At 53.3% G+C, this 116,716-nt stretch overlaps 5 protein-coding genes across 16 annotated transcripts; 3 read left to right on the top strand and 2 right to left on the bottom strand.

Moving 5' to 3' along the window:
* Positions 1 to 10,096: 10,096 nt before the first annotated feature.
* On the top strand, positions 10,097 to 27,053 carry UBE2I (ubiquitin conjugating enzyme E2 I). Of its 2 annotated transcripts, none has more exons than XM_028514243.2 (7): positions 10,097 to 10,242; positions 15,569 to 15,644; positions 15,837 to 15,920; positions 17,130 to 17,202; positions 21,940 to 22,049; positions 22,148 to 22,227; positions 24,947 to 27,053. In XM_028514243.2, the coding sequence occupies exons 2-7, from the start codon at positions 15,579 to 15,581 to the stop codon at positions 25,008 to 25,010; spliced, it is 477 nt and encodes a 158-aa protein (XP_028370044.1). In that variant the 5' UTR covers positions 10,097 to 10,242; positions 15,569 to 15,578; the 3' UTR covers positions 25,011 to 27,053. The 2 variants fall into 2 exon arrangements, with proteins under 2 accessions (XP_028370044.1, XP_035876989.1); XM_036021096.1 differs by lacking the exon at positions 10,097 to 10,242 and adding an exon at positions 11,867 to 11,929.
* Positions 27,054 to 31,310: 4,257 nt separating this feature from the next.
* BAIAP3 (BAI1 associated protein 3) lies at positions 31,311 to 44,857 on the top strand. The gene is made up of 34 exons (XM_028523981.2): positions 31,311 to 31,458; positions 35,945 to 36,085; positions 36,286 to 36,373; positions 36,556 to 36,636; positions 36,967 to 37,074; positions 37,435 to 37,494; positions 37,632 to 37,698; positions 37,820 to 38,015; positions 38,305 to 38,349; positions 38,447 to 38,524; positions 38,607 to 38,709; positions 39,023 to 39,130; positions 39,220 to 39,315; positions 39,437 to 39,540; positions 39,703 to 39,823; positions 40,288 to 40,412; positions 40,491 to 40,581; positions 40,726 to 40,782; positions 40,871 to 40,968; positions 41,064 to 41,115; positions 41,209 to 41,339; positions 41,654 to 41,777; positions 41,856 to 41,999; positions 42,089 to 42,181; positions 42,285 to 42,476; positions 42,560 to 42,628; positions 42,721 to 42,800; positions 42,866 to 42,974; positions 43,343 to 43,414; positions 43,516 to 43,596; positions 43,677 to 43,797; positions 43,874 to 43,997; positions 44,074 to 44,279; positions 44,357 to 44,857. Exons 2-34 carry the CDS (start codon positions 35,955 to 35,957, stop codon positions 44,458 to 44,460), a joined length of 3,459 nt encoding a protein of 1,152 aa, XP_028379782.1. The 5' UTR covers positions 31,311 to 31,458; positions 35,945 to 35,954; the 3' UTR covers positions 44,461 to 44,857.
* Positions 44,858 to 45,463: 606 nt separating this feature from the next.
* TSR3 (TSR3 ribosome maturation factor) lies at positions 45,464 to 48,339 on the bottom strand. 2 transcript variants are annotated; one of them, XM_036021095.1, is made up of 6 exons: positions 48,121 to 48,339; positions 47,796 to 48,021; positions 46,994 to 47,187; positions 46,353 to 46,526; positions 46,142 to 46,205; positions 45,464 to 45,862 (listed from the first exon to the last, which is right to left on the bottom strand). In XM_036021095.1, exons 1-6 carry the CDS (start codon positions 48,230 to 48,232, stop codon positions 45,670 to 45,672), a joined length of 963 nt encoding a protein of 320 aa, XP_035876988.1. In that variant the 5' UTR covers positions 48,233 to 48,339; the 3' UTR covers positions 45,464 to 45,669. The 2 variants fall into 2 exon arrangements, with proteins under 2 accessions (XP_035876988.1, XP_028379806.1); XM_028524005.2 differs by having other exon boundaries at positions 47,796 to 48,015; positions 48,121 to 48,336.
* GNPTG (N-acetylglucosamine-1-phosphate transferase subunit gamma) lies at positions 48,310 to 67,037 on the top strand. The gene is made up of 11 exons (XM_028508964.2): positions 48,310 to 48,438; positions 48,550 to 48,607; positions 48,692 to 48,759; positions 65,504 to 65,558; positions 65,624 to 65,707; positions 65,798 to 65,891; positions 65,966 to 66,080; positions 66,150 to 66,232; positions 66,308 to 66,439; positions 66,518 to 66,599; positions 66,694 to 67,037. The coding sequence occupies exons 1-11, from the start codon at positions 48,387 to 48,389 to the stop codon at positions 66,789 to 66,791; spliced, it is 921 nt and encodes a 306-aa protein (XP_028364765.1). The 5' UTR covers positions 48,310 to 48,386; the 3' UTR covers positions 66,792 to 67,037.
* UNKL (unk like zinc finger) lies at positions 66,966 to 115,587 on the bottom strand. Of its 10 annotated transcripts, none has more exons than XM_028508931.2 (15): positions 115,443 to 115,581; positions 114,212 to 114,421; positions 102,953 to 103,129; positions 102,403 to 102,536; positions 97,615 to 97,750; positions 96,681 to 96,798; positions 94,148 to 94,232; positions 93,346 to 93,431; positions 89,320 to 89,382; positions 82,491 to 82,668; positions 74,887 to 74,979; positions 73,265 to 73,492; positions 70,883 to 71,085; positions 70,533 to 70,787; positions 66,966 to 69,612 (listed from the first exon to the last, which is right to left on the bottom strand). In XM_028508931.2, the coding sequence occupies exons 1-15, from the start codon at positions 115,517 to 115,519 to the stop codon at positions 69,457 to 69,459; spliced, it is 2,199 nt and encodes a 732-aa protein (XP_028364732.1). In that variant the 5' UTR covers positions 115,520 to 115,581; the 3' UTR covers positions 66,966 to 69,456. The 10 variants fall into 10 exon arrangements, with proteins under 10 accessions (XP_028364732.1, XP_028364741.1, XP_028364746.1 ...); XM_028508940.1 differs by having other exon boundaries at positions 114,212 to 114,318; positions 115,443 to 115,542; XM_036021087.1 differs by having other exon boundaries at positions 68,802 to 69,612; positions 114,241 to 114,318; positions 115,443 to 115,587.
* Between the last annotated feature and the right edge of the window lie 1,129 nt (positions 115,588 to 116,716).

Here is a 116,716-nt window from a genome sequence, read left to right as displayed (position 1 = left end):
GGAGTGACTTAGGAACCTCGGGGACAACTTTAAATGTTCCAACATTCGAATCACAGGGGTGCAGGAAGGAGAAGAGAAAGAGCAACAAATTGAAAACTTATTTGAACAAATAATGAAAGAGAACTTCCCCAGTCTGGCAAAGGAAATAGACTTCCAGGAAGTTCAAGAAACTCAGAGAGTCCCAAGAAAGTTGGACCCCAGGAAGCACACACCAAAGCATACCACAATTACATTACCCAAGATTAAAGATAAGGAGAGAATCGTAAAAGCAGCAAGAAAAAAAGACACAGCTACCTACAAAGGAGTGCCCATAAGGCTGTCGGCTGATTTCTCAAAAGAAACCTTACAGGCAAGAAGGGGCAGGAGAGAAGTATTCCAAGTCATGAAAGGCAAGGACCTACATCCAAGATTCCTCTATCCAGCAAAGCTTTCATTTAGAATGGAAGGGCAGATAAAGTGCTTCCCAGATAAGGTCCAGTCAAAGGAGTTAATCATCACCAAGCCGTTATTATAGGAAATGTTAAATGGCCTTATCTAAGAAAAAGAAGATAAAAACTATGAACAGTAAAATGACAACAAACTCACAACTATCAACAACTGAACCTAGAACACAACAAAAAACAAAAACAAACTAAGCAAACAACTAGAACAGGAACAGAATCACAGAAATGGCGCCCCAACAGAGGGTTATCAGTGGGGTGTGGGGGGAGGCACAGTGAATAAGAAGCATAAATGGTAGGTACAAAATAGAGAGAGGTTAAGAATAGTATGGGAAGTGGAGAAGCCAAGAAACTATATATATGTCCCATGGACATGAACTAAGAGGGGTGGGGAATGTTCGTGGGACAGGGGTTCGGGGAGAGAGGAATAAAGAGGAGAAAAATGGGACAACTTTAATAGCACAATTAATAATCTATATATTATTATATATATAATGTTATATATATATAAACCATTTTCTAGTAGGCATTCCTGGTTTCAATTCTTTTCAGTCTATGCCCAAGAGTGGAGTGACTGGGTCACACAGGAGGGGACTTTCAATATTAAAACCAAACAGGGACAGCTTGGCCACTCCACGTGTTGCCTGCCCTCCCAGGGTGTCACCCTGCCTCTCTGTTATCCTCGGTGCTGCCCTCACTTCCCTCCTGCCCCGGTGTGCTCCTCTGCTGGCTGCTCTGCAGGAGTCACTTGCCACCACCTGAGTGCTGGTGGTCTCAGGTCTGCCTGACAGCTGGCCTTACTGCACTGTGTGTCACCCCTGCTAGATAGATGCTCTCCTCCATCCTGGGGCTTCAGACACACCAGCGCAGCACAGATGCCCAGATCTGCACCTATATGGCTTGTCTCAGGGCACCTGGAACCCAACATGCTCCACATTGGGCTCCCCCTCTCTGGGCCCCACAGGCCGGCAGACCCCCATGGGACCTCCTGCTCCTAGCCACCCAACCTCAAGGCCAGGCGTCACCCTTGACTTCCCCTTCTCTCCCCCCACAACAAGTCCAAGTCCTAGTGATCCCCCCACCCGTCCACCTCTCTCCTCTTCCCTGTCTGGGCCACCAATACCCCCTACCCCCAATTTCATCAGGAGTCAGCTGGTTTCTCTATTGGCCCCGACCTCTCCAAACTGCTGTGCGCACTTGGTGATCTAAGACACAAATCCACTCTCATCGCTAAAAACCTTCCCGCCTCCTCCTCCCGCAGGATAACATCTAAGTTCCTTGCTGGACCCTCATTCAAATTTCCTAGCCCTGGACATTCTGAATCATGCCTGGCCCCTCCCTCTCTGGCTGCATATCCCTTGCCATAGCCCTCTAGAAAACTGCCTGCCCCCAGCACCTGCCTGCAGGAGGGCTGCCTGACCTGTGTGGCAACGCCTTTCCTCCAGCCCCCGGTCAAGGGAATCTCACTGTATGGCAAGGTCCCGCCTCATTGCTCAGCTGTCTCCCCACTGAACTGTCAGCTCTGGGTGTGGCAAGAATGGCATCTCACTCGTGACCCCTTGTACCCCAGTTCCAAGCTGGGTGCGTAACGTCAACACACGTTGAGTGAGAATCTGTTGTCTCAAAGGGAACAGAAAATAAATATGAAGTTGGAGGTCCCTCAGGGGGTTGAGCTCATTACCTGGAGAAGGCACATGGGAGGTGAGTCAGCATCACAGCCTGCCACGTGGGGAGCTAGCGGGCAAGGCCAGGGAAGTAGCAAACATGGCTGTGACCCTTGGGAAGGGCCCCAGTGGGCAGGGAAGATGGCGGGGCTGGCCCTGGGGCAGAGGAGTCCCTGCCGCAGCTGCGCTGACCACCGTGCCTCAGGGCTCTGGGCAGGGTGTCCTGCCCCTCCGAGACTGACCCCTCCTCGGGGACAGGCTGCAGGGACAGACACCCGGGGTCCTGAGCATCACGTGGGACCTGGAGTCCAGGATGTGGAAGCAGAGCACCAGGAACCCGGGAGGGAGCATGCCATGATGACCTCGGAGCGTGCAGGTGTTCACTGCATGCACACAGCTCAGACTGGGGACGTGGAGAACACATGTCCACAGGTGTGTCCTGCAGGTGCAAGCAACCTGCATTAAATAACCTTGAATTAGACAACTTCCCACCAAGATGGAGGCATAGGTGGACACACCATACTCCACGCACAACCAAGATTGGAACAACAATTTAGAGGCAGAATGACACCCAGAACTGACAGAAAATTCATCTGAATGGAAGTCAGACAGCCGAGAACTTGAAATAGACCTGTTCATCCAGACCGGTAGGAGGGGCGGAGATGAGCAGCCGGGCGCAGGGTGTGGCACGGAGAACAGGGAGAATCGGGCGCAAAGGCAACCGGGAGTGCCTAAGGCCTCTGGGGCGAGCAAGATTTCAGCGGGTGGACCCTGAGTACGCAAGCGGCAGCTGGCAGACCCAGTGAGGCAGCCATTGTGGAGCAGGGCAGAGCACACAACCAAGGATCCCAGGGAAGGGACTGAGGTCCTACGGAGAACGGAGCTACCGCCATTGTTCCCTCCCGACCCCACCCCCTGCCCTCACATACAATGTCACAATCTAGTGACTGGGGTCCAGCCCCGGTGAACACCTAAGGCTCCACCCCTCACCATAACAAGAGCGACCAGACCAAAAAAAAAAAAAGAGAGAGAGAGAGAGATGGCTCAAATAGAAGAACAAATCAGTGCCCCAGAACTCATCCTTTTGAGCGACCAAGAAATCGCTAACCTATCAGATGTACAGTTCAAAACACTGGTGATCAGGAAGCTCACAGAATTGATTTTGGTTGCAAATTAGATGAAAAAATGCAGGTTACCATAAAAGAAATGAAGGAAAATGCACAGGGAACCAATAGTGATGGGAAGGAAACTGGGACTCAAAACAATAGAGTGGACCAGAAGGAAGCAAAAAACAACCAAGCAGGAAAACATGATGAAATACGAATTCAAAAAAAAAATGAGGAGAAGCTTAGGAACCTCCAGGACATCTTTAAACATTCCAACATCCAAATTATAGGGGTACCAGAAGGGGAAGAGGTAGAGCAACAGATTGAAAATGTATTTGAACAAATAATAAAGGAGAACTTCCCCATTCTGGCAAAGGAAATAGACTTCCAGGAAGTCCAGGAAGCTCAGAGAGTCCCAAAGAAGTTGGACCCAAGAAGAAACACACCAAGGCACATCATAATTACATTAGCCAAGGTAAAAATGAAGGAGAGAATCCTAGAAGCAGCAAGAGATAAGTGGACAGTCACCTACAAAGGAGTAACCATCAGACTGTCAGCTGATTTCTCAAAAGAGACCTTACAGGCAAGAAAGGGCTGGAAAGCACAATTCCAAGTCACGGAAGATAGGGACCTATATCCCAGATTACTCTATCCAGCAAAGCTTTCATTTAGAATGGAAGGGCAGATAAAGTGCTTCTCAGATAAGGTCAAGTTAAAGGAGTTCATCATCACCAAGTCCTTATTTTATGAAATGTTAAAGGGACTTATCTAAGAAAAAAAGATAAAAAAAACATGTATAGTAAAAGGACAGCAAACTCACAATTATTAACAACCACACCTAAAGCAAAACCAAAACAAACTAAGCAAACAACTAGAACGGGAACAGAACCACAGAAATGGAGATCCCATGGAGGGTTAGCAACAGGGGAGTGGGAGGAGGAGAGAGGGGAAAAGGGTACAGAGAATAAGATTGTATTCTCTGTATCCCATAGATTGTAGGTATAAAATAGACAGGGGGAGAGTAAGAATAGTGTGAGAAATGTAAAAGCTAAAGAACTTATAAGTATGACACATGGACCTGAACTAAAGGGGGGGAGTGGGTGGGAGACGGTGTACAGGGTGGAGGGGAGTGAAGGGGGGAAATGGGACAACTGCAATAGCATAATCAATAAAATATATTTTTAAAAAATACCTAACAGTAAAAAAAAAAAGAATAACCTTGAGTTAAAGACTGAAGGAGGCATTCTCAGTTCTTGTAAAGACTCTTCTGATTAAAACAAAGAGAGAGGCCCCACTCTGGACCAAGGAGGTTACTCTAACACCTCTCCAAGTCTTGGTGTCCTCTTCCTCTCCCAGCCCGTCTTTTCACAAGCCAGACCTAGAGAGGCCCAAAAGTCGGCAAAGTAACTCGACCTGGCCACAGAGGAGCGTGGTCCAGCTGGCACTGTTCATTCTATGGGCACAAGGAAGGCAGAGGGGCTGTCCCTACTCAGTTGTGATGGAAAGTCTCCTCTTAACACACGCTTATTCACCTGGATGAGTAAGCTAGGTCATGGTTCTGGGCTGCACGCTGTGCAAAAGGGTTGTGGGTCGAGCCTGCCTCGACTGCTACTGCCACATGGGACCTGAGGGAGCTTTGCTGCCACCTGACTGCCAAGGTGCAGGGGCCTGGAAACGCTGATGCCATGTTGGAATAATCCCAGCCAGGTAGGTAGGCTCTGTTTTCTTGCATTCTTCTGCCTGGCATATTTTGAACTCTTCTCCACGTGGGTGCAGGTTGGGAGGCAGACCCCGCCCCCTAAACAGATAGTTATAGTGTAAGCTGGTAGGGCTTCCAAGGGTTGGGGAGGGGGCTGGGATTTAGACTAAGTGGGAGGGAGGCCCCTGGCTGTAGTTTTGGGAGACGGGAGGGAATGCCTGGCTGAGGAGGGGATGGTGCAGGCAAAGGCCTAGAGGCAAAAAGGTGGCCGGTGTGTGGGAATGGTGGGCCCAGTCAGATGACTGGGAATCTTAGCCTCCTCGTTTGAGGCTGAGCTAGCTGCAGTGGGGACTTGACTTGCCCACATGGACAAGGACAGGCACTGGCAGCAGCTCTGGGGTTCTCACAAGGCCTCGTTTAGACATGGGGGGACTTGAGTCTGAGGGGGCATCGGGGGATGTTGAACCAGGTTGAGCTGAGGACTCTGGAAATGCCACCGTGGGCGAGTGTGCCTTCCTGGCATGAGAACAGGTGCCTCCAGGTGTGCATAGTGCCCGCTTATGCTCATGCATGTTCTCTCTCTTTCAATAAAAGCAAACAAACCCTCTCCTGGCCCCATGTTCAATGAACAGGGAGGGAATAATGAGTGCATGCATGCAATACATGTATGACTTGGTGGAAAAGGGCCTGGAGAGAGAAGGCAGGCCACCGCCCCACGCATCCTGCTCCATGGCCTTTTCCCTGTTTCAGGGGTTTGGGGGGCCAACTGTCAGTACCAGGCTCCTTCTGCATAGTAGTGAGGGGAACATCCCAGCTCCACCAGAAGTCCCTTTATTCTCTCCTTTCAATGGAAACACTCAGGTATCTTTAGCCCTGGTGGCTCAGCTATTGGCTGGTCAGGTTAGAGCAGAAATGGAGGCCCCACCCCCACCTCTCCCATGGTCCCCACCACCCACCAGTGGCTGGGAGGGACACACAGCAGGTGGTAAGCTGCAGCCAGGTTCTGAGTGCTCAGGCTCTCTCTTTGGTGACAGTGGTGATCTGGCAGTTCGCAGGGATGGTATCCAATGACCATCTTCCTTTCTCTTCGGGGGCACAGAGAAGAAATCAAGCCTACCAGTCATGGCACAGGCAGACAGAGCTGGACCCAGACTTTGCTCCTCCCTCTGTCCAAATGTGGGAACCACACAGTGGATGGGATTGAGCAAGGCCTGGGCTGCTGACCAGCTTCACACGTGTACAGAATGGGGTGCATGACACCTTCACACAACCCCAGCATCCAAGCTTGGGACCGCTAGAAGGTGCTCCTGTGCCCTGCAGGGTCAGACCAGGGGCCGAGGAGCCAAATAGGGACCTGAGGGATGCCCAGCTTTTGGGGGATAGAGGGTTCCCTTGGGGAGCTTGTGAAAGGAGCCCCTTGGAAGAGGGGCAGTCGGGCCAGAGTCAAGCCAAGTCACAGCTACACAGGAACATTTTGTGAAAGGCTCAGCCTGGCCAGTCTGGGCTGCAGAACAAGAAGACCCGGAGACCCAGGGTGTGTCCTAAATGCAGCTGTTAGAAGAGGGAGCAAGGGCACCATGACTAGGAATAGAGGGAAGGCCGTGCGGACAGTGGGCACTGTCTTGCCTTGGCAGTGGCCTTGATTTGCATTTCCATCATGATCAGGAGCACTGAGCATCTTCCATGTGCGTGTTGGCCGTGTGTGTGTCTTCCTTGGAGAAATGTCTATTCAGACTCTTTGCCCATTGTTGAATTGGGTTGTTTGTATCTTTGTTGAGTTGAAAGGGTTCTGTGTATGTTATAGATATTAACCCCTTATCATATATAATTTGCAAACATGTTCTCCCATTCCGCCTTTTTACTACTGTTAATAGTGTCCTTTGATGCTCAAGTTTTTAATTTTAATGGAGTCCACTGTATCCCTTTTCTTTAGCTGCCTATGCTTTTGGTGTCATAGTCAAGAAATTGTTGACAAATCCACTGTAATGAAGATTATCCCTTACACTTCCTTCTAAGTTTTCTAGCTTGGGCTCTCATGTTAAGGCTACTGAGTTAGTTTTGTACGTAGTATGCGGCAGGAGTCCAACTTCATTCTTTTGCATATGGACCGTCTTCCTGTTTAACCCAGCTCCTGGAGCAGCAGCCCCTGCACACAAACCTGTGTGCCCACAGCCTGGCCCCCAGCAGGCCCTGAGAGCTGGGGGGCGTTCCTACTCCAGGCAGCCTCCAAGCACACTGGCCCCTCCCCACAGGGTGGGCACAAGACCGGGCACAATCAGCCAGAATCCTTCTCCCAAGTTTTATATTGACTGATAATGCACAAAGCCCTCATCCTCTTTAAGCCTCAGTTTCCCCTTTGTACCCGGGGAGCTGAACCCAGTGAAATCCCCTCTCTTCCTGCTGCATTTTGGACACACAGAAAAACCCCTAGCACACTGGGAATATTATGTGAGGTCTGGTCCCGACTGCCTGTTCCAACCCCACCCCACACCACCCTCACCCCTGCTCACTGTGCCCCAGGCACACCGCCTTTCCCTGCTCACCCCACCTCCTGCTCCTTTTACCCAGAAGGCTCTTCCCCCACAGCTGGGTGCTGCTCCACAAACTTAGCAGCTGTAAACAAGGCACACTCGAGTTCTGTGCAACAGGAGCCCAGGCTTCGTAGGGTCCTCTGCTCAGGGTCTTGAAAGTCTGGGCTTGCATTCTCCAGCCCTCATCTGAAGGTCACAGGTTGTGGTGGCATTCAGCTCCTTGCTATTGAAGGTGGAAGGTCCCAGCTTTCTTGCTGTCTGCCAGCAGGGAGCCATTCTCAGCTCCCAGATGCTGCCCCCTGTCCTCTGCCATGTGGCCCTGCCTACAACATAGAAGTGTGCTTCTTCAGGGCCAAAGCCAGTGCTGGATAAATGGATGAATGGATGAACAAGAGGCCATCTCCAAGAACACGTGTGCCAGCGTGCAAGCTGATCAAAATAGCTCCTGGGCTGAGGATACCAGGTCTGAGGTAGCCTTTTGTCCACCCCCCGCCCTCCTCCCACTCATGTTCCAGGGAAATGCTCCTTCTGCTCTCCACCAGTCCCAACACTCTCCTTCCTGTGTGAGGGTCTTTGAGCCTCACACCACTTTCCACCAGGATGGGAGTTCTCTCTGCTGGCTGGAACTCAGCAACCAGGGCGGAGGGGCCACATCTCTACCATCTCCAGAGATCTCCTTGCCACACACAAACATGGAACCAGGACACTGGCCTGAATCTCCTGTTCCACAACCTTCCATGACTCCTATGGCCCACAGGATCTGGCCCAGGCCCCTCACATCTGGTAAGGGTCCTCAAACTACACCCCCCATCACTCCTCCAGGCCACCCCCACCTCTCAGCCCCCTGACTGAGCAGAGCCCACATGGACCTCTGATTCTCTCTCTTTACTCCAGCAATGGCCACCACTTTTTACTGGCTGTGGCTATTTGCTGGGTGCGTTCCCTGTGCAGCCCTGCACAAACCTCCTGGAATCTAAATGAGAAAGATGGTGTTGGATTCATAGGCCCATATGCCTCAGCAAGAAGCTGGTCTCTTCAAGTGCAGCTCAGCAGCCATAGGTGCTGTGGGGGCAGGCCCAACTGGGGCACTTGTCACAATGCACAGTTCCAGGACCACTGTGAACCAAAGCTGGGTGCCCAGAGAACAGGTGTCTCAGACAAGCCCCTGACGATTCTGGCACTCCGAAGTTAAGAACTACACAGCCCGGGAGGCTGTGTCTCCAGCCCAGGCACACCTTGGTCACTGTGGGGACCGAGGAGTGGGCAGCCCCTTTGGAGTTCAGAGCCTGGGAGGGATTTGGAATGCTCACGTTTCGTTCAAGGGGGCTGGGCCTCTGGCTTTTGTCATCTGGGACCCCGTCACTACAGCCAGTCCCTCTCTCTGCGCCACTGCTAACCGGGAGTTACCCTACGCAAACCTCCCTCCCCAGCCCAGCAGAGCCACAATAAGACCCCCAGCCTCATTTTGCTCCCCTAGAGTAACAGGATGGCTGAGAGCACATGGAATTCAGCCACTGGGCATTTGCTAAGAGCACTGGGCCAGATGTGGTCCAAAGGATACCCGAGCTGTGGTCCCGCCCCTTGGGAAGCCAACAGTCTCAGCACAGGGCCGGAGACTCAGGGGGGGAGGAAGAAAGGAGAGAGAAAGGAGATGGAGGGAAGGAAGGAAAAGGGGAGGAAACGGAATGAGTAATGTAATTAACCTCCGCTGTCCAGTGCCCGCAGCCATGCGGCCTGGTCCAGAAGCCCTCCATACCCACTGCTGCCTGATCCCAAAGCGCCCACGGGCGAGCAGGGCGGGCTAACCTTGGAAAGCGCCCTCTCCACACCCAGAGCTGGGGTTTAGCTAGCGAATGTGGCCCGGGAGGACTGGGTGACTAGGGCTGGGGATGAGGAGAACCCCACGGGGAGGTGCCCAGCGAGGTCAGGAAAGGCCTGCGCTCGCTAAAGGGTTAGAGGTGAGCTCCAGACTGACTGCAGCCGGGGTCACGGCTGGCCCCTCCCCCGCCTCTTGCAGCTCCGGAACCCCTCCCCCTCGGCCGACCCCCAGGTTAGGGAGCGTCCGCACTTCTCTTCCCGTCGGTCAGGCCGGCTCTCGGTCGTTTGTATCGGTTCAACTCATTGGGCAGATTCGATGTACCCCCCGCCTAGCGCCCAAAGCCAGCCAATTGCAACGGGTTTCACAGGACTCCGTATTCGGGGAATCGTCACCGTGCTGCGACGCTTCTGGGGATCCTTAGGCCTCGTTGGCCTTTGCCCCCCAACCCTGAGCCTTAACCCTAAGGAGACCAATGGGACCCGTGCCCGCAGAGGTGCCTGCGGAACATCCGGGGAGCCCTTGGAGATCTTGGCCTCCTTCTTCCCTCGCTGCTTGCCGGCGTGTCCTCGAGTGGACGCTCACATCGCAAAGGGGATATTGCAGACGCTCCCTCACAGCTGAAACACGGCTCCTTTAAGGGCGCAGGTGTCCAGGACGCCGCCTGACTGGAAAACCGCCCCTGGGCCGGGCTCCCTAGGCGAGCCCGGGTCACGAGCGCGCGACAGCGGGGTACTGGCAGCACGCAGCGTGAGGCGGCGAGGGCTGCTCAGGACGCGGAGAAGTAGCAGCGACGCGCGGTACAGGCGTGCGGCGGACAGCCCTCACAGGCCCCGCCCCGCGCCCCGCCCGCGCCGGGGTCCTCTGAGCGCTCGGGCTGCGCGCGGAGCGGGCTCGGGAGGGAAGTCCCGAGACAAAGGAAGCGCCGCGCTGCCTCCGTCGCCGCCGCCTAGTCCACCTCGCTCGCCGGGCCTCGACCGCCCTAGGTGAGCGCGGGTGGGGGGCGCACAGGGTGCGGCGGCGGGGCAGGGGCCGGGGCTCCGCGGCACCGGGCCTCCGCCGCCGTCGAGCCGGGCCGGGCGGGCGCTTCTCGACCGGCGATCCCCTGGGCCCCGACCCCCTCCTCTTGGAAGACCCCCAACCCGATCCCGATCTCGCGCCCGGGAACTGTCCTCCTCGGAGCTGTTTACGCCGCGGACTACAGTCCGACCCTGCTGGCCCAGCCTGGACGTCGTCCTGGCCTTGCCCCTTGGGCTCCGGTCGCTTTCCCTCGTGAAAGTGTTGGCGTCCCCTCCGGCGTGCGCTGGCGGTGCGGCCGAGGGGTTGACAGGAGCTTCCTTTCACCGAGGAACGTGCGTTTCCGGGGTCACGGGTCCGCACACAAACCTGTGGCACTCTCCAGCCAGCCAGAGAGGCCCAGCAGAGAGAGTAAAAGTCTTGGATTGCAAAATTGCTGTCTCGATTGGGGCGGGGGAGGGGGTTGATGTCTAAAATTCAAAACAAGTCTGAGTTTTCTTGTACCTGTAGAGAGCTCCACTTGCCGTTTGTGGGAACCTGAACGTCAGCGCTTCGCCAGAGGGAGAGTTTTCTTTTGTTTTTAAGATTGCTTTGTATTAATTGAAGGGAGGTTGGAACTGGTATTTTTGTGAGAAGAAAAGGAAGGGAGTGATTAGATGGGTTAGGATCATGGCCTGCAGTCACTCCTGAATCACAGTTTTAACTGGTGTGGTTTGTATATTTTGAAACCATGCTTAGTTCCTGGGTTTGCAAAGTTACTATACTGTACTTGCTAAGTTGGCTCTTTGTTTCCTTTGAAAGAATACAGCGCTAAATGTTTCTAGCTATTAAGGAATTGTTACCTTTAGGTAGAGAAACTATGCAGTAGACAACGGAGATGGATACTAGTTTGTTCTGACTTGCCTGTGACCTTTTGAGTGGTTTAGGGGTTAATTCTGCATGCTGTTGTGTCTTTGGTGAGTCTTGGGATTTGGGTCTTTGCTTCAGAAACAGCCTCCGGCTCAGGGAGGTGTGTCGAGAAAGAACGGGAAGTGTGGCTTGGGCAGAGGGTGTCCTTGATGCAGGGTGCTTGGATCAAGCAAAGTGAATACCTTCCCTCTGAGGGAGTTTGTGTTTGGTGGGAAAAGACCATCCAGGGCATCTCATCCACTATCTGTTTATCCTGGGCAAGTGTGTGGGGTCAGTACCATCGCCCATTTTATAGATGAGGAAGTTGAGGTTGGGGGAGATGAACAGCTTGCCACATTCACAAAGCCAGTAAGAGCTCTGAAGTCTCTGCTGTCAACAGGCAGAGCTGATCTGAGGGGAGTGAGTTCAAGTACAGCCCACTACTGGGGGAGCCCTGGAGGAAGGTGGAGGGCAGACCTCCCCACATATCTGGGAGAACCCAGCCTTTGTCCTGCAAGTTGCCTCAGGTAGTTCATGGATATTTTTTCTTTACATCTACAGCTCTGCTGCTCAGAAGCATCTAGTAACACTATGCTCCTGAAGTGCTTCTCTTTTGGGTGGGAGGCAGAGTCTATTTTAAGTGGGATTTGGAATGGGTGTTTCTGTTTTGTAATTAAAATGTTAATAAATTGGCTGCTTTCCCCTGGACCCCAAAAGGCCACTAGAAGTACCATCTTGAATACCAGGCATCTGCCTGAGACAGTGCAGGGGAGCACCTGTAGCTCTTTGCCCTGATGGCAGAAAGGATCTTATTGGTGCCTGGTCTCACCCATTGGCACCCCTGAGGAGGGGGGCTGCAGGAGGTCCTGTCTGACCCCTTGTTAACCTTTCATACCTGGGACAACCACAGCTAGGTGCTAAGATAGAGCCTCCATGGGCACCTTTGTTCCGTATTCAGAAGAGCAGGGTCCTGGCATAGGATCAGCAGGCAGGCAGGCAAACTGCACTTGGGATCACCCTGCTACCCTCCCCTGAGTCCTGGCCTGGGCCAGGCCCAGCCCCTCTGGAGTCCTCTGAGCATTGTGTCACCCCACATGGTACCCATGTCTCCTCGGTGTTCCGGAGCTGGCCTGGGGCTTCAGAAACCTGTTTTGATGCCTACCTAGCTGAGACCCACTAGGGACTTTACACCTCACTGAAACAACCATTTATTGGGTTGCTTGTCTTCAGTTACTGAACTTCTGTGTTAGTTAATTCAGCAGAGGCATCCTACCAGCCTGTGCTGTCTGCTTCGCCCTGGCCAGTCATGAGGGACCTGCCTTCTGTGGGTCCAGTGGGAGGGGACAGTGCACTGGAAGCTGACATGCGCGGTGCCCTTAAGCCTGGAAATGAGGTCGGGAGGGCATTGCCGCTGGGATGGGGATAGCATTGGGTCTTGCCATTTAGAAGAACTAGTTGAAGTTAAGGGTTTGAGAAACTTAGAAATTAAGAATTTTCAGACATTGGGGCTACCACCCCAGCCATCACTGTCACAGCCCACTTTGAGCTGAAGCTGGCTGGTGTGCGCCTCTGGTCCACACCCCTTCGGGCTCTCCCTTCCCTCGTGTATGCCCGCCCTTTCCACGCCTCTGGCCCACCGGCCCTCCTGTTCCTGAACCGTGGGCCTAGAACAATATCCTGCCAGATTGCTACAGGCTGTGCTCTGTGGCCACCTGACCACTATTTAAAAGCAGGTGCCTCTCCTCCCCATAATCCTGCTTTGCATCTCCTGGCACCTAGCTTCCCAGGACAGGACTTCCTCACTTGTGAGCCCCCCAGGACAGTGTCCTGGCAGGCTCTTTATGAGTGTCTCAGTGGGGAGGGTCAGACCCCCCTCCCACCCCAAGGAATGGGCAGGCCAGCGCTCTGGGCTTTGTGGTGGTGATGAGAAGTTCTGTTGGGTCCAAGTCTGGTGTCACTCTATTTTGGACTTAATCTTGGGGTCAGAAAAGGTTGAAAGGTGTGCTGTGGCATCAGAGTGCTGGGGCTAGGGACCACAGCCAGAATGGGTACATCTGTTACCTGTGTCCCCAACAGCGTGCTTCTTGACTGGAGGGCTTTGAGTTTTGACCCTCCCCCTCTCTCTCTTTCTTTTTAAGATTTTATTTATTTTTTTAGAGGGAGAATGAGAGGGAAAGAAGCATAAACATCAATGTGAAAGAGAAACATCAATCAGTTTGTGGCCTCTCGCATGTGCCCCAACTAGGGGCCGAACCTGTGACCCAGGCATGTGCCCTGGCCAGCAATTGAACCAACAACCTTTTTTTGTTGTTTTTTTGCTGGATCATGCCCAACCAACTGAGCCGTACCAGATAGGGCTGACCCTCACTTTTCTTGTAATGACAAGCATACCTGTGTTTTGCTAACGTACAACGTCTAGTAGGTCTGGTGGTTTACAGGATCTCGCCCAGTGTCCTGAGACCTGGACTCTGGGTGGCGCTGGGTGCCACTGTGTTTCTGCAGTGGCGGTCCCAAACCCCGCCTTCTTCTTTACCTGCTCTTTGGGAAAACAGTTGTCAGGAGCACTGGAGCCCACCCAGACCTGGATCCATGGGGTGGGGAGGTATCTGAGATGTGTATTTGACGTCTGCTTTCGAATTGTTGCTGACGTCTGCTGCCTGACCTAACCCCTCCCGCACAGATAGTTGTGAGCCCGAGGGGACAGGGCAGGGCAGTCAAGTGGTGGGGAGCTGGGGTGAGGGGTGCGGTTTGGGTTGCTGAGGCAGTTGTGGGTCAGCTGGAGCGGAGATGGGATGGGGAGGCTGAAGTACTAGTTACAGGGCTCGGGGGTGCTGCAGCAGGAGGGAGAGCGGCTCTGCCACCCACCCACGGGGCTTCTGAGAGAGCCAGAAGACTACCTGGGTTTGGGTTGAGTCTCCACCCTTAGCAGGCAAGATACTCCGGATCTTCCTTCCTGTCTCTAGTACAGGCCTGGTGGAGGCTGGGGCAGTGGGCAAGACTGGGCTGGAAAGCATGACTGCTGGTAAGCGTCCTTGCTGGAAGTGTGTTTTGCCATACGTGGTTGAGAACCATTTTGTAGTTGTCTCGGACACCGCACATTGTGCTCGGGAACTTGAGGTGCTAGACCTTTTCCCTACAGAGGCAGGGAGGAGACCTGTCCCCTGGCTTCAGCATAAACCTGAAGTCTTAGAGAAGCTGCCGGTCACCAATTGTCTTGTTAAAGCCTGTTTATGGTAAATGCTTGATTCAGGGTCTCTTCAGTGTTTCCGTGGACTTCAAAAACCAACAAACACACTTAAGGTCAAATTCGCCAACAGGTTTTGTGACCATGTCACCTCCACATCTGCTTTCTCGTGGATAGCTGGAGCCGGGGTTATAATCCAGCGCCCTGCGGTTCCGTCTGGTGTGCCAGGCACCCGCAGGTGCTGCTTTGCCTGAGGGCTCTGGGCTGCTCATATGAACTCCTCAAGGCTAGCTGAGCTTTGAGCGTCTGTGTTCTTGGCCTGCCGAGGTCTTCCTGCTCCTGCCTGCCTGGCGTTCTTGGGGATTTCTTGGGCGCTGCTCACCTGCTCCCCTTTTATTGATTTTCCCAGAGTAAATGGGAGATAGGCCTTGATCGATTAGTTTTCATGGACTGCCAGGGTGGGGCTGTAGGAAGAGAAGGGGTGGGGAGACAGGAAGGAGCCTGGGATCCTGGTGGCAAGTGGGTTTTTTGGGTCCCAGGGCCAGGAATCCTGACCCTGGACTTGTCCACGATGCAGTTGAGCGGCCCTTCGCCCTGGAGCACTTTTCCACTTAGTGGCCCTCAACCGTCATTCTCCTGGCTAGGCCGGAGTCTGAATTCCAAGCCCTGATTCTAAGCTGGGGGTCTGACAGCACCCCCACATTCCTGCGCCAGTAAAGGGAAGTAGTTTATCCCTGCCCTCCCCTGGTCTCAGGCTGGTGCTCTGGATGTCCCCACCTTGTCCTGCCTTTTCTGTGTAGTCTTGGTGGTAGGACCAGATCCCTGTCACTCCAGCCTGCTGCTGGGCGTGACTGAAGGGGGCAGGACAGGGGCCAGGCATCTGCTGGGAGTGCACAGCGTCCCTCCCTGTGTAGCACCTAGCAGTGCTGTGACCTGGCTCTGCAGCTTCACCTCTCTGAACTCCGCAGCACCATAAACTGGAGTCTGGGGGTCTTCCCTGGTGACCTGCCTGTGGGGGAAGGCTGGGGTCTCCAAAGGGGGCCTAATAGCTGTCCAGACTCTGGGCAGGGCAGCTAAGAGCAAGTGTGGGTCTCTGTGAGCCACTTGAGACCCTCAACTTACCTGCTTCTTGGAACCGAGTCTGCTCACTGGGCAGGAGTGAGAGGGAAGGGCCAGAAGGAGCTGAGTCTTCCTCCTGACTGCATCTCTGCTGTCTCTTTCAGGACTTTGACTATGTCGGGGATCGCCCTCAGCAGACTTGCCCAGGAGAGAAAAGCTTGGAGAAAAGACCACCCATTTGTAAGACAGCTTTATTTCTTTATGTAGCACAGTGGGTCATCCCCCGTGGTGACACCGCTCGGTCTCTGCAAACAGACAGGTCCCTGTTGCGAGCCCTGTGCCGCCAGGTGGCGGGAGGCGCAGGACAGTTCCTTGGAGCAGCTGACAGGATCTGCCACAGCTCTAATGTGCTTGTGTGTGCCTTCCTCTCAGGGGTTTGTGGCTGTCCCAACAAAAAATCCCGACGGCACGATGAACCTCATGAACTGGGAGTGCGCCATTCCAGGAAAGAAAGGGGTAAGAGCACCTGTGCTCGTGCGAGGGGCAGCCTGCTGGAAATGCTCCAACCCATCAGAAGGGCTTAGGGTCAAGTGTGCATGACATGTGATGATCACACAGGCCAGGGGACACGAGATGGTGAGACGAGGTTAGGGCAACATGGAATGTCACTCCTCCCCAGATAGTTTCCATTCTGAAAGAAAGAGCTGGGTTGCAGCAGGGGTCGTGGGCCCAAACCCTGCTGCCTCCTTGGGAGTGAAAGGAGTCTTGGAGACAGGGTGGAGAAGGGGCCGGGGGTGCCCCAAGGGCCTCCAGGTTTGTCCTTCTGGGTGTGACATGGCTGGAGCAGCCCAGACCCAGCAGTGCTCCTCCTGGGTGTCTGAGTCTGGAATGGTGCACACCCCTGATGCACGGACCTGGCACTGACCACCTGTGATGGCCACATGGGGCCCCACGTGTCCTTCACACATCGCCACAGTCCCCCCCAATATAGGGCCTCCTTGGCTCCTCTGAGTGGGCTGGACCAGTTAGAACCAGTTCATTTGAGGCATTAGGGACTGAGAGTCTCCAATAACCCAGTGTACAGTTCTTCCCAGTGACTTCAAGGAAAGGAGACCCTGAAGTGTTCGGGTTGTGTTGAGAACTCATCATGTCCACTTCCTTCAACCCATGGTCTCTTGTGAGAATCTACTGTTCTCAGCCTTAGAGCTTCCTAATGATCTCCTTCCCCTGAACTGAGCTGGTAGGATTAAGATTTAGCTCACAAAAACAGTGTGGTCTGGTTGTGCCCTGTGTCTGAGACTCTGGAGAGCCCAGCATGCATCTCAGCCTCCACTGAGGCCCTCGTCTTTGGGTGAGGCCAGTGGGCTGTAGCTGTCGCCCTCCCGGTCAGGAAGGAGTGTTGGACTAAGGAGCTGGGAGGGGGTCCACACTTGAGCTCACTTAAAGTCTTCACCGTAGACACTCAGGTGCAGGTCCTGACCCCCATCCTGAGGTTGGAGGGCACAGCTGCCATGAGCCACCTGTCTGCTCCTCTCCAGGAAGGATTCTTTCCCAGTGGCCCTCAGGATGCATGGAGGTCCCGCCAGTTGTGTTGTGGGGACACTGGGCTGCGGGTGGGTCACTGGGGCCCGTGGGAGGCTGTATAGCAGCAGCATACCCCTCCTCCTCCTGGGCTTCTGCAGCAGAAGATAGCACACCCCTAATCACAGCTTTGCTTCCCAACAGACCCCTTGGGAAGGAGGCTTGTTTAAACTACGGATGCTCTTCAAAGACGACTATCCATCCTCACCTCCAAAATGTAAGTACAATGGAGTCCTCAAAGGTTGGTTTTGACCACGCTCCAGCAGAGATCTGAGTCCCCTTCAGAGAACCTGACCTCCAGGGGTGTCGGCTACTTCACACGTCGCTCTGCTCGGGGCGGCCTGGCTCCCTGAACCCTGTGGCTGCGGTTGACTGTGGATCTGACTTTTCTCACCCCGGGGTGGGGCGTATACCTAACAGGCCAAGTCTCAGTTCTCAGCTCCGTGACTGGGAAGTTCCTCGGTCCTAGAGGGAAGGATCATAAGATCCAGGTGAGGCTCCTGAACCCTTAGTGCCTGTCAGGGATGAAGCCACCACGTACCAGTTCTGGATGGGGATGGACATGCAGAAGGACCACCATTCAGAGAACCTCACTCCCCAGAGGGTTTGTTTGCCCTGACCTGTTTGTACAGTTCCGCAGCCGACTCGTGCCCACATCTGCAGCCTGGACCCATAGCACAGTAAAGCCTGCAGCAAAGGAGGCAGGAAGAAGAGGCCAAGGCTGCGTGTAAAACAGTTCCACAGCTGCGCCATCATCATGCAGCTTAAGCAAAACTCAGGGCAGGGAGATGGGCCACCGAATCTCTCCTCCGGCAGCTGGAGGTCAAGAAATACTGTCCATGCCTGGTTAATTAAATGAGTTGACATGGGCCCCAGAGTGTGGGAAGGTGCCTGGCATGTGGGAGGGCAAGACTGGACGTGACGGCCAGCTCATGTGGTCAGTGATCTGAGAGGCAGAAGTATGTTTTCTGTTACAATGACATCCACCAGAGGAATTACTTAAATTATCAAGTCACCGTGTCACCCTTGGGGTGGAGATATTTCATCGGGGTGGTTCTACACTGTGTGCTTTTTGTTTTGCCACGTCTTATTACTTTAAATAAGATATGAGGTAAATTGTAGTTGCCTTCATCACTTCTCTCTAACATTGTATTGGAATTCCAAGCAAATGTAGCAAGGCAGGAAAAGAAAATCCCAGCAGATAGATGAGAAAGGAAGGCGTAGATCATAGACCATCTTTAAGTTTATTAAGATTGCTGAATAAAAGGTTAATAGGGGGCGACCCCTCCTTTAAAAAATGTAATTATCTTCTGGAAGGTGGGACCTTTACTGTAGTACAGGCTTCCCCCACTAGGTGAGTGTTCTAGGAACCCATCTGTATCAGTGCACCAGCTGGCGTTGTTGTGAGAGGCTGTGTTCAACTTCAGTGGATGTTTTTTGAAAACTGTTTCAGTGCGTGTGTCCATTTCATGATGGTGATTTACGAGCACATGTGGCCACACCTCACTGAGTGTTTAGAAGTTTCTGACCAGCTAAGGCATGACCCCTGTGCCCCTCCCTCCTTGTTCACCCGATTTTGCCTTAAGCACCTTTTTTTGTTTCCTGAATGAAAAAAAGCCCTCAAAGGAAAACATTTCACTGATGTGGAAGTGGTGAAACAAAAAAAAGAGCAGAAGCACTAAAAGGCATCAAAATCAACGAGTTCAAAAACTGTTCTGAGCAGTGGGAAAAAGTCTCAATAGGTATATTTCATCAAATAGGGAGTACTTTGAAGGTAACTGAAGTTTAAACATAAGAATAAAAATACAATTTTTTAGAAATAATTTCCTGGGTTTTTTGGGTCTGCACTCATATATAAAAACCCATTTCATACAGTTGTAACACATAAAAGTATTAATGCTATACCCTTTATAGTAGTATCAGGTACCTTGGAATAAATTCCAACAAAAGATGTCTGAGACCTCTGTACTGAGAACTAAAACGTTTCTGAGAGAATGAGGGGCAGCCTGAGCGACTGGCCTGATGGGCTATGTTTGTGGATTGGGACACACCGTTAGAAAAACATCAGTTTTCTCCCAGCTGAGCTGCAGGTTCAGCATAATCGCAGTCAGAATCCAAGCAGGTTTCTGTGAGAATTGTCACGCAGGCTCTAAAATGCAGGAAATTCAGTGAGTGCTGAGAATTGCCATGGCCCTCGGGGTCTTAGAAAGGGAGGGTAGTGAGGCCCAGGTTGGGGCTCCTTGAGTAAAAAGTACCTAGACCTGTTAGCAGGATGGCCAAGGCATGAACCAGACTGAGACCTGCTGCAGAGACACAGTAATCGAGACACAGAGCGAAGAGGCCAGATAAACCAGGGGCACAGCGGCATGGTGTATGACAGAGGTGACACTGAAGGTCATGGGGGGAGGGTGGCCTTCTGATGTGTGAACTGAGACAACCAAGTGTCCCAGTGGGGGAATAGAGAATTCAGTCTCCCTTCTGCCATAGAGGCCTTCCAGATGGATTGTGATGGCAGTGGGAAGACGAGTGAGACAGTACAGCCTTTAGAGGAAGACGGGAGGGTGCCTTCATGACTTGGGTAGGCAAAGCTTTCTTAACCAGGGTAGCATGAAAAGTGCTTTTCTCCAGAGGGGAAAAAGGATCAGTTGGATTACACTGAAGTTAAGGCCATCTTGTCACCAAACGGCACCACGGAAAGTGAAAAGGTAAGATTGTATACATACATCAGTACTTATCCTGAATATGTCAAGAGCATCTACAAATCATTAAGAAAAAGGCAAACAACCATTCAGTGGAATATGCCCTTTGCAAGAGGTTCTCCACCTGGCCATTGGCATAGAAGAGATGCCTAACTTCTTTACTAGAGAATTACAAGTTACAACCACAGAGGGCACAGGCAGATAACTGAGGCAGGAGAGACTGCGGAGCAGCCAGTGCCCTCAGGTGTAGGCTAGGGAAAAAGTAAGTTTTGAACATTTCCTTGGGAAAGCTGTCTGCTATTTCTACTGAAGCTGAACTTACCCCTGCCTGAGAACCCAGCTGTTCCACTTGAGTAAAGATTCAGCAGAGGTGCATACACACGTTCACAAAAGGCACAGACAAGCGTATTTATGACAGCCCTGTCTGCAAGAGCCAAAAGTGGGAGACACTGCAGGAGGGGAGAAGGTACAAGTACAGCGCATGAGTGAATCTCCCAAAACACTGTCAGGTGGATGGAGCCAGACACAGAGTTGTCAGTGCTGGAGGCCTTTTGTGAAGTCAGCAACAGGCCGTGCAGTGGGTGACATGAGAGGCCGGGAGTGACTGTGTGGAAGACAACCAGGCGGACCAGAGAGAGGGGCTGGGGAGCTTGGGTATGTTGGTATTCGTCATTGGTGCACTTTTCTAAGAAACAAGATTTATAAATCAGATTAAATTAAAATTAGGAACTTGTGTTCACAGAAAAGTACAATTAAAAGAGCAAAAAGGCAAACTTGAGTGGGAGGAGATACTTGCAAGACATGTAGTTAACAAAAGTTCTGTCCAGAATACGTAAAGAGCTCCTACAAATCAGCGAGACAACCTGGGTAGAAAAATGTGCAAGAGACTTGAACAAGAACTTCTCCAAAGAAGTAGCCACTTCATCCCAATGAATGAAGAGTGCTCACCCCCGGTGGTCACCAGAGAAATGCAGCTTAGAGCCCTGAGAAGCAACTGCAGTTCTTCTAACAGCCGACGTCCAGAGCTGACACACGGGTATTGACGAAGCTAGGAAGCAGTGGGACGTTAGTGGGTAGAGCCGCTTTGGAAACTGGCGGTGTCTGTCTGCATTCAGCACAGACACCTCATGGTACAGCATTTCCACAGGGGGGTGCACATGTGTGCACCAGAACTCACTTCCAAGAACAGTTGGCGCTCTATTCGAATTCGTTCCAGTGTGCACCTGCAGTGCAGTGGGCAAGTCCGTGGGGGCAGCTGGGCCCCATGAGTGTTGCGCAGGAGTGAGTAAGGGCTATTACCCGTGAGGACATGGCCCACATGTGCCGAGTGGGTCCACATGCAGACAGCTCGAGACATCTTCCCTTGGGGGTTGTAGTTTAGGTTGTGGAGCAAATGGAGTGGGTATGAAGGAGTTTCCCAGGAAGCTGTTGATAGATGTATTCATTTTTTGGTAATTTATCGCACTTTTCTAGATGTAATTCATGTTTAAAAAATAGAAAAGGAAAAAGGACCCAGAAGAAAAGATAAATAATATGCTAGAATGTCACCTGTGGTTAGCAATCCCTGAGTGGGGCTGCTTTTTTCTGCCCTTTTACATTTTCATATTTTTTACATGTATTGACTTTTTCTAAAAAGAGAAACTTTTTTTTTTTTTTAAGATTTATTTATTTTCAGAGAGGGAAGGGAGGGAGAAAGAGAGGAACATCAATGTGCAGTTGCTGGGTGCCGTGGCCTGCAGCCCAGGCATGTGCCCTAACTGGGAATCGAACCTGTGATGCTTTGGTTCGCAGCCTGCATTCAGTCCACTGAGCTACGCCAGCCAGGGCAAGAAAAACTTTTTTTAAAGAAAAAATATGGGATCCTAAAAGCCTCTGTTTTTGAAGCAAAATGAGCTGCTTTGAAGACAGCCAACTCGTGTGGAAGGACCTCGGAGGCTTCCGCAGCAGCCCTTCCTGTCCTCCCAAGTCCGGACTGGCCGGGAGGGGCCTGGGCAGGCCTCCTGGGGCCTTCTCTGGCTGCCCACTGTCCTGAAGCAAGGGCCTGGGGGCGGGGGGCAGGCTCTGCCTCTGAAGGCACCTTTGCTCCTCTCCTACCTCCTCCTCCCTCGTGGCCAGTTTTTTGTAAACAGTTCTTTGGGAAATGCCTGGTGACCAGCAAGATGTCTCAGTACAGGGGAAACGGGGATGTCATCAGGACAAGACATGATTTTGTAGGACAACTGCCACCAAAACATGTTCCCTTCCATGTGGCCCAGGCAAATTTGAACCGCCGTTGTTTCACCCGAACGTGTACCCTTCCGGCACCGTGTGCCTGTCCATCCTCGAGGAAGACAAGGACTGGAGGCCAGCCATCACGATTAAGCAGGTACGCGGCACGATGGCTTCACCTTGCCCTTCCTCAGGACCGGGGTTTGCCTTGTGAACTACTGACCCCCCACTTTGCTTTGTTTTTCTCTCACACAGATCTTGTTAGGAATACAGGAACTTCTAAATGAACCAAATATCCAAGATCCAGCTCAAGCAGAGGCCTACACAATTTACTGGTCAGTAGCTCTCTGGCTGCACTTGCTGTTACTGCTCATCAGCCTGTACGGCTTCCCTGGGAGTCCAGTCCCAGCTACCAGTAGGAAGCTGTGAGTGGGTGGGCAGTCCTGATGCTCCTGCCGGCCTAGACCCAAGCTCACGTGGTGGCAGCGGGGGTCGCTGCCACAAAAGGGAGACGGAGGTGGCCATGGAGGCACCTGGGGAGGAGCTGCACGTGCAAAGGGCCTGTGGTGGCAAGAATGGGCAGCCGGGGCTGGTGTGGCCAGAGCTGTGTTAGCAGGGCATGGCGGGAGGCAGGGTCAGGTGACGGGCTCCCGTGGACTGCTCTGTCCCTGATGGGCTATGGCCAGGCAAACCCTGTGCCTCCAGGAGCCCAGTCCAACTCAGAGAGAAGGGTGTGGACCCTGGAAGAAGAGACCCCAGACCTCCCACCTCTCCCCTCTTTGCGCCCAGCCTGGGTGCAGCAGCTCGAGGGACGTGGTCCACTAGGGAACTGTCTCTCTTGAGTTGCTTATGGTCCCCCAGTTGCTGTGACATCCCCAGCTGGGTGCTGTGGGAAGACAGCCTGCTGTGACTTTGTGTGGGTGGCGGAGCTAAATCTGGCACATGGGGCTGTGTTGGGTGGACAGTGGGGAGGACCCTGGCCTTCCTGGCCAGCCCCCCAGGCTGTTCTGGACAGGGTGTTGTTACTCTGGGCTCGGGCTCTGACCCCTTCTGCTCCACCTGCCCATGTTCAGGCACCTGGAGCCCAAGGGGCTGACCCACAGGGAGAGGCCAGGCAGGGACTTGTTCCTTCCAAGGGGACCTTTCTGGAATTGCAACAAGTCGTAGGTAGACCTCTCTGAGCAACACAGGTGATGTGAGTCCATCTAAGAGAAGCACTCCATTGCAAGAGATGCATTTCTTACCCCCAAAATGACTTCCAGTTCTTGGGTCCAATGCAGTTGTTGGCCAGGAGTGCCCTCTGGTGGCTTAGAATGACATGATGCTACTGGGTAGGGGCTGAGGTCCACCTTCTCCCAGCTCCTGGGGTGGCTGGCCCTGCTTCAGACTTTCGTCCTGTCTTCTCTGCAAGGCTCCCAGTCCAAGGAATTGCTCTGAGTGATTCCAGCAGAGCTTAGCCTGAGGTGACTCGAGTCTTGGTGACTGCTGTGCATCAGCGGCTCTGGGAGAGGAGTCCTCATACCTGGACCCTTGAGCCGAATGCTGTTAGTTTTTACTGTGGCTTCTGCCGGCATCAGGCCCTGTCAGCCTGCGTCTCCTTGTAAATAGGGCCACTTGGGTCCTTGCTGTTGGAGCCAAACCGCTGTGATAGATAGGCCACGTGGCCCACAAAGCCAAAATGTCTTCCTGCTGGTCTTCAGAGAGCTCCCCAGTCCTGGAGTGTGTTGTGATGGGTGCATTGCCTTGGGTGAGTGGTCTGTGTTGATGCTGTGCCCGAGGCCCACGGTGCCATCTGCCATAGTGCTCACCACGTGGTTGCAGAGCTGCAGCATGCGCAGCAGGGGTTCTCGGGGCCACTGCTGTGTGCCCAAGCGTGGTCCTGGTTGTGTGCTTCGGGCTCCTTACGTGCCAGGCAGTGCTGTGCACTACTCCATAGGAATGAGACACTATTTCTCCAGTGGGCAACTAGTTTACAAGCACCTCTCTCTTCAGGTCTCTTTTCTCATGCTTTTGGAAGGGTGTGTCCTGCACTAGCAGGTGCTCTCTAATGCATACAGCCTGTGCCTGGACTCACTTGGTAAATGGCAGGGCTGGACTAAGCTGCCCCTGCTTTCACTTCCAGCTCCTTCCAGGGTTCTTCTAGCTAGCCGCCTCCACCCTGGGCATCTGGGCCCTTGGCCAGGGTGGCAGCACAGCCTAGCCATAGAAGTTTGTCCTCTGGCCTTCATTCTTGGGCCTCACCTGGACATGGTGCTGACACTGCTGTCTACCTGAGTGCCGTGCCAGCGTAGGGCAGGCTCTAGGCAGGTTTCCACTGCCCCTGGTGCTGGCATTGCAGTCTTTCTCCAGAGAGACCAGCGAGGTCGGCCTGAGGCACCAGAGTCTGTTTTCTGCACTAGGCAGAGCCAAGGGAAGTTCTTGTGGTGGCCCCTCTGTCCTTCAACCCTGGGGCCTGCGTGCAGGCCAGGGCCAGTGCTCTGGGAGGCCTCACTTGTTGAGAGCACAGCCTTGAAGGAGGCTTGGCGCTCTTGCTGGGGTGTGAGTGCCCTAAGTGCACACCCACCTGCGCTCTGAGGAAGGCTCCTGGCCGGCCCACGAGGTGTTTGGCAACTGTGTCCTGGTGTGTTGAGGAGTCCTATTCATAAACATCATCATGGACCCGCAGACCTCGAGGTCACAGCAATCCTCGGGTGCAGCCGGTCTTCTCTTTGGTGGCAAGTCTGCTGCCCCCCACCCTGCTGTCACCTGGCCTGGGCAGTGCCTGCCGGCCCCTTCTCCTTGTAGCACACCTCACGCTGTAGTCCCAGTCGAGGTCCCCCCAGCCCACCAGAAAGTTGCCCCCACCTCCATACCCTCCCACTCAGGACCGAGAGCCCCCCAGGAGAGCCCACCAGATGTCTGTCTGTTCTCCAAGGCTCCGAGAGCAGTCCACATTTTCTCTCCAAAATGACTCATGCTGTTTCAAACGAGAGAGAGAAAGCTGCCGGTCACTGGTTAGACCTGCGAGCCTCTGGCCCAGGCCGTTCTAACGTCTCTCTCTCTTGACCTCCTCAGCCAAAACAGAGTGGAATATGAGAAAAGGGTTCGAGCACAAGCCAAGAAGTTTGCACCCTCATAAGCAGCGACCTGCGGCAACATCAAAAGGAAGGGATTGGTTTGGCAAGAACTTGTTTACAACGTTCGCAGATCTAGCATTGCTCTATACAATTACTAGTCACCTAGGGGAGGCAGGCGGGCGCCATTTTCCATTTCCGCCGCTGGTACACAGTTCTCCACTCGCTGAATTGCCCAGTTTTTCATACAGGGTCTCTTCCTTCAGTCTTTTGTATTTTTGATTGTTATGTAAAACTTGCTTTTATTTTAATATTGATGTCAGTATTTCAACTGCTGTAAAATTATAAACTTTTATACTTCTACGAGTCCCTGAGGAGCTAGTTCCCTTTGCTCGTGGGTGCAGGCATGCTTCCCACTGTCCGAGCTACACGTAGCCTCCAGCTGGCTGTACGAAAAAGAAACCGGCCTGTCCCCTGCCCGCGCGCCTCTGTCCTCTCTCCGCAGAACCTGGGTGTGTTGCTGTGGGCCTCCGATCCAAAGCCAGCCGGCCTCTTGTTTCCGCACCACTTCCTTTGTGTTTATATGGCGTTTTGTCTGTGTTGCTGTTTAGAGTAAATAAACTGTTTATATAAAGGTTTTTGTTGCATTATCGTCATTAAAAGTGTGAGGAGGCAGCCTTGGGGTGTGTGCCCCCCACACACACAGCTGTAGGCCCCGCAGAGCCCTGGCCTCTGCCCCAGCACGTCTTGCTGCCTGTGCCTAGGTCCTACATGGCACTCGCCGGGTCCTTTGTAAATAGCACTGTGTGCGGACGGCGTGTGTGCAGGGCTTCTCTGCGCCCCACCTGGGTCTTCGGGCTGTAGAGCGCTAGAGTCCAGGTCTGGTCAGGTTGAAACTGGTGTCAAGACCCATCTTGCGTGCGTGTGTGCTGCCCTAGCCATCGGGGAGGAGATGCCTCAGGCCAGGGCAGGGCAGAGCCGGAGTGAGGACTACTCTAACCCACTTACCCTCCTCAAGGGCCTGTGCAGGGTGGCTGGGCCACAGCATGAGACCCTCTCATATCTGGCACAGTCCTCAGGCCTCTGCATGTAGCCTCCGTCCCCCCCGTGCTCACCACCACAGCCCCCACCCCTGGATGCAGGTAGTATCAGGCACGGGGACACCCCTAGGGAGCAGCTCTGAGAGCCACTGTCACATACTCTTACTGTCTCCTGGAGCGTTCTGAACCCGGTCACCCAAGGAAGCTGCTCTTCTAGAACCGTGGAGCCTGCGCTCACGGCAGAGCTCCCAGGAGTCGGCTGTTCTGTCACGAGCAGTCCTGGGTCCTGACTCAGCGGGGAGGTTCTGTAGATGGAGACCGGAAGTGGCAGGCACCTGGCCCTGCATCCCAGTGAGCACAGTGCTGAGCAGTACAGAGGCCCAGAGCTGGCCTTCTACCAGCCAGCCTCCTCGCCTGCCCACCCTGAGGGCCCTTGTCAGAACCAGTTACCTGTGGCTTTAGCACATGGACTGAGGTAGGGATGGTCCCCAAAGGGGCAGGGAGCACAGGAGGGCTGGTCATCGGGGCCCTGGGCCAGGAAGGGTGCCTCTGTTCACCCCTCAGTTGACAGCGTGGCCCGAGGGCCCAGTGCCTTGTTCACTTGCTCAACCACACACCTGATGGGTTGCTGAGCCCTGAGCTCTCGGCCAATGTTCGTGGTTATCTAACGCAGAGGGCCTTATGCGGGGGGTTCAGTGGGTCATGTGTGTATCGCCCCTCCCAGAATGTCTTATTTTGTAATGACTGAACTACACTTAGTAATAGTTACACATGTATATGGTTAATATATATGGAAATGCAATATATTTTCTAGTTAAAGCATTCTAAAGTAATTGATGTTTCTAGCACATTGTCGTGACTTTGGCTAATGAAATGTCCTTTTGTGCCACAGTTCTTGGCTTAAAGATGTGAATCTTGTAACAGGAGAACTCTGAAATGTGATCGTTCTGTTTCTGCTGTAAGGGAAGAGAGTGTGCTCCCAGCATGAGGCACCTAATTAGTGAGGAATTGTGGGCAATAGATTAACCACTGTATCTAAAAATCCTCTAATTAAAACATTTCCACAAACTGCCGCCTGCAGGGTGAGTCCTTTCCTGCCCCGCGCCCGCACAGGCCGCCCTGCTCTCTGCTGCTGTGCCCAGGGGTTCGGGCCTTCTACACAGTCTCCAGCGTCAGGCCCTTGGTGGCCCAGGGGTGAGGGGTGATGTCCCCTCGAACTGCAGCCAAATCCCTTCTGTCCCCTCCAAGACCCTGGCATGGGCAGGCAAGGCTGGAAGGGATCCTATGCTGGCCACTGGCCTGCCGAAGCAGGGTCTTCCCACTGGGGACCTGGGGCGGTTCTCGTCACCTAGACGGGCCTCCCCAGGGGACAGGATGCTGGCCTCGCAGAGCTAAGGCACACACAGTCACTCGGGTGAGACCCTGATGCCCCCCGCCCCCAGGGTCACATATCCGGGGCTGAGGGGGCTAGCCAGCCCTCAGCCTCTGTCTCCCCACAGTGACTACTTACAGGCCTGAGTCATCTGGCCAGACTGGGTCAACTGTCCTGGCCAGACCAGTGCTATGTCCTCACACCTGTCTGCCCTCACATCCACCTCTGTCCCTGAGCTGCTGGCCCAAGGCCTTCCCACATCAGGCTCTGCCATGGGCGGCCTCCAGCGTGAGGCTGCAGTGACAAGTTGGCAGGTCGGAGCCCAGCATTGACTTGGGCTGGCTCGAAGAGGTCTGAGTCAGCTTCGGCTGGGAGGCCTGCCCTGACCACCCGTCTGCTGAACCTGGAGGTGCCCTGCTGCAGGGGCCCAGGAGGCGCTCAGAGGCTTCCAGACACTGTGACCCCATCTGCAGAGGCTGCGGGCCCCATGGGGCTCGAGTACCAGGGTCCCATCCACCCCGCTGTCCCCAGGCCCCACAACTGGCAACAAGGAAGCAACAAAGTCACAGAGCACAGGCCTAGGTTCCTCCCTCCTGGGCTCTGCCCTTCCAGGTGGCCCACCACCTCTCCTTCCAGGATGCCCTCCTACAGAGGGGCAACTGGATGCTCATGCCACCCCTTCCATTCCTCCAAGGAGGGAGGAATTGGAGCCCCCAGAGCTAGGGACAAGGGCATCTCAGCCCTCACTTGTGCAGAGAATGATGTCTGCTCTGCGGAGGAGCCAGTTCTGGGCCCACTTGTAGCTTTGTCTCCTGATATTGCCCTGGCCCCACAAAAGGGGTGAGTGCAGGAGGTGCTGTTGCTGGAGGTGGCCCCAGCACACCTGCCTCTGGGCCAAAAGCTGATGGGAAGGCCAATGAACAGGCTGCCTCTATGCCCTAGGCCTGGCACAGACTCCACCTGTGCAGGTGCTGGTAACAGGCCCCCCCCCCCCCCCCCGCACTGAGCTGGAGCCTATGCCCCCAGGAAGCAGCATCTAAGGCAAAAGGGTCACCTGGGGCAGGCCCTCTCCCACCTGAAGCCACCTCTGCTGGTAGAATTACTCAGGATGGTGGAGGCAACGGGACAGGTTCCTGCAGTCCTCGGCAATCTCCAGCCCAGAGCAGGCAGGGAGCCTTGCCCAAGTCCCATGGCCCACCCCCTTTCCCTGCCTCCGTCCTGGACAGGTGCTAGGGTTCAGGGGATGGTGGCAGGAGCCTGACACCCCCAGAGGCTGTGCCTGCAATTCCAAAGGCTGCCACCAGAGAGTGTGAGCTGGTTTGTTATTAAAACCTGTAGCTGTAATGTGAACTCACTGAGGTGCCATCATCTCCCGCACCATCCTTTCCCTGCTCCACATCAGCCATCAGAGTGCTTATCCACAGCGGGGCTCTTTTCTCCTGGCCGGAAAGAGGAAACGCCAGTCCTCCCACCTGCCAGGCCCTTTCCTTCCAGAAGCCCAGAGCCCTGACCTTTAGGCAGAATATCTTGTGCCCTGACACCTGCTCTGACACGTGCGTGCCCCCACACTTCCCCTCGCCACTTCCCCTGCTCAGGACCACTGTCGGGGGTCTGGAGCTGAGGGTGACACTTCAGAGCAGGGTCTGGGGTGCAGGCAGGAAGAGTGGGGCAGCACCCTCCCTGCCCCCTCCTGGCTGTGGGATCAACAGGATCGGCTGCCACTCCCAAACTTCAGAGGTGGAAACATTCCGCTCCCCAGGCCACTGGAGGTCAGGCCAAACAGTTTCCATCTCTGTGGAATGAAGAGCATGCAGCGGGCACTAACCAGCTGTACTCCGTGCTGTGACTTACCTGCTTAGGTCTCCCAGCAGCCCCCAGGATGGACACTGCTATTGTACAAATGAGGGAAACTAAGGCCCAGGGCAGCAGAGGGGAGCAACGGGAAAGGGGTCCGTCGATTGGCTCGGATAGGCCCAACTTCGGTCTCAGAACAGATAGGGAGGATGAAGGGAGCAGGCACAAACGGGGCCATCTCTCCAGTCCCTGGAGGTGTGTGTGTGGAGGGAAGCCCTGGGGATCAGCCTTTCCTAGGGAAACGGGCTCGGGCCTGAGCTTGGGACCCAGCCTGGTGCTCTGTGGCCCTATTCAAGCCCTGCTCCCTGCCTGGGCCTCAGTTTGCCTGTCAAAGGAGAATGATGAAGTCTCCAGGGGCTTTCTGCCAACAGGTTAATTAGTTTTAGGGTTACTGCCTCTGATGCCTCTGGCCTTGCCCTTGGCACCCCAGGGCATGAGTGAGTGGTGCAAGCAGCCCCTCCTAACTTCCTGTTTACAGCAGCTGCAGCCTCAGCTCTTCCAAGCCATCATAATCACCATGGCAACCAGACTGGTGTGTTTATTCCAACAGGTTGGCAGAACCTGACACAAAACTGCAGGGGTGAGGGGCACCAGCCCCAGGATCCTGGCTCAAGGACTCGGCAGTCACCCAGGGAAGGACAAGCTGGGTAGTACAGGGTCCAGTCCCCCTCCCCTGCTTCCCTGACTCAGAACATGAACCACAAGCAGTTGATGGGTATCCCGATCTGCCTGGCTGTCCCGGGTCAGAGCTTCTGGGACAAGCTAACCTGCAGTGCAGTCTCTAACCCCCCTGCAGTGCCGTAACACACACACACACACACACACACACACTGTAGTTGGACTGGCACAGGGTGGCACAGATGCAAGTCTGTATCTGGAAGCTGAGACAGGTGGTAGCCCCATCAGAGCAGAGTCCACCCCATCCTTGTGAAAGGGGAGCAGAGCGGACAGACACCCTGTAAGTGGGCAATTCACTGAAAAGTGAAGTCATGATGGATGGCGCCTCCCTGCGTGGAGCTATGCTCTGGGGCCCTGTTCCTCCAGCCTTTGGCCCTCCCTCCCCTCAGCTCACCTGACCCCTGGCTTCCCAGAGAGAAACATCGTTGTGTCTGGACCTGAGCTGCAGAGGGCTCCAGGCTTGACTCTCTGTCTTTTGGGATGAGAGCTCCAAATCTCGGTCTGGTCCCCAAGAACAAGGTGCTCAGAGGGTCCAGTGGGCTCAGCCAAAGGCAGGGCAGGGATGGGGACCCTGTGCACCTCAGGACAGAACCTCTACACAGCCCCCACGCTTCTCCGAGTGCAGCCCCTGGAGGCCCAGTGGCATCTGGAGCTTTTCAGAAATGCAGATGCCCACCCAACCCAGGGTTTTAGAAGCAGTAGGTTTGAGCGGCCCAGCAGTCTGTGTCAACAGGCTCTCTAGGTGACCATGGCCACACTTCAGAATGCTGCGGTGGACTTGGGAGTGGGGAGCCCAGAAAGGGACACTGAAAGTGGGCTGGGAAATGCCCAGGCTGGATCCAGCTCAGGCCCTGGGGCTCCGCAGGCTGTGTGACCAGGCCCGTGGCCAGCCTGGGGTGTCGGGGCTTCATCGGGATCATGGGCACGACCACACCAGCAGGTAGTCAGCGTTGTCATGCGGCACCCTGGGCTGGTGACTGCAGCACCTGCATGAGAGGCCCCGAGTGCCGCCTCTCCCCTCTGAGAAGAGAGAGCCCTTAGGCCCGAGACGGTGAAGTCCCCGGGTTGACGCAGGCTGACTGGGAGGACGACTCAGGAGATGACTGCACAGCCCTGTCTGAGCTGCGAGCCGGTCGAGCTTGTTCGGTTTCAGGGACTCTACTAGCTTCCCTGGGGCCCTGGACAGCGGGTACTGACGCAGAGCGGAGCCTGCTCCGGGGTCTGCACCCACCTGTGGGTTGATTGACAGCCCAGTGCCCCCGAGACCTGGGGGAGGGAGCTCCCTGGCTTGGCACTGGGGACGCAGGGACCCTCGCCTTGGCACCGCTGGGTCGAGGCGTAGGGGTTCACAGTAAGAGGAGGGGGCGCTTGGGGCGGGCCACCAGCAGCGGGGGCGGGGCGAACAGACCAGGTCCCGCCCCCGCCCCCAGCTCCCGCTGCAGCCGCGGTGGGCCAGCTGCGCTCAGTAGTGGGCGAGAGAGGCTGCAAGCGGTAGCTGTCCAGAGCATCCCGGAGTCGGTGCGAGCCGGGCACCCACAGGACCCCATCCCTGCCCGCGCCCAGCCCACGGTGAGTGCTGTGACTCTGTCCCGCGCCGTCGAAGCTCAGCCGGAGCCCACCTGGAAGGACTTGGGATGCCGCCCCCTTTGGCTCCTCCGTGCTCATCCCCAGGGGCACTGGGAAGCCCCCACTGAGGCCCAGGGCGGCGGGAGGTCACAAAGACACGCCTCTAGCTCCGGGGAAACTGAGGCTGGTGCGTACTTGGAGGAGCGGGTCTCTGGCATCTGGCATTTCTACCCGCGCCCTGGGTGCCCTCCCCTAGGAACACAGAAATAGGATGGGGTCAGGGGTCGGGAGGGCTGGGCAATCTGTCACACGGGGGGTGAGGAAGTGGGGGGCCGCGTTGGGGCCAAGGACCCCGGAGGCGCTTTGCGGCATTTCTCAGGCAACCCGCCAAGAGGAAGATGCCCCCAGCGCACTGTCCCTCCCACCCTTGCGTGGTCCTCGTAGGACCCCAGCCTCCTTGGAATCCGTGTCAGTGAAAGACCCACCTGTCCTCTTCACCTACCCCAGGGGTCTGGGGGGGGGATGTTAAAAATATCCATACTCACCTGACGATCTTCGGAACTTCCCGGACCCCCCTCCGTCCAATGGGGGAAAGACCCCTACTGAACTGGAAGGCCCTGGCTCCCATGGGGAGCACCGTCGGGAACATCAAAGGAGGGACAGGAAGGAGGGTCTCAGTAAGAGAAGTGGGGGGAGGAATGTGGTGTGGAGACAGGTGAGTAAGGACAGGTAAGAGGGGGCCTCGAAGAAGAACGAACTTTCTGGGGTTAAATCATTTTCCATGCATTCATTCCAGAAGCATCTAGCTAGCCCTTTACAGCTGGTCTCGGGCTCCATGGAGCTGTAAGAACACCTACAGCGTTGGTTAAAATTCGCACTCCCAGGCCCCTTCCCAGGGAGCAGGGTTTGCAATAGGCATTACCCTCGGGTTGTGCAAGGCAGCACTGCCTGGGAAGTCAGCAACGCTGTGGAGGGATGGGAGCCAGAAATCAACAAAAAGGAGTGAAGGGCCAGTGGGAGCCAGTGGAGGACAGTGGGGGCCGGGCCGGTCGGGGCCCGGCTGGGAAGACAAGACCAAGAAGAAGATGTGGAGAACTAGCGTGTGAGGCCAGACCCCCTGCCCCGCCCCTAGCAGCATCAGTGGGCCCCCACCCCCAAGTTACCGAGGACCTAATTTCGGTAAGAAGGGCGTCCCAGCACTCTGAAGGCGTGTGTTACCTGTGAGGGTGCCCTGCTGGCCGCCAGGGACACCGACTAGGGAGACTCACCTGGCTTTTGGGTTCAGCTCAGCTGCCCCAGACTCACCTGCCTCAGAACCATCCAAGAGGCTAGTGGGAAAGAGCCTGGCCTAGACCCCTGGGTTCAAATCCTGGCTCTGGAAGTCACCCCAGTCCTGGGCTGTGCAATGGGGACATCCATTTTGCAGTGTTGTCATTTCCAATTCAACCTGGGCCTTGGGGACAGCCAGGGGACAAGGCCAACCTGACCATTTTGGCTTGCGGGCAGAGCCAGGCATGGCCAGCCTCTGTTTGCTCGTTGGACTGATGGGAGCTGTGATTCTGGTGTTGGTGACTGGGCACTAGCAGGGTGTGTTCTGTGTTGCTGCCCAGGCCCAGGAGGGGGCCCCAGGGGGTGCCCATCACACAGAGGGAGGGCCCCTGTAGCCCTGTGCCCGGCTTGCTCCTGCCCCATGTGAGCTGAGGGGCCCTGCAGCCCATGAGAGCTTCCTGGAGGGATGGCCACAGGCCCACTGTGGATGACAGCTCGGAGTGATGTGCCGGCTGGCTCCCAGGGCCAAGGCTGTTGGATGCCATGAGGCCATCAACTGCCCAGGCAGTGCAGAATTCCCAGGGGAACCCAAGAAGTTTCTGAGCACTCGGGATGAGCCATCTATCCCAGACACCTGTGCACAAACACCTCTGTTGCTGCCGTCTTGGCAATGGGCTGAGGGAGTAGGGAGGCAGGCTGGCCCACTGGACCTCAGGACTCAGGACATGCTAGGAGCTCAGTGCTTGGACACAGGAACCAGGGAGACCTGGATTCCACCTCGATCCACCTGCTGGCTTCGTGGCCTTGGGCAATGTCCTAAGCCCGGGGCCTCAGTTTCCTCATCCCGATGAGGGGAACAGAGAACCACCCCTCTCCAGGGCTGAGCATTATCCGGTGAGCTATTCAGTGGAAAATGCAGGGAGGCTGCTGCCCCCCCCAACTTGCACATTTTGTTCTCCATCCCTGCAGCTCAGGTCACTGGGCTCCTGCGTCACGTTTGTCTCTGAGATGTGGAGCCCCTGCAGCCCCTGTCACATGCAGACACAGCCACTGGCGGTTGCCCTGGCAACAGCTCAAGCAGTGGCTGCTCTCCAGGTTTCGGGGGCTGCTGTGGGAGCAGCTCCTTCCACTCAGCTGAAGAGAGGGAAGGGGCCTGTGAGGCCCAGCCCCTGGGGACCTCACAGTTGGCTGTCAGGGCCACAGCTTCTGGCAGCATGTGCCCAAGCTGCGGAGCCCCCATCTTTGGGGCAAGGCTCCCAGCGGCAGGTACTGATAGGTATGAAAGACGTGGGGCCGCATTTCTGGTAATTATAGGGAGACAAGCTGCTTGTCTCTTCTGTCTAGAGGTGGAGGGCCTGAGCTGGTGGGGGTATAAACCAAGAACAGCAGCCCTGGACCACCAGGAGACAGACGGACAGACACAGCTGAATTGGGGACCTGGCTTGGTCAACCAAGTCAATTTAGGCCCCACCCAGTGCTACATGTGCACTGGCCCCAGCTCTCTCGGCAGCACTTAAGAGTTCAAGGAACAGGCAGGAGATGCTAGAGAGACTGCACATACGTGGGCATGATTCCTGAGCAATAGCCCCACCCAGGGACGATGGCCTGGGCATACAGGGCAGAAGCGGTCTCACCTGGCACTCCTGCCACTAACTGCCCATGAAGCCTGGACTAGTAGATCCATCTGGCTGAGTCCCCATTTCTTATTCTGCCGAGTAAAAATGGCAGCAGCCCCTGCCCAGGCAGATGTACCTGGCCTGGAGGCCCCCCTCAATCCGTGGACAAGTTCCCATCAACAAGGAAGGGGGGCCCGGGCGGCCAGTCCAGGGGCCCTGTGCTGCTCCAAAGGCAGCAAGCTGTGTTCTGTGCACCAGAGGCCAGCAAGCCTGGGCAGAGAGCCGAGGGGTGTGCACCGAGCAAGCAGAGGTGGCCTGGCGGAGGGTCCGCACTTTTCCATGATAGTTTTCAGGGGGAGCAAGGGGAATACCCTGGAGTGTGAGGGGGGCACAGGGCCAGCTGGTGCACGACCAGGGAAAGGCGATGTCTGGCTGGACAGTGCAGTGGAAGGGGTGGTCACGAAGGACTGGGGCTGGCAGCGGCCTAGCTCTCATCCCACCCTTCCTCCTGAGGTCTGCAGAGAACAGTGAGCTTCCTGGAGGAGACATGCAGGTGTCACCTCAAGCCAGGCCTACTCCCCGGCCGCAGGCAGGCTGGGCAGGAGAGCCTAGTGCCGGCAAGGAGTGGAGCAGTGAGGCTTCTCAGAGGAAGCCTGGCCCTGTTGCCTAGACAAAAGGTGTCCCTGTCACTCAGAGGTGCCTGCTGCTGGGGTCACTGTCTCCAGACCCTCCCAGGGCTGCAGACTTATCCAGTCCGAGCCCTGTCCCCCACACAGATTCTGGCACACAGAGCAGAATGACCAAAACTGAATTGGCTTGAGAGGGCATGGGCAGGGGCCGTGGGGCCCGGGCTCCATTCCTGTCTTGGTAGGGGGCCCTTCCTGGGCTAGCTGTGGCACCTGGGCTGCTCCACGGCATGGCGTCTCAGTTGCCATTTCAACATGGGGCATTTGGAGCAGGACAGCACAGGGAGAAGGGTCTGTGGCCCCATACCCCGCACCTTCCAGAAGGAGAGGACCTGCCCCACGCTCTCGTTCCCAACAATTGCAGGGAACAGGGTCTGCTTTGGGCAGCAGTCCAAACGGTAAGGAAGGGGCGCTGGCCCTGCTGTGCTTGGTGGGTGAAAACCCCAGGACCCCTCCTGTGCATCCTGGCCACACAGGAACGGGGGGCACAGGCTTTGCAGGGCACCTCACCATTTCTTACAGCTTTGTCCCATCCCCAGGGCCACCCTGCAGGGGCTTCCCATTTTGCAGATTGGGATACCGTCAAGTGAAGAGGACAGCAGCCTTCTGCCCAGGCTGATGACTTAGGGAGAACAGGTGACTTGACAGGAGTCCTGGTGGCCCCCTGGGCACCTACAGAGTCCAGAGTCAGGGGTGGGCTCTGGGGCCTCTGGTGGCCATGACGGTGCCAGCTGTTGCTCTTGAAGGGGGGCCCCCTCCTCCTGCAGCAGACTCTGCCCAGGTTCGTGGCTGCTGTTGGTTTACGGTTCCCTCAGTAGTTGCTCATCGCGGCATGTAACACGCACATTGGGGACTGAGTTGCAATGCTGAACTAATGAAGAAGCAGACGACTGGAAGCCACGCCATCTCTGCCCGCAGGTCAGCCACCATGTCCACCTTGCTGGAGATCAAGAGCAGTGTGCTCAGGCAGGTGCAGGTCTGCCCGTCCTTCCGCCGCAGGACTGAGGGGGAGCCGGGGAGCACCAGCACTGATCCACAGGAGCCCGCCACGGGGGCCTGGTGGGTGCCCCATGGCCCAAAGGGAGCCTAGGAGGGTCTGGACCCACGGCTGTGGAGTGCCCTGTGGACATCACACTGTGCCCTGAGGCATGCCTTGGGTCACGGGGGCAGGTGGATGGTCCTGAGCTGGGGCGCATGTGCTGTGAGCCCTGAGCTTTGGGGAGGGTCTGCTGACCCCCGAGCCCGGCCTTTCTCGGCAGGAAACCAGGGGATGGCGTGGAGTTCTTCACCCAGATGCGCCTCATCCTGAAGAAGGGGGAAGGCAGACGGGGCCTGCCATGCCCTGAGGTGAGGTCAGGGCTCAGGCACTGCTGTTTGTAACGTGGGGCCCCCTATGCCAGGCCTCCTCACATGCCCCTTCCGCATCCAGCCTCCACCCTCGCCACTCACTCCCTCTCTGGGCCACCCCCATCCAGCTGGCCACAGGATCCTCACCTTCGGAGACCCTCACCCAAGTTCTCCCCTCTTAGGTCCTGCTGCGCAGCAGCTCACCAGCTCCCTCTGAGCCCATGGACCCCAACCGCGGCCTGAGAGCGCTGACCCAGGAGGAGGTAAGATGGACGGGGCTCTGACCCTAGGCTGGGGCTGCGAGCACCTACTGTGTGCCAGGCTCAGAGTCCTGGAGTTGGCGGACAGTGAAGGTGGCTGGGGTGGTGGCCGGGCTCCCCATGGAAGCAGCAGGGAGCCGAGGTGAGGGATGCATAGGGGCCCCCAGTGGGGGGTTGTGCAGGTGCAAAGGCGCTGAGGCAGGGAGCGGGCTCTGCCAGTGCCAGGGGCTGCTGAGGGCTGAGGCCTGGACTTGGGGTGGGCCGCGGGAGCCTGAGGGGAGACAACGGTGTGGTGGCAAGGGACTCAGGGCGAGATCCCCACACCACCCACAGGTAGAGATGCTTTATGAAGAAGCCTTGTACACCGTCCTTTACCGTGCGGGGACCATGGGCCCTGACCTGGTGGACAACCAGGAGGCCCTGCTGAGCTACCTACAGCAGGTGAGCCCCATCGGCCCTGCTCACTGTGCTCTGAGAAGGACCACTGCCCACCCCAACTCCCTCCCCCACCTGCTGACCTCACTGTCACCTGAACAACATACACAGATGTACTCCACGCATACAACACATACACATGTGTCTAGTCTGGCAGGCCCACCCAGAAGGATGGACAGACACACAGCACACAGAAGGGGAGAAGGAGGGGTAGACACATCTTGCATCTTCACCTGTGTGTGCCCCCCCACCCATGACATTTGCAATCAGGCATCCCTGGCTGGGGCCATGCCTGAGGTCCCCAGGGTGGTGACCAGCTTCACCTTGGAGGCCCCCTGGGCCCTCACACCTGCCCGCCCTCTCCAGGTGTTCGGCACCAGCCCCGAGCAGCATTCAGAGGCCATTGAGTGTGTGAAGAAAGCCAAGGTGAGGCTGCCACCTGCTTGTGCAGAGCTGACCAGCCACAGTGCCCATGTTCAGGGACTTGGGTGGGGGCACGGGAAAGGGCCCTGTTATGTTCACACTAAATTCCTAGAGGCCCCTCAGTACCTCTCTGCCTGCAGGCCCCCACATATGCTCTGAAAGTGTCCGTCATGCGTGCCAAGAACCTGCTGGCCAAAGACCCCAATGGTGAGTGAGGACTGGCTGGGATGTTAGCCGCGCCCAGACCTGGGGATCATGGACGGGAGGACTGAGGACTGGGTCCCCTGGAGTTGGGGACTGAGGCACCCAACTCCTTGCTGTGTCCCAGGCTTCAGTGACCCATACTGCATGCTGGGCATCCTGCCAGCCTCAGGCACCCCACGGGAGCCAGGTCCACACAAGGAGCAGCGCTTCAGCTTCCGCAAGGGTGCCAAGCGTGGCAGTCCGCTGCCAGCTAAGTGCATCCAGGTCACCGAGGTCAAGAGCAGCACCCTGAACCCTGTCTGGAAGGAGCATTTCCTCTTGTAAGGCCCCTCACCCAATAGGATGGTCGGGTCGTGCCAGAGCCAGTCCTGGGGGTGCATGCGGGCGCCTGTGACCGGAGGGTCACAGCTGTATGTGGTCTCAGTCAGTGCCTGCCCTAGAGCCCACTTCCCAGAGGAGAAAACTAAGGATCAGAGACAGGCATCACGCCCCCATGGCCACACAGCCTGTCATGGACCCCTCCTTGTGGCTCCTGGAATTATCCCTGCCCCAGCTCTGGGCAGAGGATTACCTCAGACCCTCATGGGTACCTCTCCATTTTCCTCGTAGTGAGATTGAGGATGTCCGCACAGACCAGCTGCATCTGGACATCTGGTATAGGGGGTGTGGGCGCTTCCGGTCTGAGGGTGGTGGGAGGGGGCACATGGAGCCAGGCTGGGCTCCAGACAAGCCTGGTGCCCCCACCACCCAGGGACCATGACGATGACGTGTCCCTGGTGGAAGCATGCAGGAAGCTGAACGAAGTCATCGGCCTGAAGGGCATGAGCAGGTACAGCAGGTGGGACCCTGTGCCCCCCACTGATGGTTGCTCCCGGGGGATCACAGGTGTGACACCCACCTGCTGTGCCCAGGTACTTCAAGCAGATTGTCAAGTCAGCCCGAGCAAACGGGAGGGCTGGGCCCCCAGAGGACCACACTGACGACTTCCTGGGCTGCCTCAACATACCCATCTGGGTGAGTGGGCGCAGAGGCTTCACTCGCGGAACACCTGCTTGTGGATGCCTCACCTTCCTGGGATACTGCCAGTGGCTGTGTCCTGTAATCCCCCCAAAGTCTAGCATCCTTCATGAGCTGGGGGAGACCCTCACTGAGAAGGGGAAGAACAGCCTCCTGGGGCCTCTCCATGCACTACCCCTGAATGCTCACTCTGTGCTAGTTGCCCCAATTCAATGGAGAGCATGGAGGCCTATGTTCTCCCCACAGTCCCACAGCGTCTGTGTGGGAGAAAAGGAGATAGGAATCGCCACTCTGAACCCCATTCCCACAGGAGGTGCCAGTGGCTGGCGAGGACCGATGGTTCAAGCTGGAACCACGTTCCAGCGCCTCCCGTGTGCAGGGAGACTGCCAGCTGGTGCTCAAGCTGATCACCACGCAGGTGGGGAGCTGGGAGGGATTGTGGGGACCTCTGCCCTGCACCCCAGTCCCTGGCTCCGGGACTTGGTAAGGACAGGCTCTGTGTTCCAGAGGGACACGAGCATGAGCCAGCGTGGACGGTCGGGCTTCCTGTCCTACTTGCTGCTGCTCAGCCGTCTGCTGCAGTTCGAGCACCGACCTGACGAGGTAGAGGTGCCCTGGGGACCCTGGGGCAGCTGGGGGCGGCATGGGGAGGGCAAGCGGTGGGGATCACGAGCAGGAGGGGTGGGAGTCTCCCACCACCACCCACACCCAGCCCCTCCCCCAGCCGAACTCAAGCAGCTGGAGAGGTGAGCTCAGTGGGCCTGCGGCTACCTTGTTGTGCCTGCACGGAGCGCAAAGCGACTTGTCTGCGCTGCAGCTGGCGGTGCTGTGAGTCCGCAGAACTGATGGCGAAGGGCGGGGCGGGGGCAGTTAGTGGGCGGGGCATAAGAAGGGGCATTCCCCTTTTGTGGGCGGGGCGCTTGGGGGTCTCCTGGGATGTGGGAGTTCCGTCAGACGTCGCTGCCCTAGCTCTGGGCTGGGCCCCCACAGACACTGGCAGGTCAGCAGCCGCCACCATCAGACCTGTACCCTGGACTACGGCTATCTGCTGGGCCTCCTGGAGGACATGCAGGCGCACTGGGAGGAGGCGGCCTCGCTGCCTCAGGAGCAGGTGGGCTTCATTGTGTGACCTGAAAATGTTATTCCTGGAGGGTGTGCCATGGGCCTGCTCAGGCTGGGGCAGATAGTGAGGGGCAGAGTCCTCTGTTTGTTGGGTTCATGTCCCACAAGGGCAGTAGGAGGTTGGAAACAAACAAACTGCATGATGTAGGAGAGAGCAAGGGGTAGACAATACTGACATTAGAGCTGGGAAAGAAGGTCATGCACTTCTGCTGGTAAACAACAGAGTGGGCACTGCAGAGACAGAACAGGGGGAAGAGCAGGGGGAACAGCAGGTGGTGCAAAGGCTAGGCCATCTGTGCCTATGGGGCGCTATGGAGGTTGAGGTTGGAAAGGCCAGAAGGAAGAGGACTGTGGGGTTGGAAGCTGCTCCTCAAGGCACAGCTTTGCTGACCTGCTGGCCCCGCCTGGTGGAGGAGGGCCTGAGGTCAACTATGAAGGGCCCTGTACCCGCAGGAGGAGAGCCTGGCTGACAGCTTCTCTGCCTTCTCTGAGTTTGCGCTGCGCCTACTGCGCCAGCTCCGGGATTACTTCCCTGCCACCAATAGCACAGCCATACACCGCCTGGAGCTGCTGCTGAAGTGGGTACAGCCGCTGGCACAAGGTTGGGTAGGGGATCTGGTGGGGCAGCCAGCAGTCAGCTGTGGCTTCTCACCTAGGTGCCTGGACAAGCTGCAGCTCTTCCAACCTTCCTTTGAAATCTGCCCCTTTGAGACCGAGCTAAACATGGACATCGCTGCTGCCCTGAAAGTGCGTCTGGCAGTCTGGGCTGGCCTAACTGCCCAGCCCCCGCCCCGCCCACCAGTCCTGGCCATGCTATAGTCCAGGCCCTGTGCCCTTCCTTGCCCTTCTTCCTTCCCACCTACCACACTGCCTTGGTGGTTTCCCTTGCAGAAAGGCAACCGTGAGTGGTATGACAGGCTCCTGAATGCTAAGAGTCCTCGAGAGCAGGTACAGCTCAGAGAGGACGTGGCTGTGAGGCGGATAGGGGTGGGTGGGTGCAGGCCAAAAGATCGGTGTGAACAGTGCTTCCTTGCAGCCGGGGCTGCAGCGACTTGCTGGGCTGGTCGAGCTAGTTGACGCCATCTATGAAGACCTGCAGTCCTGCTACAGCATCTATGCCAGCCTCTTCCACAGGTGGCGCTCAGAACTCTTCCTGCTGCCCCAGTACCCAGCCCCGAGTGCTGCCAGGGGACAGGGGTGAGCAGGTGTCTGAGATGTGTTCTTTGCAGCATCATCAAGATCGACTTCTTCACTCTCACCTTCCGGCAGCTTGAGCGGCTGGTGAGGCGGGGCTGGGGTGGGGAGAAGTTTCTCAGCTGGCAAGAGGCCTAGGTTTCCTTGTTGCTGGCAACCTGACTCCATCTTTCTGAGCAGGTAGCTGAGGAGGTGTGGGTACTGACAGAGGAGCTGAGCCTCAAAATGACCCTTGAGGTGGCCTCACAGCTCTTCGAGCTCTACCTGTCCCTGGCAGACATCCAGCGCTTTTGGAGCAGCATCCTGGGCAGGTGGGTGTCCTATCCCACCAACTTCCTCCTCCCTCCCCCACCTGTCCCCTGTCCCACCTGCACCCTCTCTGCAACTGTTCCCCTCCTTCCACCTGTCCCCCTGCCCAATCCACCTTATCTCCCCCTTCCCCTCCCTCACCTGTTGTCCTCCCCCACATGTTTTCTAGCTTCCTCTAGGAAGGTTCTGGAACAAAAGCCCAAGAGCCTTGTGCTGGTGGCTCTCCTGGGTGCCCTTTAGGCTGGGGACCCTGGGCCATGCTATGCTAGCTCAGGCTGCCTCAGCTGGGCCTGCTTTGACTAGCTTCCTGCCACAGGGACAGCCGCTCCCTGGCCCTGGCCAGCATCCACGTCCCGTTCCTACCTGCTGTGAAGCTTTGGCTACAGGTGCTGAGGGACCAGGCCAAATGGAGGCTTCAGGGAGCTGTTGATGTTGACACAGTGAGTAAGCACCCAGTCCAAGGGAACTGGGACCTATCCCAGGTGCCGCCCAACCCAGGCCTCTTCTTGCCCTCCCAGCTGGAGCCTGTGGACAACTCCTCCAAGCACAGCAGCTCCGCAGCCACTGCAAGCCTCTGTTTCAGCCACATCCAGGAGCTGTGGGCCTACCTGGCATGGCCAGACCCTGCCCAGGCCCAGGTGTTGGGCACCCAGCTTAGCCAGGTGGGGACTACAGCCCGAGAATAGGTCAGGGCCCAGAGGGGCAGCAGGCCAGAGGAGATGGCCCACAGTAAGCCCCTGTGTCCTACCAGGACCTGTGTGAGGCTGCCGTCTTCTACACTGAGCTGCTGCGGAAGAAGGTGGACACTCAGCCCAGGGCCTCAGGAGAGGCAGTGAGTGAACCAGTGAGTGGTCTGGCAGGCAGGTGGCTGGGGGCAGGTGGCTAGGTGGGGCCACCACATGACCTCAGGAACACTGCCCTGCCCCACGTCTGGCACATCTCTCCAGCTCTGTGTGGTCCTCAACAATGTGGAGCTCCTGCGCAGGGTTGTTGGCCAGGCACTCCGAGGCCTGGCTTGGCCAGAGGGGGCCTCAGGGCTCCCTGGAGGGCTCCCGCGTACCCTGCTCGGCTGCACACAGACCCTGGATGAGGACCTGCAGCGGGAGGCCTGCACTGTAACTGCGCACCTGACCTCCAAGGTGGGCAAGGAAGGTGGGGTAGGGACCCAACTACCCGCTCCGCGCCACCACTGCCCTTAGTGCTGAGCACCACCCTCCCTCAGATGGTGGGCGACATCAGAAAGTACGTGCAGCACATCAGCCTCTCACCTGACTCCATCCAGAACGATGAGGTGAGTGCTTGTCCAGCTGAGGGCTCAGCCTGGTGGGAAGTGTGTACGTGGTGGGACCAGGTGCAGCCCGACCCTGAGGACCCTCCCCACAGGCTGTGGCCCCACTCATGAAATACCTGGATGAGAAGCTGGCCCTGCTGAAAGCCCTGCTGGTGAAGGAGAACCTGAACAGGTATGGCCTTGACCAGGTGGAGTAGGGCAGACTGGGGTCCAGTCACAGATTCTGTGTCCCTGCAGGGTACTGGAGGCCCTCTGGGAGCTGCTCCTGCAGGCCATTCTGCAGGCGCTGGGCACCAACCTTGACATCTCTGCCGACTTCTGCAGTCGCTTCCACTTCACACTGGAGGTAGGACCTCGTGGAGGGCCCCTTCCCCTGCCGGGCTCGGGGGACAAGGTTGCTGCCCCCCCACGCTGGGATGCCTGGTTTGCCCACTTTGGACAACCCTTCCCCTGGGAGTCCCAGGCCAGCATTTCCTCCCTGCCTGCCCACTTGGGTCAGCACCTGGGCTACCTGTTAAGACAGCTGTCTGGCCTCAGGCATCAGTGTTTCCCCAAACTTCTTGGGGGCTTCTGCTGCTCCCCTCAGTGTGACAAGTGGCTCTTCCCTGGGCTCCCAAGATCCCAGTGCTACTCAGACTCAAGGCTCCACCTGTCTTGGTCCATTGCCACCAGCACACAACACAATCTGACACCTCTTCCTTCTGGCTGACCTAGGCCCTGGTCGCTTTCTTCCATGCGGATGGACAGGGTCTGCCCCTGGAGAACCTGAAGGACGGAAGCTACAAGGTGAGGCCTAGCCCTGGGCTGCTGCCCTGCAGCAGCCGTGCCTTCAGGAGCCTGCGGGCTTGGGGAATTGGCGGCCACCTTCTTCCCTCTTCCCCCTGCAGAAGTTGGAGGAGGAGCTGCGTCTACACAAGTGCTCCACCCGCGAGTGCATCGAGCAGTATTACCTGGACAAACTCAAGCAGGTCTGCAGCCCAGGTGTGGGCACACTGCCTTGTCCCAGGGCCCTTGAGCTGGGCTCACTGGCCCAAGGGCCTTTTTGCAGAGGTCCCTGGGGCAGAACCGGTACGGGCGCCTGAGTGTTCGCTGCTACTATGAGGCAGCCGAGCAGCGGCTGGCGGTGGAGGTACTGCACGCTGCTGACCTGCTCCCCCTGGACACCAATGGTGAGGGACGGAGGCATGGGCGGGTGGGGTCAAGCCAGTGGGATGGTGGCAGTCTGCTCACATCCCTGCACCACAGGCCTGAGCGACCCCTTCGTAATCGTGGAGCTGGGCCCGCCACATCTCTTCCCACTAGTCCACAGCCAGAGGACCCAGGTCAAAAGCCGTACACTGCACCCGGTGTACGACGAACTCTTCTACTTGTGAGTGTTGCCCCCGCATGCCCAGCACCCAGCCAAGCAGGGAACAGGGCTTTTGGTGATGGCCCTCTGCTTGTAGTTCCGTGCCAGCAGAGGCGTGCCGCCGCCCTGGTGCCTGTGTGCTGTTCACGGTCATGGACCACGACTGGCTGTCCACTAACGACTTTGAAGGGGAGGCAGCCCTTGGCTTGGGCAGCATTGGCGGCATCGTGCGACCCCAAGTTGGGGGTAGCACGAGGGCCGGACAGCCCATCACCCTGCACCTACGCCGGCCCAGAGCCCAGGGTGAGCAAGGGTCCAAGGGGGGCGGCAGGTCTAAGGGCTGGCAGGGCTTGACGCTGCCCCTGCCCTCCTGCCCGCAGTGAGGTCCACACTGAGGATGCTGGAGGGCCGCACCAACAGGGAGGCACAGGAGTTTGTCAAGAGACTCCGGGAGCTGGAGAAATTCATGGAGGCAGACCCATGAACCCCCGCACCTGCCAGCCCCAGAAACTCCCCGAGTCCCCATAGTGTCATCTCAGCCTGTGGTCAGCTTGGTACGCCAGGACTTGTGGCATCCCCGCCCCTGCTGTGTGGTATCCGTGCTGTGGCTGGGCCTTTGGGCTCCTGTCCACCCTGGCATGTCCACGTGGTGTGTGCTATGAACCCCTTGTACCCAGCAAACACCCCGAACCCTGCATCTGGGCAGCCAGCTCAGCAGGACCTGGACGCAGAGCGGAGGACCCTGGCCGCCAGGTGAGTTTCCCCACCTGACTCCTGGGGGTTCTACAGCCCCAGGGCAGGCAGGCAGGCACTCATCTTAGAGCAGGGTTCTTAGTGGGGGCTTTGCCCCCCAGGGGACATTAAGCCATATCTGGAGACATATTTGGGAGTTGAAGGGGGTGCCCCTGGTACCAGTGGACAAAGTTCAGGGATGCTGCTTAATATCCTGCACTAAGCTAGACAGGACCCTCTCCTCAACTAAGAATGGCCCACCCCCAATGTCACCAGTGCCACAGCAGAGCCATCTGGGGCAAGAGGAGCTCAATAGGCTGAGAGGCAGGAGGACCAGGGTTTGAGTCTGAATAACCCGCACCGCAGAGAGCAGCAGCGCCCAGGGCTCCGGGCAGAGGGAGAAAGCGGGCAGCCAGTGCTCTCGCCCTCTCTGCGCTCTAGAGCCCTCCACCCACAGAAGCCTCGGGGAGAGGTTTGCTCAAAGTATCATAGGTCTCCACCCCCCGACCTGGATCCTAGGCCCAGGAGGGGGTCCCTGGGGTCACTCTGAGGCTGGTGGGTCAGTGTAAGGGCTCCACGCTGACTGGTCACCTGTCTGGCTTCTCCTTGTGTGTACGTGTTCGTACCCACACAAGACCTGCTCCATGGCCCACCATCCCCACAGCCCAGATCTTTCCCAGAAGGGTCTGCCTCACTAGAGGTTGACAGTCTCCCTCGTGCCCAGGCCAAGTGCAAAGAAACAGAGGCTCACACCGTCTCCCTGTCTGCAGCTTCATTGGGCATTCTGAGGCAGGACCCAGGTGAAGCCTATGACAGAAGCTGTGGGAGAGAACCTGACAGAGTCCAGTGCTGCTCGCAGATGTAATGGCCCAGGCCGCCAGGCCTCTCTGTTCCCATCAGCCCCACTGCAGTCTCTAGACGTCCTCATCGCTCTGCCTCAAAAAATACATGTGTGCAACCTTCAGTCTCTCTGCCGTTTCTTGATTCCTTTCCAAACCTTGGTGGGGGCGCTGGCCTCTGACTCCCACTCCAGTCTCTTCTCCTCTTCTGGGCTGCTGTCGCTGCTGTCGCTGCTGCCTCCTCCATCCTCGGCTTCAGGCTCAAGTTCCTCAGACTCTTCCTCACTGTCACTGTTGCCACTGTCCCTGGGCAGCCTGGAAAGAGAGGTCTGTTCACTGAACGCATCATTTGTGGCTCGTCTGAGGCAATCCTTCCCTGGCACACTGACCCACAAAAGCCCCCAGGCTGAGTATAAATGCCTCCTATTCCTTGTGTTCTCAAAACCAAAACCTCTAGGTGGGACGTCCGCACCCTCTTTTCCACAGTCAAAACCACCATCTCCTCCCCACCCCGCAGCAGGAGGGGCTGAGGCCAGAGGCAGAGGACAGCCCTGGATCTGAGCTGTCACAAAACTGGGAAGCCTGAGGACCTACCGGGTGCCAGCCACAGGCCTGTTGGGGTTGGCAAACTCTCGTCCAGAATCCACGTCAAAGGGGTCTGAGCGGAAAGAGCAGCAAGGACAGTGACATGTGGGCGAGCTTTGAGTAGAACCCAGCCTTCCACTCCTGGAGCTTCTCAAGGAGGTGGCAGGTGTGGAGGACCCTAGCCCCACCCAGGGGGGCTCAGGTCCACGCCCAGCCTCACCAATCTCCTCCTCGGGGCGCTCCTTGGCATGGGCCAGGAATTCCTGCTCTGCCTGCAGCACCTCCTCTGGGCTGGCGCAGGCTGCATACTTGTCCAGGAGCTGACGGTTCAGGTCTAGGAAGGCCTTACCCCATTTGAACTTCCGAAGCAAAATGACAGCAAGGTCTGAGAAGCCTGATGCCACAGAAACAGGAAACCCAAGAATGTCAATCATCCTTTTCCAATCCTAAGTGTGTCCCCTGCATACTCAATGTCCCAGACACTAAAAAGTCCCTGCCAGACACCACCTTATAATGCACACAGCCCACGGCTGATGCTGAAGCCCACGAAATTCCCCTGCCCATGTCTCATGGGGCTGCCCATCAGGACCTCTATTGGGACCATAAAATCTCTGAGGATGAGTTGATGGAGGGCTCTCAAGGCAGTGGTGCCATGACAACAAGGCAAAACAGGAGTGCTTGCAGGCCAGCTATCCATTTTGCCACCCACGGAGTGAGGACTTGTAAGTGGGAGCTGGAATGGAAATCCTGGTCTGTCCATCTCAACCACTTCCATGCACACCTTCGTTTCCCCTGGGACTTGCCAGCAGAAAACACACTGCTGGGCGCACAGCCAGGCCTCAGGACTGCCCTGATACTCACCCAGAATGCAGAAAGTGGCTGCAAAAGCCTCCACACAGGACAGTTTGCAGGGCCGGCCATAGTTCACGGGGTTGGCCGCCACCAGGTGGGGCAGCAGCCGAAAGTGGCTCCCCCGCATCTTCCCAAATGGTGTCTCCTCCAGTCTGGCCCAGGAGCAGTCGATGACAGCTACCCCGGATTGTACCACCAGCTGCCTGCCAAGAGCAGCATAGGGTTCTGGGAGCCAACACCACCTTGGTGAGAGCCCTAGAACAGGTATGTCCCTGGGGACTGACTTCACTAGGGATACAAGGACATCATTCCCCTGCCTCAAATAGCCCCTGAGGGCCCCTATAGGCCAAGCTTTGAAGCATCTAAGTAACTGGAACAGATTCACTTATTCACATGACTGTTTATTTGAGATCTAATATATTCTGGGCTCTGTGCTAGATAATAGGCCCCCTGCAGGGGTATCAAACTCATTTTCACCAGGGGCCACATCAGCCTAGCGGTTACCTTCAAAGGGCCGGCCGAATGTAATTTTAGGACTGTATCATTGTAACTACCCTTAACAGTTAAGTGAGAGCTCAGTGCTGCTGTCGGGTAGAAACAAGGTGCCAGGTGGATAAAACAAGGCGGAGGGCCGGATTCAGCCTCGGGCCTTGTGTTTGCCACCTGTACAATAGGGGCAAGCCAGACAAATAGATATAAAAAGATGGGTCCTGAAAGGTATGACGCGCCAGAGTCGGGGCTTATTAGGACGAGAGAGTCCGTGCAGGCACCCCGGCCATTCCAACCCCCTCCTCTGGCCTCCTGCGCCTACCTGTCAGCGGGAGACACGTACTGGGAGCCCATGGGGCTGAGCACGAGGCCGCCGAACCTGTGGCCAAGGCGCAGGCAGCGCACCAGGCCTAGGCGGGCCAGCTTGCGGCCCGTGCAGCGTCGGGGGTCGCAGTGGCCTAGCTCCCACATGGCCAGCGTGCAAGGCAGTCGCACCGGACTCGGGCCGTCCGTGTCCTCGGCCGCTTCCGGCTTCACGGACGCTGCACGGGGGAGAGAATGGGACCGGTGACAGGCACGGCTCAGCCGGTCGACCCTGGGCCTCCAACCCCAGCCCTGCCCTTGCCCCCGAATCACTCCCCACTCACCGCGCAGCGCGGCGCCCACCTCCTCTGCGAACGCTTCCAGAGATCGGCCCGCGGGACGCCGAGTGTGGCCGCCCTCGGCCCCTGGCCCGCGCGCTGCCCTCCGGCGGCCCATAGCGGACAGTAGGGCCTCCGCGACTCCCGGGCGAGCCCCTCCGCGGGCAGTCGGGCCAAGCGCCCTAACCTGAGCTAAACGCCACTTCTATTTCCGGTTCTCACGTGACCCGGCGGTCTTCACGTGACCGCGCGCTCGGCCGGCGCCGGGAGTGATGGCTGCGAGGTTGGCCCGCTTCTTGCTTGTGCTCGAGCTCGCGACATACGGTTAGTGTCCCGGGCCCCAGCGCCGCTCCCGCGACCCCGAACCCCCTCCCCACCCATCCCCGCGCCCCCGCCCTGTTGTCCGCCAGCCTCCTCACGCCCCGTTCCACTTAGGGCCGGGGTACGCGGGCGCCGCCAAGATGAAAGTGGTGGAGGAGCCCAACACGTTCGGGTGAGCAGCCTCGCGCGGCGCGGCGGGGTGGGCTGAGGAGCGGCCCAGGGCCCGGCTTTCCCCTGACCCTAGTGTTTCCTGCAGCCTGAACAACCCATTCCTGCCCCAGACCAGTCGCCTGCAGCCCAAGAGAGAGCCGTCACCCGTTTCTGGTGAGTGCGGCACCCTTGTGGCAGACGTGGTTGTCGCCAGGGAGGGAGCAGGGAGCTGGCTTGGATTCCGGAGTGGACCTGGTCAGCGCCCGAGAGCCTGCTCGAGAGGGGCAGGGAGGGAAGGATGGCGTCGCAGGCGAGGGGTCCTAAAAATCAGGGCCTGGAGGCTTATGCATTGGCTTGTCAACCTTTTAAAGTTGTTTTTGAGTGCGCGATAATATTCCAGACCTTCTTGTACCAAGTTAAATAGTTGCCTCCGGACTTAGTCATTTATTTCCTTCTTTAGAGGTGGTCTCTGTTAACAATTTGGTGTCCATCCTTCCAGATGGCTTTTATGATTTTATGTGCTTAGGTATACAGGTGAAAAAACGTGCAGTAATTTTTTTGTGTGTGATTGTTGTGGGTTTCTTAATCTTTATTTGTTTTGGGGGGATTGAACCATTTGCGTTCTTTTTTAAAAACAATACTACTACCCTGGTCTGTGAATTTGCTGTTGTCATTCATTGTGTGTTTTGGAACTCTTAATGGTGATGGATGTAGACCTTCATTCTTTTCATTTGATACTCGGTATTCTGCGGGATGGCTTTGCAGCATGTTATTGTTGAGCATTTTGTTGCTTACGTTTTTCTTGGTCATTAGAAACAGTGTTGTGAAGAACATGCCTTGTAGAGATTACCTCTTAAGTGGTTTCCTAAGACAGCATCCTGGAAGTGGCTAGGTTGGTGTATGAAAATTAAATATAAGAAACAAAATCCAATATATTTTTTAAAGGTTTTATTTGTTTGTTTGTAGACGGAGGGAAAGGGAGGGAGAAAGAGAGGGAGAGAAACATCAACGTGTGGTTGCCTCTGGCATGCCCTGGACCAGGGACCTGGCTGGCAACCCAGGCGTGTGCCCTGACTGGGAATGGAACCGGCAACCCTTTGGTTCTCAGGCTGGTGCTCAATCCACTGAGCCACATCAACCAGGGCCCAATATTTTCTTGAATAGGTGTTAGTACCTGTGCTGGGGATACAGAAAGAGCAAAACATACAATGCTTGTCTTTGTGGACTTAAGAGTTTAATGAGGGGTAGGCAATAAACAAAGAAGTAGGAAGTGTAGACTGATGAAAAACTCTCCGTAGGTGTGAAAAGTCCAGTGTGTGGGGGGAGGGTGTTATGTTGAGGAAATTGCTGTTTTAAACAGGGAGCTCAGGAAAAGACTAAGAAGCGATATTTTGGTCCAAAGGTAGAAGAGGAAAGGGAGTGAGGGATAAACATAGATATGGGGGTGGGGGGAGTGGGAAGAGGGGTCCAGTAAGAGGAGTAGCCAGTAAAGGCCTCCAGCCAGGATCCCAAGGCCAGAGGGGATAAGTGGGTGGTAGGATGAGAGTGAAGATTGGAGGGGACAGATGTGAGCTTTCACTCTAAACAGATCTGTTCCAGCTTTCTATTAGGGAAGGTACTGCACAGAAAACAGGAACCGGACAGTGAACACCAGCGTATTCTGCCTCAGTACAAGTTAACATCTTGCCTGCTTGTTACTTCATCTTCCTGTTTTCGTTTTTTAAAAAGTGAACTTTTCATTTGGCTGAACCATGTGACGACATTCGGTTGTAGACATCACAGTACTTTATTCCTAAATATTTCCGATGTGCTCTCCCACCCCAGCTGCCCAAAAGAGTGGTAATTCCATAATAGAACTAGTCCAGGTCACATTCCCCCGTTGTCTCCGGAATGCCTTCTGCAGCTATCCTACAGCGAGATCAGTCAAAGCTCACACATGCATTTTGTTAATTATGTGTCTTCAGTCTTAAGGTGGAACAGGTCCCTTCCATTCCCCTCCACCCCTCCCCCATTTTAAAAGGAATTTTGCGACATTGACTTTGGGGGAGGGGTCAGGCCAGTTGCCTTACAGAATGACCATCTGGATTTGTCTGGTTTGTGACGTCACTTAGCTTGCTCTACTTTACGCTAGGGTTCCAGAAGTGGGAAAATAGGCCTGAGAGCTTGACTACAGGCAGTTTAAGTAGTTTGGGCATGAACACCTCTTAGGGAGCCGTGGACTACATATGGCATCGCGACAGAGGGCGAGTGTTGCCAGGGCCTGTCCCTCGTGGAGGTGGGATCCTCTTGCTGCTCTTAGCGTGCTGTTTGGGAGCCTCTTCGGCTCCAGTGAATACATTGTCCCCAGGAGCCTCACACTCCAGCCTGATGGGGGAAGAGAGCTGATTCTCTTTCCTCATGCCTTCTGCACTTATTAGCTAGTGGTCTCTGGTGAAAAAGCACTCCTGCCCTGGCTGTGTGGCTCAGTTGTTCTGTGCATGGAAGGGTTGCCAGTTCAATTCCTGGTCAGGGCACGTTCCTAGGTTGTGGGTTTGATCCCTGGTTAGGTTGGGGTATATTGGCAGCCCGTCCATGTTTCTCTCCCTCCTCTTCCTCCCCCACTGACTGCACCCCACCCTTGCCACTTCTGCTTTTCCTAAAATCAATGGAAGCATGTCCTCGGGTGAGGAGTTAAAAAAATCTAAAACGTTCCTTTTTCTTTTTGAATATTTTTATTGGCTCCCATTTAAATCATATTTTTATTGAGGTGTAGTTAACATGTTCATCCTGATGAAGTTTGACAGTTGAACTTATCTGTGCAATTGCCACCCAAAATAAAATAGAGGACAATTCCATCTCCCAGAGAATTCCTCTGTCCCCTTGCAAGTCCCCCACCCATCACTTTCTGGTTTCTGTCACTACAGAGAAGCCTCAGCAGTGCTTAGATTTCAGATAACAGAGGTGCACCGTCCTGTGCCTGGCACTTCTCAGTACCACCATTTTTTTCTTGGTGCCAGGTACACATAAAAACTGTGACTTCTCTCCTGGCCAGTGTGCCTCAGTTGGTTGGAGTGTCGTCCTGTGACCGAAGGGCTGTGGGTTCAATTCCTGGTCAGGGCATATATGATCCCTGGTCCCCATGTATACAGGAGGCAACCAGTCGAATGCTTTTCTCTTGCATCAATGTTTCTCTCTCTCCCTTTCCACTGCCTTTCCCTCTCAAAACAATGAAAAAAGTGTCCTCAGGTGAGGATAAAAAATTTAAATAACAACAATCCTGTGATTTCTGAGTAAGGTCTGTTGTCTAGTTAATTGTACCGTGCCAATATCAATTTCATGTTTGGTGGTGGGCTGATGTCAGCACACCATGTGCTGGTTTGTGCAGTGTTCATCTGGGGGCAGCGTGAGGGCCTCTCTGTGCAGGCTCAGCAGCTTCTTGTAAGTGTGCAGCTACCGAGTAGCAAAGTAAAAAACGCTTGTGTGTGTATCAGTGCCAGAAGAATCAATGAAATCCACATGATTTTAAGTCTCTAACTGAAAAGTAATGTTGTTTTTTTTCCATTTACTTTCTATTCCTGTCTTTCTCTCTAACACTGAAAAGGTGGGTTCCTTAATCACGTAAATATATGTACGGGTTTTCTTGTATAATTTACATTAAGATGGTTTTAGAACTGTAATAACAGTATTACTACTAACTGTAAAATGAGGTTTGAGAGTTTTTTTACTTTATTTTAGAATGTATCTAACCAACTATTAGGGTGGCCGGTGACCCAGGCTGTGAAAGAATTCACAGAGAAGAGAGTGCGGAGAGCAGAGTTTTGCTTGGACTTTCCCAGGAGAGGGAAAGGGCTGGGTGTGGAGAAGTGGCACCAGCCCTGAGGGGTGGGGGCTGGAAGTTTTTATTGTATCAGAAAAGGAGGAGGGGGTTGTAGCTGGGTAGTCATGACAAGTAGTTGTCCATCTGACGGTTTTGGGCTGAAGGTGCAGGTTTCGGTTTGTTCTGCTGTTATCTTTGGGTTCAGGGTCCGAGCGCTCTGGTTTGGCTTGTCCTGTTTGCATGAGTTTTAAAGCACCTGTGCGACGGATGCTTTTAGTAATCTTCCCAGTCCTGAGAACAGAGGCTCAGAAAAACAACACTTGATTATGCCTGACAGGCTTACAGAAGGAAAGAGAGAGCAAGTGCAGGTAAAGAGGGCCTGAAAGGGGTGTTTTGTCCTTTCACCAAAGTACAAAGTTGGCACATCTTTGTTTTCCCTGTTATTTTAAGATTTTATTTACTGATTTTTAAAGGGGAAGGGAGGGAGGAAGAAAGGGAGAGAAACATCAGTGTGTGGTTGCCTCTCACCCCCCCTCCCCCTGGGACCTGGCCCGCAACCCAGGCATGTGCCCTGACTGGGAATCAAACTGGCGACCCTTTGGTTTGCAGGCTGGTGCTCAATCCACTGAGCCACACCAGCCAGAGCTCTCTGTTACCAGTTTGACTTGGAAGTTTGGTTCATATGTTTCTGCTTGTGTTGTTTTACTACTTGCTATACATATTTTTCACTTTTGATTTTCCCTGAATCTTACACTTTTTCCATGTCACGGACAATTTCAAGCGTGTGTAAAAGTGAAGGGAGGGTAATGTGAAGCGCCAAGCATCCTCATCATGCGCTCACCCTGCTTTCTCTCAGCTGCCCTTGCTGCTTTGAAACAAAGTCTTACTTCTTTCATTTGTAAATATTTTGGTATGTATCTCCTAAGGGCATAGCCACAATGTCTTCATCACAGTCTTTAAAAAGTAATAATTCCTTCCCAATCAACAAAAATCCCCGTAGTCCCCTGGCTGGCGTAGTTCAGTGGATTGGGCGCAGGCTGCGAACCGAACCGAAGTGTCGCAGGTTCGATTCCCAGTCGGGGCACATGCCTGGGTTGCAGGCCATGGCCCCCAGCAACCGCACATTGATGTTTCTCTCTCTCTCTTTCTCCCTCCCTTCCCTGTCTAAAAATAAATAAATAAAATCTTTTAAAAAAATCCCCTCAGTGTTTTAGATATTGCTAATTGTCCCGTGAGTTTTATTCTTTTCAGTCCTCTCCCAAGGACGCTGACAGACTTTAGAGAGCCGTGGGAACAGCAGTCAGCCGCCCCCTGTGTGTGCCCCGACTGGGGATGGAGCCCACCGCCTAGGTGTGTGCCCTGACTGGCAACTGAACCCACACCACAGCCTTTTTGGTGCTTGGGATGACGCTCCAGGTAACTGAGCCACCTGGCCAGGGCCTATAAATTTTGAGTAGTTGGCTTTCCTGCGTCAGTATCTGAGGTCCACACGCTGTATATGCTTGGCATGTGCCCACATGTCCTTTAAGTGTCTGTTATTTTTTTTGAATGAGGTGGTATTTATTTTTTTCCTTCCTTTTCTTTTTTTAAAATTTTCTGTCTGTAAGTTTATTCAACACAAAATAATTCCTCCAACTTTACTGAGGTGGTTGATCACGTCCACGACCAAATCTGTCTCTAAGCTGGAACTCAGTTGCTGACTCAGCCCCGGCCTCGGCTTTCTTATTGGCACCAGTGGGCACAGCGCCCTGTCTGTAGGTGTCTGTCGGCTTCCCCTCCTGTGAGTCTTGCGAGTCAGGGGCCCTCCGGTCCTTTGGGCCTTGGCCTGCTAGTCTCAGGCCTGCTGTGGCGCAGAGTGGCAGGCACAGTCTCAGGGCAGGTGGGGGTGATCTCGGAGATACTGGCTGCCCTTGTCCATAAGGTACCTGTAGAAATGTCTCCAGGCAAATTGTATCTTCACTTGGCCTTGCGATTTGAGAGACTGCGTGACTTTCCTGATGTGAAGATCAGGCACGTTCTTGTCTGCTGGCTCAGGGGGTCTGGGCACGTGTTCATCCTTCTTGGCCACTGTCGTGCCCTCCTTTAAAAAAGTTCAGAAATGCAATCCAGTTCTTTTTGGGCATCAGCGTCATGATGGCTGCTGCATCTGGGGCCAGAGCTGGGAAGCTGTTTCTCGCTTTCATTGAGAAAATTTGCCATAAAGCTATCTGGACTTGGCCTTTTCTTTGAGAAAAGATGTTTAGCTACTAATTCAATTTCTGAATGTTTTTTCCTACTATTTTGTTATTTTGTATTTTACTTGTCCCTCTAAAACCTCCTGCACATGCCCCCTGCCAACCATCACCTTGTTCTCTGTGTCTCTTTCTGTTTTGTTTATTCATTTGTTTTTTGAGTATTTATGTTTTTGTTTTTGTTTTTGTTTTTGAGACTTCACATGTAAGTGAAGGTATTGGGTTGGCCGAAAAAGTCTGTTCTGTTTTTTCCATAAAAAGACACATTTCTCATTTTCACCAATAACTTTATTGATTTGGATATTTTGAGTACATCAGCTATCTCCTGCTATTGTCCTCTAGTGGGTAGAGGCCAGGGGTGCTGCTAAACGTCTTCCCATGCATAAGACAGCCCCACAGCAAAGAATTATTTGGCCAAAATGTCAATAGTACCAAGGAAATTCATAAACCACTTTGACACATTCAATCAGTCACAGGACCTTCTCCATAGATTGCACAAATCTTTTTTTGCATTTCAGTTGCATTTTTATCTTTCTTGGAATAATAGAGCCTAATATGCTGAAAATGTTGTGTATCTTCTTCCATCTTCAATATTAAAGTGGCTGCAGAAAAAAAATCAATTTTTACAAGTATTTTTAAAAATGCACGCTGATAGACAGCTGTCACAGTACAATCTAACAAAATTGTTTTGAGTGAAGTTAAAGACAAGTAAACACTACTGGAGCCATCATACGGAAAAAACATAATGGACATTTTGGCCAACACAATTTTTGTCAAATGCTTTTCTGCATTTATTGTTATGATCATATGGTTTTTATGCTTTACTTTGTCAGTGTAAGGTATTATGCTGATTGATTTATGACAGTTGAATCACCCTTGCATCCCTGGGAAGAATCCCACTTAGTCATAGGTGTATGATCCTTTCAATGTGTTTGTTAAGAAGTTTTACATCTGTGTTCATTGAGGTTATTGGCTTGTAGTTTTCTTCTTTTGTAATGTGTTTGTTTGGTTTTGGTATCAGGGTAATACTGGCTTCATAGAATGAGTTTGGAAGCCGCTATTCCTTCCTCTTCACTTTTTGGGAATAGTTTAAGAAGGATAGGTACTAATTCTTCTTTGAATGTTTAGTAGAATTCATCTGTGAAGCTCTCTGTTCTTGGACTTCTATTTGTTGGGATTTTTTTATTATTGTTTCAATTTCATTGCTAGTCAATTTAGATTTTGTATTCTTCCTGGTTCAATCTTGGAAGGTTATTCTTCTAGAAATTTATCCATTTCTTCAGGATTATTGAATGTGTTGGCGTATAATTGTACACAGTGTTCTTTAATGACTATTTCTGTGGTGTCAGTTGTAACTTTTTGTTTATGGTTTATTTATTTGGGCTCTATTCTTGATATTCGGCTAAAAGTTTGTCAGTTTTATGTTGTCGCCTAAAACCAGCTCTTGACTTTATTGATCTCTTCTGTTGTTTTTTAAATTTCTATTTTGTTTATTTCCACTCTGATCTTAATTATTTCCTTCTTTCTATTTACTTTGGTTTTTGTTCTTTTTCTAGTTCCTTGTGACATAGATTGTTTATCTGGGATTTTTCTTGCTTTTTGAGGAGGCTTGTACAGCTTTGAACTCCCTCTTAGAGCTGCTTCTGCCGCAGCCCATTGTAACAGATCCTGTGCGGGTTCTAGGCCTCCGGGTTCGATTGCCCCTCACCGAAAAGCTGACCCCCAGTGCCAGAGTCTTGTGAAGAGGAAGGGTACTACTTATTCCAAAGTTATACAAGTTTAGAATAATGGTGGAATTCTGTTAAATCCCATGCCCTTTAGAAACAACAACAAAAAAACCCAGACACACATAGCCCTGCCTTGCCCATCCCAACCAGGCCAGTCGGGGGCCATCTCTCAGGAAAAGAAACAGAAGTCTGTAGCTTGGCTGGGCAGATTCCCGTCTGTATTCCAGCTTCTCCCAGTTGTCCATGCTCAGCTAGGCTCCTGCTCTTAATCCAAAACTGCATGGCCCCCTCCTCATGGTGGGCTGGTGAGGGGTCCTTCTGCATCCTTTCAAACTGCGTAGCCGAGACCCCGCATGGCTGCTGCGTGGTGAAGAGGCTTCTCCTTCCCCAGTCACATGGTTAAGAGCTCATGGCTGCACCACACTCGGGTTTAAACCTTGGCACAGATCTTCCTCCGTAAGCCCATTTCCGACCCCTCCCACACTGGGTTACCTCTGCCCTTCCCCATGTCACCTGCCCTTCTCAGCTGCCATTGTTAGTCCAGGCAGGTGTGGCCCCGTGACTGAGGAGCCCCTCCGAGCCCCTCTTGCAGGCGCAGCTGGCCAAGTCAAAAGTCAGTCAGGCCCATCTCCCTGGCGGGCACAAACTTGAACATCACCAAACACTGGCCAGTTTCTTCAGATATGCAAAGTAACTCTCAGGTGCCCCGCCCCACTGCCACTTCCCCCAGCCAGGTTAGTGGGGGTTATCCCCCTTTACTGGGGACCTGTAGCTCAGCACCCCGTTACATCGTTAATTTTGAAAAGTTACGTTTTTGTTTTCACTTATTTCAAAAGAGTTTTTGCCCTGGCTGGCATAGCTCAGTGGATTGAGCACAGGCTGTGAACCAAAGTGTCGCAGGTTCGATTCCCAGTCAGGGTACATATCTGGGTTGCAGGTCATGACCCCCAGCAATCGCACATTCATGTTTCTCCCTCTCTCTCTTTCTCCCTCCCTTCCCTCTCTAAAAATAAATAAATAAAATCTTAAAAAAAAGAGTTTTTGACTTCCTGTTTAATTTTCTCTTTGGTCTGTTGGTAACATGTTGTTTAGTTTCCATGTTTTTCCAGTTTTTTCCTATAGTTGATTTCTAGTTTCCTGCCATTATGGTTGAAAAAAGTGCTTAAAATGATTGGTGTTCTTGACCATAGTGAGGCTTGTTTCTCTCCTGGAAAATGTTCTTTGTGTATTTGGAAAAAACGTGTATTCTGAAGTTTATAGATGAAGTGTATAGTTCTATAAATGTTTCAGTCGACCTGGTCTAATGTGACTTTTAAGACCATTATTTCCTTATTGACTTTTGGTCTGATCTATCCATTGATGTGAGTAGGGTATTAAAATGCCCTACTATTTTATTACTATGGATTTCTCCCTCTATGCCCATTAATAATTGCTTCATATACAGGCTGGAGCAAAAGCAGGTTTACAGTTGTGAGTGCTGCGAACCGCAGTTTATTCTCTCACTCCTTACAGACTGTCGTACCGCTGTCTGCACACACCGCGGCAGCCCTTCTGCGGCCCCGCCCTGTATTTAGGTGCTACCACTCTGTGTGTGTAGACACTTACAGTTGTTGTATCCTCTTGTTGAATTAACTCCCTTATAATTATGTAATGTTTTTGTCTTTTTTACACTTTTTGTTTTCAAGTCTGTTTTGACTGAGTGTGCCTTGCTTTCTTTCTATTTATTTGCATGAAATATCATTTTCCAGCTCTTTATTTTTCACTGTGTCTTTCAGTTTGACTCATAAGCAGCTTTTAATGGGTTGTGTTTTTTATTCGGCCACCCTGTTTTTTATTGGAGCATTTAAGCCATTTACATTTAAAGTAATGTAATTTACATTTAAAGTCATGTAGGGAACTACCTCAAACTAAAAAGCTTCTGCACAGCAAAAGAAGCTGACAGCAAAACAAAGAGGCAGCTGGCTTTCCATAAGATACCACCTCACAGCTGTTGGACCACCTCACAGTTGTTAGAACGTGTGTTCTCAACACGGTAGGGAACACCAAATGTCGGAGAGGCTGCGGAGGAAAGGGGAGCCTGGTTCACTGACAGCGGGACACAGACTGGTGCCGCCCCCCTGGGAAACAGTCTGGAGGTTTTTCAGAAAATGGAGAATGCAGTTACCATGTGACCCAGCAGTCCCTCTCCTGGGTATCTACCTGAAACCCTGGAAAACATGTACTAGCAAAGATATATGCACCCCTGTGTTGGTCACGCCATTATTCACGGTGGCCAAGACATGGAGACAACCAGAGTGTCCTCGGTAGAGGACTGGATACAGAAGATGTGATACGTACATACAGTGGAACACTGCTTAGCCATATGAAAAGATGAAATACTGCCACTTGTGACCTTGAGAATACTGTTATGTTAAGTAAAATAAGTCAGAAAAAGCTAAGAACCATATGATTCCAGGCAGGTGGGGCGTGCAGCTGACACTCGTAGACAGACAGCAGTGGGAGGTTCCCGGGCGGGGGGGGGGGGGGGGGGGCAGGTACATGGTGAGCGGCAGGCACACCCTGCAGTGTGCAGACCATGTGTCGTGGGAACGCATGCTTGATGTCTAGATAATCTTATTAGTCAATGTCACCCAATAAATTTAATAAAATATTTTTAAAATTATTGTTACGTATGTCCTGTTGCCGTTTTACCATTTTCTGGTTGTTTTTATAGTTCTCCTTCTCTTAATCTCTTCCCTTGTGACTGTTTTTTTGTTTTGTTTTGTTTTTCCTCACTGTTTTGGGTTCTTTCACTTTTTGTCTCTTGTAGAGTTTTGGTCTCTGGTTACCATGAGGTTTATGTATGTCACTCTTTGTCTGAAGCAGTCTATTTTAAGCTGATAGGTGTTTAAATTCAGATATATTCTGTAAGGATTGTATGTTTACTTCCGCCCTGCCTGCTCTATATTTTCGGTGTCGTGTTTCTAGATCTTTGGTGTTTGCGTGCTCTAACTACTTTTCGTAGTTTGAGTTTGACACTTTTTCTTTTGACTTTCATTGTGGCTTTTTAAATATCTGATAGGCTGTGTTTATTAAATATTTGACTTTACCTGTGAGATTTTTATCCCTTTTTCATAGTTTCTTATTTCTGGCTGTGGCCTTCCTTTCTTGCTTAAAGAAGACCCTTGAACATTTCTTATAAAGCTGGTTTAATGGGGATGAACCCCTCTAGTTTTTGCTTGTCTGGAAACTCTAGGATTTTTTTTAATCTCTTCCTCAGTTCTGAATGACAGCCGTGCTGGGTAAATTATTCTAAATTGTAGTGTAGGTTCCTTTCTTTCAGCACTTTAAAGTGCTCCTGCCACTCCCTTCTGGCCTCAAAAAGTTGCTGCTGAGAAATCAGTTGATAGCCTTATGGGGTTTCCTTTGTGTGTGAGCCATCGTTTTCCTCTTGCTTTCTGCTTGTTGCCCAGCCCGCTGCCCGTACTGCTAGAGCCGCGGTGCGAGTGGGAGTCTTCCTTGGCTCCTGACTTAGTGTCCTGCTCTCAGGCCTGCTGACGGTGGCTTATAGCCAGGTGTTGAGTTGAGGAAGTTTCCAATTTCCTGGTTGTTGAGTTTTTACCATGAATGGTATTCGATTTTATTGCTTGCTTTTTTTGCACCTATTCTGATGATCCTAGGGTTTTTCTTTGGTAGGCTGTGAGTAGTGAGTGGAACAGCATTATTTTTGAATGTCTAGCCAACTGTGTATTTTCAGAGTAAACCCTACTTGGTCATGATGGATACAGTGACCCCTGGACAGTACGAGGTTAGCGGTGCTGACCCTGGGCAGTCAGAAACCCACATACAGCTGAAGTTGGCCCTCCGATGGGTGGGTTCCCGACCACGAGTCGGACATGTAGTTGACCCTTGAACAACATGGTTTTAAGCTTCGTGAGTCCACTTACACGTGGACATGTGGACAGACCCTTGAAATTCCAGCCTGTGTTCAAGGGTCAACTGTATGTATGTTTTATATATTGCCGCATTTAAATTGCTAATTATTTCTGACTTTTTTTTAATTTCTAGAATTTCTGGAAATTCTAGAATCTTTCTCTAAGTTATGCTCAGATGTCCTATCTGTTCATTGTATTTTACTTCATGCCCTTGAATATAGTTGTAATAGGTGCTTTCAAATCCTCTCAACTTCCGGCACACATGCCGTGTTGGGTTGGACCCTGGTGACGGCCTCCGCACTTGGATGTGCGGAGGAGAGGAGACCCCCTCCTCTTTGTAGGTCTGATGCTTTTGAAACACATCCCGCTGTGGGCTCTGTTGTCCTACCCTGAAGAGTGTCGTTTTTTCAGGGGGCGGTTAGGCTGACTTCACACACCGGCCCTGCCGGCCTGACAGCTCTCACTGGACTGTGCCGTTCACCCCAGATGTGTGTGCACAGGGTTCAGCCAGACACACACACAGAGTTTGTATGAAGAGTTTGGGGACACCCTGTGGCACATTCCTTTGTGATACCGCTCCCGACTTTCCAGCGGCTGGGTCAGCTCTGCCGTCCCAGTTCCTACACCAGTGAGACTGGTGGGTTGTCTGGCCTTAGCCGTGCAGGGGTGCCGGCGGCCCGACCCTCCAGCAGAGCTGCACCAGCAGGAGTCAGCGCTCTCTCTCCAGTTCACGCCCTGGCTGTGCATCCCTTTCCTTCATCCTTTACGCCATCAGTCATTCAGATGTTTTCTGCAGGGTGTTCTGGCTCCGCCTCCTCGAGGTTTAGTCTCCTATCAGCTGAAGTGGCTTTTAATATCATCTACATATTATTTGCTTTATTCTAAAGCCCATGTATGATGATTTCAAAACTCTTAAGATGATATTACTATTAACTCATGAAAGTACGTTTGTAAATCACTAAGAGTGATTCTTTTCCCTCTGAGGCGATGTGACTGACTGCACACAGTTTGGCTCATCTCCTTTGATCTCAGCTGTAGGGACCCTTTCCATTTCACGTAAACCGGTGCGTGCGGCCACTGTGGAAAGCCCCGACGCAGGCACGCTTGGTGCTCCTGTTCCTGCCTCCTGCCATCACACTGTGCTCCCTCAGAGGGCTGTTTGTCGTGGTGGGGTTTTGTTTGTTTTTTGTATAATTGACATATAACATTAGTTTCAGGTGTACAGCATGATGATTCAACATTTGTACTTACTGCAGAATGATCACCACAATGAGTCTAGTTAACTTCCATCACCCTACATCGTTAGTTTTGTTCTTGTGGTGAGAACCTTTAAGATCTGCTCTCTTAGCAACTTTCAAATATGCAGTACAGTGCGTGTTAACTACAGTTACCGTGCTGTCCACCACGTCCCCACCATGTGCTTGTTCTGTGGAAGTTCGTGGACCTGTTGACCCCGTCAGCCATTTCGCCCCCTGCATCCCCTGCCTCTGGCAACCAAAAATCTGTTCTCTGTATCTATGAGCTTTGTGGATTTTTAAAAAAATTCCATGTATAAGTGAAAGCATATGGCACTTATCTTCCTCTGATTTTACTTAGCACAATCAAGGAAGTCAAGGCAAGATTTCCTCCCTTTTTATGCCTAAATCCCACTGTATGTATACATCTCAATCTTTATTCACTCACTCACTGGTGTACATTAGGTGGCTTCAATATCTTGGTTATCACAGATAATGCTGCAGTGAACATAAGGAAAATACTTGTTCAAATCAGTGTTTTGGTTTCCTTTGGGTAAATACTCAGAAGTGCGATTTCCGCATCATATGGTAGCTGTAATTTTTGAGGGACTATCACACTGTTTTCCACAGTGGCTGCACCAGTGTGCACTCCCACTAGCAAGGTTTAAGGCTTCCCCTCTTCTCCACATCCTTGCCAACCCTTGTTATTTCCTTTTTTTAGTAACAGCCATTCTAACAGGTGTGAGGTGGTAGCTCATGTGGTCTTGATTGGCCTGTCCTGATGCATAGTGCTGTAGAGCATCTGGGCACGTGTCTGTTGGCCGTGTGTGCGTTCTCTTTGGAAAAATGTCTGTCCAGATACTCTGCCCATTTTTTAACTGGATTGTTTTTTTGCTACTGAATTGTATGCCTTTTTTTAAAAAACAGATTTTATTTACTCATTTTTAGAGGAGAAGGGAGGGAGAAGAGATGGAGAGAAACATCATTTGGTTGCTCCTCGCAGGCCCCCTACTGGGGACCTGGCCGACCACCCAGGCATGTGCCCTGACTGGGAATTAAACTAGCAACATTTTGGTTCATAGGCTGGCACTCAGTCCACTGAGCCACACCAGCCAGGGCAAATTGTATTAAATCTTTATGTAGTTTGAATATTAACCAGTTACACATGATTTACATGATATACATGATTTACAAATATTTTCTCCCATTCAGTATGTTGCTTTTTCATTTTGTTGGTTTCCTTTGCTATACAGAAAGAGTTTAATATCCCATGTTTACTTTTGTATTTTTTAGTCAGATCTAAAAAATAATTGCTAAGACTAATGTCAAAAAGCTTATTGTGTATATTTTGTCCTTACTGCCAGGTGTTTTATGGTTTAGGGTCTTATGTTCAAGCTCTTAATCCATTTTAATTTAATTTTTATGTATGTTGAAGGTAACAGTCTAGTTTCTTTTTTTGCATGTGGCTGTGTAGTTTCACCATTTCCTCGTTGTGTATTCTTGGCTCCTTTGTCATAAATTAACTGACCATGTATGCATGGGTTTATATCTGGGCTATTTTATTCGATCGATCTGATCTGTGTGTCAGTTTTTTAGGCCAGTATCACTGTTTTTTTGTTATTTTGTGACTTAACCTTCTGGTGTTTTGTTGTCTCGCAAGCCTAAAAAACCATGAACTCCCCATTTGTTGTAGTAAAGTGTGCAAAAACCCCACCAGCTCAGCCACATGTAGGTGTGCAGTGCAGAGGCAGCGAGCGTGTGCACGTCTTTGTGCAGCGTCAGCACCATTTGTCCCCGGAACCCCGTCCCCCCAGACGTGGTCAGTGTCTCTGTCAGACACTGACCACGCATTCATTCCCTGACTCTGGGCCCTGGTACCTGCCATCCTCTCGCTCTGTGACAGTGACTGCTGTAGACACCTGGTGTGGTCTGTCGCCTCAAATTCGTATGTTGAAATCCTAACCCCTCAAATGACATTAGGAGCTGGGTCTTTGGGAGGTGCATAAGTCCTGAGGGTCCATCACAAACGGGATTCCTGCCCTACAGAGGGGCTCCAGAGAGGTGCTGGATCCTTCCTTCTGCCATGTGAGAGCACAGTGGAAAGGCGGCCCTGCTGGTGCCCTCCTCAAGTTTTTAAAGTCTGATTTGAATTTACATCAATACCAGCTTAACTTCAATTGCATATAAATACTCCTATTCAGCTGTTTCTCTACCAACTGTTACTGTTTTCACAAATGACCTCTTTATACCTTGTGCACTTGCTGACATTTAACATTTTTTATGCATCTTTCAAATTCTGAACATGTACAAATCAAAATTGCAATGCTGGCTTTGTAATTTGCCCTTTATGGGAAGTTTTTGTAGGCCTTCATCTTGAAGGACTCCCTTCAGCAATTTTTGTAGGGCAGTCTAATTGACAGTGAACTTCCTCAGCTTTTATTTACCTCATTTTTGGAGGATATTTTTCCTGGGTATAGAATCCTGGGGTTTCATCCCACTGTTTTATGGTCTCCAAAGTTTCTGCAGAAAAATCAGCTGATGATCTTATTGAGGACAAGTCACTTGTTGCTTTCAAGACATGGTTTTTGGCATTTGTTTCTTGTGTCTCGGTGTGAGTTTGAGTTCACTATGCTTGGAGCTTCTTGGATTTGTAGAGTCATGCGCCTTCTATCAGACTATTGTCAGATGTTTTCGACAGTCGTTTCCTTAGTCTCTGTCCCTTTCTTCTCCTTCAGGGACTCCCATGATGCGTCCCCCAGGACTCTAAGTTCTGGTCACTGATTCTTTCCTCTGCTCAGATTTGCTGTGGAATCCCTTGTGTGATTTTTTCATTTGTATTTTCATCTCCAGGATTTCTTTTTGATTTCTATAATTTTGTTTTTATTTAATGTGTTTTCTTTCAGAATTTTTTTTAAGAGAGGGGAAGGGAGGGAGGGAGGAGAGGGAGAGAAAAATCAATTGGTTGCCTCTTGAGCGTGCCCCAACCAGGGACTGAACCCACAACCAAGACATGTGCCCTGACCAGGAATCAAACTGGCACCTTTTGCTTTGCAGGATGACACCCAACCCACTGAGCCACACTGGTCAGGGTTCTTTCTGTAATTTTTATCTCTGCTACATACCATTTGAAGATAGTTGATTAAAAGTCTTTAGTTAGTCCAGTGTTTGGACTTTTCCTGGGATGGCTCTCCTGGTTTTTGCCTAGGAATGGGTGGTGTTTTCCTGTTCTTTTGTATGCCTTGCAGTATTTTATTGAAAAATGGTTCTTTGAGAAAAGGCACCTCTACCAGTTGTCTGCAGACTGGCTCTGCACTGGAGTCAATCTTCATCAATTGCTGGGCACACCCTAAGCCTAGGGAGCAGCAGCCTGAGGTACATTTGCAGGCACGTACATGGCTGCTCTTGAGTATCTCTATTCCCGAGTTTCACCCCAGCCTCTCCCTGGGCTTTATTTGGTCTATTGCATCTCCCCATAACCTCTAGCCCCAAACTTCTGAGTCTTGAGGCCCCCACACCTTTCATGAGCAGTGCCCGAGTTCCCACCTGAGGTCTGAGTTAGAAAAAACGGGGACCAGTCCTCCGGTAGTCCCAGCCAGGCTGGAATGCTGGAGACAAGGTCGGCCTGCTCCTTGTGGCCACGCTAGGGGTGGGGTTGGCACAGGGGCAAGAAAAATGCTGTGATACTTGTGCAACCAGCTGGAAGGTGCTTTTGTTCTTGGTGTCCACTTGGCTGCTATACCTGTGTTCCGGAAACCTCCAAGGTCAGCCCGGCCAGCTTCTGGTGCTCTTTCAGTGTCGCACAGGGAAACGAGCTTGGTGCTTCCTTGGTCTGAGATTTTGCTGACATCACACGTGCTCTCGTGCTCCCTTCTTAAAGCTTAAACCCACCTTTTTCCTGAGCAGCCTATTTTGTGGGTAGTTGGGTTTTGTTGTTTTTTTGTTTTTGGGGGGGGTTTTTTGCCTGGTCTGCAAGCTTGCTCTTAAACTGGACCCTGTATGTTGCATTCTCTCCTAGGGCCTGTGCATCTCTTCAGACTCTCTGGCAAGTGCTTCAGCCTGGTGGAGTCCACGTGAGTGAGGGGAGGGGCGGCAGGGGAAGGGCCTGGGACACCCCTGACAGCGGCTGTGCCCCCAGGTACAAGTACGAGTTCTGCCCATTCCACAATGTGACCCAGCACGAGCAGACCTTCCGCTGGAATGCCTACAGTGGGATCCTCGGGTGAGCTGGGCACGGGACAAGCATGTTGCTGCAGGCCCCATGGAGTGGTGCCCCCCACCCACCCCACCTTTGTGTTCCGATCCTCCCCAGCATCTGGCACGAGTGGGAAATTGCCAACAACACCTTCAGGGGCATGTGGATGAGGGACGGTGACTCCTGCCACTCCCGGAGCCGGCAAAGCAAGGTGGGACTGTATGGGAGGGGGCCTGGAAGAGGGGCCCCCACTTCACCCACCCACCAACCAAGGTTTCCCTGCAGGTGGAGCTTACCTGTGGAAAAAGCAACCGATTAGCTCATGTGTCTGAGCCAAGCACCTGTGTGTATGCACTGACCTTCGAGACACCCCTTGTCTGCCATCCCCACTCCTTGTTAGGTAGTATGCTGGGGCTACGGGGGGTGGGGCAGAGGGGCTCAGCTGAGTCTGGGTTCTGTTGAATCTCAGTGTACCCAGCCCTGCCCATGGCCCTGCAGCAGAGGTGGGACCAGGTGGAACAGGACCTGGCTGACGAGCTAATCACTCCCCAGGTGAGGTGCTGGGGTGGGCACACCCTGACTGGGTGCAACACGGCCAGGAACTGGGTGTCCTTCCTTTACCCACAGGGACATGAGAAGTTACTCAGGGCCCTTTTTGAAGACGCTGGCTATTTAAAGACCCCAGAAGAAAGCGAATCAGCACAACAGGAAGGCGGTGTTCAGGGCCCGGTGTTTGAAACGTTGGAGAGCTGCAATAAGGTGCCGGGGGGCTGGCTGCCCTGCACACAGACAGCCTCCAGCCCAGGGGCTGACCTTCCCTTCACATTCCTGTTACAGGCACATAAGGAACTGTCGAAGGAAATTAAAAGACTTAGAAGTGTGTTGACCCAACACGGCATCCCCTACAGCAGTCCTTCAGGTAAATCGTGCATAGCGGAGGGGCCAGGCCCCACCCTGGGACCTGCTGCCTGTGAGCTGGGCTCTGACCTGTCCTCTTCCTGGTGTTTTGGCAGAAACTTCCAGCTCTGAGCACTTGGGCTCCAAGACACCCACGGACAGAACTGCAGAGCAGCTACCAGGCAACACAGGGTTGCTTGGGAACACCCTCTGACCTGGGTTGGGGGAAGACAACCAGACTGGCACCCTGAAGCAGGAACGAGGAGCAGGCCCGGCCACAGTGCAGGGCGAGGGGTCCCGGGACAAGCACACTACAGGCAGAGGACGGGCTTCCTCTCTGCCTTCTAGGCCAGTGGCTCTCGGGGTTATACATGAAGATGTGGACAAATAAAGATTCAAAGTTTTAATTCCATACTGATAAAAATAATTCCATGAATTCTGTAAACCATTGCATAAATGCTATAGTGTAAAAAAATTTAAACAAGTGTTAACTTTAAACAATTCACTACAAGTAAATGATTGTGCATTATAAATACTACCGTCTGGGTTACGAAAGTTCCATTCCAGTAACATTCTCATCTAAATAGAACAAACATACAGATTGGGGGCTTCCATAAATTTCCCACATGAAGCATTCACACTGAGTTGAGGTCTCCTGATCGCTGCGTGAGTGGTGTGATGACAGAACGTCACCGCTAATACTGAACACCAGAGCTGAGAGACAACACTGAGCGCCGCCCGGCCTCTGCTGCTCCACCCAGCACCCCCCCTCCTCACCCACAGGTGGGCTGGTGAGACCTGAGGCAGAGCCTGGCCCCAGCGCATCCTGTGAGGCCCTCCAAGTGCAGCTCCCTCAGGAGACCAGGGCTACTACAGGAACAGAGCACCCCAAGGGCAGCGCCCCCAGGGGACGGACCCCAGCGACAGCCCTGCCAGCGCTGGGCCACCCTCAGAATTCCATTCTGGGTGGTTCTTTGGTCTTCCAACCACAGGTGTTCTCAGAGCCAGGCCCGCCCTGAGAAGGGTGAGCGCCCCGCCGTGGGACCCCTGTGAGCACGACACGCCAGCCCCCAGGCTCCACAGAACTGACCAGAGTAGCTTATAAATAGACCTAAAGCTTAATTGTTCTTAATCGTTTATAATCTGAAAATGTCTAGGCTAAATATCAGTAATAAACACTTTCTTGTTATCCCAAAAAAGGCCAAAGGCCTGGAATGGGAAACAAATGCATAAATACTAATAAAAATAATTTTAAACAGTGATAACAATAGCACAAAATATATGTAACTTCTAAGAGCTAGTAAATCATCACTATAATTAAAAACATACTCACTAAAACCAAGTCAATAGTTAACCTTGAGTAGTAGCACACCAGCTGCGGAATGTCATGGGGCCACCTTAAAATGACTATCAGTTTGTCTTATGTTAAAAAATGTTTTAAATTTCTTACTACAGTAAATACATTCTAATTTAGTCACTGATAAAAATTTTTGCCTAGTCACTTTGCACTTTAAAAATGCTATTAAAAGTCTTTGGCAAAGCCCCAAGCAAGTAGAAACACCGGTGTTCACTTCCCGGCCAGAGGGGCCAGCACCTGCTCCTGTCCCTCTCCTCCAGTGGCAGGTTCTGCAAAGGTTCTCTCCCGGCAGCCTAGATCTGCTTCGCTGAGAGCACAGTTGGGGTAAACGACAGACATACTTGCCAGAGGTCTAGAAAAAAAGACCCATTACAGACCAAAGAAGATTTGAGTCATCACTAAAATCAGACCCGTTCCCAGGAGCACTTCTGCTGTGGCCCTGAAGCCAGGCTGCTACTCGGGGGCCAAGGGGCCTGCAGCAGAGCCAGGTCCTCAGGGCAGCCCCCTGCCCTAGCACAGCGGCCCGGTCCTCACAAATGACCAATAATACCTGGACGCACAGATTGGATGACAATGTCAGAAGTGTCACCCCTAAGTCAAACATGCCAAAGATGGGTGAACCTGTCCTGCTGGCAGGAGTCCATGTGGCCCTGGGGTTATGGGGGGCCTGTGGGCCAGCTGTGGTGCCCGGCAACCAGCTCCAGGAAGACGGGGCGCTGCTGCCTGTGAGACTCAAAACCAGCTCTCTAAAATGAACACACTCCCTTGGCTGCCTGTTTTTAATTAGTATCAAATTGTCTTACAAAGTTTCAAGGGAGAAAATAAAACCAAATGAACCATTCCCTTCACTTCTTTCGAAAGGTTCAGGCACTTGGAGAAAGTGGCCCCGGGTCACAGACACGTGATTGAGCTCCCTCATTTCTCGGTGTGGGGAAGTAAAATTCCAATAAGTGTGCGTGTGCACGCATTTAGGAATAGTTCCTTTCATAAAATTAAAAACATCTAAATGTATGTCTTTCAATAATCACTCTGCTATAAATATTTGTTTCCACTTCATTTAAAACCTATAAAAATCCTAGGCATTTCTCACTACTAGATAATGCTCATTTCATAAGTACTAATTTTGGAATATGAAATCTAATAATATTTACCATACTATGAATTAACAATAAACCGATAAGAAATATTTTAAATTCACAGTACACATACAAAGCTTCATATCGCGTATTAAAAAAAAACATGAACCTAGAAAGCAGCTTATAGCAACTTAGCCCGTCCATTTAAATTCCTCAATTTACAAAAGTGCTCGGCCGGGATGCGAGTTCCCAGGACGTGGTCACAGTAGTGTCAGGACTGCACACCCCATGTAATCACTGTGCCCGTCCGGACCCTGAGCAGTGGGCAGGTGGGTGCTGTGTGTCTGCCTTCAAGGTCTGTGAGAATACCATGGAACCATGGGTGCAGCTCAGGGCCGGGGTCTCGACGTCGGTGGCACCAGGAAGTGAGGCCACCATGGCTGCCGTCACCACTGGAGGGGCTGCCCCTCGCAGTAGGGGCACTCGGGTGCATTGGCCACACAGGACTCGCAGAGCACACGGTGCTGGCAGGGCTGCAGGACGGCGCCCCGGGACTGCTCCCTGCACACCACACACTGCTTCGCTCGGAGTTGGAAGATCACCTGAGGGCAAGAGAAGTTGGGGTCACTGAAGGCCCCACCCCACCAATGGCCCCCAGCTTACCCCAAAGTGACTCAAGGGTAACGGCCCCTGGCTAGCACCGGAAGACTCAGGGCTGGGCTGGGACACCTGTGCCAGGGGTCACCGCAGGAACACAAATACGGGGTTGGCCCTGCCTTTTCATAAGCCCCTCAAGCAAAGGACTGGCTCCCGGGAGGCCAAGCCTGTTGGGAGGGTGGGGGGCAGGCCACAATGCAGGCCTCTGACCTGCGGCTGACAGCTGGTGGCTGGCAAGTGCCAAGATTTGGGCTTAGTGGGGCCCTGGTCTGAGACCCAGCCCTTTAGCCAGGGAGACAGCCACAGCCCGGAGACGGCACCTCAGGTGAAGCATGTGTGCACTTTGCAGCCAGACCGTGGCCAGTCAATGGAGTGGGGGGGAGTGCTGAGAGGCAGGGCTGTGGAACCTTCCAGATGCTCTAAGTTCTAACAAAATGCCCCGGTGTGGAAGGAGCTTCTAGCTGAGCTGAAAACAGTGGGTTTTGTGCTACTCCAGAAAAAAACAAAGAATGAAATCAGGCAAGGAGGTGACCAGTGACCATGGAGGGTGACCTCGGTGACATACCTCAGACATACACCATGGTTCCAACTGTGTGGGGCAAGAGGGGTGTCCATTCTATCCATGAGAGCACAGGAGGGGATAAACGTGGAAAATTCCAGAAAGGAAGGGCAGGGCCAGCCTGGCAGGAGAGGTGGTACACACACTCCCTGGAGCAGAGCATGAGCTGCCACCGGAGGAGTCGGATGAGAGGGGCCCACACGGGAAGCGGCAGAGCCAGGCCAGGCCCCAGTCATCCCCCTGACACACACACACACCCTGCCAGGGACAGACGTCAAGCACCTTGGAAACAAACCCAAGACTCACCCCGTCCACCGCCTCCAAATCCAGGCGCAGCTGACTCTGCAGTGAATGCAGCTTGGGCAGCGGGATGGCACCGATGTCGCTGCAGCCCCGCAGCCCAGGCAGTGTGGACATGCCCCGGCCTTCCAGCTCCTCCTGCAGCTGCCTGAACTGGGCCTCCACCTCTTCCTTCTTCTGCAGTGCCAGCTGCCGGGCACTGTCGGCCGCCAGCGCACGCTCCTTTGCCTCCTTGGCCTCCCGCTGCCATGCGTCACAGGCCTGAAACCCAGGAGGCTGCAGAGGCTGGCGTGGGGGAGGGGGCGCCCTGCACGCGCAAGAGTCTCCCTGAGTCCCGGCCCCTCCCCAGAACTCACCTGCTTCACTTGCTGCCAGGACTCCTCCCACTGCCTGATCTTCCTCTTGGCTTCCTCTAGCTGCCGCCTGACCCGAGCTAGCTCAGCACAGCTGGGACTTGCACTTGCAGAGGACGCGGAGCCAGCGTTCAGAATGGGGGATGGGCTGGGAGAGAAACTGCCGGAAACAAAGTCCCAGATGCTCCCAGGGACACCATTCAAACCTGAGTGCGGAGGAGACAGGTGTCAGCCCCAGGCGTGCTGAGACATCACAGACGGCTCTCAGGCAGGCTCTGGGACCTCGGGGGCTCCACCGACAAGGCTGCTGCCCCTGATCTTCCACCCAGGCCCCCTTCCGGCCCCCTGCGGGGTTAAACAGAAAAGAAATTCAACATTTCTGTGGCTGCCTCGTGTGGAGCAGCACTTCGCACACTCTGCTCCCAAAAATCCTTCACACATGTACGATTTTGAGGCCCCCAAAGAGCTTTTGCTTGAAGAGCTCCCATCATAGGGAAAAGTGACCCTTGTTCATAGAGCCACATGTCACAACAGGAGATATTTTGAGAAATGCATCATTAGGCAGTTTCAACACTGAGCACTGCAAAACCTAAATGGTACGGCCCACCACACCCCTAGGCTCTAAGGTAAAGGTGGCAAACACAAGGCCTGCAGGTCATATCCACCCTCCACCTTGTTTCGTCTGGCCCAGAACCTTGTTTCTACCTGGTGGCAGGGCCGAGCTCCTTGTCCCTAGTTAAGGAGTAGTTACATTTACACAGTCCTAAAATTACATTCGGCCCTTGGAAGGTGACCGCAAGGCTGTGGCCCCCGGTGAAAATGAGTCTGACACCCCTGCTCTATGCTAAAACCTTCTGCTTTAAGGATACAAGCCTGTGTGTATCAAGTACTGTACCAAGTACTGTAGGTGACTGTAACACAATGGTTAGGTTTTGTATATCTAAACACAGAAAAGGTACAGTAAAAATACAGTATAAAAGGTAAAAGATGAGCCCTGGCTGGTGTGGCTCAGTGGATTGAGTACTGGCCTGCAAACCAAAGGGTACCAGTTCAATTCGCAGTCAGGGCACATGCCTGGGTTAAGGGCCAGGTCCCCAGTAGGGGGTATGTGAGAGGCCACCACACACTGATGTTTCTCTCACTCCCTTCCCCTCTTTAAAAATAAGAAACTAAATCTAAAAAACTAACAAGATAAAAAAGGATACATCTGTACATGGCCCTCACCATGAACAGTGGCTGCAGGACTGGAAGTGGCTGTGGGTGGGCAGTGAGTGACTGTGGAGGCCCAGGCTACTGCTGTGCACTACCGCAGACTTGTGAACAGCACCCCGCACGCCCTGCCCCACTACCTGCTGGCAGGTCAGAAATGAAGCACAGAAGCTGCCGGGCTGCTGCAGGAACAGCGACTGGGCAGCTGGGCGGGACTGACTGGAAACTTCAGGAAGAAACTGGTTGGGTGGGATGGGCCTCACCACAACAGTGACGCAGGAGGGAGGGACAGGCAGCCTGAGGGGGTCGGGGGATGAAGGTGGAGATGGGGAGGTGAAGCAGCACTGGGCTCTGTCAGGGCGCTGTGGCTTTGGAGCAGTGGCAGGTCGAAGGAACTCTGTGGTGTTCATTTAAAAGAGTGTTGAGCCCTGGCCCATGTGGCTCAGTGGACTGAGTGCCAGCCTGCGAACCCAAAGGTCGCCAGTTCGATCCCCAGTCAGGGCAAGTCACTGACTTGTTTCAGCACAGGAGAAAAAAAATCCCTCCTGAACCACACACCCTCCATCTCCCACAGAAAATTCAGCTCCATTGCAATCACACAGAACCCCCTCATAAGATGAGGTCCCTTGTTGACTGAGAAGCTGGCATGTGGTGCATGACCATTTAGGAACTGAACAGGTATTTTAAAGATATATTTACTTTTTTAAAATATAATAGGTTACATAAAATAACTTTTCCAGTGAAGGAATTATGTAAAACAAGAAACAGCACTGTTTTCTGTTTTTCCAAACCCGCCTGCTCCTGTGTCGGGTCTCTGGCGGCATCGCACCTACGCTGCCACGGAAACTGCGCTGCCCGTGTGTGAGCCAGGCGGGCCACACCTCAGTGTGGTCACCACCATGTTCGGCACGCCGAGGCCCAGCAGAGGCCGACGAGCACACCCTGTCCGAGCACACCCTGTCCGAGCCCCAGGGCACTGCTGTGGAACCGGCAGAGACACGGGCAAGGGGTCACCTGGGAGAAACGCCAAGGCCCACACCACAGAGAGTGTGCAGGGCAGTGTGGCAGATCCCTCAATGGGAGGGCAACAAAGTGGGGGCAGCCACTCATGCCTCGGTTCATCCAACAGTAAACTGTCACTGTAGGGCGACCCCTCCCCCGTGAACCCCAGCTCACCTAGGGAGTTGTAGGTCGAGGCCGAGGAGCCCAGCACCCTGGGCTCCGACTTGAGGGACGGTGGCTGCTGGGGGGGCGTCATAGCCGAGGAGACAAGAGGCCCGGACAGAGGCTGGGAGAGCGAGCTGAGCGGGGAGGTGGACAGGGAAGACGAGGAGTGCAGGGACGGGGAGCGCGCCAGGCAGCCTGGAATGGTGACAGGCTCTGAGCCCCCCAGCGACCTCTGACCTGTGCAGAGTGGAGGGGCCCAGTTAGTGACAGGCAGCAGCAGCCCTCTGCCCAGGAGACAGCAGGCCACACCTCTGAGGGGGCGTGCATCAGCCGGGGCAGGCGCAGACGAGGGGGGGTGGGGGGGGGCAGGGAGTCCCAGGCCTGCAGCAACCACGTGCAGGTGCAGAGACAGAGCTGCCCCCAAGCTGAGATGTGGCCACAGCCCTCAACTGCTCAGACAAGAGGCAAGTGCACAGGACTTGGGACTCAGCAGGGTTCCCACAAAGGCTAGACACCCACTAGGCCCTGCCAGCCTGCCTAGCCACTGGCATGGCAGTCTCAATACTTTTAGGGTCTCCCAGAAGTAGATGAATTTGTATTAATATCAGAAGAAAAAGATGACTTTTTAGGTCAAAGGAAATGATTCAGTATACGAAGTCTGTCCAGAAAAAATTCCAGCCATTGTTAATACAACAAGAACGGTTTGCACTACATCGATGTAACCTGGCAGCCATAGAGAGTGGACTGGAATGCGCATGCGTGAACAGTGACGACTTCACTGTACTACTCAGAGGGGATGTAGATGCCATTGAGTGATGCCATGTGCACTGTGTGGCTGTCCAATTCAAAGTGACTGTGAGTAGAGCAACAAATCTGCATCAAATTTTGCATTGAACTTAAACATTCCTCCACAGAAATTATTCAGATGATTCAGAAGGCTGCAGCTATGGGCAACTGGTGATTGGCAGCTTCATCACAACGATGTGCCCGCTCATGAATCACGGCTGTTGCAGTTTTTTGGTGAAACATCAAATCACCCAAGTGACCCAGCAGCCCCTTACAGCCCATATTTGATGCCCTGTGACTTCGGTTTTTCCTCTAAACTAAAATCACCTGTGAAAGGGAAGATTTTTCAGACCATTGATGAGATTCAGGAAAGTATGATGGGGCAGCTGATGGTGATTCGGAGAATTGTGTGAGGTCCCAAGGTACCTACTTTGAAGGCAACTGAGGCGTCATTGTCCCACATACAATGTTTCTTGTATCCTATATGTTCTTCAATAAATGTCTCTACTTCCCATGTTACATGGCTGGACACCTCCTGGACAGACCTCGTATGTTAATACATCCACCTTCATGCCAATGCAGTGATTAAAGTACCTTAGAAGGCCGAGAAGGCTGGCCGTCCCCACCCCCAATCCCGCACACCCCACGCCCCGTCTGTGCAGCACTGCCTCACTCAGATGGGGGTACACTGAAGAGGTGAGAGGCTGACCCTGCGAGGGCTGCAGGGCTGGGGGAGGGGGAGGGGACCTCTCCCACCCTAGAGCCACTTCAGGGTGGTCCTTGAAAGGAAAGGCCTGGCTGGCCCAGGGCCACCTGACGAGAGCGCCAGGCGTCATCATTCTTACCGGTGGGTCGCAGGTCACTTCCGTCCTGCTCGTCCAGCTCCTTATCCAGGGGGGCAAGGCTTAAATCACTAAGATGCAGATCTACGGCAGCGCCTGTCCAACAAGACACCGAGTTACTGCTCAGAGACACAGACGCTGCAGCAGGGAGCACACCTGGGCTGGGGCTGCAGGGACACCCCGCCTCGGGGCTGGGGGCCGAGAGCGCCCCCACCCGTGCCCCCCGAGGACTTACTCTCCCGCCCAGAACCAGAGCCTCCGGGCGTCCCTGAATCACACGCCGTGCCCGAATCACAGCCTCACCTCCCTGACGTCTGCTTTCTGCCTTAGATTTCTGATCACTGGGTTGACGTTTGACCACGGAAATGTAACTATTAAAAAAAAATTCCGGGAGGACCTTGTCCACAGGAAAACAGTTCACAGACAATGGTGTGAGGCCGCACTGGAACTGACACAGGGACCACTGGCCTCTACACCACAGGTCACAGCGGGGAGATCCCCATCCTGTCTCCACAACCTAGCACTGAGCAGGGTCCCTCCTATCTCCCTTCTGTTCCACTGAGGCCGCCAATGCACCCCAGGCTCATCTGTTAACAAAACAGGAACGGAATGATGGGCCCCTTGGAGCTGGCCCCCCACTTCCCAAAGCTTTCCTCATAAACGCTTTTCTGCAGGAGGGCCCCCGACTCTGGCACAGAGCAGAAAGCTGTCTTGGGGTGGCTGAGGTCAGGTCGGCCTGCCCCCAAATCCAATGCACATCTCAAGAGTTCCTGAGGTCATGCAGGGTCATCTCAGGGAAGGTGTGGGCAAAGGACCCTTGGGAGATGGCCGGGGGGAGGGCCAGCAGGCGCTCCTGGAACCCACCCCGTGAGCCAGAGCTGCTCTCCCCACCCAACGGTAGGCCAGGTCCATAGGCGAGCTTGGTGACATTGAAGATACAGTACACAGGAGTTCTGACGCTAAGCCCCGTTCTCCCCCAGCCCCAACTCTGGGGACCCACTCCCTCCCCCCACAGCACCCCCTCAGAAGCAGGTGGATCTCTCCTGTGTGGCTGAGTCCTGACCCTCTGGTGGCGAGGGCCCCCTCAGCCTCCTGTGATGCCTGGCCAAATGCGCCAGGTCTCATTTCAAGAGTCCACAAAACCACCCTGCCCCAGCCACCAGGGCAGACACCTCCACAGCCCAGGGAATGCTCCATGGGGACCCTGGTCAGACTTGCTGCTCTGGGTGAATGAGCTGGGCTTCTGGAGGCTCCCACCTCTGCCCTGCCCCTAGCTGCTTATTGCTGAGTGTCACAGAGTCCCCTAGAGCATGTCCTACAACCAGGTCAAAGCTGCCCAGAGACAGGAGCCCCTGCCCAGTCCTGACCACGTCCCACACTTGGCTTTGCCCAGATTCCAGACCGAATCAGAGGGACAGCCACGTCCCCTGCATAGGGTCATGCCAGTGCAGTGTGGCCCAGGCTGCAGGAAGGAGCTGCTGGGTTGGGTTTGTTTTAAACAACTGCATTCAAATATAAGAGCTGAGCAAAGGCTAAGCCAAGGAAGAGGATGGAAGTGTCGCTCAAGCAACAGAAGAACCCACCTGCACTGGGGAAAAGGCTGCTGCCTTTTTAAATGAGACACATTTACTGTAATCAGCAGGAAATAGGGTTAACGGATGTGTGACTTCCAAAGAATGTCAGTCCCCAGCACACACAAATCCGTGGGGAGCCAGCTGTGGCACACAGGTCTCGCCCAGACTGGCGTCCCAGGCGGCACTGCTCCTGCCCTGCTTAGTCCCTGTGGGGACCACTTGAGTTGAGGGCAAGGAAGGCTCCTTGCCGACAAGAGGTGTTCCAGAGTGCACACCTGAAAGCCACTGGCTCCAGCCTTTGTGGTGTGAGGCCCCGTGCACACACCAGAAGGCAAGAAGCAGGGGACCGTGTGTCCGGGACTTGAGGGAGCAGAACAGCCGGGCAAGGCACAGGGCCTGCATCTGTCTCCTTGTTTCATCACTGCTGCTTGCAGAGGTGACCCTGACCTGGCCACACTTGGGAACCAGGGCCCAAAGCAGAGAGGAAGGACCATACTCCACCGGCCAGAGAGGGTGCTGAGGGGACACTCTGAGGGCCTCCACTCCCTCCCACACCTAGAGCACTGAGGCCAAGCTGCCAACTCACCTGGAGAACGCCGTCCTCCCCACACTGCTGTCTGTCACCAGGCGCAGTGGGGAGGCACCAGGACCCTGCCCACTCCCAAGGAGAAATTATTCACACAACTCTGGTGGTCTTATCTGGAAAGGCAGTGAGCATTCAGGGGGCTCCATCACTCCCACTTCAACCAGGAGTCCCCAGATCCCACCCTGGGAGGCGAGCAGGTGCTAAGCCTGTGACACTGGCCCTGCAGACGCCTAACTCTGCAAGGACGACTGTGCAGGGAGCAGATGCAGGCCCCAGGCTGGCGGCACCACAAGCTGTCTAGTCCCTGAGGAGGCCATGGAAAGACAACACCACTCACTGTGGCCTCCCGAATGTGACACACACGGCACAGACAGCACCCAATGCCACAGCCAAGGACAAGGCAGTGTGAACGTGGCCTGCCGCCACAGTCTGTACAGAAAGGCCCTCAGGGAGACCTGGCAGCGGAGACACACAGGCAGTCCTGACCTCTGGCCCGCACTTCCCCTCTGCGTGCTCCCTCTCCTTGTCAGCGCTGCTGCTCAAGCCCTTCTCTGCTGCCAGTATCTCTCCCCCCACAGGCAGCTTCTTCCTAACACCCAGGGGCACAGGGGTCTTTGTGTGCAGGGGCTGCTGAAACCAAGCGCCACATGCCAGACAGCTTCAAACACCACAAATCCATTCTCCCAGCTCTGGAGCCAGAAGCTGAGATCAAGGTGCATAGGGCTGCGTTCCCTCTGGAGGCTCCGTTCTGCCTCTTCCAGCTCCGGCTTAGTCAGAAACCCTTGGCCTTCCTTGGCTGGTGGATGCATCACCACGTGGCTGGCTCTTTTCTGTGTCTGTCTCCTCCTTCCTAGGACAGCAGCCACCTTGGATTAGGGTTCATGCTAATGACCTCAGTTCACCTGGATTATATCTGCAATGACCATTTCCAAATAAGGCCACATTCCCAGGTTGGTGGCAAGGGGGCAGGCCTGAGGGAATCATGTTTTGGGGGAACACAGTAACTCACAATAATGGGGATCAACCTGGTGACACCCTCCCATCTGATCCATCCCCTCCAGGAGGCTGTGCTCTGGTGCTTGAATTAGCACCTCCCATAGACCCAGGGCCCAGACCTCTTGGGACCCCTCCACCATCAGACTGTGTCCCGTTGCTGTGAATTCCACAAAGAGGCTCTTCCAGGACACAAACACAGCCCTGCAGGCTCTGCAGCCCCACATGCGAGCCTGTCTCCAGTGGCCCACCCCTTCTTCTCGCCATCCCGTTTCCAGTGTACTGTTCAAGCTGCCGCCCAGGCCTTGCCATCCAGCCCAGTGCCAAGCTCCAAAATCCCTCTGGTCAAAGGCAGCCCCTGCCTGCTGTCGGTCCCTCTCCCCTTCCTCTGGATCAACCTCTGGGCCCTTCCACCCTCCTCAGGAGCTCAGCAGCCCTTCCATGCCCAGACATACATGGTTTCTGGGGCGCTTACCCACAGACACCCCAGACGCCTCTCGGTATGGCTGCATCACGTCCTCCGACCAGAGAGAGGCCCCTCTGCTGTATCGGTGCCTTCTCTATCTGGGCACAGATGCCTCCCTCAGGCTGGTGAACCTGGGACCACTCACTGAGCACGAGCCCCATGGGAGCCCTTAGCTCCTCCTCCTCTTAAACACACACCAGCTAGGCCCCAAGCTCCAGCCATCTCTGCAGCTGCTGCTTCACCCTGACCTACACTGTCCCAAGAATGATCTTGGCATCAGCCAACTGTGTCGTGAGTCCTGCCTCCCCTGGCAGACAGGACACTCACCGTCTTGCTCTACTCTGCCCCATCCTGCCCCTGCCCCAAGCAGCCTTCCCACCCCAAAATGGCTCCTCCTTTGTCCACAAGTCATGACACTGCTATAGGCTGCAGCCTAGCACGGCTTCCATCAGCCCCACTAGTCCTGGGAGAACTCCTGCTCAGCCTTCAAAACCTTCTCAAAGTCCCCCCTTACTCCATTTCTGCACCTTAGACTGGACTGTGCAGGTGCACTGAGCCAGGACTGACTGACATGCAGACTCACCCACCTTCTAAGAGCAAGCACCTGACCGCCCACTTCTTCACTCTGCCCTGCTTCCTCCAAAAGAACGGAGGCCCAAACCCATGCTTCGTGAGCTGGCCCAGCATGTCTGCTCAGTCCCGGGTCCTAAGCCACTGTCCTGGACATGCTGCTCAGTTGGGTCTGAAAATGTGGGTTCCAATCTCAGCACCTGCAGTCCTGGGATCAGGTCAGAGATGACCAGCTTCAAAGCTTGCAGAGTTCCAGAAGCACTTTTTTGAATAACAAAGGCACAAAGGAATGGATGCATGAGAGCAAACTGGACTGCAGGAGCTTTTCTCACCTGTAAGTGATTTATCTCCCCGTGCTCCCTAACCCCACCCCATGACTCAGCACACAGGTGCACCCTGCCTGCTGCCCTCTGAGGTGCAGAAGTGGCACCTGACCAACCACAGCTTGCATTCAGCTTACAAGGCAGAGGCCGCCGCTGCGGGGATGTGTCCTGGCCCACTTTCTAACAAGCAGGGCTAGCATCCTACCACACCTTACTGTTCCCTGAGGTCAGACTCAGATCTCTTAAGATATTTTCTTAAAGGAAGAACTCACTTTTAAAATGGCTTTAGCACTCAAAAGCCAGAAGAACCCATGTATATAAACTGTGCCATCTGACCTAGAACTGGCCTCGCCAAAATCCCAGGCACCACCCAAATGTTAAGGAGAAATTGTCTGGAAGCTGCTGAGTAATGGCCCTGGCGAAGCCCAGTTCCAGACGTGACACAGCACATCGGAGAGGCACCGAGTCCCAGGGTCAGGGGACACACGGGGCCAATAAACACAGCACACAGAATTAAAGGCCAGACTGAGGGACCCAGAGGCGGGGGGTGGGGGGGGCGGGGCAGCTCCCCACACCCACCCGGTACGGGCAGTCCTCCCCCGACCACAAGACAGAGAAACACCTGGCACACCTGCTCACCCCGGGGGCCTGGGTTTCCAACAGTGCAGGCACAGCCAGCGATTCACTGATGAGACCGGAAACCGTCCTCTCCTGGGAGCAAGAGACCCACCTCCGCTAGATGATGAAGGATCCGCTGGCGAAGTCTCGCAGCTGGTGCCCACGCAAGGACCAGAGGGGAGGGCGCCTCTGCAGAGCAGGCTCCTCAAGAGGGCATATCTGCATTAACCTCACCCCGCAGCCCCCAGGAAAACTGCTACCAACCCCTGCTTTCACACCTGGCGCAGGCACCTAGGACCAATACAAGAGGCGGCTGGAGAAGAGGGGAGGCAAACCTGCGGAAGGGGAAAGTGCACGGAGGAGGGAGGCTGGGGAGACGCACCTCACTTGGGGTGTTGGTGCATGGAGGGGGCGCACATGCGGAGGGAGATCAGCGCACCACACCTTGGGGGGGGGGGGCGTAAGACCCGCTCCGCAGCTTCTCGTTAGAGGACCCGCAACCGGAGGCGCGAGGCGGAGGATGCTGACTCACGATCCGCTGTCGCCGCCGCCGCCACCGTGGATTCAAATAGGGCCCGCGGCCCTCGCCCCGCCCACCCCGCGCCCGCCGCGCCCACGAGTGACGCAAGCCTCAGACGCGCCTCGCCCCTGGTCCCGCCCCCATTACGAAAGCCACAGTCGGGCACCGTTCACCCCGTGCGGAGCCACGGTGCCGGGGGGGGGGGGGGGGGGGGAGACGGACGGACGGGGACGGACACTCAAGGTTCCTGCTGCCCTTTGCTGCCAGTCTCGCCCGGCAATGAACTCCTTCGGTTACTATTTTAATGGTCACTATTTTAATCTGAAGCCTATTCATATGAAATGAAAGATAAAGGAAATAAAATCTGTCAAATGGCCCTGAAATGACTCCATTAAATCCATTAAATGCAGAAGAGTTGGAAAAGGCACCCGCTTATTTTTAGTTTAAATGAATGAATAATTTTAAGATGGATTTTTAAAAATTCAGTGCATTAGTAATGACATAACCTGAATGAAACTGTACTACAGGAGAAAACAATAGAGTCTACCCCTGTCAGCGCCAAAGCCGGTGCAGTGGACAGTCGGTCCTGGCAGTCCTCCACAGTAGAAAGGGCTCTCGTGGGGTCAGAGGGCAGTTCTGAGCATTCCACTGCTTCCCATAACTGGGGCAGTAGTAGGATATAACTTCACACGTGACCTCGGGAGGGTGAGCAGAGAAAGTGTGAGGATGGCACTGACAGCAGAAGCTCACTGCCGTAACGAGAGACCAAAAACGTGTTACCCTGAACCTGTAAGTGGAGGCAATGTTGATCCTGAAAAAATTCACCTCTTCACCTTCTGGTAGTTGGTTCAAGAAATGTTTAAGTCAGTGAAAGAACACACAGCAAGATGGTCAGTGACATACTTAGGCTGAGGCTGCCCCTTAGGTATTGAGACAATGGCTGGAAAAATTACTAGAAATATGCTAACTCCAATCGTAAACCACCACCTGTCCCGAGATGCCACTTTCAAAGCATAGATGCACCTAGTTATATTTTTCACTCAGGTGAGCAGAGTTGAACAGGAATTTCATTTTCCTAATTAATTTTCTCTTATGCTCAAATTTTACTACTACTACCTTCATGTTGGAAAAACTAAGCTTTATGTTAAAACTTTTGTGCTTACCCATAACGGTACAATTCTGTGCTGCCCAGGCCCAGCCTCTCACTGGGCAGCAACCCCCCGCCCAGCTAACCCCAAGACGGAGGACTTGGGTCTGCCACAACACAGAGGCCTCCCAGAGGTTCTCCATACCAGGACAGAGATGAGGGTGAGGGTCAGCTGGACAATGCAGACAGCCCTCCACTGGTGCCAGGCGCCCCACCGCCCTGATGTGGCCTGAGGGGGCCAAGGGGGCAGACATGGCCCACCACCCCCAGGACTGTGTATCCATCCTGCTCCTTGCACTGCCACGACGACCCCCACCTGCGCCCACACCCCCATACAGGCCACCAGACAGGTTACTTCCCAGACTGGCTCCAATCCCATTGGTCATCAGTCCACAGACCCTCCATGACTCCTAGCAGCTAAGGACCCTCAATAGTTGACAGCCATGCCTACTGCCTCCTGGCCGCATCTGCACCCCCTCTTTACCCTTGTCATGGTCCCCTACCTTCTGGTGCCCTCACTGCCCCCAACTCCCATTTAAATTCCTCTAAAGCCTCCCATTCTCTGCCTCGCCCTGGGGCCTGTGCCGCTGCCCCCACCTGAGGGCTTCTCGTCAGCTCTGCAGCACCAGACTGCTGCTGAGGCAGGTGTTTCCACGACCACATGCGATACAGCCAAAGTATTGCACAAACCACCAAAACACATGTGGCTTTTTCACCAAAACTTGCATTCTGAGAGCATCCCTGAATAGATTATTCTTCAAATGCTACAATGTAAGTGCTAAGTCAGGGAAACGAGAGTCTTGGGCTTACCTGGGACGGACTCGAGGGCACTGCCAGTGGGGTCCAGTGGGTGCGCACGCGCCGAGAGAGCGGGGAGAGCGGTGGGGGAGGAGCTGCTGGAGCCAGCACTGGATGCCAGGCTGGAGGCCACGCTGGAGCTCACACTGGGAGCAAGCGGGTGAACCACTGTGAACACCGCCAGGTGGTTCTGTGCAAAGACACAAACGGGATGAGCAGGCGCACCTGCACGGACGACAGCAGCATGACCTCAGTACAGAGTCACGGACAGAAGCATCAGCCGGCCTCTCTCCCCAAAGCAAAACATAAAGTGGACTGTCCCCCTAAACGTCTAGTTATTTACAATGACCATGACAAACAGACCCACTAGCTGCCACTCACTCAGGGCTGGGAACAAATGCATCTGGAAAGTGTCTCATTGAACGAACTGCTCTGCAGACAGCAGTTTTCAAAAGCAAGTATTCAGCACTAGAAAACCACCCACCGACGGACAAAACAGAGCACCGGTCCCTGCTGAAAACATAGATGAAATGGTCCCATGACCCCATTACCCAAGAAAAGTAAAAAATTGGGGCAATTCACATGCTCTGTATATGATAGGCAACAGATTGGGGGGGAAAAAGAGCTGGCCCAATCTTGGGTGCGCAGGGTGCTGTGCACGAGAAAAGTATGTGCTGAAAACGACACAGGGCGGGGCTGCGAGCCAGCCCACAGCTGCCTCTGAAAGGTAGACTCTGGAGTCACTACGAAACCTGGAGTCAGAGCTATATTGAGGTGAAAGAGTGTGAATATCTGGGTTTTGCTTCAAAATAACACAGGAGAAGCTATGGCTGGTGTGGCTCAGTGGACTGAACGCTGGCCTGTGAATTAAAGGTCGCCAGTTCAATTCCCAGTCAGGGTACATGCCTGGGTTGCAGGCCAGGTCCTGAGTTGGGGGTGTGCGAGAGACAACCAATCTCTCACATAATAATGTTTCTCTCCTTCTCTGCTTCTCTCCCTTCCTTCCCCTCTCTCAAAATAAATAAAATCTTTAAAAAATATTTTTAAAAATTCAGGAGAAGTTAACCTGAGGGAGGAGCAGCTACAACAAGGCAGGGGGTGTGGTTACTAGTTTGTCAGCTTCAGGGACGCTTTCCATACTAAGGAGTGTTACTGTGCATTTTGTCAGACAGAAATCTAGCACAGGACAGTTTCTCAAAGCAAGTATTTCTTGGCGCTGAGGCGTCACTCCTTGGGTTCACAGGCTCCCAGCCCCCTATTGAGGCTGGACAGCTCCCCATGACAGACTGTGGGTCCATGTGTGCAGAGATTGCAGAACTGATCGCCATTGGGTGTTTGCAGTTAAAATTTAAAAATAAAAACTCGAACTACAGAAGCCTGGAGAGTCTCATTCCCGCCGCTTCCTGGGGTCACCCGCAAGCAGGCTTTCCTGTCCCTACGGCAGTGGTGTGACCACAGGCCTCCCATTCCTCTCTCCCTCCACTGGGCTGTGTGCCATCCCCAGGGGAGCCAGGAACTGCTGTAACCAAGGACACTGCAGGTGCCCCAAACTGAACCCCACACACTGAGCCCGACCTGGAGCCACCGGCCTGAGGCACCCACTGCACAATTCATACTGCAGGAGGAGGTGCCCCCGCAAAGACATCGGGTGACACTTTATCCTGAAAATCGAGAACATCCTGGTGGGCCCTTTCGCTGAGGTCATGGTAGTCACAGATGTACCAGGATGGGTCGAGCATGGGGCACTGTCACCAGGGGAGCCTGACACCTCTAGCGAGGTGGGGGGGCCATGCCCACCTCAGTAGCTTTGTCTGCCTGGCTTATTTTCTCTTCTTTCTTATGGTAAAATATACAGAACATAAAATTTACCACTTTAATCATTTTAAGTACACAATTCAATGGTGTTAAGTACATTCACGTTGTTGAGCAAAAGCACCACCATCCATCTCTGTAACTTGTCCGTCTTCCTGAACTGAAACTGTCCCCATCAGACACTTACTCCCCACCCTCACCTCCCCCAGACCCTGGCACCACCATCCTACTTTCTATCTATGAATCCAACTCCGCTATGAATGAAATCATACAATATGTGGTCCTTCACGGCTTGCTTCTTTCACCGGGCACGGTATCTCTGTTACAGGCTGACTGTCCGTGTTCCTCCAAGAGACACATGCTGAAGCCCCGACGCCTCGTGTGACCGTGTGTGGAGATGGGCCTCAGAGGAGGTGATGAAGGGGAAATGAAGTCAGAAGAACGGGGCCCTCATCCCACAGGACTGGTGTCCTTGTAAGAAGAGCACGAGACGCCAGGGAGGCGCATGCGCAGAGGAAAGAATCTGAGCATACAGCGAGACGCCGGCCACCTACAGGCCACAGAGAGAGGCCTTGGAGAGGCCAACCTGCCCACCCTTTTGACCTTGGACTTGCAGCCTCCAGAACTGTAAGAAAATACATTTCTGTTATTTTAGCCAGCCAGTCTGTGGTATTTTGTTAATGGCAGCACCAGCTAATGGTCTTCAGAGCTCACCTGTGTAGTAGCAGATGTCAGAATTCCCTTACTTTTTGAGGCTGAGTAATATTCTGCAGTAGGTGTGCACCACATTTTGCATATCCCTTCATCTGTCCAGCACTGAGGCTGCTTCTACCTTTTGGGAATTCTAAATAATGCTGCTGTAAACAGGGGTGAAACAAGTATCTCTTTGAGACCCTGCTTTTAATTCCTTTGAGTATATGAGGCCTGTCCGGAAAAAGTCCAGCCATTCTTAATATAACGAGAATGGTTTGCAAAACATCGATGTAACCTGGCAGCCAAGAAGAGTGGACTAAAATGCGTATGCGTGAACAATGACTTCACTGTACTAGTCAGCAGGGGTGGTAGATGCTGGTTGAGTGAGCATGTGCACTGTGTGGCCATTCGATTCAAAATGACTGAACAAGTAGAGCAATGAATCTGCATCAAATTTTGCATTAAGCTTGAACATTCCTCCACAGAAACTATCTGGATGATTCAGAAGACCACAGCTGTGGGCAACTGGTGACTGCCAGCTTGAGCACGACAATGAGACTACTCATACATCACGTCCTGCAGAGTATTTCGGTGAAACCTCAAATCACCCAAGTGATTCAGCCCCTCTACAGCCCAGATTTGGCACCCTACAACTTCTGGATTTTCCCAAAACTAAAATCACCTTTGAAAGGGAAGAGATTTCAATGAGATTTAGGAAAATACAGTGGGGCAGCTAATGGGGATTGGGAGAACTGTGTGAGGTCCCAAGGTGCCTACTTTGAAGGGGACCGAGGCATCATTGTCCTATGCACAATGTTTCTTGTATCTTCAATAAATGTCCCTATTTTCCATATTACATGGCTGGATACCTTCTGGACCTCATATCCAGAGGTGAAATCACTCTGTCATATGGTAGTTCTGTTTTTAATATTTTAAGGAACCACCCTACTGTTTTCTAATGCATTAAAGCTGTAATTTCTCTACATCCTCACCAACACATTATTTGCTGGTGGGTTTTTTTTTCAATGAGTGTGAAAGTCACGTTTCATTGTGGATACTGTTAGATAGGACAAAGATCTCAAGGTCTGGGCAGTTCCAAATGTTATTTCTTGCTAAATGTTAAAATACAGCACAGTATTTTGTAGCTGCAGCAGGAAACAGGACAAGCTGAAGGGAGCTCAGAGCAGGAAAGGAGACAAGTGCAAAGAAGAAACCAGCACGCAACTGACCAGCAGTGTATGTAAGCAACCAGGCCTCTACTGGGGGAGGCAGAGCTTTGATATAAATCCTGTCTCCTTGACTTGCTGTCAAGTAAATAAAACTACTTTGTGACAAGCACTTCTTCTTTGAACAGAGCACCTTAAGCAGTGAACCCCTTGAGTTCAGGAACATATATGAGCTGCATTTCCCTGATGACCAGTGGTGTTGAGCATCTTCTCATGTGCTATGGCTGTCTGCCTATCTCCTTTGGAGAAATGTCTATTCAAGTCCCTGGTCCATTTTCAATTGGGTTTTGATGATGCTGAGTTGCAGGAGTTCTTTATAAGTTGTGGACACTGACACCTCACCAGCCACAGGGTTTGCGAGTGTCTCCCCCATTCCACGGGCTGCCTTTTCCCTCTGTTGACGGCGTTCTCTGACGCTCAAGTTTTTAACTCTGATGATGTATAACTGGTCTTTTCCTCTTTTGTTGCCTGTCTTTGGGCATCATGTGCAAGAAATCACCGCCAATCCCAGTGTCACGACGCTTTCCCATCTGTGTGTTTTGAGTAAAGGCTGGAGAACAGCAACTTCCACCAACACGAGGCCAAAGGAACTTGTAGTGGCTTGGGGTCTCATCAAAGTGCTAACCTTGAAAGCCTGCATGTTAGCAAGGAAGCAGGTACCCCACGGTTTCAGGACGATGACTCTGTGCCCAGCCACACAGCTCTCATGAGGGTTGTGCTCTGGAGCTGGCAGGGCGACAGGCCTGGCTGCCCTGGGCCGGGCCTCTCAGGTGGAACGAGAGCGAGTCCTGGGCTCTGGGCACACCAGGGACAGCGCTTCCGTGGTCTCTGTAGCCGGCATGGGTCATCACGTGGGCCGCGATGGGCGCCTCCACTCTGAGCAGTGTTAGGGCCACCAGCAGGAAAGCTGTTTTGCTCCATGTCTTCCATCAAGTGTGGCCTGGTGAACAGGGGGAACAGACCACCCAGGAAGGAGGATGTAACTTGGGCTAAGCAGGAACTGAACCACCTCAGTTTACCAAAGAAAACTCTGGACAGAGAGGCTCCTGGTGCTCCCTGCTCTCACCCAATGGCCAAGACCTGAAAACAGGAGCTACTGCCAGGGCTGGGGAAGAGTGACAATGGGGACACGGGGACCTGCAGCTGACACAGAGGAGATGGGAGGTTCCAGAGACAGAGCGGCCAATGCTGTGCTCTGGCCAGAGCAGCTTCGTGCCCATGTGCAGGGACAGGGTCTCCAGATAGCTGTCTACCCACGAGAGCACGGTGTCACTTTGGCGTACCCTTCAGCCTTTCAAACTGGGCAGAAGTCTGGGGGCAGGGAGTAGGGGGTTGGGGTAGGTTGTGGGGAAAGGCTGGGAACACTAGCCTCGCCTACAGACCTTTGGAGCTACGTCTCCAATCCTGCCCCCACTGGCGCTCACCGCCCCTGGGGTTGGAAGGGATGGGGTCTCTGGGCACAGGTAAGAGCTGGCCTGTGGATGAACTTGGCCAGTTTACTATCAGTGCCAAGGAGTGGGGCTGCTGCCACAATGTGAGGACAAACCAGAGTGGGGGACAGCATGCTGTCCCAGGGCAGCTCATGCACTCTCCTAGGGCTTCTGGACCCCGGCCTGGGTGGGGTCCCTCACCGTGCAGCTTGGGGAGTCTGCCCTCCGGCTCCTTTCCAGGCCCTTCTTCAGCAGCCCTGAGACAGGCAACATGCTACCTTACTGCTAAGATTTCATGTTTCAGATTCTTAATGAACATCTTGTCAATTTTCATCTATGGAGAAAAAAAACCATCACAAAATAACTAAGTTGCATTTTCACTTTCAACTATCCTGATTTTAAACACGTGCTTCAGAAGCTCCTAATAGAACATAAGTAACTGAGTAACCTGCTCCAGAGGAGAAATCCGCAGGGAGGTGCCCTGGGGGGGGGCGCACCCAGGAAACCAGGAGACGAGGAAAGGAGGGGCGCTGCCCATTCGGGAATTTAAAATGAAGATCACCGCAGAGACCCTGACAGCTGGCTGAAGCCCTCCGCCAGAGATGGAGGTTTGCTCTCTGCCACACCCCGGCCGTCCAAACATTTACAGCTCTGCCTTGTTACAGTGATGGATAAGTTTTCAGTCCCTAGGGCAGCAGTGGGGTGGGGGTGAGGGGAGAACTGTTTCTCAGAATAAGCAAGTAGGATTGAACAAGCCCAAAGCTGGGGTGGGCAGAACAGAGAGACAGACCCCAACTCTGCTGAAGCCTCAGGGCAGTGGAGGCTCAGCTGGCAGCCCCCCACTCTCCCTCACCGAGAAGGGGAAACAGTTAACAAAACCTCCAAGAACATGCTGACCGTTATCTCAGATGTGACAATAAGTTGTGTGACCCAGAGAGACCATGCCAACTTGTCTTGGATGCTGTCTGGGCTGAACTGTGCCCCCTGAACCTCTTGACCCCAGAACCACTGAATGGTACCGTACTTGGAAATGGGATCTCTAGCAAGGGAACTGAGTTAAGATGAGGCCATTAGGGTGAGTCCTAATCACTATGACTGTGTCTTTATAAAAAGGGGAAATCTGGAGACAGATGACAGAAACAGAGACCCTGATCTCAGACTCCCGGCTACAAGGGAATGAACTGGGTTCCTTAGGGCCCCAGCTTGTGGGGCTGTGTCACCGAGGCCCCAGGACACTGACCCAGATGAGCTGTCTTGCTAGTCTTATTTTCCCGAGGAGGAAACTTTCAAAGGTTTGGATTTTGTTTTTTCCAAGGTATAGGCAGGCTTCGTTTTATTGTGCTTCACAAACGTCGTGTTTTTTGCAAACTGAAGGCAAGACCCTCCACCAGCAAGGAGATCACAGCTCGCTTTGTTGCCACACTCGCTTTACTGCAGCAGCCCGGGACTGAACCGCAACATCTCCAAGGCCTGCCTGCACGACACTATTTCTTTAAGCACTTAAAAACAAAGGACACATGGAACAGACAACTTGGAAAAGATAACTAAAAACAGATTACACATGCGCATTAACTAGGTCGCTTTTGCCAGGAGTGAGCATGACTAAGTGAGTTAGGAAGCAGGGGCGCAGGCGCGGCCCGCACCCTCCCGTGGCAGCCAGACCCCGCCGCAGGACGGTACCTGCTTGCTGTCGTGCTCACTGGCTTTCTGGCCACCTTCAGCAGGTGAGTCCCTCCGCTTCGTCTGCAACAGAAAAAGGAAAACAGTTGATTCAACATATACAGCAACCTAAGTTTTGCTCAGAATGTAGAAAATGACATGTACTAAAGTCTCATAAAACAAAAAAGGCCTTCAAATCAGCTAGCTCTTTGACGGTTCTCCTGAATTCCATTTCTTACACCGGGACACTGATCTTTGACCTCCGGGCTAATCTGTGTGAAGGTAGCAGTGAGCTCCTCCCACCGAGCCCACACCAACCCCTGACAAGCCCTTCACCACAGGGCGGCCCTGGAAGAGCCGGGCAGTTCTGGAAAGACCACCACCTGAGACAGAGGATGATTTATGGCAGTTCCCTCTCCTCGCCTTGGTGAATGTGGCTCCCCTACCCTCCCAGGAAGGTGATACCACCTCTTTTTTATTAAGGTTTTATTTATTTTTTAGAGAGAAGGGAAGGGAGGGAGAAAGAAAGGGCAACATTGATCAGTTGCCTCTCACATGCTCCTCAACTGGGGACCTGGCCTGCAGCCCACGCACGTGCCCCAACCCGGGATAGAACCAATGACCTTCCGATTCACACGCCGGCACTCAACCCACAGAGCCACACCAAGCAGACACCGCCTCCCAGTCACCACAGACACTGTGACTCAGGGGACTGCGGGAGGCTAAGTCTGCATGACACAGCTCACTGGAGCGACGCTGGCCCTCTGGCAGACCGCCCCACAAGTCTACCCACACGCAGCTTACCAGCCCGGAGGCAGAAATCCCTCTGGTCTCACCAGTTCTTTGGGTCTTGACCTCTTTTCTGGGAAGGACTCCATATGTGTTAGGTAATAAACTTTTTCTCCTGTCAATACATCGTTTGTCAGTTTAATTTTCAGGGCCCCAGTCCCTGAACCTACAAGGGGGGAGGGAAAACTATTTTTCCTCTCCTACACACATAAAAACCCTAACTCTGCTGAGCCACCATCTGGGATAACTGCCCAACGATGGCTCTGCCCAGAGCTCAGGGTCTGTGGTCCCTCAGGACAAACACGAGCACCCAAACTGCAGACCAAAATGTCCTTCAGGTCTGAGGTGTGTTCTGACTTTGATGCCATCTTATACGTGAATCTGTAGTGGTGGCCCAGGTCATTGTGGCCTTTCTTCCTTTTTTTTTTTTTGGTTTTCTGGATCTGCAGAAGTGCGGCAGGATAGTAAAAAGCCAGGAAAATTCCTTAACAAGCAGAATAGGGAAACAGACAGACAGCTGAACACACTGGCCGTGCAACCCACAGCCAGGCCACCTCCCTAATGACAACATCTAATTCTCAGCCCCAGGCCCAGAAAACCAGCAGCCCAGGTGGCTGAGGCTCAGAGCAGCCGCAGGGACTAGAGACCCCTGCCCTGTCACTGACCGGTCAGTGAGACCACCACCCCGAAAGGGCGCACCGCACCGGGAGAACCCACGCATATTCTGCCGAGACCCTCCCCCGAGGCCTCTCCTAAGGTTCCCGACTGCAAGGGAGAAATACAAGCCCCCAAGACAAAAAAGACTCAATGAGCACTCTCCATCTGTGCAGCAGCCCACACCATTCCCTTTCCCTCTTTTTCCCCACGGGTGCGCGTCTCCTAAACTCTAAGGAACCCCAAGACTTGCAGTCAGTGGAGCAATGGGCAGCAGCAACCGCCTCTGATTAGTCCCCTGAACCTGTCCCCAAGGCCCCTTTTCTCTGACTTCCCAGTGAGCTCACGCAGCCCAGCCCAGGCTCTCCTGTTGCTTCTTCTGTGCTAAGCTTGTCCTCGTTTTACTGTCCCCAGCTTTGACAAATGTCCCCTCATAGTCACCTGGACTTGTGTTGTGAAACCTTTCCTGCACACAGTGAAAAACTCACATAATACCGGTTGGCCCCAGACAGCCCTGCCCAGGGGAGCCCCCCCCACCGCTGCAGCACCCCATGTGTAGCAGAAGGGCTGAAAGAGCTCACTAAGGGCAGGAGAAGACAGGGTGCCCATGCAGGTGCCGGCGGGCCCTTCCCCTTCACTCATCTCAGAGGGCCTGCTGGGCCCACCCTGAGGTCAGCCTGCTATGTCTGGATTCCCTGGGTTTCTCTAAAGCCAGAAGTGACCACTCACTGCAAATTTGGGTGAGGGACCCCTAAACTGCTGATCAAAGACCAATCCCATTTTCAGACTAAGTTGTGAAGAAACCTTATTATCCTGAAGCAGCTCTGCTTGCCTTCAGAAAGCAAGTCCTGAGCCCCGGCAGGCCCACAAAGGTCCCTGCAGCGGAATCGGAATCGGAATTGGAATCGCACAGCCGTCCAGGCCCCTCTCCTGCTACCCCTGCCCGGTGCCCTCAGGCGATGGGGGAAGGGGCAGCTCATGCTCTCTGGCCATCACAAAGGTGTGTGGCTTGTCACCTGACTGTGTGTGGAACACTCAGGCAGAAGGGAGGACCGAGGGAGCGGCTTGCCTGGGCTGGCCACCGTGAGCCCTTTGTGTATGTTTAGTTTTGTTGTCAAGGTGACTGAGATCCAGAAAACTGGAAAGGGAAGCTGCCCTCCACGAAACAGCTTCTTTGGGACATCAAGGTCCACACTGAGGTCTGACAGTTCTTCACGTGTCACCATCAATGTGTTCCCTTAGAGTCACTACTGAAACCACAGGTCCCCGCCCGAGGTACCTGAGCCCAAAGGGCGGCCTGAGCTCACCTGGGCACCTGGGCTCCCTGCACACCTTCCCACACACTTGACATTCACTCGGCTATCTGCTGGCAGCATCACCAAGCAGAGTTAGCCAATTTCAATGCCTTGATCACCCAAATTCTTGATGGTTCATACTGAAACAGTTTGCTCGAATCTTCTGAATGAACATTTCTTAGAGAGTTTTAACTTCTTCCTCAACTTTCACCCCTGGCCCTCAAGTCTGTGTGAACTGTCTCATGGGAAGACAACCAACGCTGAGTCCAGCTAGAGAGGGGGTGCTGCACGCCGTAAATGTACAAGGTGCCACTTTAAAATGATTAGTTTCAGCCCTGACCAGTGTGGCTTAGTGGGTTGGGTGTCGTACTGCAAACCGAAAGGTCCCCAGTTCAATTCCTGGTTGGGACACATGGTTGGGTTGTGAGCCAGGTCCCCAGGCAACCGATCGATGTCTCTCCTTCTCCTTCTCCTTCTCCCTTCCTTTCTCCTCTCTCTAAAAATAAATATATTTAAAAAAAGATTAAAGTGGTGCTCTGGCCAGTGGGTCTCAGCTGGATGGAGCATCACACACCAAAGGTCTGAGCCTGTCCCTACCGTCTCACTCTGCCCTCGGCGACTGCGGGCTCCACCGCATCAGGGCCACCAGCTCCCAGAAGTGACCCCCCGGTACCTCACGGTCCTGGCAAACCTCCAGACCACCCTGACTGGGAGCCCTGAGGGTGCTCACATCTGGGACCTGCCCACACCAGCCCTCAGCCTGCCCCAACCATCCCTCCCAGGCAGCACCCAGCCCTGAGACGGCCCCCCGCCTAAACCTGGGGCCCTTTCTTCACGGTCGGCCCAAGACTATGCCCTCACACACAGTCAATACGTGTGTGTCTGCCAAAAGGCAAGGCCCAAGCCAGGACTTAGCCAAGATTCTTTGAGAGTCTTCTAGGAGCCACCAATCCACAGGCAGCCTGTCTTCAACCACGTCACCCAGAAACCACAACCACCCGCCCTTATGGTCCAGTTAACACCAAAGGACGGGGGAAACAGAGGACAGCCCTGGCCAGGTGCTCAACTGACACTTGTCTAGAAGCGTCGTCCCGATACACCAAGGTGGTGGGTTTGATCCCCGGTCAGGGCACATATAAGAAGCAACTAATGAATGTATAAATAAGTAGAACAACAAATTGATGGGTTTTTTCCTCTCTCTCTCCACCCTCTTTAAAATCAATTAAAAAAAACAGAACAACAACTAGAACAAAAACAAAGGGCAGTAGGCCGCCCACCAGGCACCGTCCTCGGGACGCTGCCCACTTACGTTTCCAGGGGGGCCGCTGCTAGGCGCAGAGCTGCTGGTGGGGGTGAGGTCTCGGCAGCCCCAGTCATTGGCCATTCCCAGGTTCTCTGCGGAAAAGGGAGAAGCAGGCCTTGAGCAGCTGTGGGCTGCATGGGGTCTCTGGGTAGAGGGTCCCCTACAACCGGGAAAAGAGTGCGCACTGGTCTCATGATAGCAGACCCTCCCCGGAGACAGGAGGGGGGCATCTGAACCCCCACATGAGCCGTCAGGGCAACAGGACCTTCAAGTCTCAGGTGCGACACTTGAATGATTGGAAGATCAGAAAACAATGTAAAAATTTAATAAGAAAAGCTAAAAAATCAGAAAGTAAAATTAGAGTTGCCAACTATACTCAAAAACTGGAACCTAAACTCAAAAGCTCTTACGAGGAAGTCCTTGGAGCACCGGGGAAAGGCCAAGTCTGTGTGCGCATTCCCACCACCGAGATTCGCTTCTGCCTTTGGGAATACTCTACGGGCCCAAGTGTCCACCAAGACCACCACCGCCCTCCCCGCAAACCTGGAAACAAACAGCCCATTCCAGGGCCCAGCCACTGTGCGTAGGACCCCAGAGCACCTGTGGGAAGGGCCCCTCTAGGCCCAAGGCCTGGCCCACAACAGATCCCATCCCAAGAACCCTAAAACACGTGCCAGGGTGTTCCTGCCTGCCCCCCCACCCCACCCTTAGAGCTCACTTGGAGGAACAGAAAGCTCCTGTGAGTCACCTGGCCTGGTGTGTCTACAACAGCCGCCCAGGCGGAGCCTGCTGGGTGGTGAGCACTTACTTTCCACATGCGCAAAGGCACAGAAGGGACCCCGAGGGCAGTAGCCAGTTTGGCGCATGTCATTGCACTTTGTAGACTTGTAGATCTAGGAAACAAAAATAAAAGAAGATAGACTAGATTGGAAATGGGTATTCCTGGGAAGCCCAGGGCTGGAAGTACCACAACGTGGAGGGCTAAGATCCCAATCTGAGCTGGGGTCATCTGGAGAGAGGGATGTGAACACGGCCTTCCCCCGAGTGCTCGCCATCCCAGATCCCCTCCTTTGCACAGGGCCGGTCAGCCCGGAGAACGTGCCGGCAGCCCCCTGTCCTCGACATCACACAAGTCAGATTTCCCACTTGGCGTTTTCTGAAACATGCATCTGATTCGGTGCCTGGTGTACAGATGGTGCTCGAGAAATGCCTATTAAGTGAACATATGCGTCCACTCCAGGGCCAGACCCAATCCACTTCACTTGGGCCAAAGATACTCTCATCCTGTCAACAACAGGGGTCTGACCCGGCAGCGCAGCGGGACCCAGGAGGACCAGGCCAGTGAGGCACAGACGCCACTCGCGGACACTGCCCCGGCAGGACACCTGCGCTTCTTCTGTCCCGGCCCCAAACCCCCAAACCGAGGTCTCGCCACCTCTCCTCCCTTCCAGCAGTGCCCACCAGCAGTGCCTCTCAGTTCCTGTGACACTTCAACTGTCTCCTCACAGCCACACCAACAAAAGCAATTTCAAAGGGTGTCAAATTCACTAAAAATATCAGGAAGCTAAATGTCGCTGTATGTGCATTTTAAAGCATAGAATCTAAATAAAACACACTTCCAAGAAAGGAAGTGCAATCACAACCCTTTGGGTGAGGTGCTGCCCTTTCTGGGAGCCCACGGGGCCTCCTTCAGCACAGCTCCGCCCGCCCTCCCCGCCTGCGCTCCCGCCGGGGCGCCTCAGGCGCACACAGCGCCGCGTGCCAGTGCTCCACGAGGGCAGGCCACATTCACCATTCTGGGTTTTGTCTTGCCTGAGCGTGCACCAAGGTGTGTGTGTAAAAACAGATGGCAAACAACCCAGAAGTAACAAGGTGTGTGACACGGTGCAGTCACACATCCGTGTGGCCACAAACACCGCCCGCAGGCCTGGAATAAGGCCAGGTGTGAAGGCCCCAAGGGTGCCACCAGCTAGCTTTCTCTTCTGTATCAACTCACACCATTAAGAACAAACACAGCTAAGTGAAGAATCACTGGTATCGGTGCCTTTGAGGCCCCTGCTCTGCACCTACTTGAGCCACAGAGACAGAAAAGCATCAGTCTAGGGCCACAGAACCGGATGGGACCGCTGTGACCCCGGGGCACACAGCGAGAGGTGGGGTGAGACTTTTCATTCAGACACTTCTGTTGTGAATGAACACAAAATATATTCTGAGTTTCAAAAATTGAACAAATGAGTGAACGAATGACCATGTGAGTAAAAGAGAAAAGAAAAAACCTGAGACCAGCAGCCATATGCCCCGAAATGCACGTCTCGCCTTCACAGACAAGGCGGCGAGGGCTGGGATTCCACTGAAGACCACCACACAGCCCAGTGCCTCCCTCCCACAGAGCCTGAAGCAACCCTCCACCACGGAGGACAGCGCTCACCCCTGACCAGGGCAAGCAGGCCACAGGGTCGCCCTCATCACCCTGCACGGGCCATTTCTCCTCGCTAGGTTCCTGGAGGTCAGGAAATGAGCCCGCCCCTTAGCTCACAGGGACCAGCACCCATGTCACCGCACCCGTGGAGGCACCTCTACCATATCCTTGCTCCTGCCCCCAGCCCAGCCCTGCCCCCACCCCTCGCCTGGTCTCCAGGCTCTCCTGCTAACTCATGCTCCAAAGGAGTTTTGTTGATGTATTCATTTTTAACACAAATCCAAATGAGCTCTGCTTAGCTCAGTGGGCTCTTGTTGCCCACACCAAGCACAGGCCAAAGGAAGGACTGGCTTTGACCAACTCCAAGGAGGTGACCTCTGTGCCCCTAGAATGTCTTGCCCCGTTAGTGTCTATTCACCAGGCCTTGGACCACAATGGATGGTGACCCCGTGTCTGGTGGGGGGGCCTGGACCCCATGGCATCAAGTCAACCTAGGTTAGCCATGTCTCTACAACCGACGCCCCCAAAAACTCTGGACACTAAGGAAAAACAAAACAAAACAAAACAAAACCACCCAGGGCACCGAGGCTCAGGTGAGTTCCCTGGTTGGGAACACTCTGTGTTGTCACACAGAGTCACTGGCAGAAATGAGCGCTGCCCCTCACTCAGTGGGAAGGGCCAGCTGGAAGCTCGTGCCTGCCCGCTCAGGACCCTGCCCCCTACTGATTTCAGTCAGAAACCCTCTGGGGCAATGAACCATAACTGCAGGCCTAATGGCTCCGCTGAGTCCCGTGAGTCCCTCTGGACCTAAGGGTGGTCTTAGGGACCCTGAGCATGGCAAGGAGAGTCACCCAGACCCACCCTCTCCCGGGCTGTGAGTGACACTGACCAGCCAGCTGGAGCCCCGCCCCCCCACTCATACCTCAGGGTGGAACTGCTGCTCCGTACGTGAATGGCAGTACTGACAGCCGTCCCCACTGTCACACCTCGAGGGCTCACCCCACTCATCGCCATGCTTCACACTGGGGCACGGAGTGGACCTGGAGGACAAAGGGGAGTCAGGTCAGTAGTGATGTCCTCTCTGTGTGCCTTAGGGTGCTGGCTTCTCAGGATGGTGCACCCAACCACAGAGGGCCACGGGCAAACGGCCCCTGGAAGGGCCGGTCTTTCTCCTTCTGAGGACAAGCAAGAGGGGAGAACATGCCGTCTGACCCAGAAAGTACTCAGGAGCCCCATGTTTGTTTTCCACAAAAATTAAAGTGAGTCTAAGTCAGGGCTACCCACACGGAGGAGAGAAGTATCTTGGAGAAGCGGCCGGCCCGCCTGAGGCCAGGAGGAGACAAGTCAGAGCCCACAGCTTGGCTTTTCTTGAGGTTGTTTCAAAATTAGATGTGAGATTTTTTTCCACAATATGAAAATTCTAACCAAAATCCTCTACTTTTCATGTACTTGGCAGCTTTACTGTAACTTATTTGGATTCACAGAAAAAAATACCATCAGTGGTAAATAAAACTTTTTGTTTTATTGGTCATTTTTGTTGTTGTTGTTGTTGTTTTTACAATTTTCTACCATTCTGTATGCAGTAAATTTACTTTACCTTCCCAAGCTAACACTTGGTCACTAAAACTCAGAGACCACTAATTAAGGTCCTCTGGTCCTTTCTGGAATGTCTCAAAGAAGGAACAATGACTGTGACAAACCAAGTCTCTGCCCAACGCGGCGGCTTCCCTGGCAAGGGAGGCGGCCTCGGGTGAGTAGAGAATGGTTCTTCCCTCCAAGAAACAGCTGGACGAAGACCTCAGGGCCCGAAGGAGAATGCGGATAAAGGCCCAGGTGCCCATGGTCCCGGGGCTCACCTATACTGGAACCTCCTGGGGTTCCGCCGTCTGTCCCTGCTGTTATGGTAGTGAGGACACGCATAGCCCTGGCGACAGAGGCGCGGAGGCTTCGGGCACTGCTCGGTCTTGTAGCTGCCCAGCACAAAGTTGGTGTCTGAAAAACAGGGATCCACATGGAAACAAATACATGCATGCTCATATAGCCAAAAGAAAAAATAACCTGTCCTAGCTGGGGTGGCTCAGTGGACTGAGCGCCAGCCTGCAAACCAAAGAGTCTCCGGTTCAATTCCTGGTCAGGGCACACGCCTGGGTTGTGGGCCAGGTCCCTGTAGAGGACGCGTGAGAGGCAACCACACACTAATGTTTCTCTTTTCTCTCCCTGTCTTTATCCCGCCCTTCCCCTGGGTCTAAAAATAAAATAAATAAAATCTTTAAAAACAAAAAGAAGAAATAATCCAAGTGTTCATCCACAGATGAATGTACAATGTGGTCCATCCGCAGAGGAAAACCACTGGGCCACACAAAGGAATGCAGCACTGACGCCTGCTGCGGACTGGATGAGCCGCAAAATCACTGCGCTCAGTGGGAGAGGCTAGAGATGAAGGACCACACATTGTGTGACTGCATTTATGTGGAACTCGGAGAACAGGCAAATCCGAAGACGGGAAGTAAACCAGTGGCTGCTGGGGAAGGGGAGCATGAGGAGTGATGGTGATGGGTGTGGGGCTTCTTTGGAGAAACTACAGAGAATTTTAGAAGTAGACAAAGGCAGTAATAGCACAAACTTTGACTACACTAAAACCACTGAAATACTCACTTTCCATGGTTCGTTTTAGCCCTGGAGTAAGCGAGGGACTGGGGGTGATGCGGCACGAGTTCAAGGCTGTGCCACGTGTCCCACTACGGGGGGCGCTGGGCGCACTGGGGCACTGGGGCTCTGAACTTCCCACTCACATGAAACCTAAAACTTCTCTAAAAATAAAATCTATTTTTAAATGATTAATTTCATGCATCTGAATTTTATTTCAAAGCAAAAACACACACATAAAAAGCCTCCGGGATCATTTAAAAACAGCAAACATTTAAAAATACATACATACATACAGTAAATGATGACAAGATTCCTAAAACTCCCACCCCATCCTGGGCTGGTTAATAACTGACACCTTATTATATATGCTGGGTTTCTTTCGCTTCCAGTCGACATTCAACATTACTTTATATTAGTGTATAGAACAGTAGTCAGACATTTATACAATGTACAAAGGACCCCCCTTTAAAGTCTAGAAACTACTTGATATCATACATTGTTATTACAATATTACTTTTTAAGACTTAATTTCTTTATTTTTAGAGAGAGGATAAAGTAGGGAGAAAGAGAGGTGACAGAAACATCAATGCATGGTTGCCTCTCTAGTGCCCCCCAGAGGCAACCTGGCCTGCAACCTAGGTGTGTATCCTGACTGGGAACCGCACCAGCAACCCTCTGGTTCACAGGCCGGCACTGAATCCACTGAGCCACACCAGCCAGAGCTATTACAATATTATTCACTACACTCCCTATGCTGTACTTTACATCCACATGACTATTATGTAACTACCAGTTTATACTTCTTAATACGTTGTTGTTTGTAACTACGTCTGCTCAGCGGACTAAACAAACATTGGTGGACCAGGACCTGGCAGGAAGGAGGGAGGGAGGGAGGGAGGGGGCAGTCCTGCCCCACAATGCAGCTGGGAGCAAGCAGTGCTGTGCACAGGGTGGACACATGACCACACCGTCCACCCACGCCAAGTCCAACTGCAAATAACTTCTTATTCGACAAGTGGTGCTAGCCACATAGAGAGGCATAAAGAGAATAAAAGGGATTTGGACAACAAAATAGCTGATTTTAAGAAAACAAAAACTTACAAGTACTGACCAAGTGCCTGCAACAAATATGAGGTTCTGTGTAAATGACACGGAACACACAGACATGAGATGCGTGACAACACCCGTGAGACACGGAGGCTCCCAGCTGCCCTTCAGCAGGTGAATGAACTAATACACCATGATCCACCCACACGAGGGAATGTTATTCAGTGATAATAAGAAATGAGCTATCAAGCTACAAAAAAGACACAGAGGAACCTTGAATTCATGTGACTAAGTGAAAGCAGCCAGTCTGAAAAGGCTACACTGTGGATGATTCCAGCTCTGTGACATTCCGGGAAAGGTACAACTACAGAGACAAAACAATGAGCAAAAGGTCTCTGGTCCCAAGGGCTGGCGGGGGCGGGTGCAGGCAGGAACAGACTGAGCACAGAGACGTTTTAGGGTATTGATACTACAATGGCAGACATGCATCATTATGCATCTGTGAAACCCAGAGAATGCACAGCACCAGGCGTTAACCATCAAGTAAACTGTGATTAATAATAATAATGTATTAATCTTGGCTCATCAACTTGCATTGATGTAGCAAATGCACATCAATGCAAGACGCTCAAAATGAGGGAACCTGCAAGGAGGGACACAGAAACTCTGCACCGTTTTTCTGTAAATCTAAAACTTCCCTAAAAAACACAGTCTACTGATGAACAACCTAGACACCACCTATGGATGAAAAGTGCAAATGCGGAAGCGGTCTGGAACAGCTCCTCTGAAAAAAAATGGTGGGTCTCAGCGCCACTGGTGGGAGCTAGAGCACTTGGAAAACAGGGCACCAGGACTAGAGACACTCCTGACCCCAAGGCGGGTGCAGGCACTGAGGGCTACAGGCCTTGCCTGCCCATCCCCTCCTCTCACTTCCTTCACGCTCAGCAAGCCCTGTGCTGGCACGGGGACCTTCGCCCACACCTGCAGTGTGAACCAAGGCACCCGCTTTACGGAGGTGGGTATCAGGCATCTTCCCGCCACGGAGGGAGGCCTACCAGACGGAAAACAAGAAAGGGAACATTTTCGAAGGCATTTTCTCAAGTGAAGCATGTATCCTTGGCGCTGGCAAGCAGGTAGCTACGGGCACACAGCTCTTTCTCTGTGGGGAGGCTCTGCCCAGTCAGTGACAGCAGACATGAGGACAGACACAACAGCACAAGCAGGTCCCCCTGAAACTTGGAACAGAGTCCCTGAGCCACCCTCCACACCCAGACAAGGCCAAAGGCCACGGTCGTCAGTGCTGCTCCAGCTGGGGGCCCAGTCCTGAGTCCCAAGTGCTGGCCAGGTAGGTGCCACACATGGTACCAGGGCCCGAGGAGGGGAGGTAGGAGGGAAATCGGGAAAGGCCGCTGCAGTCACCTTAATTTACCCCTGGAACCACAGCCCCAGCACAGACATTCTATGAGCAGAGGAAAGGCATTGTAAGAGAATTCATTGCTTGAACAACTACAGTTTTGTTTTGTTTTTAATTTTTAAAAAATTTATTTTCACCCTGGCTGGTGTAGCTCAGTGGAGTGAGTGCGGGCCTGTGAACCAAAAGGTTGCCTGTTCAATTCCCAGTCAGGGCGCATGCCTGGGTTGCGGGCAGGGTCCCCAGTGGGGGGCACGCAAGAGGCAACCACACATTGATGTTTCTCTCACTCTCTCTTCCTCCCTTCTTCTTTCTCTAAACACAAATAAGTAAAATCTTTTAAAAATTGGTTTTAAGGGAGAAAAAACCCAACTTGTTATTCCACTTACTTTTTTTTTAAGATTTTATTTATTTTTAGAGAGGGGAAGGGAGGGAGAAAGGGAGGGAGGGTAATATCAATGTGTGCTTGCCTCTCACACACCCCCTACTGGGGACCTGGCCTGCAACCCAGGCATGTGCTCTGACTGGGAATCTAAATAGCAACCTTTGAGTCACAGGCCAGCACTCAACCATGGAGCCACACTGGCTGGGGCTATTGGTCCACTTATTTATTCATTCATTGGTTGATTCTTGTATGTACCCTGACCAGGGATCGAACCCACAACCTTGCTGTATTGGGATAATGCTCTAACCAACTGAGCTATTCAGGCAGAGCCAAATAACTACAGTTTTAAAATGTTGTTTATGTGTGTGGAAATCAGTAAAGGAAATCTGAAGAGACACATCATTACTTACAGGGCTTTTCTTAAAACTTCAGTGCTCTTAGGCAAAATATGGAACAGGGAAATACATAGAGACAGAAGGTAGACTAGAGGAAGCCGGGGGCCAGGGGAGGGACTGCTTAACAGGAAACGGGTTTCTGTCCAGGGTGATGGAAACGTTCTGGCATCAGACAGTGGTGGTGGTTGTACAACTTAGAGAATGGACTAAATGCCACTGAATTGTTCACTTTTGGTTTAAAATGGCAAATTTATGTTATGTGTATTTACCACAATAAAATTTTAAGTAAACAACTCCACTGCCTCTTACTATCATCTGTTGAGGCTGCTGGGACAGGACCCTGCAGCCCCAAGGGACATGGCCGTGAATTCATGTTTTAGACAAACCCCCGGGGACCGAAGGTTGCTGATCTGAAGGCCACACGGAGGCCCACAGGGCAGGGGCAGGGAGCAACGTGAACACCGGCCGGCTCTGGGAGGGGATGTCTGGGAAGGAGCTGCGCCAGCTGTGTGACCTCTGCTCCATGAGGCCGTGGTATCAAGGTTCAGAGAAGCGGGGGGGGGCCAAATGCCTGGGCTCATACGTCACTCCATCCCCACCCCCTGGGACCAAGGGTAAAGTACTCGACTCAGTGAGCCTGTTTCCCCATCTGATCTACAGATGAGGGTAACGAGGCCCACTGTGGGGGTCATCACTTTACATAGAGCAATGAGGGCTACTCCTGCCCACCATCAGTGACGGCCACGGGGTTGGTTACCTTGCCACCGGGGGTCCTCGCCCAGGATCTTCTCAATCATAGCCTGGCTGGCCAAGACCCCAGGCTGCAGATCAGGGATGCCATCCCCACCGCCGAGCTGGCCGTTCTGCAAGGCTTCCTGGGCCTGCAGCTCCCTACGACCAAACAACACATCGATTACAGCTCCGGGGTATGTCCAAGGCCCTTCCAGAAGGTGAGAGAATCACTTGGGTCTGTCACTTTAAGGATCCCCCCTGCTCATCACTGTACAAGCTCACTGCCTGGAGGGTGCAGGACAGGCACTTGGGACCCCTCAGACACACCCCCATCCTGGGCCGACAGTCTTGACCCAAATCCCAGTGACTTCCAGCTGTGTTGTGTTTAGGAAGGATGTCGCTCATCTCTCTCAGCCATAGTGAGCTCCCAAGGCATACAAGTCAGAAGGAAGAAAACTTTATTTTATTAGAATAAAAGTCAAAGCCCAGAAAAAGCTGTTTAAGACCAGTGATGGCTGAAATGCTGGGGAGGTGAGCTGGTTTCGTGCCTGCCCAGTGCAGGACGCCCCACTCACCTGATGTCACACACAGGTGGCCGCAGGTCCAGGGGCCCGTGCGCAAAGGCGCAGTGCAGCCCGTTCTTCACACAGTGGCCCCGGGCATCGGTCTCGTGGATACACGTGCCTGTCTTGTAGTAGCGTAGGTGGTACTTGCGCTCTGTGTCTCCTGTTGTCCGGTGCAGGTACGGACACCTGGGAAGCAGAGGAGTGACACACGCCATCTTGGCCTTATCACCTGGGGACAACCCTCAGTGCCAGTCTGCTCCATTTCTGATTAGCACTTGGCCAGCAGCTGGTTCCATTCTCCTTCACCCAAACATTTGCCCTAACGGAAGGGCTGACACACCTGGACAGAGCTCTTGTCCCTGATTTGGGACCCTCCCTCAAGGCACTCAGACCCTCACAAATCCATTGATTACACCTGGCAGAAAAACACCACACTGAATTTCCCTGAAAAATCATCCTTTGTAATTTTTATTTATTTTTTAAAGATTTTATTTATTTTTAGACAGAGGAAAAAGGAGGAAGAAAGAGAGGGAGAGAAGCATCAATCAATGTGTGGTTGCCTCTTGGGTGCCCCCTACTGGGGACCTGACCCACAACCCAGGCATGTGCTCTGACTGGGAATCTAACCAGTGACCCTTTGGTTTGCAGCCTGCGCTCAATCCACTGATCTATACCAGCCAGGGCAATCCTTTATAACTTTTTAAATAAAGTTCACCTCCAGGATGCAGCCATGTCGTTCACGTTTCCTGACGAGCATCATCAGATAAAGGGTTGATGGCCTCTCCCACCCCCACCCAAGTACTTTCAGGGACCCCTCCAAGGAGGGAGGGAGGAGCCATGGGAGAAACACGGGAGCCTGGCCATGGCTGAAGGGGGACACTGGTGGGAGACAGGCCAGGAGAGAAGCAGGTGGGGAGGAAGGACTGAAGGGGCAGTGTCACATAGGCCATGTAAAGCTCAGAGCCACTAGCTCCCTGGGAGAGTCACATGCAGTTCCCCAAGCAGTGACAGCAGTTAATGTTGCAGGGAGGCAGCAGTTGCAGAGGAGGTTCAGAAGGTTTTCATACATGTGCAACATGGGGACCGAGCCTACATGGAAGTCCCCCAGACAAGAGACACAGCAAGAGGGGGAGGGATGCACCAAGGACCAAATGCAGCACTATCCCCCTGAGCGACCTGAGAAACAGGGCAGGGACCAGTTGCTACAAGTCCCCAAATCAGAGGACAAGGCCCCTCACCTCCAGTGACGGCCAGGAGCACCACATGAGGCTGGGGAAAGGTCCGCTCCCACCCTGCTGCCCAGCAGGCTGTGGACCTGGACCGGGATGCTGAGAGCTCCTGTAGGTATGGCTCCCCGTGCAGAGTATAGATGGGTGGCCATCTGCCACACAACAGGACCCAGAGGTAAAATCAAAAACAATTTGGTGATCATCCAATCTAAGCCCCTATCTTATAAGACGAGGAAACAAAGGCTCCAAGTTCAGACGGCTCGGCCCCGATCTAATGGAGCACCTGAAGGAGGCGGGGAGCAAGGGGAGAGAAGATACAAGGGGCCAGGTAAGTCCCCAGGTTGCTGGGGCCAACCAAGCAAAAGTCTGATTAGAAGCCCACTGCGAGCCCTGAGAAGCACCCTAAAAAACTGGATGAAGGCTCTTCAGAGATATTTGTGCACCATCAGCTGATGAACAGATAAGCAAAATGTGGTCCATCCAGACACTGGAATATTTTGAGCCATGAAAGAAATGAAGCCCCAACATGTTACAACGTGGAAGAAACCTTGAAAACATCCTGATAAGTGAGAGATGTCAAACACAAAGAACAAATATTACATATTCTACTTCCATGGGGTCCCTAACACAGTCAAATTCACAGGGACAGGAAGCAGAGGTTAACAGGGACTGGGGGAGGGGGCCATGGGGGGTGACTCCTTGACCGGGACGGAGTTTCTGTTCGTGGGGACAAAGAGAGTTTAGAAATCAATAGTGATGATGGTCGTACGACATTGTAAATGTAACAATGCTGCCAAACTGTGCACTTAAAAAGGCTAAAATGGCAAATTTGTATACATATTTTATCACAATTTTAGACAAGACCAGTGGTGAGAGACAGAAGATCTTCTATATATTTGCACTGAAACATAACACACCCATGGGAAAGTGCCCGGGTCAGGCTGGGCGGCTCAAATATTAGGGCATTTACTATATTAAGCACTGATGTACCCTTGTCTAAAACCCCTAATACAAAGTCACACTTTATATATTTATGTGTGCATTATTATTTCAAGTCGCCACTCCAAGGCCTTCCCTGTGACTTCACCCAGCATTGACATGTGCCTCAGTTTCTGGCCCCCAGGGAACTGAAGCAGTCATGGGGAACCCTCTGGCACGCCAGGGAACCTGACCTAGAACACGAGACCCTTCCCCTCCTTTTCACGTACATACAGACTAATATCACTGATTAACGGAGCACTTGAAGGAATAGAGAGACCAAGAATTCACAGAAGGGAACAGAGGAATAAACAAAGCGTTTACAAGACAGGAAGTGCAGATGGGTCGCGACCACTGAGAGGCACTGGTCTCGCCTGTGGTGAGAGAGGCACCCAGAGAGAGGCCCCAGCTCAGGGCGGTGAGGGGCAGGCACTGTCGCCAACAGGAAGGCGGAGTGCAGCAACCTCGATGGAGGGGAGTCTGGTGGGAGATAACCAGGCAGCAGGGGGCGGCCCCAGAGACAGCCTGCAGGAAAAGAAACCAAGAAACCGATGCCCACACAGCATGGGCCTGCCGGGCTGTCTCTCGTCGTCAAAGGCTGGAGACAACGGCAGTTCTGGAAGAAACAAGACGGGGTGCCCAACGGCTCTCAGAACGGGGCTTGTGTGGGCAACGAGGGAGGGGGCGCCAGGAGTAAGACCAGGGAAAGACATTAAGAAGAGGGCGTTGATATCAAGAGATGGGGAACAAGAAAACATATATATCTGCTTATATAAAAAATGACAGCAGGAGCCACTGTTTAATGGGGACAGAGTTTCACTCTGAGGATGGAATGCTCTGGAGACTGAGGTGATGATGGCCGCACTGCAGTGTCCGTGGATTTCATACCACTGAATTGTACACTTAAAAAAGCTAAGATGGTAAATGTCATATGATATATGTTTTACCTTAAAAAATAAAGTAAAGCAGTTTACACTAATAGGAAAGCCACCATTTTACAAAAACAGTCCCAATCATCAGAGCTGTTTATGTATCTACTGCAAGTCAAGCATGAGAACGCCACGGCCTGGGGGGTGGGGCCCGGCACACCAGAGCTGGAGCAGCCGCGAAGGTTCCTCCAGAGAGACCACTCCGCAGCACTGCAGCAGGAACGGCAGAGGGCTCCCAAATTCCCAAACGTTAAATCTAAACTTTCGTTTGTTCCCAGTGGCCCCTCAGGGTGACTCTGAGCATCATTTAGTTTCCTCTCCAGTTTCATCGCCATGGCAACTAGAGCCAGGCCACAGCCTCTAGTCCCCCAGCACTGAGCACCAAACAGGCACTACTATTTCACTTGGAACAGGTCCCCTCCTCCACAAGTTAAAACTTCAACTGAACTTAAAATACTGGAGAATGTGTCATGAGAATGGCTTCACCTTAAGAACATCTAAGAGGCAAACAGAAAACCTCAGGGAAAACCCAGTGCCAGGGGCAAGTGGCCTTCTGGGGCAGGAAAAGGGCTAAAGAGGCCCCTAGGGCCAGCCTGACTCGGAGGAGACCCCTCCTCGCAGACCCCTCCTCGCAGCAGGAGTGCACTCATCCGCCCCCGGCCTCGGTGCTGCCAACCAGCAGCGCCACGCCAGCCCTGTAAGCACTTGCCAAATTTAGGGTGACATTCATGGTTCTCAACCTTGTCCACAATCAGTGACCTAAACAGTGTAATTACGACAGGGCTCCACAACGGCACAGTGCAAGGGTACACGCCAGACAGCACACTCAGCTCCGCCACGATGAGGTGGGACCACTGAGGCAGAATGGGAGGAACATGCCAGGGGCTCACCACTGCCCGGTCCCTACATCTCCAGGAGAGCCTGAAATGGTTCCTTTCCCTTCAGTAACTCTCAACTGGAACTAAAGTGGACCCACCAAACTCAGACCACTAGACACCAAGATCAGTCTACGTATGAGACCAAGGTGGCCACCAAACACAAGTCCACTGCACATTAACATCAGTCCACAAACCAGGCCAGGGCTGGGCCTCGGCTCCCACACTGCAAAACACATCAGCATCACCTGGAGGGCGAGTTCCGAGGTGATGCTGATGCTGCTGGTCTAGGGGCCAGTCCAGGAGACCCACGGGGCTGAGAAGGACACTCAAGACAATCCCCTCCCAGTCCCCAGAGCTCAGGCACAGGTGGGGGAGAACACAGCACAGAAATGACTGAGGTGCAAAATGGAACAGAATCGAGCAACTTGACAGGGATTCAGCAGATGAGCAACAGCAGGAGGACAACTGGAGGGGCAGGGTAAGGGGTCCAGGGGTCCAGGGGTCCAGGGGTCAGGGGCGAGGAGTGGCGAAAAGGTGGAGCCTGTGGCAAGAAGCTATGGAGTCATCTCGTTGTCCTTCCCCTCAGACACTGGGAGTGGGACTTTACCAGGAGACCCCCCCCATGTTGATCATGTCCATCTGCTCGGGGCTGTGCCCTGCAGCCTCTCGCTTCTGAGTGCTGCCCCAGACACCAGAGCCAGGATGGTGACCCCTCACTAGTCCCTACGGTGGAGCAGGAGCCCCAGCAGGAAGTACACCTCCTCCCTCTGCACCCACCGAGCTATCACCCTCTCCAGGGGACAGAAACCATCCCTCCACAAGCCTTCAAGGAGCACCTGATCTCTCCACGACACGTGTTTCTTCTGGTCACCATCTCCGTCCCGGCCCTTTACCCAAAGGAGGAACTGAAGTGCTGCAATCACTCAGTGCTTTTAACGTTTTCCTACAGGTTTCTTACAGATCCAACTCAGTCACCTGATTGTAATCCTCTTAAACTGGCTAATTTGTAACAAAAAAGTGTATATTTTCTTCTAGTCTGTAAGCAGCCCCCTGACTTTTATGCTCTAATGTTCTACACCTGCCCTTGGTTTTCTACCTTACCCCAAAAGCGAAAGCAGAGCACACTCATAAAATGTTTAAACAATGCTTTGGCTGGTGTTGCTCAGTGGATTGAGTGTGGACGGCGAATCAAAGGGTAGCAGGTTCAATTCCCAGTCAGGGCACATACCTGGGTTGCCAGCCAGATCCCCAGTGGGGGCTGTGTGGGAGGCAACCACACACTGATGTTTCTCTCCCTCTCTTTCTCCCTCCCTTCTGCTCTCTCTAAAAATAAATAAAACCTTAAAAAATGTTTAAACAAGTTTATAACCACCTTGAAGTTGAACAGACTTCTACCTAAGCCTCAGGTCCTAAAACACTTGACTTAAAAATTAAACATTGTCTCAATCATATAAAAGAAGAGAATTTTATCCTTTGTGACAGTATGGATGGACCTGAAGAACATTATGCTAAGTGAAATAAGCCAGTAGAGAAAGACAAATAACATATGATTTCAGTCATATGTGGAATCTAATGAACTGAACTAACAAGTAAAATAAATACTCTGGCTTCTCTTCAGATCGTATAAATCTTTTGCCTTTTATGAATGAGCAAAATAGAGACAGATTCATAGAGAACAGATGACAGCTATTGGTGGGGAGGTTACGGGATAGAAGGATTGAGCAAAAAGGAAAAAAGACTCACAGACATGGACACCAGGGTGGTGACTGCAGCAGGGATGGGGTATAAGGGGCCTAAATGGAAATGGAAAAAATACCATAAAAAAGTAAACATTGCAAAAGCAGCTTTTGACAGAAAGGTCAGACTAAACACAAGTATGACAGAGTAGGCACACCAAACCTTACACACAAAGAAAGGTCCTCTAAACCAACCAGCTCCCCCACCAGTGCACCCTGATTCACAAGAGAAGGTCCATGGAATCACACATCACTGGGCCACCTGAGAGGCCTATGCCCCCAAGAGCAGTGAGGTGGGAGGGGCCCGTGGGGAGCCCTGCAACAGATAATGCAGATCTCTGGGGGCAACCTGGAAAGCTACACCACTTGATGAGCAGTCTCATTTCTTTCTTTCTTTTTTTAAATCATCGCCGGAGGGTATGTTTACTGATTTTTTTTTTAAAGAGAGAGGAAGGGGTCGGGGAGAGAAAGAAATATGCAAGTGAGAGAAAAACACTCATCAGTTGCCTCACTAGGCATCTCTGCCTGGGACTGAGCCTGCATCCTGGGTTTATGATCTGATGGAGGAGTGGGGGCATTTGAACCCACAACCTTTTGGTGTATGGGTAGATGCTCCAACAACTGAGCCACCTGGCCAGGGCTGGGACCATTTTTTTTCTTTTTCTTTTTTAAGATTTTATTTATTCATGTTTAGAGAAGGGGGAAGAGAGGGAGAGAGAGAGGGAGAAAAACATCCATGTGAGAAAGAAACATGGATCGGTTGCCTATGAGCCCAGATTTGGGGTGGGGGCGGCCAGAACCCACAATCCAGATATGTGCCCTGACTGGGAATCAAAATAGCAACATTTCTTTTTTTTCTAATATTTTATTTATTTATTTTTAGAGAGGGAAGGGAAGGAGAAAGAGAGAGAGAAACATCAATGTGCAGTTGCTGGGGGCCGTGGCCTGCAACCCAGGCATGTGCCCTGACTGGGAATCGAACCTGCAACACTTTGGTTCACAGCCAGCGCTCAATCCACTGAGCTACGCCAGCCAGGGGTGAAACAGCGACATTTCTATTGGTGGAAAGATGCCCAGCCAACTGAGCCACACCAGCCAAGGCCCATTTCTTATTAAGACTAGAAAACTTGCCCTGGCCGGTATGGCTCAGTTGGTTGGAACATTGAGCCATAACTAGTTTTGGGTTTGATTCTGGGTCAGTGCACACATCGATGTTTCTCTTTCCCTTTCTCTCTCTCTAAAAGCAACAAAAAATGTTCTCGGGTAAGATTTTTTTTAGAAAATTTGTAACTGTTGGAGTCAGGGACAGCCTGTCTAGGACAAGAGCAGGGTTAACAGAGGAAAGAGAACATTTACTAAGTACACATATAGTTGAGGGCTGCCTGAACTGTTTTCCAATAAAAAACATGTCTCTGGATGGGACTCGCAGACGCTGGGAGGGTTTTTCTCTTTTAATGTCAGAACTGAAGTCTGTATATGCCTGACCAGCACTGACAGCTGCGCTAGCAGAAGGTCCCCACCACACCTGGGTTCCAGGTGCAAAGACCAGGACCAGCCCAGACGACTCAGTCCGACCAGAGGGGGGCCTAGGGCTGTCCACACCCAATGCCGCTCTCAAGCAGCTTTCAGGATGTTGATTGACCCCAAGAAACCTCCACAAAGAAGTTGCTTTCCTGGAAGCCCAGCCTAAGAAATACCTGAGATGGATCCGCCCAGGTGGGAACACTGCCCCTGTGGAGCTGACCCCGACCTTAGGCTCAGAAGCAGTTTTCTGCACCGCCAACTCCTTCTCGGTAGATTAGGGAGGACCCGGTGGTCCGGCACCTCTGTGAGACCAGTTCCCACGGAGGAGGGGCGAGGGGGGGCGCATGTGACATGGACAGCTAATTACAGCCCCCGCCGAGGAGGGGCCGTGCCCACCAGAACAAAGGGCAATGGGAATGGGAGGACCGCAGGACTCCCACGAAGAGGGGACGCTCCCAGCCAAAGGGGTAGCGGTCTACAGAAGAAGACGGGTGGCAGCGAGGGCGTGGCATCGGGATAGGAGTCCACAGACGGAGGAGTAAGGAGGGTAAGAGGGTGACTGCCTGCCAAGGGAAAGGGGTGACACTGGGTTGAGGGGATGACAGCGGGAATGCTCATGGAGGGGAGTGTGGGAGAGTGGAGGAGACTGACCACCTGCCAATGAAGGAAGGTGACAGCAGGGGAAGAGGTCATCAGAGAAGGGATGAGAGCGAGAGGGAGGGTTAACAGAGGAAAGAGAACATTTACTAAGTACACATATAGCTGAGGGCTGCCTGAACTGTTCTTACCAAAGAAAAGGGGCAACAGCAGGGGGTGCCCATGGAGAGGGGAAGATGACAGCAAGGGGCTCCCGGGGGTGACAGTGGGAGTGGAGGGGGTGACATCAAGAGAGGGCACCACTGGGAGGGAGGTGGGGTGATGGCGAGATTGGGCAAGTGACAGTGGGGCTATGACAGCAGGGGAGGGGCCACTGGAGGAGGGTGATGGAAGGTGCGTCAACCCTCCTGCAAGCCCCATCCCCCCCTGCCCCCTGCAGGCCTCAGCTCCATGGTGTCCCCAGCCAGTGCCAAGAACAACATTCAAGGCTTCTGTCACCTGTCTGAAGGGTTGGCTGAAGGGTCTTTGTTCTTTGATACATATTCATGCTTTAAAATAATAGGTTGGTAATACAAATGCTCAAAATAGAAAATGAACTGAAATAAAAGGAAGATACTGTCCTTGCTCTGAAAGGTAGTATCTATTTATGAATTTCATAGCAACCCTTTGTGAACCAGAATATGTTCGACAGGACAAACTTTAGGGCATTCTTTGGTGGGTGATAAGAAAGTCTCTCTACCAGGGAGTGAGCAGATACTAAGGAGGGATCCCCTGGGGAGACAACTGGCTGTCAAATCCATACTAAAGGTCTGAAGCAAGGCATCACATTTGCTCACTAGAAGTTACAAACAAAATCTTCAATAAAACACATGTGAGCCCTGGCTGGTGTGTCTCAATGGATTGAGCGCCACCCTGTGAACCTAAAGGTCACCAGTTTGATTCCCCGTAAGAGCACATGCCCGGATTGTGCACTGGGTCCCTGGTGTGGGGCACGTGGGAGGCAACCACATATTGGTATTTCTGTCCCTCTTTTTCTCCCTCCTTTCCCCTCTGTCAACATAAATAAATAAAATCTTTTTTAAAAAAAAGACATATATGTCTTTCTTGCTGTGAACAGATACACAGGATACATCCAAAACAGAAAATGTCAGGCAAGCATCTTGGTCCCACTCATCCAGTTTCTCAATGATAACCTGAATTCCATTCAGACTACACTAATATTTTTTATTTTAAAATAATATTTAATACTTTTATAATAAACTACATATCACTTAGTTACTGTTTGAACCCAGCTTAAAATGACCAGCTGCAGACAGGTGTTCACTGCAGCACTCTTCATCCCAGAAGAACTGGCCCCAACCCCACGCCCAGCAGTGAGGCCGATAGACACCACAACACCCAGACTCTGGGACCCAAGACAGCTGTTAAAGCGTGCTTCTTTTCCCGCACCAACAGCAACACCAGTGAATACTGCCGCCTAATCCCCCATACTGGACTCTGGATGGGGTCAGACACACCAGATGAATGGACCCCTGCACCAACATCAAGCAACAGAGCAACTCAGGATACAAGGTCCAGAAAGGTGATTGACACAACCCAGGGAAATGGGACCTGATACCAGGCTTCAGCTGGACAAAAACTTCTCTCTGCTGAAGACCCATTTGCAGAAAACTCTGGTTCAAGCAGCATTTAAAAAGGCACTTTTCAAACCTTGCAGAAGTAAAACAATCCTAACCTTGGTGGAGCTGGCTACATTATTTCAGCAGGCTTCAAGCCCCTTAACAACACTATGTAACTAGTTTGTGTTAACTAAACACCTTTCAGTAGAGTATAAAGTTTATAGAATCACCACAGATTAAAAATGGACTCCCTGGCCTAGGCATTGTGGAAATGAAGAAAAACAGATTCATACCAGTCCCTGTGTGTCACAGGATAAAAAACAGTCTTCAAAAGAGAGCACACCTGAAGACTCATCTCCCCCGGAGGGTCAGGGGATGGAGCTTGAGGACCTCCCCCAAACCAGATCTCCTTCCGGACAGAAGGGTTCCAAGCTGCTTTCTTAGAGGGTCCTAGGCACAGTGACGCTGCCCTACCTCCTGGCAGGAATGTCTCCCCACTCCCATCAAATAATCCATAGGAAAAACAGCAAAACCTCCGAGTAACTTCCAGTCTCTGTCCATGAATATACAAGTTGACTGTACTTTTTTCTGTTTTCCCATTCTACATACAGGCCGGGGCAAAAGGAAGTTTACAGTTGTTTGTATGACAAATGACACAATAATTAATAATTAATAAATACAAGAATAAACTCTGTTTTCTCATATTCAAAACGGTAAACCTACTTTAGCTCCACCCTATATTTCAAAATAAAGGCATCTGTTTATAACACCATCAGGAAACTTGTAAAAAAAAAAACCAATCCCAACAAAATCTTGATTTTCTAAACTTTGAAAATGCTGCATAACTGACAGCCTAATACAATTTTTTAAAGATTATTTATTTATTTTTAGAGAGAGGGAAAGGGAGGGAAAAAGGTAGAGAAACCTCAATGTGTGGTTGCCTCTCGCGCACCCTGACCTGGGGACCTGGCCTGCAACCCAGGCATGTGCCCTGACTGAGAATCTAAATGGTGATGCTTTCGTTTGCAGGCCAGTGCTTAATCCAATGAGCCACACCAGCCAGGGTGTAAAATTGTTTTTTCAATTAAACATGTAAACAGCAAAAACAGTAACATTACAGATATAGTTGCACAGTGAGTACACATTTTAAAAAACTCTCTTGCTACAGAAACAATGGACAACTCTTGTACAAAAATTATCCCAAGCTGTACCTCATTTGGGCTGCTTTTTTTTTTTTAAAGATTTTATTTATTTTTAGAGAGAGCAGAAGGGAAAGAGAAAGAGAGGGAGAGAAACATCAATGTGTGGTTGCCTCTTGCACGCCTCCCACTGGGGACCCAGGCTGCATCCCAGGCATGTGCCCTGACTGGGAACTGAAGCAGCAACCCTTTGGTTCGCAGGTCAGCACTCAATCAATCCACTGAGCCACACCAGCCAGGGCTGGGCTGGTTCTAATGGAAGAAATTTGGAGAACTGTGTGGCAATGACAGTAGGAATTGAAACAAATTCGGTTTTAACCACGCAAGGTTTATTCCCGAGGCACACAGTCCTTCCCACACTGGCCTAAAGACAGGGAAATGCCCTGCCCGCCCCCCACACCAGTCTTGATCCCAGGAAAAACTTCAAAGTTAAGGCAGGATCCCCTGCACAGGTGTGCCAGGTGCTTAAAAGAACCAGGGGGTCTGCCCACCCTGGCAAGGCCAGGTCCAGGGGCAGAGGAACAGGAGCTGTCCCCCTGGAGGCCGACATCCCCTCCCAACACACACACACACACTCACTCGTCGCCGTCGGGGCACACGCCACTCGCCTCGTCGTACTTGGAGCAGTACACGTCTGGGCTGTAGTTGAAGGTGCCGTCGCGCCTGCGGAGCGGTCTGCGCCGACGCTGATTTAGGAAATGCCAATGGAAACAGGTAAATGGCCTGTGCTGGGTGCACTTGTGCTGCACAAACAGGGAGCACTGCTCTGTCCTAAACTCCTTTAGATACCTAAAAAGACAAACAGCGTTGCAGGTCGCTTCCGCCGGCGAGCAGCCTGGAAACTCGTGGGCGGGATGAACTGACCCCACAGGCCCAGAGGAACGCGACCTCAACGCGACCCCCATTCCGGGTCCAGGTGGTTCCGGACGCCGCCAACACCCCCATCCTGAGCCGGACCTCAGTCCTGATCCCCCAGACAATGTGCACAGCCCCCCCACACCGACCACAGACGCGACACTGCGACCCCGGGCGCGCCCCGGCCCCCAAGCCCAAGTGTCATCCCCAACCCCAGGCGCGACCCCCCCCCCCGCCCCCCGCGCTCGGGGTCCGAACGGCCGCAGCCCGCGCCGCGCCCAGGAGCGTTCCTCGGACCCCAGGCACAGTTCGCCGACCCCAGGCGCGACCCCCCAGAACCCCGACGCGGACCCCCAAGGCGCCGCCTCCCCCATCCCCGACCCCAGGCGCGCCCGCCACTCCGACTCCAGAGGACCCCAGACGGCCGCCTCCCCGCCTCTGAGCCCAGGAGCGTTTCCCAGATCTCAGGTGCGACCCCCCCAACCCCCATCCCGACCACAGACGCGACTCCCAACTTAAGGCGCGACACCGAGACCCCAAGTGCGCCGGATCCCAAAGCTTAGATACCGCCCCCGACCCCGGGCGGAGGCGGCAGTAGTCCCGACGGCCGCCCTCCGCGGGGCCCGGGCGCGGCTCCCCGACCCCTGGACACAGGCGCGTGGACCCCGCGCCCCCGGCGCGTCCCCCAGCTCCCAAGCCGAGGCGCCACCCCAGACCGTGGGCGCCGACACCCGACCTCGGGCAGCTGCAGCCGGAGCCGGACGCAGGGCCACCGGCCCAGAGCCCGGGCGCCGCGCCGGCGGAGGCCGGGGATGGCGCGCGGGGCGTGGGACGGGGGCGGCACCGGGCCCCAGGCCGCACCCAGCGGCGGCACCCAGGCCCAGGGGCACGGGGGCGCGGATCAGGGGCGCACGGGGCCGCCCCGGCCCGCTCCCGCGGCGGCCGGGACACTGACCTGTAGTGGGTCGGCTTCTCCGTCTGCGGGGGGGACCCGCTCAGCGCCGCCGCGGCCGCTTTCGAAACAGACGGCATTTTCAGTCAAAACAATGCAGCGCGCATGCGCCGCGCAGGCCTGCCCCCGCCCCTCCACATCTCCCCCGCGGCGGGAGCCCACCTTCCCGGCCCCGCGGGCCACGCCCACCCGTCCCGCCCGACCGGGGCCCCGGCGTGCGCCGCGGGGCAGAAGCGCGCCCCGGCCGGCGCCCAGCGGCCAGCTAACTTCCCGCGGCGATCCTTGCGGACCCCAGACCCAGCCCAGGCAGGGACACACCCCGTGCGCTCGGCTGAGGCCACTCCCGCGGCCCTCGTGCAGAGCGTCGCCCCCTCCCGCGCGGGCGCCGGGTTGTCCGAGTGCACACCCACCCTGCACTCTCACAGCCCCTCTTCCGCCTACAGCTGCCGAAACACTCTGCTTGCCCTGCGTCACCTGGAGCTGGGCTCCAGGAGGAGATGGAGCCAACAGGTCCCGGGATTTGAAACAGCCTGCACAGGCTACTCAGTCACACGTCATTCATTCACTGACTCTGACCCGGGGCTACGTGCGGAGGCCGAAAAGAATGGGTCCAATTGCTTCCGGCTGGTTGTGGGAGAGATGGGGCGACATAGGGCGTCATTGCTCCTAGGCACGGAGTTTCTTTTAGGGAGTATGAACATGTTCTAAAATTACACTATGGTGATGGGTGCCGCCTGTGAATATACTAAATATCTTTTCATTGTATATTTCAAATGAGTGAATGACTTTGCTAACTATACATCAATAAAGCCGATTCTCTTTTATTTTTTAAATTACATTATGCTATTAGAGTTGTCTTGATTTTCCCCTTTGCCCCTCTTGACCCAGCACCCCCCACTCCCTCAGGCAACCCCCCCCCATTTTCATGTCCATGGGCCATGCATAGGTTCTTTGGCTACTCTATTTCCTACAGGTACTTTACATAGGTACTTTCCTATAGGTACTTTACATCCTACCTCTTTGCCCATTCTCCCCTCCCCCCTCCCATATGGCAAACCACACCAGCCAGGGCCTCTTGCTGCTTTTAAGATTCTCTTTATCTTTAACCTTTGTTATTTTGATTATGATGTATCTTGGAGTGGGCCTCTTTGCCTCCACCTTGTCTGGGAATCTTGTGCTTCCTGGACTTGCAAAACTATTTCCTTCACCAAATTGGGGACGTTTTCTTTATCTTTTTTTTTTTTCAGATAGATTTCCAATTTCTTGCTCTTTTCTTT

The sequence above is a fragment of the Phyllostomus discolor genome, chromosome 3, assembly GCF_004126475.2.
Source record: "Phyllostomus discolor isolate MPI-MPIP mPhyDis1 chromosome 3, mPhyDis1.pri.v3, whole genome shotgun sequence".
Lineage (NCBI taxonomy): Eukaryota > Metazoa > Chordata > Mammalia > Chiroptera > Phyllostomidae > Phyllostomus > Phyllostomus discolor.
The sequence above is the reverse complement of the archived record's forward strand: the minus strand, read 5'-3'. Positions and strand labels throughout refer to the sequence as shown.

Bases quoted from the DNA above. Each gene is read 5' to 3' on its own strand.
- UBE2I (XM_028514243.2), top strand. From the start codon at position 15,579: ATGTCGGGGATCGCCCTCAGCAGACTTGCCCAGGAGAGAAAAGCTTGG. The intron at 17,203-21,939 runs GTAAGTACAATG...CATGTGGCCCAG, and splicing joins TCCATCCTCACCTCCAAAAT to GCAAATTTGAACCGCCGTTG. The intron at 22,228-24,946 runs GTCAGTAGCTCT...TGACCTCCTCAG, and splicing joins GAGGCCTACACAATTTACTG to CCAAAACAGAGTGGAATATG.
- BAIAP3 (XM_028523981.2), top strand. From the start codon at position 35,955: ATGTCCACCTTGCTGGAGATCAAGAGCAGTGTGCTCAGGCAGGTGCAG. The intron at 38,710-39,022 runs GTGAGTGGGCGC...CCATTCCCACAG, and splicing joins GCCTCAACATACCCATCTGG to GAGGTGCCAGTGGCTGGCGA. The intron at 39,131-39,219 runs GTGGGGAGCTGG...TCTGTGTTCCAG, and splicing joins TCAAGCTGATCACCACGCAG to AGGGACACGAGCATGAGCCA.
- TSR3 (XM_036021095.1), bottom strand. From the start codon at position 48,232: ATGGGCCGCCGGAGGGCAGCGCGCGGGCCAGGGGCCGAGGGCGGCCAC. The intron at 48,022-48,120 runs GTGAGTGGGGAG...ATTCTCTCCCCC, and splicing joins GGTGGGCGCCGCGCTGCGCG to GTGCAGCGTCCGTGAAGCCG. The intron at 47,188-47,795 runs GTAGGCGCAGGA...TGCTCTTGGCAG, and splicing joins TACGTGTCTCCCGCTGACAG to GCAGCTGGTGGTACAATCCG.
- GNPTG (XM_028508964.2), top strand. From the start codon at position 48,387: ATGGCTGCGAGGTTGGCCCGCTTCTTGCTTGTGCTCGAGCTCGCGACA. The intron at 48,760-65,503 runs GTGAGTGCGGCA...ATTCTCTCCTAG, and splicing joins AGAGCCGTCACCCGTTTCTG to GGCCTGTGCATCTCTTCAGA. The intron at 65,559-65,623 runs GTGAGTGAGGGG...CTGTGCCCCCAG, and splicing joins TTCAGCCTGGTGGAGTCCAC to GTACAAGTACGAGTTCTGCC.
- UNKL (XM_028508931.2), bottom strand. From the start codon at position 115,519: ATGCCGTCTGTTTCGAAAGCGGCCGCGGCGGCGCTGAGCGGGTCCCCC. The intron at 94,233-96,680 runs GTATGAGTGGGG...TTTGTTTCCTAG, and splicing joins AGCAGCAGTTCCACCCTGAG to ATCTACAAGTCTACAAAGTG. The intron at 74,980-82,490 runs GTAAGCCCAAGA...CTTGTTGGACAG, and splicing joins TGCCCTCGAGTCCGTCCCAG to GCGCTGCCGTAGATCTGCAT.